Raw genomic sequence first — 144,179 nt, forward strand, 5'->3', positions numbered from 1 at the left:
TGTTCAACTTTGCTCAATTGGAGAGAGGGGTCATCTTGTAGTCGTTCTATTTGGAACCGCCTCTTGAATTCGGTTTACAGCAAGTCCCATGTGGCTTGTAGTCATTCCATTTGGAACCGCCTCTTGAATTCGGTTTGTAGCAAGTCCCATGTGGCTCATTCTTCCACCATGAGGTCGAGGTACCATTTGGAGGCTTCATCAATCAAGGCCATGGGGAACCATGCGACATTGGTTTCATTTGATTGATCTCCTCCATCTCGACATGCGGCATCAAAATGCTAGAGGAATCTTGTTGGATCACCCCGGCCATTGCATGTAGGAGTTGCAAGTTGCATGTAGGAGCTACATGTTGCATGTAGGATTTGGATGTATTTGGTAAGTTCGAGTTTGCCCGGGGGTCGCCTGCGTTGATTGTTATTGTTGTGGCCAAAATTGTTGTGAGCGTTAAAGAAATTGTCCTGATCCGCTTCTAGTTCAAGGTCACCATCATCGCAACGACCACGATCTGCCATGCTGTGACTTGGGGGGAGTCAAATGGATTGGATGGATTGCAAGGGGGGAATTCGGGGCCGAGGTTGGTTGGAGATGTTGGTTGGAGCATAGTTGCATACAAAAATATCACGAGGTGGATTGGGTACCTCCTCCAGGAGTTTGGGTGTTGATGTAGTTGTGTTAGGGGGGTTAGAGATGCGTTAGTGTTAAGATGTGCCTAGATTGTCCCTCATGAGCATGGGAATGTGTCGGTGTAGACGAATTGTTAATTGGAAGTCACGACGGATTGTTATGAGCAAATTAGTACAAAAAGGGCACACGAGGGCATAGCATGGTGTTTTTGTGGAAGAGTGGGAGAAAATAGATGCATTATGGCAAGAGGAGTGAGTACACAAGAGATATTGAAATGGGTGTTCTATCATCAATGGCAATCAGCCCTATATCATAGGCTCCTCCCCATGTGGGGACCTTTGTACTACATCACTATCTATGTCATGGTCTTGACACATCATAGCACTAAGTGTGCTACATTAACTACACACACTCAAACATGTGACTGCTAGTGTAAGCACACATGCACCTAGTAAGGCCTTGATCACAAATGTGCCAACATACCCCCCCTTAAGGGTTTGCCTCTTGCTATGTCAAGGATTCATCTAGGCACATAGTTTCACAAGCCATCTCATGGTGGTCAAGGATAAATCTATGGCTAGGATCTCATGCTAGCAAGGGTGCCCAAGGGTCAAGGTTTACAAAAATGTGATAGACCCCCCAAATGGTTATCTTCCTTGCATGTACAAGGATTAATATTAGGCCTTTGTGTGGACCTAGTTTCTCATGTTTGCAAGAGGTACCATGGAGGCAAACACATATCACATAGCCTACATCATATGGTGACCAGAGGTGATTTACAAAAAGACTATAAGAAAAAACATAACCAAGACATTCTTTTTGGAGTACTACTCCAAGCAGAGAGCCTAAAAAATTGACTACATGACCAAGTGGTGTGACTAAAGCTCAATATGTTGGACTCTAGAAAGCCCAATCTACCACAAATTTTGATGCTTCATTTGCTTATGGAGTTCTTCCTTCAGTAAGATTTGCTTTGTTGTTGATGTAGTTCTTCTTCACATGACATGCTTCATTCTCTTTGGAGTTGTAGTGGGAGCCATTTCTCTCGTCTTCTAAAAGAGAAGCTTCAATATCCACCAAGATGGATGTAAGAGTGTTGCTATACTCTTCATTTGGAAGACTTTTGAGTAAAACTTGTGCACCAAATACCTTTTTAAGTTGCACCCAAACTTCATGTGAAGTCTCACACCCATCTACGTGATGAATGTATGAGTCACTAAGTCCCAATGCTATGATAGCAAGGGCCTTTTCATATTGGACTATCCATTGTACTTCCCTTTTTTTCATGATGGTGAACTTCTTGTTCTCCATAATCTTCTTGAAATGTCTGAGCTTTATCTTGGTACCACGACATATCATCTTGATCATATCACATCTAAGCTCATCACTTACAATCTTTTTAACATCAAGGTCAGGGTAAAGCACCTAATGAAAAGTGATGATCTTCTATATATGTAACTATGAACAAGTAAGTACCTTTGGGCAACTCCTCCACCTTGTGAAGACATGATATTGAGTAGGTCTTACCACTTGATATATTATTCAAGGGCAGTGTCTATACTCTTACACAAGTCACCAATCTCCAAAATGATGACTATCCCTTTGCAAATGGCACTCAAACATAGACAATGTAAACATCATCACCATAAATGACAAGTACCATGACACTTGTGGAGTCCATTTTGGAGTCAATACTTAGTCAATTAGAGATCTACTAGTGCAGCCATCTAAAACAGATATAGAACAAAATTTTTGACTGGTCAAACCTTTAAAATGGTCATTTGACCAAATTTTGACTTTTTCCCCCAAATTGAACAATTTGAGGCTAGAGGGTGCAATTGAAGTTGAAGAGAAAACCTTTGAGAGGGCTTTCAAAGGAAAATGAAAGCTTGCATACTAGAGAAGGTCCACCATCCAAGGGAATGTGAAATGCCGCAATGTGTCGCTGAGGGAAGAGCTGGAAAAATGATTGGTTTTTCCTCAAATATGCCATCGATTGAGCTAAAATTTCACCAACAGCTTGCTTATAGTATCACCCAGCTTGTATTCAAAGCATTTGTCGAGATATGGCTCTGGCAAGTGGCACAAAACTTGGTAAATAGTCAGAGTGTCAGCATGGGTGACTGGAGTCAAATTTTGAAAAATCCCTTGAGGTGGACGTTTGCCCAGACGTGAGAAATATTCAACTAAAAGGGTTTGTCCAAAGACGAAGAGATGAGGGAGAACTAGCTCTTACAAGATTTTGGAAAGAAAGAGGCTGAAATATGGAAGAAGATGGAGGATGGAGAAGATGATGATGTGGTAGCCTAGGAGTCTAAAAGCTTAAGGAGGATCATAGCTCTGATACCACATGTGGAAAAGTGGGGGATAATAGATGCATTATGGCAAGAGGAGTGAGAACACATAAGATATTGAAATGGGTGTTCTATTGATTTGAGAGGGAAGTTCCTCTTTTATAGAAATGGAGATAGGGTGTCCTAAAAATGGCACCTCTCCTACATCAATGGCAATCAGCCCTATATCATAGGCACCTCCGCATGTGGGGGCCTTTGTACTACATCACCACTTGTACATGGTCTTGACACATCATAGCACTAAGTGTGCTATACTACCTACACACACTCAAACATGTGACTGCTAGTGGATGCACACATGCACCTAGCAAGCCCTTGATCACAAATGTCCCAATAGTTTTTGTGCGTGAAATCGTGGTTCAATCCGTGCCCAATTCGGGTTTCGAGGGGGTCTTTGGCCTTAAGTTTGATGTGAATGGTCTTTAGATTAAACTAGGTTAATTTTGTCTAACCTACTAGTTAGTCTAACTAGCTAGTTACTGTGACTAAGATAAATGTCAAGTTTATCTAACTGGAACACCTAATTGTTGGTTAATGCAACTAACCTAACAATGCTAGCTACACTAACTATATTGTTAGTTTAATCTAACTTAAACTAACCCACAATAAAGTTAACCTAATATAGGTTAAGAATAACCTAAACTAGCTATAGTCAACTAACCTAGGGTTAGTTTAGCATTTGTTTAGGGTTTTTTTTAAATAAAACTAAGGAAGGGGGGGTAGCCGCCCGAGGGGAGGGGGTTGGTGGTGGAGGGGGGTGGTTGGAGGGGGGTGGAGGATGCGAGGTGAGAGGAGAGGGGAGGGAGGGGTGTGTGGAGACAGAGGGCGGGGGTTGTGAGGATGAGAGGAGGGTTGGAGGATGTCACTGAGGGCGTTGGGTGAGGAGCGATCATCATCGCAAGCGATTTTGCCATCGGGCGGGCTATAAGAGATCTCAACAACATCATGGTCCTCTCCTCATCTAATTTGGTACTATCTACCTGACTCAATTTCACATATGGAGGCAATGGAGTATTTACTACCTTACCCCCCTCCATATTGAAATGTTGCAACACTTTTGTAACATACTCCTTCTGTGAAAGCCAAAGGAGTTTCCTACTCCAGTCACGCATGATGCGTACACCAAGAATATGACCTATAGGTCCCAAATCCTTCATGCCGAAGGCCTCATGCAACTTGGCTTTCAATGCATCGAGATCATAAGTGTTCTTGCTAGCCAATAGCATATAATCCACATAAAGTTCCATGAGTATCAGGCTATTATCCTTAGCCCTTTTAGTGTAGAGACAGTGATCAATCTCACTTCTTCTGAAACTTGGGATCGAGTGAAAGCATCAAACTTCTGATACCATTCTCTAGGCACTAGATTAAGATCATAGTGACTCTTTTCAGCTTGCAAACAAATTCTCTTTGCCCTTTTCTTCAAAGCCTTCCGGTTGTACCATGCAAATTTCCTCATGCAAATTCTCGAGCGGTTCACAAGAGGAAACTTATGATATCACAGGAGTACAATAGGGGGGGTTTTTGAAATGAGGCACAAGCTTATACATTAGGGGTGGGGGCCCTTTTTATTTTTCCCAATATTGAATTTAAGTTAGGGGGCCATGCCATATTTAAGAGGGGGGGACATAGTATAGGCTACCTTGGGTAACTAGCCCAAACAAGTTTGGTTTTGTGTACGGTTTTAAATCGTCATAGGGAAAGTAATCTAAATTTTCTTATTGTGTAATCTAAATGCTTGAGAAAGAACATAGATTTAAGGAAAGGGGGGGACATAGTAGAATTTTGGTGGTACCTTATATAAGCTTGAATAGGGGTGTGTTTATCATCATATGTGGATCTTAAATAGGGGATTTTCTTGAATTTCATGCACGCAGGTGACGTCCCCCTTTAATGAAGAGTGAATCCCCTGGGTGCAAATCCCCATGCAAGAAAGTTGTCTTGACATCCATATTCATAAGCTCCATATCCTCTACACATCTAAGTGTGGTCATCTTCACAACCGGAGAGAAGATCTCATCAAATTCCACACCCTTCTCTTGATTGAATCCTTTAGCAACCAAACGGGCCTTGTACTTAGGCACATCATCACCTTCATCTTGTAGACCCATTTACTTGCAATCAACTTACATATCTGCCACATTTGTCTCATCATTGACCACCAAATGGTGATCCATCATCTGCCCTTGATTGTGTACCTATGGGGGTACCTGGTGGCACCATTTCCTACACATTCGTCGGTGCATGGACAGCTTGCTGTCTATCAACATATGCGGCTAGATTTACATCTCGAAAAGTGATTCTCCTCATTTTCACATCCCTCATGGGTGTCTTATGCATCTTTTTTTCATTAAAGACCACATCATGGCCTCGTATGATTTTCTTTGCTTCTGGACCCCAGAGACAATAGCCCATCTCTTTCACCATAACCTAGAAGATGCATTTCCTAGACTTAGGATCTAGTTTCTTTCGAAGCTCTTTTGGCACATGTGCATATGCCTCACAGCCAAATATACGCACATGAGAGTAAGAGGGCTTCTTGCCACTCAATGCCTCTTCAATAATACCACCATCCAAACTCTTAGTAGGTGATCTATTGATCACATGCAGTGCAGTCTTCATTGCCTCAGCCCAAAAACCACCAGAAAGACTTGCATTGGAAAGCATACATTGCAAACTTTCTTAAATGGTGCGGTTCATCCGTTTTGCAACTTGGATTGTGCTTTGGAGTATGACAAGATGTGAGCTCCCTCTTGATCCCACCTGTATCACACAAATGCTGAAAGTCATGAGAGATATACTCTTTACCATTATCAGTCTGTAGGCATTTAAGTGTTCTCTCTGACTCGTTTTCAGCCAAAGCTAGCCATTTTTTAAATACCAGCCCCACCTAATGACCATGTAGGCATGGGACCACATATGTCTGAATGTACCAAATCAAGCCTTTCATGCTCTTTCTTTCCCCTTCTTTTATGGGCTGATTTAGTCTGCTTCCCATCGAGACAATGCTCACAAAATTCAAAGTCAGAAAAAATCAAATGCGATACATAACCCAAACAGCATAAGAGTTTCATTCCATTATGGCTCATGTGTCCCAACCTGCAATGCCACAAAGAAGTACTTGGCTACTCGGTTATTGCAACAACATGATCAGACACCCTTGATACATGTAAAGGATACAAATTCCTACACTTGGCACCCTTGGCCAAAACCGTACAGCCCTTTTGAATTTTCCAACTTTGAAAGCCAAAAGTGGTCTGAAAATCAGCATCATCTAGCTAACCTGCCACTGAAATAAGACTTTGGTTAGCTTAGGTACATGTCTCACATTTTTCAAAACAAATGCTGACCCATTTGCAAAAGAAAACTTTATGTCACCTGCTCCCACTATGTCACATGCATAGTTATTTCCAAGATGCACACAACCTGTCTTTCCACTATCATAAGTGATGAACCATTCCCTATGGGGAGTAACATGGAATGAAGCACTAGAGTCCAAAATCCAATCCTGGGAATATGCATCATCTGAAGTAGTAAGCAAGTCTCCATGTAGACTAGTCATGAAGAGAATGTCATTGTCACTATTATCAGTGACTGCATTAATCTCTTCGATCTATTTGTCCTTTGTCCTCCCTTGGACTCTCTTCCTTCTTATTTTGCATTCTTTTTCTTATCATTTTGCTCTCTTTTTAGCTTGTAGCAATCCTTTTTCATGTGGCCCTTCTTACCACAATGGTAACACTCAATGTTCCATGCCTTGGATTTGCTATGAGACTTCCCTCTTTCTTGGGACTTCCCCCTGACTGTGATCTGCCCCTTTGCACATTTAAGGATGCATCCTACTTGTTTCCATCCATAGACTTCCGTCTAATCTCCTCGGCCAACAAGCTATCCACAACATCATCAAACTTCAGTACTCTACCAGGTGCAAAGTTACTGACAGCTATATGAAAGGTATCCCATAAGGATGGCAATGAACACAAGAGGAATATTGCCTTAGTCTTCGCATCAAAATTCATCTTCTGAGCCTAGATTTGACTAAAAATAATATTGAAGTCATTCAAGTGGGAACCAATGGAGACACCTACCTTCATCTGCAGTTCAAACAACCTCTTCATGAGGTAAACTTGATTAGAGGCAATTTCTTTCTCATAAGTAGCACATAATTTATTTCACAAATATTCCGTAGTGTACTCATTTACTATTGTGAAATAGAGTGACTTTGCAAGATGAAGTCTAAGAGTAGACTTTGCTAATGCATCATTCCAATCATCCTCAGACATATCTGCAGGCTTAGCTCCAATCCCAACCAAGGATTTAATTTGCTTCTTTTGAATAAGCACATCCCTTATCTGTTCTTTCCATAAAGAAAAGTTTGTCCCATCAAACTTTTTAATGCTGAAAAACTCCTTTTCAGACATGGAAGAGGATGCCATGATGCAAATGAAAAAAAATCCCAAATGCTAGTGCCTACAAGAGAGAAATCACACCAAATACTAGGTGCACCCAAATATGTCTGCCTTAAAGAAGGATAGTGTCACCAAAACTCAAGGCTAAGAATCAAAATGCATTTGACTCATGTGCATATACTATGCATCCATATAAGCAAATCTGGCCCAAAAGAAAATGTCAACCTGCAATGACAAAACAATGGCAAATCAAATGCCAATAAGAGCCAAATCCCTCAAGCATAAACACCCTCAATGGCCATAAGCATCAATAATGTCTCCTCCAAGAGAGCATAGCACTATGAGTGCATCAACTGCAATGTATCGAAGCTTTCCCTCGGTATAAAATAGCATCTGTGTGCTAAATGTCCATCAATAAAGCATCCCACAAGGCAATCTGGGCCTATGAGCAAATCCAACAAGGATTGCAATGCATCTAAATGGCATGTAAAGCATCCACTACAACGCAATGCAAACCACAAATGAGCGCACACATGGCTCAGAAGACAGAAGGAGAGTGATCTGCATAAGGTATATCCAAGAAATCACGGCCCCACGACAATGACCGCTAGTGAAAATAGAACTTGGGATGCCTCAAAACATGGGCATCACTTCATACTCGGAATGAGCAAGACAATTTGCAAATATCTCTCTTTTGCTGCAACTCCAAAATCCCAACCGATGAATGGGAAATGGAGAGTCAACCCTTGCAATTGACCTGTAATCCAAAAATCAAAGTTTTGAAACTTTGAATGGATTTTTGACAGAGAAACAGACGATTCGGCACCTCAGAGAGACAAAACTTCTCCAAATCTCTATGGAATTGCAAAAGAGTTGACAAGTAGGGGTTTTTAGGCCTTCGGAATGCAATGGAGCTAACAGTTTTGGAAACCATGGTCTCAATCACGGGGTCCAACACACGAACCAAAAAACTTTTTTGCAAACATATCTATTTATAAACACCACAGAGTGCAAATGATGAGCAACACAAAAGTTTTATGACCCCTTGAGTCCACTAGAATTAACGGATTTGCTCGAATGGTTACTTCAAACTCAAGTTCGAACACACTGGCAGAAAAACGTTGAAGCAGAGACACTGAGTCATAAATCCAACAAAATGATGCCAAATTTAAGAATAAAGATGTTTTCGAACTCCCAAAGTGCAATGGACACCAAAAGCAAGAAATGGTTGCCTCTACAGGTCATTCTAGACTCTCTATCATCTCGAAAGGAATAGGGGAATCATCAAAAAACGTCTTTTTTTGCTCCAAAACCACTTAGAGAACTTTCCAAAGGTTTCTACAAGGTCTCTATACACCACGATGCAGGTAAAGTCATCCAATGGAGCTTCTCCTTCCTCCCACAAAGCTATAGTAGTAGAATTCAGGCTCCAGCAACACTCGGGCTCAGCTAGAACACCCGCGCTCTAATACCAGTTGAGAGATCTCAACAACGAAATCAGAATGGAAGAGAGTGAGAGAGAGGGAAAGAGCCAAAAGAGAGAGAGACACAAGTTTTTGTGGGTGCAGAACACCCTAATCTTCTATGTCATCCATATATATATGTGTTTGAGTATTGTACATAATTGGTGTAAGGTACACTGGCCTTCAACCCCCATAGGGTACGCCGCCTCTGGTACTTCCGCCTTCAGCAGGCGGCCAGTGGCTAGCCTTGCAGAGCCCTTAAAGCCCTTAAGAGAGGGAAGGGGGATGGGGAAGCGGGGGGGGGAGGGGAAAGGGGGGGGGGGGAGAGGGGGGGTGTGGTGGTTGGGGGGGAGGTGGGAGGGGGGGTGTGGGGGGGAGGTGGGGAGCAAGGGGTGGGGGTGGAGGAGGGGGTTGGGGGTGGGGGTGGAGCGTGGGGGGGGGGTTGAGGGGGGGAGATGGAGGTGGGGGTTGGTGGTGGAGGGGGGAGGAGGCGGGGGTGGGGGGTAGAGGGGGGGGGAGGTGGAGGGTGGTGGTTGATGGTGGAGGTGGGGGAGGGGGGGGGTTGGTGGTGGTGGTGGGGTGGGAGGGGGGAACTTGATAGATAGAAATCTTGAAGGAAATTCAAAGGGAGGAGGAGATGATCACCTTCAATGCTCTCCCAATTCTTTCTTGATGTAACATGATTGTTGAGGGTGAAAGGATGGTGGGTGGATGGCTAGGTGATCGTTGTTGCGAGAGGGGCTCAAAGCAACTCGACGATGAGGATGGGAGTAGGGTGGTGCTAAATGGAGAGGGATGAGGGTCTTGCGTAGGGCTCAAAATGGGGAACAAGATGGAGGCTATATGTGGAAGAAGAAGAATGAGGGGGTGGAGTGGGTTCTTATAGGAATGGAGGTGGCGGTTTAGGGTTAGGGTTATTAAATCTTCCTATGCCATAATTTTTCATGGTTAGCTTGGATTGCTCTTCTATAATAAGGTGAAATGTTCAAAATTGCAAGCTCTACACATTGGTGTCCATTAGGTAGCCTGATTTGTTCTTTAAGTGGCTTCTTTTTAAGAAATAAAAGATTTCTTAAGGCAGTAACCCTTGCAAGGTTAATACTTGGGATTGATGTTTTTGGCTAGAGTTGGAATTTTTTTTAAACTCTCCTTGCCGTTGAGTGTTGGTGTTTGTGATAGTTTGTGGTGGTTTCTTCTTCACACATACTTGCATATGTCTACTCGTTACTTTAGATGCTAGTCTCCCCGGTAGTGGCACCGAATGTTTGCTCTTTCCCACGGCTTCTGTAGGAAGAGTAGGGTGTTCTAGGTATGCAAGGTTTCGAGGTTTTTTGTCACCTACAGATATAGTGGTGTCGTCGTTGTGGTATAAGTGTAGCTTAGGACCTTGGGTTGTATTCCGATGAGAGATGTAGGGTTAAGTGTGGTAAGCAAACATCGCGCATGTTTGTATGAAAGGAACATGCATCATCGTGTTTGGGATAATAAATGATTTTTTCTCTATTGGGGATTGAAAGGTTTAGAAGTAAGAGGGAGGTTCAGGGTTCAGAAGAGGATCCAGGGTTCAGAAGGAGTTTCGGGTTTTAGAGAGGTTCCACGGTTTAGAAGGAGTTTAAGGGTTAGAAGGAGGATCCAAGGTTCAGAGTAGAGTACATGGTAGAGAACTCATCTCCCCCGTAGATCATGGAGGTCAAGGGTTGAGGGACTAATCTAAGGAATAAGGGTTTAGGGGGAGCATAGTAGCGGGAGAGGAAGAAGGTGTAAGAGCATGGGGGAGGAGAAGGGAGGAGGAGAATGGAGGGGAAGGAAGGAGGAGAGCGAGGAGGAGGGAGGGGAAGGGAGGAGAAGGAAGAGCATAGTAGTGGGAGAGCAAGAAGGAGAGGTTTAGGGGGAGCATAGTACTGGGAGAGGAAGAAGGTGTAAGAGCATGGGGGAGGAGAAGGGAGGAGGAGAAGGGAGGAGAAGGAAGGAGGAGAAGGGAGGAGGAGAGGGAGGAGAAGGGAGGAGGAGAGGGAGGAGAAGGGAGGAGAAGGGAGAGGAGGAGTTGCAAGGTTGGAGGAGAGGGGAGTAGGAGGCAAGGTTAGGACATGCTTTTGGACGTGGAGTGCAAGGGAGCATGGACACTTGGAGGCAATTGATTGGAATACCAAAGTAGAACTCAACACAATGTCTCAAATACTGTGGGCTTCATGCCATTATGGTATATTTCTACAAGTTGGAGAGCTTCTCTCTCTGCATCTAGGAATTGTAAGACTACATGTAGAATTTTCGTATAGAAGTTGCAAGTTGCATGTAGGACTTGCATGTAGAACATGCATGTAGAAGTTGCATGTAGGACTTGCATGTAGGAATCGTATGTAGAACTTGCATGTAGAACATGAATGTTGGATTCCTAAGAGAGATTTTATTCCTAGCCTTTTGCAAGTACAAGTGGAGTTTTGCCACTACTCTACACACACATTATGTGCTACTTAAGTCCATGTTGACAGAGGGTCAACACGGACAGCCACGATCCATGCTCCATGAACCCAATCATTGACAGGATTAGCATGAATTTAGGATGGGAATCTATTTGTCATCATTATTCCCATCCTAGACCAAGTGGTCTAGGATGGGTTTAGCATTGGAATAGCCACTTTGTCTCCCATTGTGGACCCTAGCCCCAAGACCCTAGGAGCCAAAATGGGATCCCTCTTTTTTAGGAATTAGAAAGCATAAAATGATGACATGTGTCCTTGTTCCCACCTTCTAAACACATGAAATGATGCCATGTGTCCTCTCTCACCTAACCCATCCCTAGTTCTTTTGACTCTTCACACATGGTGGGAAGGAAATAGGATAGGAAAACATTTAAATATGGATGGGACCACTTTTTCCCATTCCCATCGTAAGACTTGTAAGTATGCCAAATTGGAAAGGGTAGCAAGTTGAGATGGAATATTGCCGGTGATATTATTCTAGCATAGCTCTCTCTCCTTGAGGCCAATTAGTATGTTTAAAAGATTGGGAAAGACTAGGGTATGGGGGTCCGTACTATGGAGGGCTAACTTTTTAGCACTAATCTATGGCCGAAATGCCCTTTATGAATTCATGATTCAAATTTCAAGCTATTATAGGGAGCTAAATTTTATATTTTAACTTTTTGAAAATTTGATAGAACATTCGGATTTCAAGTTTGAAGCTATTCTAGGGAGCTAATTTTTATTTTTTAAGCTTTTTGAAAAAATTGTGAAACATAGAAAACTATGAGAGCCAATGTAGGCATTGTTTATCCAAAAATAGGTGAAAGAAGAGCTTGACACATCATCTTTTTCAATGAGAAGGTGGCACCCACCTCCCTATTAGAGGAGTTGCTGACATTTTTAAGGTAGCCGCCTCATTACTAGCCCCTTTACCCTAGTGGTGGGAGGGTGGCCATGTGCCATCTTCACACATGGTGGCATGAATATAATGGTGTATTGGCAAATGCTCACCAGAACTGTGATGTGGGTTCTCTTGGTTGAAGGTGATAATCATTGGTTAATTTGCAGCAACCTGGGTTCAATAACTAACGGCAGCATGTCTGCCAAGGTTTCTAATTGGTTGATAGGTATATGGGTAGGGTGGCCAATGCTTGGGTGGGGGAGTTGCACCAACATGTCTTTTATTGAATCATCTTGCGACAAATCTAGCATTGCCTCTTTTTCATAGATGGCTACCGCCTCGTTTGAACCCAACCTAAGGTGGGCTTGTCAAGGGAGGTGAGGGAGTGGAGGTTGGAGAAGGAGGAGGTGATGGGTGTTAGCGGAGAGGCTAAGGGAGTGGAGGGAGGAAGGGGTTGGAGAGGTTGAAGTTGGGGAGGAGGAGGGACATGATGTGGTGGTGGAGGGGTCATGAAAGACAACTCATGTAGTGGAGGGGTCCTAAACAAGCGACAACTCATGTTTCCATTGGTAAACATGAATTTTATGTAATACCCAATGGCGAAAATGAGAACTTATGGAGGCATGGTAGGTTTTTGTTGTGGCCATATGAACCCATAGGTGTGCATTGGCTTGGTTAGTACACTTCCCTTATCTTAAGTAGGAAATAAACTTGAAAAATGATTGGATGAAGGAAAAAGCATCTTTCCAATTCGTTAGCTATCCATTATTGATATTATGCTTTTAGAAGTTTACTTCCTCCCCTCTACTTTTTAAAAGTGTGTTTGGGGATCTGCTGGAGAAGGAGAGGCGGATAGGTTTTGAGAGGAATTAGTGGACAATTTAAGGGAGGTAAGAGAATGGAGGGAAAGGAATGCTCATGTGGTGGAGGGGTCCTCAACAAGAGGCACGTACAAGATTTCAAGCAATTTTTTTCTGACTTTGTTCTCTTTATAGAACTTGACTCTCTCTACATGCCAAAACGAGGTTTTAAAAAAACGAAGAGCAAAGGGCTTGCCACGTGGCACCTTCTTGAGCCTGCCCTCACAAGACGTGCCCAACACGTTGTCACGCCGAGGCCACCACTCTCATCCAATTTTGGAATTTCTGAGAAGCTTTTGAGAAGGTATGGTGGCGACACAAGAACAAGCAATGAGGAGGCGGGTTTGATGTTGTTTCGAGGAACGCGATACAATCATGTTGCCCTAGTGGTCACTCTTAAAATATGCGAGGGACGCTATTAGTCACTCTTTAAAATATGTGAGGGACGCAAAGGAATGGAGTAGTAAATAATCTTGCGCCTAATTAGTCACTCTTTAAAATATGTGAGGGATGCAAAGGAATGGAGCAGTAAATAATCTTGTGCCTAATCGCATATGCGACTCTTTCAATTAATTAATTGGTTGGTACATGCCTAATTGCGAATTTACCTAAGCTACTATCTTGCGAATTAAGAATTAACCTATCTAATCTATGTTTCTGCGTGCTCCCTCTTCTCCCTCTGCGTCCTCCTCCTGTTGTTCACTCCTTCCTCCTCCCTCCTTCCCTCTCGCTTCCTCTTACTCCATCCTCCCTTGCTTCTCCTTCTCCTCATGCTCCCCCCTCCATTGCCTCTCAGCCCTGCTCTCTCCCTCCACTCCCGTCCAACCTCTCCCTCCCTCCACTCCACCCACCCCTCCCGCCTCTCTTCCTCCAATTCCCTTCTCTCTTCCTTCTTGTATTGGGGAGGGCTTCACAACCCCCCCTCCTCACTCTACCGCCCCCTTCCTCCTCTTATACCCAGTGCCAGAACATTCTGGAACGAGTGGCTTTTCGAAGAAGCCACCCCCATATGTAGTCGCTCACACCCCCCAAGAACTAGATCCGGGCATGCACCTAGGTCAAGAAAGAAGTTGAAGATTTAGTAAAGTTGTAGCACATTGAACATGCATTGATCAACTAAGCGCATAGTCGTTTGGAATCTACATAGCACTTTGAATTTCGTACATAGCACTTTGCATTTAGAATTAGCACTTAGCATTAAGCAACTAGCATTTTTGCATTTGGCACATAGCACTTTGTATCCAACACATAAACAAATAAACTTAACCACACATTTGTGTGGGGGGAGAGTCGGCACATTTCCTCTCCAAAAATTATAAGACCAAGGAACGTGTGGGTAGATTGCCCATTGCCCATTGCACTTGACACATAGCATTTTGCATTTGCACTTTGTACTTTGAACATAGCACTTTGTATATTGCATTGGAAAGTGAGCCTTAAATTGTATACTACATAATTGGATTCCACTTTTAATTTGGCACATAAAATTGTTGTCATCCCCAAGCAAGATTTGATGAGATACCTTCACTTTGTGTAATGGATTGGCTTCTCTCAATCTCGATAGTTGGAAAAGGTTTGGTCATCCCAGGGATATGCTTCTTCTTGAGCAACCATTTACATCAACAATCAGTGGCTTAGCATCATGCAACCGGGATTTTTATGTTGATGTATAATCTTATTCTCATGTCACAGGGACCTTCATTGACAAGCAGTTTGTGAGCGCCTGGACCTTATTTGACAAGCAATCATTTCATTATCTGCAATCCAAGGTCCAATGTTTTCTCAATTGTCCTATCATAAACATGTGCTCAAGGCCTTATGTCATCCACACAATCCTATTACATAACAATTTGCTACGAGCTTTAAGTTATGCATATTTCCTCCATGCACTGAAGAAGCAGTTTTTATGTGGCAAGAACAATCCCAAGATGCCAAGAAGAAGAAGAGCTTGGGCCAGAAAATGTCGAGTAATCTCCAACAACTCCAACATCGAAGCAAACGCTCCCCGACTCTTACACAATGCCAATTAGGGGAGATTTGGGGTCTCAAAAGGGCCCCCAATTCGTGTTCCCTAATTTCAAGGGATTAGAGAGCAATTTAAGGTGTACCAATGAGAGTGCTCTGAGGTGTGGGGCAATGCCATGTTGAAGTTGACAAAAGCATTTAATTGTGTGGAGACCTCTAACCTAGAGTTTGGACCCATGATCTTGACTCCCAACCCTTGATCTAATTTTCAATCTAAGGGATACATTCAAATTTGAAGTAAAGCACTCCCAACCATTAGATCAAGGGGTAGATCTAAGGGCTACCATCAAAGGATAGAAGGATGAAATCTCCACCCTTGATCAACACAAAGATCTAATGGACAAGATGAGAGGAAAATGCGCTTCAATATGGGCCATAGATTGCTAGTAGATCCAAGGGAGGAGATGAGTGAAAATGGCGCTTCAATCCGGGCCCTAGATTTGCAAGTAGATCAAGGGATGAGATGAGGGGAAAAGGTGCTTGAATCCTGGCCCTTGATTTGTAAGTGAGCAATCTAGACCATCCAAAATACGCTTCAATCCTAGCCCTCCAAAATGCGCTTCAATCTCCACCCTCCATTAGGCACCTCCATCTCATACATTGATCTAGGACTTGAATCAAGGGCCCATATTAAAACCCACCTTTCCCCTCTTAATGAGGCCTCCCCAAAGTCAAATTTTGCCTTTTGGAGCCCACCAAAGGGCATCCACCATCCACTAAAGACATCCTAGACCTTTGATCTATCCACCATCACCTCCATCCAAAGGCCAAGGTTGCCCAATCTCAAAATAAAGGTACCCATGTCAGTTGAGTCAATGCTACGGGTCCCTTAGCCCATGGGTTACCATAGTAGGTTCATTTCTAATTAGCTTAATCTGTTCCTTATGAGGACCCCGAATCTCCCCTAATTGATTGGGAGTACAATCTATATGTAAATCATTCAAATTATCATTTCATATGTTTGTCTGCGCATAAGTTTTTTTCGCATGGTCTCATCACATTTTTCGAATGAGACTGCCATCATTGTCGGCCAACTAAACATCTCCATCGAGTTTTTAATATTGGTCGTTGCCATGCTCCGAGCCCATCAACGATTGCTGCTTGCCTAGATATATTATGCCAATTTTGCTCAATGCTTGCTATCTTGATCAACTTGCTATGCCAAAACGATTTGAAGCCGACCGTCATGCTACTTTTGCTACTAAAGCCCACACTAAGCGGCCTCTACGCCTTTGTTGATTATGTTCCATGCTCATAGTCATGCCATGATACATCCTTTATTGGTTGGTCTTTAGTCTTTCTTCGTGTTGGACCTTGAAGCATAGCTGCTCTCATAGTTCTACTGATTATCTATTGTCTTGCCTAGAAATTGCTAAATGCGCTGCTTTCCCAACCAATTCATAACGAGGAATCAAATGTCCATAGCTAACCAATGTCCACTAATAATTGATTGCAAGATACAATGCAACGAAAGAGACACCCATGCATGAACTCCCATATGCTCATCATGATGATGAACCGGCAAAGCTATTACCATGTCACGGATGCACAGGTGACATAATAAAAATATACTCCCCAGCTTTGTCGTGTTGAGCTTCGATACAACATTAATGACCAATAACTTCTTGTGGTAGTGTATGTGCTTCAATCAAATAGGGCAACGCTATTTGATCAGGATTCGGAGTGGAAATTGGAATTTTGGATTAGCATGGATCATCAATCCTTGTGATGTCTTCTCACTCGATCTTTATCAAGACTTGAGATTGAGTATATCCATGTTAAGGAGAATGCAATTGCAGATGTCTGAGCAAGAGGCCTCACCTTGTGACAACAGTTGAGATGTGTGCTAGTGACTTCATGTTGTTGATGAAGGAGATGTGCCTCACATGAAGCAAGAAGTTCATTAGATTGTGCGCTATTGTCAAGTTTGCCAAAAGCTTCACCGTCTTTGAGTTCCAGACTTACCTTGGGAGGACATTTCCATCATGTTAACAAGTTTTCAAGCTGCTACAACAGATCAAATTCTTGGTCTACTGCAAGATAGTTAGAGATAGATACGGTTGTTATATGTCTCCAAGTTTGGGAAAAGCAATGTCCACGCATTGGCATCTTTTAGTAACAGCCATAGTAAGAAAAAGAGCTTAGCAATCCTATAGGTCATTCTGAGCGAGAACCAAAAAGTAACATGACTGAATTTGTTTGAAAAAGATTAAGTTAGCCAACATAGCTAAAGCATAGTGATGTTGGTGCATAGAAGAATGAAATTTATAGCTCCAACCTTAGAGAAGGGGGTTGATGCAGCAAATGTTGTGCACTGTAGTTTCTGTGTCTTCGTCAATGGCCATCTGGATGAAAGCTTGTGCGCATTCCTCCCAAAACAATTCATAGGGCAGGTCCGGGCTTTAGATCATCCTCACCATTGATAAAGAAACATGCTGATAGTCTGAATCAATCGTCGCTCCATGCAAGCAGATGAAAGTTGTACGTCCGCTCTTTGTTTTAATTTGCTGCAAGTTGCCAAAAACTCGATGTATTGAGACGCAGGAAGAATCATTATGTACTCCATCAAGTAACCAAAAACTCAACGAGCCACTATACCGCAAAATGGATCAAGCTGTTGTAATGTCTCATCCTTGTGAAGAGCAGAAGATTTGTTCCCAAGATGAACGATTTCCAAAATGGAATCCAACACTAGATTGTTTTTGAATGCACAAAAGGAAGGTTGTAGCATGAGATAGGGAAAACTAAGAGAGAACCGAGAGGATGGTCTACCAGAAGAGGCAAGACAGAAGAGCAGAAGCCCACCAGTGACGGGAAGAAGAGATTTAGGGAAGCTTCGCAAGGTTCTGACGAGACTGTTGAGAGCAACCTCCTTTCTGAATTGTCAATGGCAGTTAGGTTTAATTTTAGAAAATCCATTGAATTGATTTTTTTGAATTATGACGTTGCTGAACCACAGCCAAGAACCGCATTTGATCGCATAGTGTTGCTTGCCTAAAAAATCAAAATTAATGAAGCGAGACATCGCTTAGGTTAATCTTGGCCCCCGAAAGAGAGAAATTAATTAATAGAGCCAATTTTTTTCTCGCTATTATTCACTCTTTAAAATTTGCGAGGGTGCAAATGAGGACATTGAGAAAAGCTATAGGGGAACTTTCCACGTGGCAAAGAATAATAATGCCATCAAAAAATTCAAACCTGGATGACAAGGACGTCTCCTCAAAGAAAAAGATCCCGTCTACAGCACAGGCGGTAAGTTGCTGCATCAAATCCCTTTGCTTCGAATAAAAGCTACTGGTTTGCGAGACAAATTCTCTGCGTTGCAGGAGGTTGGCTTGCAGGAAATATTAATTGGGAGTACTCTTCTTCGAGGTGGGCAATCACAGCTTGAATGCTCTGTGTACATCGCGAAAAGGGTTGCAAATCCGTCTCCTGCAGGTAGCATTTACGAATCAAGAAACTATACAATAAAATCTTCATGCTTCGATCCGGCCGTCATGACGAGGATTTTTTGAGTTGGGTTCGCGGCCGATTGCCCTTCCGAGCAGGTGGTGGTAATTTGTGAGTTGCATTCAGCGAAATGAACACGAGTCACGTGGGATGGAAGAAACAGTACTGGACACGCAGAGACCTCGTTAACTATAGGAGTTGAGTTTCCTGATATTTCTCGTAAAGTCCGGATTCTTGGTACGGTAGGACAGACCCCGAATTTCAGTCTAAAGCTACTACAGTTGGTTTTCATTGTCGCCTTGCTTCGAGGGGACAAAGCGCTTTTGGTACCAAGTGTGCGACAAAGGGTTAATATTTCAAGCGTGAAATTGCCAGGAAATCGCTACGGATGGTTGGTACAATCCAGATTGCGTTAAAGACACGCTACGAGAAAAAGGAGTAGTGAAGCAAGGGAATGCAGGCTTGGTTAGAGAGGCCATAAAGGCTTTTGCTAGGCTGAAGCATGGAGAAAGAGGCAGGGAAATAGGTGCCGAGATTACCAGGAAAGAGATCCTGTTCCTGGCAACACCTTAGTCTAGTTGAGGACATAGATGAATATTAGCACATACTTGATATAGACGTCAGACAACTAAGTAAATGGATATCCTTTTTTAGTCCGCGCTGTTTTTGGCGCTAGGCTCCCATTTGTAGTGTAAGCAGGTGCAAGGGTGCTACAAGCATCCAATCCCGAGCCAGGGCTGGCATCTAAACCATACATCTTGATTGAAAAAGTAAGAAGCTTAAATGTGTTCTTAGGCTCTAAAGAACCATCAAGCCGTGTGAGAACACCCTTACGTAGAAGATTCAACCCACTTCATGATGATGCGAATTAGGTCAAATTGAAATGCCAGAGGAACAATAGTCAAGATCTAGGTTTGGGTTGAGGTTGAAGAACGATGGGTGTGGGTTGGCGATGAAGTCTGGATACTTCTCAAAGAAAGACTCCTTCCATCCACTGTGCATCTGACTCCGGATGTTTCTTAAACTTAATAGGTACCTGACTCTCATTTGTTTGCGGCTTAAATAATCTATTCCGGTATCAATAACTCAATTTTATCCTCAAGTTCTGGTTCTTCTTTGACTAGAGGTTGTGATACAGCGCCCTGCCGTGGAAAACATTCTTAATATTTCAAAGAGTATCAGCCTGTATATAACCTGATTTGCAACAGGAAAACTGATTCTTTCACTTGAATAGGCCCATAGTATTTCACTGCTAGTTTGACATCTTTGCTCTTACCTTGATCCTTCGTTTATTAACCTTTAAAAGAACCCAGTCCCTTGCTTGGATCTGCACATCTCTTAGCTTGTTATTGGCTCTTCTCTTGTATTAGGACTGAGCTCTCCTAATTTGTTCTTCAACCTGCTCGAGTACTTGTGACATATTCTCAGCAAATTGGTCAGTGGTGAGAACCCTTTCCCTATGCGTGTGATTGGATTTGAGAGGGTTTGACCATACATGGAGACTTTTTTAGTGGATGTATGAGTATGGTTATTGCAGGCAAACAGTGAAAGTGCCAACTAAGCTTATCATCAGTATGCTACGAGCTTATGTCCAAGACCAGCCTAGGTTATGGACTCAATTAACTTCGTTTACTACTCTGACCATTAGTTTGGGATGAAAAGCGATGGAAAATTGTAACTTCGTTCCAAGGTTTTCGAACAAAGCGGTCCAAAAACGACTCACAAACTTTGAGTCATTGTCAGAGGTAATGGATCCAGATAAACCATGCTCTCGAATGAAGAGTTTAGCAGTTTCAGGAGTTGTAATATCCTTCCCATTGTTAGAAATGGATAAACAGAGGGTACGCGCTGTGGAAGACTGATAGAATAGCCCAGGAGCTCACACGGTGTGTGTGGGGGAGTGGAATCACAAACTTCTTAACTTAATGTGCATCAAATAGATGTGCAGACTTATCAATAGACAATGATCCAGCCAGGTAGAAGCAATATATTTCCGTCCAAAACTATGGACACAACAAAAGATAGATAGATCCAAAGTCCCACCAGAGCGTGGTCCTTCGATCTTACCAAAAGGTACTTCTACTATATGCCGGATATCTCTAGACTAGAGCCCACGTGCTCCACCACCTTACTGAGCTAGGTCTGCAACCTTCCAACTCTTCTTGGTCCTCCAGGAATAGGATCCAAGGGTGCTGGTCTGTGCTGTTCCTGCTGCTCCTGCTGCTCCTGCTTGCTGCTCCAGAAGATGTGTTATGGAGCCCCAAAGGGCCCCTTTATATAGGGCACAAGAACCCCTTGAACCAACCGACCAGCCAGCCCTAAATGGACTGGCCTGGTTGGTTGCAGCCCTAACCAGCCGACTGGTTGGCTGCCTTCCCAGCCCTATATAAGGGCCTATGCCAGGCCCCAAGGGCAGCCCCCATTGGGCCCCACCCTTGGGCACATCTATGGCCAGGTGGCTGGCCCACCATAGCCTCCACGTCTGCCCCTTTGCTGTGCATCTTTGCAGGGTCTCCTTCGCGCCATGGAACTGTTCTACCAACAGCCGTACGGCCTGCGTACCTTTGCTGATGTCATCGCCACATGGCAGCTCTGTTTCTCTTGTGCAATCAGGTCCTTTCTCCATGTGGACAGCCTCTGGATCTCCTTCTGCCAGATCTTCCCTCCAGGAAGCCCTTCCATTGCCAGGTATCTCTTCATATGTCCTGCCCACATGACAGCCATCATGCTGTCCATGTGGCAGCCCCTTCTTTTCGCTCTTTTCTTTGGGCAGATGCCGTAGGTCTCCCTCCCCCATGCTCTCCTCAGATGGGGGCTTACAGATGGGAAGGTGACCTTTCCAACACCCACAAGGGATAAAGTGGGACTGCTTATTCAATCTGTCTACCACATTGAAGATCTGATCATAAACTCTACTTGCTTCTAACCCCAAGACAAAATTCATGGTGATATGTTCCCATCTCTCGGATTAATAGGAAGGGGTTTGAGTAAACCCAGCATTTTACCCCAATGACATATATGCGTTGTTGTACAAAGAAGGTAGTGATATCTTTTCTTACGTGAGGCGAATAAAAATGCTTCTCCAATTGTCAATGGTTGCTCTAATGCCTCTATGGCCTGCATAAGCATTAGTGTGTAAGTCACTCATGATAGTTTCTTGGTAGGATTTAGGTATACACATATATTTTCCTAACAAGAGATACCCATCATTCAAGGAATATCCTTTAAGTCCTTCATCCACTCCTTATGAAGATAAGCTGCTGTCATGTCACCCATACTCCTCTTGAATTTTGGCGATTGTATTTACTTTAGGCTTTCCACTAATGTATCTGCTACTACATTCTCTTTTCTAGGTTGATGCTCTGATGTAGGTTGTCCAAAAAATTGAGGTATTCCACCCATTTGGATTTGTCTAGTACACACAATAGGCTGAGAGAACAAATACTTAATTGGTCTTCACCTTACGCTTTGACCCATATAGATAATGCTTCCAAAGCTTGAAAGCATGCACGACTGCCAATAACTTCTTTTCATAAGTGCTGTACTTGAGTTCAGCACCTTGAAGCTTAGGAGGATAACCCTCTTGCATATGGACCACACAATAGACTCACCACTAGCATCGGTGAAAACCACAAAAAAGTTGTCTTCCTAGGAAGAAACGGATTGCTTCTTGAAGGGTTAGTCAAAGGAGAAGCAAAAAAGAAATTTTTGTTAGAAATTGACCAACCGAGGGTACGCATAGTGGAAGACTGATAGAATAGCCCAAGAGCTCACACAGTGTGTGTGGGGAGTGGAATCACAAACTTCTTAAACTTATGTGCATCAAATAGATGTGCAGACTCATCAATAGACAATGATCCAGCCAGATATAGAAGCTACTAAAAGAATATATATTTCCGTCCAAAACTATGGACACAATACAAAGAGAGATAGATCCAAAGTCCCACTAGAGCGTGGTCCTTTGATCTTACCACGTACTTCTACTATCTGCCGGATATCTCTAGACTTGAGCCCGCGTGCTCCACCTCGAGCGTATGTAGACTCTCCGTCCTTTAACCTCAGCTCCTTGCTGCCCTAGAAGACAGGCAAAGTCTCAGCCTCACCCTTGAGCTAAGTCCGCAGCAACACTAGCACTCCTTCAGCTTTTGGATGTAGGCCCCAAGGATGGTGCTTTGCTGCTCTTTTCTGCTCTGCAGGAAGCTGCACTGCTGAATGATTTATGCCCCTCCAAAGGGCTCTTTATATAGGCCTCAAGGACCCTTGTAATAGCCAACTGGTCAGCCCCTTTATGGCCGACTGAGTCTGTCAAAAAACCTGCCCCTACCAGCCCAACCAGGGCCCTATATAAGGGCTTTGACTTGCCCTTTCAGGCCTGTTGGTTCTGGCTTTGTTCAGTCCTCTAGTCAGGCCTGGTTGGCTCACTATATCAAGCCCAATTAGCCTGTCCACCAAGGTCTTCTCCTCTGCTGTCCACCTGCCATGCTTTGCGCCAGTTCCAGGGCCTTGCTGCAGGTCAATTTCCTGCCCACAAGCACTGCCAACAGGTTCACCTCTTAGTTGTCTTTCTCCTGCTGGGTATATTCCGCCATCTGGTGCTGCTCCAAATCTGCCTCTGCCAGGCCAGATCCAGGCTAAATATCCATAGCCAACTTTCCGTCCACGAGCTCCATTTGTTGCAGCCACCATGGCTCCTCCAGGTACCTCACTTTTCTTCACTCTTTGATTCCTACCCACAAGGTAGACATAACCCTGCCCATGTGTCAGTCTCTCAAGACCCAGGTTCACACCCCCATGCTCTCCTCATATGGGGCCTTACAGATGGGGAGGTGACCTTTCCAACACCCCCTGTCACCGACAAATCTCAGCCCAATGGCAACACGTTGATGATGTTGCCCCAGTTAAAAGCGACAGACTGTAAATCTGTTGAAGGTTTAGCTCCTATGATGAAACCCTCTGGCACAATCCAGTTTCGATTTCGGTTCCTGGCTTTTCAACCAATGGCTCCTGCTTCTCTAGGTCCGGTTCTGCACAAGCAAACCATCCTAGTACACAGGTCCATCCACATTAGCACTTGTTGGCACCACCACCTTCAGTCACGTCCCCTGGCTTCGAACTAGAGGAATCCAGATGCCATGATCTTCCAGTTGTCCCCCTCATAATGAGTGAACAACTTGGAGTCTTCCAAGCACCATGCTCTGAGGGTTTGTTTCAACCCATCCTTCCTTTGGCAAGGTCCGCAATAAAAGAATCATCTTGAGAAATGAAATCCAAGAATATCTCCAGAAAACCTGTCATGACAAGAGAAATCACTAATCCGTGATTAGTAGACATTAAAACATTATTATATATTATACGCCAATGGTGGAACATGTATATGTATTATGATGGACACCGACCGATTTGTTATGGCGGTGGATCATCTCAGTAGATAGGACTAGTCGGGCTGGAGCCACTCCTTTAGACGGCATCGACTTTGGACATGTGATACTTATTCTATTAAGAAAAATGTGCACACACGTGTCTAGGTCCTAGGGGCGATAGGAAGGGAGGGTGCATTAAGGTGCATTGAATGTTAGATGCATGGGTCATAGGCTAAGGATAGGTGTAAATGGGAAGATGGAACTTGAGTGATCTCAAGGGACATTAATGAAAGGGTGTCATCCTTTCATTGTGAATCTCACGTAGCATTCTCTCTACCACATTGCATTCATCCGCCATCTCTCTCCCACCTTGCATGTAGGTCGAAAATAGAAACAAGTACTCTCACAAGGGCGCTCTTCCCCATTGGAGGGCCAATCGGCATTCAAATTCTGCATGCGTTGCACACATTTGCATTCTCGAGAAGGCTGGTTCTTCACATAACCTGGACCACGAATTCTCACTGAGCTCTCAAGGAGGTACTCTTCTCGCTTCAGTACACCTTGTCCATCACGTTCCAACAATCTGTGTCCGAGATTTGAGGAAGTACCCACACTTCCCCTTCTACCTTCGAAGAAGGCCCATGCCTTCCAATCTCCCATTATGTGAGACATGAAAAGCTGATTCTCTTCATAGCATGCTGTAAAGGCTTAAATTAAGAACATCAAGTACATATCAGATCGTCGTATTGCCTGTGCGCTTACTTTGAAAGAAAACCATGCACCTCATCATACAAATAGCCTGTGCAATCTTGTACTGTCCCCTTCTGAATTACAACATCCATCTGAATATGAAACCCTAGGGCACTCCATGGAATCCACCCTCGTGTCAGTATCAACAGCCACACACTTGGAAGATTCCAAGCACTCCATGCTGTCCTTCCCTTCACAAAAGGTTCTGACTCCTCATTGACCCACATCTCAATGCTAGACATTATCACTGTGGTTTCTAGGTCCGCATATCTCACCTCAGTAACACATGGAGATGTCACCAAGATTACCACATTAGCTTTGGCTTTTAAAATTAAGGCGCCTTGACCTCCTGGCACCACCACCTTCAGTCATGTTCCCGCCTTCGAACTCGAGCAATCCATATGCCACGGTCTTCCAGTTGTCCCCCTCATAATGAGTGAACAACCTAGAGTCTTCCAGGCACCATGCTTTGAGGGTTTGTTTCAACCCGTCCTTCCTTTGGCAAGATTTGCAGCAAATGAATATCTCTAGATAACCTGGACCACAAAGTCTCATTGACCTCTCAACCAGGTACTCTTCTGGCTTCAGTACATCTTGTCCATCACCTTCCAGCAATCTGTGTCTGAGATTTGAAGAAGCATCCACACTTTCCCTTCTGCCTTCGAAGAAGGCCAATTTCTTCCAATCTCGCATTACTTGACAAAGTTGAAGAGCAGATTCTCTCCATAGCATGCTATAAAGGCTTAAATTAAGAACATCAAGTACATACCAGATCGTCGTACTGCATGTGTGCTTGCTCTGAAAGCAAACCATGCACCTCATCGAGTCACATACCAAAAACCTGTGTAATCCTGTACTATCCCCTCTTGCAGTACATCAACCATTTGAACATGAAACCCTAGGGCACTCCATGGAATCCACCCTCGTGTCAGGACTCAGTATCAATAACCACGCACCTGGAAGATACCAAGCACTCCATGCTGTCCTTCACCTTCACAAAGGTTTTTGGCTCCTCGATCCACATCTCAATGCGAGACATCATCACTATGGTTTCTAGTTCGGCATATTTGACCTCAATAACACACGGAGATGTCACCAAGAATAGCTCTTCGATTACCACATTAGCTTTGGCTTTTGTGTCACCCTTTGAATCTGAATCAGACTCCTCCTCCTTGTTTTTCTGATCTGCCTTCTTCTTTCTGCAATCCTTCGCAAAATGGCCTGGCATGTCACAATAGAAGCAATTGTTCTTCTGCTTCCTCTTGGAAGCGTCCCCGTCATCAGAGCCATCCTTCTTGGACTTTCCTTCAGAATGGTCCACTCCTCTATTGACGTGTCGACCATTTGGATGTGAGGAAGCACAGAGTCCGCCGTACTCCCTATGATCAATGCAAGAGCATGGGCATCTCTGTCTTCCCAACCTTCGAGCTCCTCGCCATCTACTGGTATGCGTATCTTCTCCTGTTTGTCCACCATATCCTCCGGCTTCGCCTCCACTCCCATTGTGAGTTTCCATAGTTTCCGAGCCACTAAATGACTCTGGATCTTCACCTTCCAGATCGGGTAATTTGTCCCATCCAGTTTCCGAGACTCTCCAAAGTTAGGGATGGTGAAAGAAAGAAATCTGGGAGTGGAGGAAGGGAGAGCAGGGGCTGAAGAGACTGAAGATTCTTCTGAGATTGACCTCTGTGCTGCTAAACCACCCAGCAAAGTCGAACAAACTCAACCTTCTGTAGACCAGAACTCCGTATTCACTTGACTGAACTTGAGTCACACTCCTTCTTGCAAGGGCAGTGTCCTCTAGTCGTGGAAGTCGATTCCGAAGAGCTTTTGAATCAGGGTCTTCCTTTAGCAAGGTTTCTGCTTTCAGGTTCCCACACCTGTGAGCCTCCTACTTGGGCTTTGATACCATGTTAGAAATGGACCAACAAAGGGTACACATAGTGGAAGACTGATAGAATAGCCCAGGAGCTCACACAGTGTGTGTGGGGTGTGGAATCACAAACTTCTTAACTTAGTGTGAATCACATAGATGTGCAGGCTCATCAATAGACAATGATCCAACCAGATATAGAAACCACCAAAATAATATATTTCCGTCCAAAGCTATGGACACAATCCAAAAGAGAGAGATCCAGAGTCCCACCACCAATGGTGTGGTCTTCTAATCTCACCACAAGGTACTTCTACTATCTGCCGGATATCTCTAGACTCGAGCCCGCGCACCTCGAGCGTCGTGGACTTTCTGTCCAGAATGTTCGTCTCCGTCTTACTGCCAGGATACAGCCTAGGTGCGCAGCCTTTTGTGAGCTAGTTCTGCAGCTTCAAGGTCTCCTTCTCCTCCTGACTATAGGCCCAAAGGTAGCCCTGCTGCTGCTCTTTCTGCTGGTGGACTGGCTGCTCCAGAAGATGATGAATGAGGGCCTGGAGGCCCTCCTTTTATAGCCCCCAAGGGCTGCTGCCAAAAACCGACCAGGCAGCTTCATTCTGGCCGACCAAACTGGCCAGCCAGTCAGCTGCTGGTCCAGCCCTTTAAGGGGTTAGAAACCGGGACTCTTCTAGGGCTTTAGCCTTCCTTTCAAGGTAGGGTTCCAGCCCCCTTTGTCTGCCTATATAAGGCCTGGTTGGCTGGCTCCAACCAGCCCAACCAGCCCTGCCTCGTGGGCCTATGAGACAAAGAACAATACATGGATAACTCATATAAGCCGTTTTGGGCTGGAGCAAAGGGCTGGCTAGGCCCTTGCTAAGTGCTATATTACTAAAGACTAGTAACAACAAAATAGCAAATAGCATAAAAAATCCTCAATATATCAGGGGCTCAAAGCTAATGCTCCGAGTACTCTACGAGGATGTAACATGCAACGGTAATCTCATCGTGTAATCACAGCAAGACCTTCTTTAAACCGTTAGCGAGGAATTAGTGTTATGCACCACAGAGAGAAAGGAGATGAGGGTAGAGAGAGAATGGAGTCGACAACTGATTGGGTTCCTGTAACCACCCTAATCAGGGGAGAATTTGCTTTATACTTGGAGAACTAAAGATACAAATAACACTCCTCGAGAGAGCACGGAAACACGCTTTTGAAGATTACATTGCGACCAATACCGAGACCTTGATGTTGAGAGGCAACACCGACCAATACCGAGACCTTGATGTTGTCCACACTGACAATGTAGGGCACTTCTGCAAGGCAAAGAAGAGGCTTATGCTGTCCACTGGGATGTAGGGTTACTGCGTGAGTGAGAGAGTGAAAGCTAGGAGTAATAGATTCTAAAAGAGAGCTGATAGATGAATGAAATATAGGGCTGAGAAGTGTAAAAGAGCTGCTGAAACAGTACCCTAACCTTACTCTGTTCGCTGGTCCGAATGCTCAACTGTGGTGTTGCATATACACCTTCCATACAAGCTGACTGTGGCCGACCCCTTATGCTGCAGCGTCTGCCCTGTCTGTTGCGCCTCTGCCATGGCTCTTTTGCAGGCCCATAGCCTGCCCTTTGCAGGCGCCTTTTGGCCTGCCATGCTGCGCCACTATCAGGGGCCTGTTCCAGCCCTCATATCCACGCCATGCTGTGCTTTTGCTAGGCTGCTGTGTGCTGCCCACATGGCAGCCTGTTTGCTGCCGATGTGGCAGCCCCTTTGACTGTACTGTCCTATGAGGTGCTGCCCATGTGGCAGCTCCCTCTCACCTTTTCTCTTGGGCACATGCCCTAGGTCTCTTTCCCCCATGCTCTCCTCATATGGGGGCTTACAGATGGGGAGGTGACCTTTCCAACAGGATACATCTCAGTTATTCCTTGAAACTATATCATGGTTGCACATATTCGCCCAAAATGGATATAGCAACCTATGATAGTACAGGGAGATCAACATCATGTAATAAATGGTGCCAAGTGTATGCCGAAAAGCCTCAAACTTGGGCCGTGGTAGAGCCTTCATGAAGAGATCTGCTAAGTTGTTCTCCGTGGAAACATAGGACAACTGTCTGTCTCTAGCTGACAGTCGCTCTCGAACATAATGGTAATGAACCTCAATATGCTTTGTGCGTGCATGAAACACTGGGTTTCTCGCAATAGCCAAAGCACTCTGGCTGTCAGTGTAGATGGTAGTAGGAGCTAGCTGGCTAATGTTAAGATCTACGAGTAGCTTATGAGCCAGACACACTCTACTGTAGCTATTAAGGCTGCCCCGTATTCATGGAAGTAGCAACTATAGGCTGCTTCTTGCTGAACCATGAGATGCATGAGGATCCAAGCATGAAACAGTTGCCATTGTGGGACACTCTCGTGTCATAACAACCTGCCGAGTCACTGTCCGTCAAAGCATGCAAGACCAGTGTAGACTTGTCCACCATAGAACAGTCCCAAATTTTGTGTGGCCTTCAAGTAACGGAAGACCCACTTCACTGCTTGCCAATGTTGTGTACTAGACATGTGCATGTAGCTTCTCACTGAGAGACGGCATACTGAAGATCAGGCCGGGTATGACATAAATAAATAAGGCAGCCCATAATGTGTTGATAAGGGCGGCATCAAAGGGTGCTCTCCCATCCTCAGAGGAGAAACGAAAGCCAGGCTCCAATGGTGTAGAAACTGGCTTGCAATCTTCAAAATGGAAGCGGTATAAGAGCTGTCCAATGTAATTGGACCGACTCATCATTATACCCCCTTTAACATATGCAAAGTGGATGCCCAAGTAATAGTGCAACCGGCCCATATCTGTCATGGCAAAAGGATTTTGCAAAGCTGCGTTGAAATCTGCAATTTTCTGCAAGTTTGGTCCAATGATAAGCATGTCATCCACATATAGAATCAAAATGAGAAATTCTGATTCACTCTTCATGACATAAAGAGTAGCCTCCGTAGGGTAGTTTTGAAACCCAAGGCACATCAAAAGAGAATGTATCTTGGCATGCTTGAAACCATAAAGAGCCTTTTTTAGTTTCAGACCCTGGAAGTTTAAATCGTGGAGGTTGAGTGACATAGACCTCTTTCACTAAATCCCCGTGAAGGAAGGTGGTCTTGATGTCCAACTGATGGACCTCCCAATGCTTGTGAGATACAAGAGCAATGACAGAGTGAATGGTCGTGATGCGTGAAGTGGGAGCAAATGTCTCTTCAAAGTCAATACCATGCGGCTGGGCATAACCTTTCGCAACAAGGTGAGCTTTGTAGCAATCAACACTGCCATCAGCTTTGCTCTTCAGTTTGTAAACCCACTTTGTGCTGATGGCACGCTTGCCTATGTTGGAGATATCATAGTCAAAGAGTGTGTTGGTGTGAAGTGTTAGTGTGTAGTACTAGGTGATCTAGTACTAGTTTATGTGTGTGAGTCTTGTGTGAGTGCCACGTGTCATCATGGGGCTTATCCCATATGCACTAGGTGCTAGAGTGTGTGTGAGTAGCCTACATAAGGCTTGTACTTCACTTGTCTTGTCACACTTGATGAATGAATGAAAGCCTTCTTCATGTCTTCATTTGAGCATCATTTCCTCACACCATAGTGTGACACTAGACTCTAGAAAGTCACAATGTCTATGGGATATCTCCCAATATGACATGTGGCATGTCTAGGGTTCATTAGACTATAAAACTACACCTAGACCACCTAGAACACTCATTTTAGACTCACTTTGGCTTCATATTCCAAATGTAAAAAAGTGATTTGAATTGTTATATGGTCTCGATATGTGTTTCACTCGTTGTTTGCATATGGATTCAAATGTTGTGGTAAGAGGTCCTAGATTTAAATGTTCTTATTTACATATGGATTGAGATGTTGCTATGCCAAACATATGCAACAATATGGGCGTTCATGTTTTTGCAAAATATGCAACATTTGGGGAAGGACATTGGCATGTCCAGGTGTCAAATTAGTATAAACCTTTGCTTGGTTTGCGGGATTGATGGTTTCCATGTTTGTGCAAATTTGGATGTCCCTAGGATACCAAATGTGGGTCCGTAAAGGTCAAATGCCCCAATTTGACATGTGCACCTTGTAACGTATGTGAAGGGTCAAAATACCTAACGGGGAAGGACATTGGTATGTCAGGTGTCAAATTGGTGTCAAAATTTGCATGGGCCTTAGACACAATGGTTGTAATGTATGTGCTATGTTCTTGGTAGTGAAGGTGCAGTACCATGGCCGGAGTTTGGCAATTGTTCTCTCTCTCTCTCTCTTCACCATGTTTCTAACATGGTATCAGAGCCACCTTCCATAGCTGCCACGTCACCCTTGCCCTAACCCTAATTCCTCACTCTAGCTCAAGCTCCATTTCTCTCTTGCAGCCGCCTTAACCCTAATTCGTCACCGTAGCTCAAGCTCCATTTTTCTCTTGCAGCCGCCTCAGTTTCTCCTCAGTTCTACCTCTCTCAGCCCACCTAGAACCCTCAGAGCCAGCCATACAGTCTGTATTGGTTGTACGGACTGTTCTGTACTATTTCCCCCTGCTGTGCCATACCAGTTCGGCAGCTTCTGCAAAGTGCGCATGAGGGTTTACAGGGTTATTTTGAGGCCATTTCGGAGCTTTTCGATGCTCAAGACAGCCTCAATTTGCTGCTGCTGTGTATTCGACCACCTGTGAGAGCTTTGTGCAGCACTTCGAGGCCTTTAGAGGCATTTCCGATGTGTTTTGAGCTTGCTGCTTTTGAGAGAGAGAGAGAGAGAGAGAGAGAGAGAGAGAGAGAGAAGTAGAATTTTATTATCATCCTTGGGGGGCCAAAAATGACCCATGGGACCTAATCCTCAGTACAAAAATCTCCTCTGCTGTGGAGGGGTCAAGAATTTTCAAGTTCTTGACGGTGCAAAAAAAGACGAGTGACAAAAGATCCCAACGCTGCCGGAGAGGCAGTGGAGAGAACTGACGAGATCTGAGTGGTGTTTGCCAGTATCTATTGATAGTCGTCTTTGATGTGTGCATATCGGGGGCAGTGTAGGGCTATATGTGCCTCTGTCTCTATTGTTTGCGAATCACAGAATCTGCAAACTCTGACATGTTGCGGCAGATTTAGCCAAGCTCCTGTCTCTATTGCCAAGGTATGTGACCGTGTGCGGAATCTGGCAATATTCTTGCGATAGAGAAGAGGTATGGGAGTATTGATGTATGGCTGAGCAGGGGCATCTGGTGTCATGAAAGATGACCAGCATAAAGGATTTATTTGATCTTGATAGTATTCTAGCTTGGTCCTCTTTTCTGCTGTCAACCATTGGGTTTGTAGAGTGCATAGTAGGGACAACTAGAATTCTTGCATCTTGACCTTTTTAGGGGGCATAGTCAGGTATGATTCCACTTTCCATCCTGTGCAGATGATCTTGCCTTTATGATTCTTGTGAAGTTTCATGCTAGCAGTCCATGCTCTATGTGGCAATCTTTCTTATGGCATTTATTGTACTTCCACTAGGTACTGCATCACTTTGATCAGTGCATGGAATTCAATTGGCCGCCTGCCCATTTCCAATAAGAGGACTGAATAAGGGGTAGTTGCCCTCCTAGATGTCTTCGTAGGAAAGCTTTCTGCATTTTTTCAATCTCATTCCATGTGGAGAGAGAGATGCTGCCCCCCCATACTTCTACTCCATATAACACTGTTTGAACCACATATGCATCAAACAACATATTCCGAACCGGGTGTCAGTGTGCCTACAATCGTTTTCAAATTGATAGTACTTCCCCCAACCTGTATCCAGCCTTCTTTGTGCACATTGCCACCATCTATGATCGGCTGGTATGTCGATTCCCAAATATTTAAAGGTATCGACATATTCAATGGGCTGCCCCTCAAAGCTGATAACCGGGGGATGTTCAAGTCGGGTGGTGCTTACTGCCATCATTTTGGTTTTGGCAGTGTTAACTTGCAGCCCACTTTCTGTGCAAAAGACCTGTAGTACCTGTAATAGTTGATGCATGGAGTCAGGTCATTAGCGAAAAGAACCACGTCATTTGCATATAGGAGCAATAGTATTGTCCATAGCCCAAGCTTGGGCCCTTGTATCCCTTCTTCTGCTGCAAATTCATTAATCAGTTCTTCTAGCTTGTCAATGCATATTCCAAACAGTGTGGGTGAAAGAGGGCAACCTTGTTTCACCCCGGTTGACAGTCCATGTTCTTGCTTGAGTCTGCATGATACCTTCTCGTGTATGCGAGAGATGCCTGCCCTTAGTGCCAGAGGGATTCTGAGGGCTTGCATTCTTTTCCATAGGCCACCTCTCGGGACTATATCAAATGCCTTCTTGAAATCTACAAAGCAACATAGAAGAGTTTCTCCTTTGAGCCTGCTCTCATCCATGAGTACTCTTAATATGAGAGAGAGGGGGGGGGGAGAACTGACACAGAAATGAGAGAGAGAGAGAGAGAGAGAGGGGGGGGGGGAACTGACACAGAAATGAGAGAGAGAGAGAGAGAGAGAGAGAGAGAGAGAGAGAGAGAGAGAGAGAGAGAGGCAGACAGACAAAGAGTGACAGGAATAGGTGGCTTCCCCTCCGATAGAAACCCCCATCCAGAGGTTGGGTCTCCTTCTTAGAAAGATCTGACCATCTCATCCATCCTATGTGTGAGGAAGGCCCGCCTCTTACGATGTGTCAGTCGTCGAAAGATCCTGTGTGCTTTAGGTGACGTCAGATGACCTAAAGCCCGCTCTTGTGTGAGGTGGGCTCTCGCCTCTCTGCACTTGTCGAAACAAGGGTTTTGAGGCATCTTCCCATCTCGAACCCGCCTGGATTGGGTCATGGGAAAGGATCTGGTAGCAGTTTCTTGTACCACTGAGACAAGGTTGTTGGAAGCGCTGGCAAGGTCTATATTGTCTCCAAGTAGGGCCGGGAGCTCCCTGGCTAGGTGACTCACGTATATTGGGTCAAGGGCATGGTTAAAGCGGATTTGAATGCGTGTAGGCGTGACGAAGCTCAGCGATGGATCTGAACAAATGCAGCGACCAGCAGAAGGAAATGTCCAACAGCTTCCAACAAAGAACCAACGCCAAAAGTAAGTGTCCAGCAAGAGTAGCAGGGAGGTTGGGATCTAGATGATCTGATACCACTGTTGGGCAATGGAAATGGAGAGGAATGCAAGGTAGCAAACAACAAGCTGAAGCAAACATGAGTACTTTCAAATGGATAATGAGAAAGTATAAAGGGGTGGCGTATATGGCCCCGAAGTAATAGTGAAGTCAACCTAAGGGTTGACTGAGTCCTAAGACTAGGGCTAAGTGCTAACACACACTGTTGACTAGGAACTCGTCTATCGATCAGGCCATTTTACCCTGGCCAACCATGTCAGGTTGCCTCGCTTGGGATGGGCTATATATGCCCCACAGCCCATCTTTATTTTTCCCTTGGCTGGGCTCCAGCCTTGGACCCTGATTCCGCCACCTGTGCTGGCCTGAATCTGCAGCCCATGTGCCTGATCAGAATCCTCCAAGTCTGCCTGATTCGAGATCTTCCAGTCATCCAAGATTGCTTAGCTGCTCACGTGGTAGCCCTGTTTCCTACACCATATACTTGATTATGCTGCCTTATGCACAGCCATGAATGCACATGTAGATGCTGCCCATGTGCGCCTAAATGTTGATCACATCACAGCCATCATGGATGACTGCTTCCATGCCCATGTGCCCACTTGGCAACCTCTCAGATCCCCCAACCTATGTAGGCTCCATGTCCATGTGCTTTCCTCATTTGAGGTCTTACAGGTGGACAATAAACCATCTACTCCAACACAACCCTCCTAGTGTCAGTGTGTGGGACCACAATGACCAAAGACAGCTGCGCTTCACCCTCTTGCTTTCAAAGGCTGTTAGGAATAGATTGAGAAAGTTGTCCACATTTGTTCCAGATGTTGCATACATCACACTTTCATGTTCAACTCTGCATCTTGCATGACTTCAGGAACCAAGTGGTACACATGTACAATAACAGTACTAATCTTTAACTGCCAAATCTCATCACGAACCCCTAGGTACATCCAAGTGTCCCCACTGAAGTTGGAAACATACCAGACCTTGCCAAGTACTAAGCCTCATGTGTCTGTTTCAAACTGATCTGCTAACCAGCATGCCAATTTTGAGGCTTATGGTAAGCTAGCAAGCTGAACTTATATGCATCTTGTATGTGTTGGTCCATGGAGGATCTGGTACTAGTAGTCTGTCTAGGAGTAGTAGACAAAATCAATGTGATGAGGTATACATAAAAAAGAGCAACTGTAAAGGCAGCAAAGCTATCATAAACATTTATTTACTTTGAAAATTTTCAGTCACGATGCAATCTGACTATTCTTATGTCATAGGAACTTTAGCCTCGTTGTTCTCTCTTAGCTCATATGGCATTTCCGCAAGATATGGAGTCTTACGGAAATCTAAGAGTATATCACTTGCTTAGAGCATTCTTGAGGAAATATTTGGATTAGGGAAGAGTTTGCTATAATAATTTAAAGTATTCCTCTAAGAAAATGGGTCCTTTGTCATGGTGGAGTCTGCCTTTCAACCTCGGAATGTTGAGAGAAACTCTGTACAAAGAACTTTGTATGGATGGATCTCGTGTGTGGATGTCATCTTTCTATGATGATTGCATTATGTGTACTCTTTGTGAATGCAGTTGCTTTTACATGTAGGACTGCTTTCAACATGCTTTGTTGTTTCATAAGTGGAAAGGCCAAATAAACATTTCTTGTGTGACTTGTTGGACTTTTTGCATATAAAATGGCATAATGAAAAGCTTTGTAAGAAGCTTGTATTTTTATTAAGTGGCTTATCGGTTTGTTGCAGTTACCATTGAAATTTCAGAATGGGTTACATTGGCAAGCATGGAGTGGAGGCCTTACACAAATACAAATACAGTGGTGTGGACCTGTCATATATGGCAAAATATGTGTTCCAGCCGTTTTGGAGCCGCTTTGTTTTGATTTTTCCTTTGTGGATGCCGTAAGTTCTTTATGCAACTTCTAGAGCTTTTGATATGGTGTGCTGAGCTAATAAGGATAACAAGGCTAGAATAACAAGTTTTTTGACAATTTGATTGTGAACTGCAGTAACTGGTGTAACTTAGCCATGATTTATTTGCATGGTCATTTTTGATCTTAAAATTCCTCAAAACTTAAGCGACAATTGACTGTTTTGAAGACTATCATCCAGTTTGTCCTTATTTTTCAGAAGTCAATGCATCAATATGAAGGCTTTGATGAGGCTTTGTAACATTGTGGGAACCCACCAGTGATGATGGTGGATTAGGTAATGCTAAGGTAAAGTATATTGCCTGGTGTCAGTATTGGACCAACCAGTGGTGGTTTTGTAATTTTGACATCATTTAAGCTCATCTAGGGCTACCATATGGCATTTCCATGCCATCAAGGGTTGTCGAGACCCTAAATTTGTACTACATAAGTCTAGTTGTGTCTAGTATTTTTTGTTCCTTTCATACACTTGCGTCCCTCTCTGAATTGTGAGAGACAGCTAATTAAAGCTGGCCGATTTCCATATTTTTTACAGACTTTGTACATTCTGTCCCTCTCTGAATTGTGAGAAAGCTTATGAAAGCTGGCTGATTCCTCCTCCTCTTACTTCCTTCTGCCCAACACTAGCATTTTAGGATGGGTGTACTGTGTAATATGAAGATGGTGGGATAACACATTGCATTCAAGGGAAGAGTGGGTCTTGTTATAATTTGGAATTGCAACCTAGAATTAAGTATAGCTTCACAACTTCAGAGAATTCGACTTTCTATCATGGACACAAGACTTGTACATTGCAATATTTTTTACTCATTGGTTCAAGCGAAATGCTGTTGCCTCTTTGTACATCTCTTTTGGACCGATGACTTCACATGTCTGTGTGAGAAGTGCAGCGGAACTGAACAACCAACAGAGAGCGCACACACTGCGAACTGGAAGGCACGAGAGAAAGATAGAAGACTGCACAAGAACTCGGGGAAAAGCCTCTACTACTGGCAGGAAACCCTGCTACAACTGATGAGAAACAATGAGGGGGGGAGCTCCTATATATAGGGAGGCCCCCCCCACTGCCCAAGATAGCCAACTGGAGGGGGCGGTATGGCTGACCAGAGCCGAGGGCTATAACCGACCTGCTGGTCCGGTGCCTAGACCACGGTTGGGGGCCAGGTTGACCTCCAACCAAGGCACCACCTAGGTGCCATCAAGGCGTCCTAGTGGTAGCAGCCCCAAAACAGGCCGTGGGGGTGGGCAGAAACAGCCCTGCACCCCTCAGCACCATCCGCAGCAAATGTACACGTGCCCTCCCCCTCCGTACATGTGTATGACTGCATAGCCTCCAGGGTGAGCATGTGACCGACCCCCTCTACCTCTCGTGGGAAGGCCAAAGCCCTCACTCTATGATACAAGAGACTCTACCTCACACCCCCTCAGCTCCTGGATCACGGATCAACCAAAGGGAGCTGGAATGATCTCCAAGCAGTTGCTGTGCCAAGGGCTTGGTGAAGAGGTCTGCCTTGTCCTCCTGCGTCTTACAATAGATGAGCTGGATGACTTTAACGAGCATCTTCTCTTGGACATAATGGTATTGGATCTCAATATGCTTTGTCCATGCATGGAACACCGGGTTTCGAGGACGTGCAATACACCTCTGATTGTCACTGTGGATGACGATCGGGTACGTCTATGGGGACCCAATCTCCCTGAGTAACCGACGAAGCCAAACTGCCTCATAAGTAGCGGAACAAGCGGCACGGCACTCAGCCTCGGTCGAAGACAAGGCTATAGTGGGTTGCCTTTTACTGCTCCATGTGACTGTTGCTAAGCTGAGGGTTAAGCAATAGCCGGTAGTCGAACGACGAGTGTCTGACTCTCCTCCCCAGTGTGAATCACTTCAGCCTAGTAGCTGGATCCTGGACTGTTGCCTTGACTGATAGAATAACCCTCGATTACGAGTACCCTTAAGGTACCTAAGGATTTTACCAACATCCCAATGAGTCTTCTTTGGTGTCGGCATAAATGGACCGAGTATCCCAATTGAGTAGCACAGATCCAATCTGGTATTAATTAGCCAGATCAAAGATCCGATCAACTGATCGTACTGGCCTGCATCCATTGGCTTACTAGGATCATACTTAGACAGCTCGGTGCTGAGGTCCATGGGTGATGAAATGGATCTACACTTTGTCATGTGAAAAGCATCTAGAAGCCCCTGAACATACCGCTTTCGTGACACAAAGTACCCTTCCTTGCCTTCCCAAATTTCCAATTTGCGAAAGAAGTGTAGTAGCCCTAGATCCGTCACCTCAAAGGCATGAGAAAGAGCAGCCTTTGTCTTGGAAATATGGGCTATGTGACTGCTTGTAATGAACAGGTCATCAACGTACAGGATTATGAGGAAAGTAAGACCATCCTGTCGGAAGATGGGATCGCTTGTGACCTCGGAAAGTGCTTCCGTACAAAGAAATCATCTATCTTCTAGTTCGAGGCTCGGGGAGCTTGCTTGAGGCCATACAGGGCCTTCTTTAATTGGTAGACCAACCCTGTTGACTTGGCACATCCTGGAGTTTGTTCCACATAAATCTCTTCTTTCAAATCACCATTAAGGAAGACATTTGACATCCATATGATAAATCGATCATTGCTCATGAGGAGCAACCGCCAAGACCGCGTCCTGAGAGTGGCCATCCGGGCAGTGGGAGCAAAGGTGTCCTCATAATCGATTTTAGGTCGATGTGAGTATCCTTTGGCCATGAGACGGGCTTTATGTTTATCCACAGTACCATCGGATGAGTACTTGGTCTTACGGCCACTCAAAGGTGCGGTCCTGGCACGTCTCCTGGTCGTAGCTCTGCGTCTAACCAGGGCTACTGTGACCCCCGTCGGTCGGGCTCTGACTCTAAACAAGGAGGGGATGTCTCCAAGTGTGATCTGTGTCGACCCTCTGTCTGAGCTGTCGGGTCACAGGCTCCGGGTCACGGTCATGTCGAGGCCTTGTCTCGTTGGGGTCCATGTGATCTAGCTGAAAGAACTCCGTGATAGAGCTCTGAGAGGGATCAACCAAGGAAGAAGTCTGCTCCTGTCTCCGCGCTCGGAGTATCCTCTCGCTGTGTCTAAGTGCCTCATGAATGAAACCTGCCAAACACCGTTGGTCTGGGTAGGAGAGGGAACGGGCTAAAATCCCATAACTATCCTTGAAGAGGCAGTGGAAACGTCCTCGGATCTCATAGTACACAGGACACCTGAAGATGAAATGCTCCTCTGTCTCAACCTCCTGTATGTCACATAGTGTGCATATGCGCCACTCCCTGGGTAGTCGCTCTGCTCTGCCGCTCTCGATGCGAAGTCTGTGTGAAGAGACCCGGAACTGCCCAAGAGAGATCCTCAGCAAGTGGGGTAGGTGAATCTGTATCCTGGTGGGTCAATGAAAACCTCCGCTGTAATATGTAAGAAGTGATCTCTGTAGAAGCTAAGCTTCACTGGGAGTTCACTCGGTTCCTACCAGGTCCGAAAAGTGTGTAGCTGTAGTAGATCCTCACGGATAACCTGGTTGACCTCGTGTGATAAGAGGGGAGAGAACGGAGCATCCATGCTATACTGGAAGGGAGGTAGTCCATCCATGTGGAGCCCCAGTCGCTCAAGCCATCTCTCTGTACGTGCATCACAACACCTTTGATCTCCTCCTGCTGCAAGTGCCATAGAAGAGGATAGAGCTATCCATGGTAGCCTGCTACGCCCCGAGGTATAATCCCCATATTCCCTAACTCGATACAGATATGTGATGACCTGAAATGCAGCATCTAGCTGTAAAGGGGGTGACCCAAACTCAGCCTGAATGATTTGGTGAGGAACGGATGACTTACCACGAATCATCCTTGATAACATGAGAACTTGTAGCTGCTCCACAGAGGCCCACTTTGTATCCGACAAGTCTGGCCCTCAACAAGGGCTGCCGTACATCCCTGCTAGGCGAGCCAAGGAGTCAAAAAGCAACCCCTTGGTGCGTGGATCCTGAAAGTGTGAGCGGAAGCACTGCCTCTCTAGCCTAGCCAATGAGGCATACCCTCTACTCAAGCCTGCCTACATCGCGGGTCTCATAGTGAAGCTCGGTCCGGAGAAGATAACCCCAAGGTAAGTGTATGATGAAACTATCTCAACAGATGACCTCGCAAATGTGAACTGCTCCTGACACATGATGGCTCGAGATGTATTGAAGATCATGACCTTGGTTTTACCCAAGTTGACCTTCAAATCATGAGACTCACAAAAGGACTGTAGTGCGTCTAGGTGTCTCTGAAGCCTCTCTGCTGAGGAAGACAAGAGAGCCACGTCATTTGCATAGAGCAAAATCTAGATCAGTGTGCCCGCAAGAGCTCTCGCATCTGTGTCTGTTGAGCCGTCTCTCAATGTGTGGTGGAGGGTGTGGTCTCCTCGAAACTCTCTATCCGAAGGTCTACATCAAGGGTGACACTTGTCTCTGGCGGTCACCTCTGAGGAGGGCTGAGATGGACCGGACCTCGATCGTGTGTGGCCCTCTCTGTGTCGCATGTGGAGCGCGTGTCTCTCTTCTAGTAGCATGGTGGTGGAGATTCCCTCTGCTAGTCCATGATGCTGTCATCTCATCAAGCTCCTCTTCCTCAGCCTTGCCAGTAATTGACTTATATGCATAGAAATCTGTAACAAGTGTTTGTGCTCTATCGATCTTTGTGACCTGTGGCCTCAATCTCTATTGCTCTCTTGTCTGTCGCACAGTATCTCTGTGTGTCGTTGCATCTCCAGTAATTGACTTATATGCGTAGAAATCTGTAACAAGTGTTTGTGCTCTATCGATCTTTGTGACCTGCGGTCTCAATCTGTGTTGCTCTCTTGTGTGTCGCACAGTATCTCTGTGTGTCGTTGCATCTCAATTAGATAGAGCCCAACACAAACCTGATCGGGAAAATGGATCAACTATGTAAGTGGACCGAAGCCATATATATATATACATATATACATATATATATATATATACATATATATATATACATATATACATATATATATATATATACATATATACATATATATATATATACATATATATGTATATATATATATACATATATATGTATATATATATATATATATATAGAGAGAGAGAGAGAGAGAGAGAGAGAGAGAGAGAGAGCAAGAGCGAGAAGGAGAGAGAGAAAGAAAAGAAAGAAATTTTATTAGTCTTCGGAAGACCGATGGGACTATGAGACTGGAAGAAAACTTGATACAAATCACAGTAAGGGTGGAGCTACTGAAACGAGTATCATCACCCGTGTTGAATCCTAAGTCTGATCATACATAATCAAATACATCTGAGTGTAACAATGAAAAGAAAAAGACTGGAGCGGAGCGGAATCCTCCGTATGTCATGTCGCCGTGGCTGGTGCATAGCCGGTGATGGGATGCTGGTGCCCGTCAAGGGGTGCTGTGCGTCTCGATCTCCTGGACGAGGCTCGACGCAAGACCAGAGCCACCGTGACTCTTGTGGGACGTATCCCGGGTCTAAACAATGACGGGAGATCCCTCAGAGTGATCTGTGTGTTTCCTTGATGTCTCGTGTGTCGTGCTGCGGTCGTTGGGTTGGGGTCTTTGTCACGTCTGTGGATAGAGACTGGACGATCAATGTCACTCCATGGGAAAAACTCTGTGATCCTGGTTTGAAAGGTGTCTGATGATGTAGCCAAGCCCCGTCGCCTGAGTAAGTACTCTCTCTGTGTCGGACCCCCTCGTGAATGAAGGCCGCGAGGCATCTCTGATTTGGATAGGCGATGAATCTGAAAAGGAGCTCGGAGCCGTCTCTGAAGAGGCAGTGGTAGCGACCTCGGATCTCGTAGTACATTGGGCACCTGAAAATGAAATGTTCCTCCGACTCAACCTCCTGACAGTCGCACAATATGCATAAGCGATGCTCCCTAGGAATCCCCTCTGCTTTGCCGCTCTCTATGCGGAGGCGGTGTGATGATACCCGAAACTCTCTGATGGAGATCCGTAGTGAGTGAGGCATATGAAGCTTAGTGTACCTCGGTGGTGTGATGAATCTCTCCTCCGAAATACGAAGAGAGTAATCTCTATAGAAACTTTGCTTCACTAGAAGCTCCCTTGGCTCCAACCAGATCCTAAAGGTGTGTAGCTGCAGGAGATCCTCTCAAATGACCTGGTTGGTGTGTGGCCCGCCGATCGGGATGGTGGGTGGAAGTACCGGAGGGGCATCTAAACTATACTGAAAAGGAGGTATGCTATCGATGTGAAACCCTAGTCTCACAAACCATCTATGAGTCCGTGCATACCAGCATCGCTCGTCTCCCTCTGTTGCCAACCTCATGGAGGAATCGAGAGCCAACCATGGCAATTTTTCTCTCCCTGATGTGCAGTCCCCATATGATCTAACCCGGTGTAGATATGCGATGGTCTGAAAGGCTGCATCTAGATGGAGTGTAGAAGCACCAAACTCGGCCTGAATGATGTGATGTGGTACAGACGGTTTCCCTTGGATCATCCATGAGAGCATGAGGATCTACAGGCGCTCCACCCGTGTCCACTCTATCTCTGACATGTCAGGCCCCCGACAAGGGCTGCCATACATACTGCCTGGTCGGACCAAGGAGTCGAAGAGAAGAGCCTTGGTCCGAGGGTCCTGGAAGTGGGAGTGGAAGCATTGTCTCTCTAGCCGAGCCAGTGAGGCGTATCCCCTACTCAGTCTGGCCTACATCGGTGGTCTCATCGTGAAAATCGGGCCGGAGAAGATGACCCCCAAGTAAGTGTATGAGGATACGATCTCAACTGGTGATCCACCAAAAGTAAAAGTAAACTGCATGTTTGCTCGAGAGGTGTTAAAGATCATGACCTTGGTCTTACCGAGGTTGACCTCCAAATCATGGGATAAACAAAAAGCCTGTAGTGCATCCAGGTGTCGCTGGAGCCCCTCGGGTGTGGACGACATGAGTGCCATGTCATCTGCATAAAGAAGAATCCTGATGATGATCCCGGCAAGTGAGCAACCGATCCCTCCGAATGCCTCCATGAAAGTCTCAAGCTCATTGATGTAGAGGCCAAACAGGGTTGGTGATAAGGGACAACCCTGTTTGACCCCTATGGTACTCAAGATCTCATCTGTCCAACCTGCGCCTGTCCAAACTCGGCTTGAGACTCTCTCATAAAGTGCCATGACTGCCGAGATGATCTCCAGATCAAATCCCAGTGTCTGTAGGTGTGTGATGAGACGAGCTCGGGTACTGTGTCAAAGGCTTTGTGGAAATCCACAAAGCAGCAATATACCCTCTTCTTCCGTGATTGGGCCTCCTCAATGACACTTCTGAGTGTGAGTATGTGATCCATAGTCCCATGGTCTCGCCTAAAATGGGCCTGACCCTCTGCTCTGAGTCCTCTCATCTCTGCGAACAGGCTGACCGACGCATCCAATACAGCTGCATAGATCTTGGACATCACATGTCCAATCATGATAGTCCTATAGTTACTCGGGTCCATGGGATCCCCTGCCTTGTGGATGGGGGTAATGGTGTTGAGTGTCCAAGTGCAGGGGAAGCCAAGGCAAATAGCGTCATTGAATAGCTTTGCTAGGATCGGGGCTAATGTGTCGATCCCATATGCGATACACTCAGTGCATAGCCCCTCGTGATCCTTAGCTCGGCCATTGTGTAGTTTCAATGTCGCGTCCTTGACTCCCCCTCTAGTAAACAACGTGCAAGTGGTGGGGCGAGGTGTGTGTATGAGATCTGGAGTGGGCTGGTGTGGGACATCATCAAGATGGTGTGCATACGTGTGCCAGACTCTCGTGTCGTGAGGGGTGATGGAGACCTATGCTCAAGGAATCTCCGCCAAAAATCCTTAGAGTTGCTGCTTCAGCTCCTAGAGGGAGTGGTGCTATGGTGAAGTCGGTGATACATGAAGTGAAGGTAGTGGATCCCATGATGTAATCTACTACACTAGTGCCCCCCCCGTGTGGGAAGCAAGTAAAACCACCTGAGGAGGGTCATAGGTCAAGCCCGTTGTAGATGATGAGATCATGCATCTTGCCCAGATCAAGGAGCGCGTGTCCATATGGTGTAACAAGCCCGTGTCGGTCCTGGTCATACCTGCTCCGTCTAGGTCCATGTCTGGTAGCATGATAGAGTCGTCTCGGAAGTCGAGGAGTGGTGCGTGGCGTGTGCTCGTCCTGGTGTTGAAGTCCCCAACAAGGAGAACTTCCCCACGAGCTGAAAGGTCTGGGATATCCTGATGCAAGGGTGCATATGGCGATGTCTCACCCTCCTCTCGTGCCACTCTAGCGAAGTGGGATGTGTCTGGCGGGAAGTAGCATATTGCTATGAAAAGGTCATGGGTGTCTGTGCATCGAATCCGGATTCACATGAATCGGGAGTGTGCGTCCTTCCTCTCAATGGAGATGGCTCCAGCGAGGGAAGACCTGTACAATATTGCGACGCTGCCTGATCCTCGGACTCCTCCTGTATCCCTCGTCTCATATCCCTAAAGGCTGACTCCCATGTGTAGCCACTGACTATCGATAGTGGATGCTCTGGGCTTTGGTGTGTCTGTGTAAAAGACTATGTCTCGTCCTGTATAAGACTTCGAGAAGTTCCCTGGGTCTGACCATAAGGTACCATTACAGTTCCAGATGGTGCAAGCTAGGGTCTCGGAAACCTGAGTCTCATAGGCCTCGTCTCCCTAGGGGGTACGGGTGGGAGCCCGACGGGTGCTGGTCAACAACCTACCATCTCGGACCACGGCCCATTTCCCCTCCTTGCGGGCAACATCTCGATGCTGCAGAAGAACTCGTCGCTCCTCAATGTGTAGTGGTGTCAAATCCTTGTCCATGGACAGGGTGGGATGCTCTCGTAGAGCGGCTGGGCATCGGAGTGTCGCTAGTCGAGCATTTGAATCTCTGAAGCGAATGACTAGGGGCTGCTCTCGGTTGGGGTCTCTCCCAACATGCCATGCTCCCTCTATGCCATGGTCGGAGACCCCCATGGTGGTGGTCACAAAGGTGATCACCTCCTCCATGGGCGTCGTAGTGGTGCTAGTGCTGTCTGGCGTGATCCCTCGTATCCGGATGTTGAGGGCCTTCGAAGCCCTCTGCTGTTGCTCCTGTATGGCGGCTGAAATGGTTGCCTTTGCGGGCTCCCGTTTTGCCACATCCACCCATCTAGTCGTCTCTGCTACAGCCGACTGTATCGTGGCTATCTGTGCCTCCATCTCTGTGACTGGGGTCCCTCCAGGCGTTGCTCTGAGGGTCCCGAGCTCCTCTCGAAGCTGTGTGATGTTGTGTCTGAGCCCCTGGATAAGGGTGCCCTGCTCGTGTATAATGCGGGCCTGCTCCTGGGCGTATCGGGCCTGATCCTGAGTGTAATGTGCCAGCTCTGCCTGACGGGCCCGGATGCTGTGTATCTCAGCCAATAGGGAGTCCCAAGCATCTGGTGGGGGCCTAAGATGTCTTGGTCATGGTGGGAACTGGATCTCGAGAGGGGTTGGAATGAAGGTGGGCTGCTGAGGTTGTACTGAGGATGGGGACAGCATGATCTGGGCGGGGAAGTGGTATGTAGGAGTAGCGAGGCCGGACGAGGTGATGAAGGGTGGCTGATTGAGAGGTAGAGGTGATACGAGGGGAAAGTACTGTGGAGCGGCTTTGGTGGGGCGAGTGGTGAGGCTACTGGAGAGGTTGGGTGGGCCCCTTTCTTCTGGGCCGCGGTGCTGTCCACTGTCAAACCGCTCCGGTTGCTGCGTTTGTTGAAGTCCTCCAGACTGAGTTGCTTTTGTGTTTTCCCCTTGTCACCGTTCCCCTTCCCCATCTCCACGCGTATGTAAATCTGGACCGAAGGGTCTCCCGCCTAGTCTCCTGTCCTCATCCCCCTGTTCCCTTCATTATGGGGGAGGCAGCAGCGGGTTGCAGGAGGTCGGAGCTGCAAACGAGGGGCCAAAAAAAAAAAAGGAGGGGCGAGGTAGCAGCGTGGGTGGCAGGGGTAGCAGAGGGTGGCGAGGAGGAGCGAGGGTGGCGGAGGTAGCAGGGGGCGTAGCAAATGGAGTAGCGAGGGTGGCTGAGGAGTAGTGAGGGTGGCGGAGGGTAGCGGAGGGGTAGCGGGGGCTGAGCGCGGGGGGGGGGTAGCGGAGGGTGGCGGAGGGCTGAGCGGGGGGTAGCAGAGGGTAGAGGGGGCTTAGCGGCAGGCTGAGCGGGGGGGGGTTAGCAGAGGGTAACAGAGGGCTGAGCGGGGGGGTAGCGGGGGGCTGAACGAGGGTAGTGGAGGGCTGAGCCGGGGGGGTAGCGAGGGGGTAGCAGAGTGTAGCGGGGGCTGAGCAGAGGGTAGCGGGGGGGCTGAGCACAGAGAGAGAGAGAGAGAGAGAGAGAGAGAGAGAGAGAGAGAGAGAGAGAGAGAGAGTTTATTAAAGTCTTTGGGAGACCGTGAAGGTCTATGAGACTAAAGATAACTGATACAATGAGCATAACGATGGCGGTCTCAAAACGGGCCAGCCAACCGTTTCTACCAAAAAGAGGTTATGAAGGACTGTGTGTCTAGTCCTGATACAAAAAATATGTGTCTACCTCCAGATGATACAAAAAGAAGGGGGGGGCACCAAAAATGGGGCAGAGGGGGGAGACACAGTATACATGTGCATGTGGTGATCGTATGAGACCAATCATAGAGGGGCCGTCAAATGGGAGGTCGGAAAAAACCCTACGATAGATGATTGGCCTCTGATGTCACGCGGCCTAGTCGAGCTTGGTCGTCGGGGGTGGCGGGTGGCCCTGTGAATGAGGGCAACGGTAACCCGAGTGGGGCGGGCAGAGAGCAGAGATGAGATGTCATGGACCTGGATGTGTGAGTCTGTCTGCTGGCGCAGCTGTCGTGGCTCTGGCTCTCGCTCACGTCCGCGTCGTCGGCTAGACTGAGAAGAGGTATCTTGTGGCTGGAAGAAGTTAGTGATAGGCCGCTGGGTGTCCTCACGCTGTGTGTGCTGCTCGTGTCGCCGTGCTTGGAGAGAGTTATCTCGGTGGCGAGTCATCTCATGTAAGAAAGCGGCTAGGCATTGCTGATCCAGGAACTGCAGCATGTGTGGGAGGGTTCCGAATCCGTCGCGGAAGAGGCAGTGGTACCGGCCTCGAATGGCATAATAGATAGGACATCTGAAAGCAAAGTGCTCCTCCGACTCGATCTCCTGAAAGTCGCAGAGTGGGCAAAGGCGGTCCTCTCGTGGGATACCCTTTGCGCGTCCGCTCTCGATCCGTAATCGGTGTGATGAGACCCTAAACTGACCGAGGGAGATCCGGAGCGCATGTGGTAGATGAAGCTGTGTGTAACCCGGAGGTGTGATGAAGCCCTCTTGTGAGATCTGGAGGCAGTGTCGGCGGTAGAAGTCGAGCTTCACAGGAAGCTCGGAGTGAAGAAACCATGTCCGCCAGGTGTGGAGCTGGAGCAGATCCGCTCGAATGAGTCGGTTGACCTTCTGGTCAGTGGGGGAGAGGGGAGATGGTGGAGCGTCGAGGCTGTACTGAAAAGGAGGCAACCGGTCTAAGTCGAGGCCCAGTCGGGTGAACCAACTGGAAAGACGACTATACCAGCATCGCTGGTCCCCATTAACGGATAGGGCCATAGAGGAGGATAGGGCTAGCCAAGGTAGGCGGAGGCGACCGTCGGCAGAGGAGTTGAAATCCCTGACTCTGTGGAGATAGGTGATAACCTGAAAAGCCGCATCAAGCTGTAGGGGTTAGGCGCCGAACTCTGCTAGAATGATCTGGTGTGGTACCGATGGTTTGCTGCGGATCATCCGAGCAAACATCAGTATCTGTAGGCGCTCGACTCGAGCCCACTCTGTGTCTGAAAGGTCGACTCCCCACCAAGGGCTACCGTACATGCCTGCTGGGCGGACCAAAGAATAAAAAAGGAGAGACTTGGTCCGCGGGTCCTGGAAGTGGGAGTGGTAGCACTGTCGCTCCAGCCTGGCAAGAGCGGCGTATCCCCGGCTGATCCTAGCCTGCATGGCCGGGCGCATCGTGAAGATCGGGCCTGAGAAGACAACGCCCAAGTATGTGTAAGAGTCAACTATCTCAACAGGGTCGCCGGCGAAGAGGAACTACTCTCGGTGCATAGCGGGTCTGGAAGTGTTGAAGATCATCACCTTTGGTTTCCCAAGGTTGACCTTCAAGTCATGTGTATCACAGAAGACCTGAAGTCCATCCAGGTGTCGCTGAAGACCAGTAGCAGAAGAGGATAGTAGTACTACATCGTCTGCGTATAGGAGAATCTGGATGATAGCCTCCACAAGAGAGCACCCTGCACCTCCGAGTGTCCTGATGGTGGTCTCGAGCTCATCGATGTAGAGGCCAAATAGAGTCGGTGACAAGGGACATCCTTGTTTAACTCCGATAGTGCTCGTGATCTCTGGGGTCCAGCTGGTGCCAATCCCGACGTGCCCCGTCACCCGCTCATAGAGAGCTACTACTGCCCAGATAATCACCGAGTCGTAGCCTAACTCCTGCAGACGTCTGATGAGTCGGGCGCAGGGAACGGTGTCGAATGCCTTGTGGAAATCCACAAAGCAACAATATACTCTCTGTCTCTTGTGTCTGGCCTCCTCAATGATCCCTCTAAGTGTAAAAATGTGATCGTAAGTCGAGTGATCCGCCCTGAAGCCGGCCTGTCCGGATGCCCTGAGCCTCTGTACATCTGCGCGAGCACTGACATCGCCATCTAACACTGGTGCATAGATCTTGGACATAACATGTCCAACCATGATGGTCTTGTAATTCCCTGGATCCATGGGATCTCCTGCTTTGTGGATGGGTGTGATAGTGTTCAGGGTCCAGGCTCTGGGGAACCCGTGGCAGACAGCTTCATTGAACAGCGTTGCCAGGATGGGGGCTAGAGTTTTGATGCCATAGGCAACAAACTCTGTGCATAGGCCCTCATGATCCTTAGCTCGACCGTTATGAAGCTTATGCGCTGCGTGGGTGACTCCCTGGGTTGTGAAGAGGATACAAGAGGTGCGGCGGGGGGTGGCTGAGAGGTCGGGAGGAGGCTGATCAGGGATATCATAGAGTGTGCGTGCGTATGTGTGCCAGAGGGAAGTGTCCGTGAGGGGGGAGGGGGATCGGCGTTCTAGGAATTTCCTCTAGAAATCCTTGGAGTTGCTACTAAACAGAGTGTTCAGTAGCGTATCCTCATTCTGGCGCAGGAAGGCTAGCTTCTTGCGACGGACTAGTCGACGATAATCCCTGGTGAGACGTGGGTTGGCCCTAGCGTTTCGCTGGGTCGTGAGTCGGAGTGTGCGGCGTAGTGTTTTGCACTCGTCATCATACCAGCTGTTGCAAGGGGTGGAGCCAGCGGGTGGAGGGCGGGTGGACTGAGTAGTGGAAGGAAAGATGTGGCGGGCTGCATTGTGAAGGTAGTGGGTGATAAGGGTGGCTCGGTGATCTAAAGAGGGTATGGTGTCTATGTGTCTGAGGAGGGAGGCTAGGTGGGCTGAGTAATCAGGTGAGAGGTTATGATCAAAGTGTATATCATGATAGGTAGTGTAGTGCGGGGTGTGGCTGGGAGGGGCTCGGGGCGCAAGGATATGCAAGAACAGGTAAGTGTGATCGGCTCCTGGGGGTAAGGGTACAGTGCAAAAGTCAATGATCTGTGGGGCTAAAGCAGGAGATCCCAGAATGTAGTCGATGACACTAGCTCCCCCGCCATGCGGGAAACATGTGAAACCAGAGGAGGCAGGCCACGGGTCTAGTCCATTGTAGATGATCAGATTATGTATACGTCCAAGGTCCAAAAGAGCCTGCCCATACCCAGTATTGGGAGCGCGACTGTCAGCCGAGGAGCGGGGGAAGCCCGAGTCCTCTGTGTCCATCTCAGGTAATAGGACCGGATCTGAGTGGAAGTTCAGGAGTGATGTCTGATGTGCACCTTTCCTTGCGTTGAAATCCCCAACTAGGAGGACCTCTCCGCGTCTGGAGAACTCCACAATGTCTGAGTAGAGATCTAGATAGGGGGATACCCCCGTATCCTCACGAAGCACCGTGCGAAATGTGACGTCTCGGGAGGAAAGTAGCAGACTGCAATAAAGAGGTCGCGTGTGGAGGGGCGTCGGAATCGGCGGAGCCATAGGTAACGGGCATGGATATCCCGTCTAACCACAGATGTCAAGCTCGTGAGCGCTGAACGAAGAAGTACTGCAACTCCGCTTGACCCTCGGACCCCCCCAGTATATCTGGTCTCGTCACGGAGTACTGACTCCCAGGTATAGCCACTGACCGAGGGGAGAGGGTGCTCGGGGCTCTCATGTGTCTCTGTATAGAAAACGATGTCGCGTCCAGTGTATGACTCTGAGAAGTTCCCAGGGTCAGACCATAGGGTACCATTACAGTTCCATATGGTGCATGCCAAGGGTACTGTGTGCTGAGTCTGAATCTCATAGACCATGTCTCCCTATTTGGGGGGGGGGTCTGCTACCGTGTCTGGAGTACCTGGTGGGGCTCGGCGGCGGGGGCCAACTAATAGGCGGCCATCTCAGACGACAGCCCACTTCCCCTCCTAACGGGCTATATCTCGTTGCTGAAGCAGGGTGCGCCGCTCTTCCACCTGCATAGGTGTGAGATCCTCATCCATGAAGATAGTAGGGTGGTCCCGTAGTGTAGCACGCTGCGTGAGTGCTGCAAGTCGAGCTTGAGTATCCCTGAATCGGATGATGAGTGGCTGTGGGCGCGTGGGGTCCCGTCCTGTGTGCCATGCATGCTCGATCCCATGCTCGGCGAGGCCGAGGGTAGAGGTCACGAAAGCAATCGCTTCCGCTAAGGGGGTGATTGAATCTGCGCGGGGGATACCTCGTACTCGGATGTTGAGAGCCTTATTGGCCCTCTGTTCCTGCTCGGCGATGGTGGGTGAGACTGTTGCTTTGGGTGCTCGTCTCGCAATGTCCACCCATCTGGTAGTCTCCGCAATAGCAGTCTGGATGGTAGCGATCCGCTCCTCCACCCCTGGTGTAGTGCGCAGGGCCGCTGTGACTGTAGCAGTGAGAGAGACAACCTCCTGACGGAGGTGAGTGATCTCCTGGCGCATGCTCTGAATAAGCTGATCTTGTGCTACGGTATGATTCGTAGTCGATGTAGCTCCGTAAAGATGTAATCTATCGTCTCAGGTGGGACTCGGGGGGGTGCGAACTGGGACATGGCGTATGGCTGTGGGGGCGTGGGCGATAGGCTGGCTGTATATGGCAGAGGAGTGGAGAAAGGCTGCTGGGTGAGGGGAAGGGGGGACATAAGAGTGGTGGAGACAGAAGGGAGCTGTGTGGGGGGTGAGGAACTGTGACCCTCTCCTGTGGGGGGCAGGCTGAGTGGTACAGTGGTGGGGGAGGCAGTGGTTGGAGTAGAGATGATGGCTGCGGGAGAAAGAACTGCATTGGTGCCCATTGCACCCGATGTTTTCAGGGTTGTGCTAATCCACTCCTGGAGATGCGCTTTGTGATCTCTCCCACAATTGGCTTCGGAGATTGACTGGGTTTGTGGGCCATTGTAGGACTTGTTCAAGTGCACGATTTCCTGCAAAGGCAGATCTTGTTCAGCATTGCTGTAGGGGTGCGCAGGCCTGCGCAAGGCCAGTGGCAAGCCAAGGCTTGCAGCAGACAAGGGCCCTCAGACCACGGGGCAGCAGGCCAAGCGCAAGCGAGGGGGGTGGCGCAGAGGCTACGGGAGGGGGTGGGGCAAAGGCTACGGGAGGGGGGGGTATAGCACAGAGGCTGCGGGAGGGGGTGGGTAAAACCGAACTGGAGGGGAATAAAACAACTATGGCTTTACGTCAACGACGGAATTAAACTGTCCACAGCTCTCCCTCACTCCCTCTCTCTCTGATCATACATTAGGGCCCAGGACAATTTGTCGGGCTGGACCCCCCCGAAGGTCTTTATTACTTTCAGAAAAACTGTTACAAAAGTTCAGCATGAAGCTGTCTCGTAAGCCTCTCCAAAAACATGAAAAGAATACTTCTTTTTTTACAAGAGCTTCAAGCCCCATTCAAATTGGCAACATGCCACTTGTCTAAAATCTAGACTAAAATCTATTACAAGCCACTATGGGCCATTCTGGAGTCTTCAAAGCTCTCGGTCACACGAACCGCTTCCTGGATGCTTGTCAGGCTCCCATTTCGCTTAGGAAAAATAATCCTTCTAGTACCTGCAACAATTAATTAAAGCGCACCACCATGGTACCCATTAATTGTTAGCGCTTTGCATGCAAATAACACACTGTGGACTAATCCTAGTCACGGTGGGCGTCCCCACTGAACACATGTGCACATCTAAACAAATATATATATTTATATATAAATAAATATATATATATTTTCTCTGGTTGACCGGAGTCAACACTCTTGATTATAATTAAAGAGCTTCGACCCAAGGTCAAGGCGCCTTAATTATAGCCAAGTCTCTCCAACCGGAGTTGGCACATCTTGGTTAACCGGGGTTAACCCTCTTGGCGCATACCAAGTCTTGTTGACCGAAGTCAACACTCTCTGACCGTAGTCAGGTTTACTTGACTAGAGTCAAGTATCTTTGACCGTAGTCAATCCTTTGACCATTAAAATAACTCTTTGACCGTAATTAACACATATAAAACTCTTTAATTATGATCAAATAAATGGTCAACTGTCCTTTGACTTAGGATATTTACATTGTGGTGACATCCCCTCGGCTTCTATTCAGTTGACCGCAACTGAAAAGCTTCCTTGTAAACATCCAAAAGCTGTGGATGATCGGATAACATGTCTTCGTCCATCCACTTGGCATCTAATGCCGTATAATTCTTGAATTTTACAAGATACCTGCAAAATTCCTTACCCTGAGGGCCTTTACGTACAGTATGGTACACAATTTGCTCTGGCTGAAGGACTTCCTCCAGCTCATCCACTTCTGGTGGATCTTCTGATACTGGTTCTGTAGGCTCTGGTCCCTGAAATTTCTTTAGAAGAGTCACATGGAATGCATTGTGAATCCTCCAATGCTCTGGCAATGCTAATCTGTATGCAACTTCATTTATTCTCTCTGTAACCCTGAAAGGGCCATAATATCTGGGAGATAACTTTGCATACACTTTCTGTTTGCCTTTAAACTTGCGGAGCCTAGCTTTTTCAAACCTCAAAAGTATCCAATCCCCTTCCTTGAGATCTAGCTGTCTCCTATGTTTATCTGCAGCCCTTTTATGTTTCTCTTGAGACCTTTCAATTGCTGTCCGGACTTGGCTGTAAGCTGTCTGGAGGTCTCTTACAAACTGATCAGCTGCAAATATTTCATCTTTAGTCCTCAATATAGGTGGCAAAATCACCTTCCCATATATGACTTCAAAAGGGGCTTTCCCTGTAGAGCTATGTACTGTATTATTGTAAGCAAACTCTACTAAGGGTAGGTACTTTTCCCAGTCTGAACTCTGGTCACCCACGTAGCATTTCAGCATATCCAAAATGGTAGAATTTGCTACTTCACTTTGACCATCTGTCTGGGGATGGAAAGAAGAAGAAAAATTCAGATTCGTCCCCATGTTATCAAATAAAGCTCTCCAGAATAGACTGGTCATTCTGGGATCTCGATCACTAACAATGGACTTAGGCATACCATGATGTTTAAAGATCTGTGCCATGAACAGCTTAGCCATATGATCTGCCTTTATGGTTTTGCGAACCGGAATGAAATGAGCTTGCTTGCTGAATCTATCAATGATAGTCCAAATCCCATCATTCCCTGACTTTGATCTCGGCAAATCAAAAATAAAGTCCATTGTAATATTTTCCCATGGTGCCTGAGGCACGGGAAGAGGCATAAGTAGGCCAGGTGCCTTCTGTCTATCATATTTTATTTTCTGACACGTAAGGCATTCAGTAACAAACTGATGTATATCTTTCCGCATTCCTGGCCAAAAGAAATACCTCTCTAGTGCTAGAGTTGTTGCTGTAATTCCTCTGTGTCCAGCATAGGGAGGTGCATGGCATTCCCCCAAAATCTTTTTCCTCATCTCCTGGGTGATGCATAGGCAATCATCTTTCATTAAATACCCATCTTTCAGGGAATAGTGACTGGTAGATTGTCCTTCTTGCATCTGCTGTAAAATTTCACCAAAATCAGAATCATGAGCATATTGTTCCCTCATGCCTTCCAGGTCCTGATGATAAGCAATAGTTACATTGTTGACCTGGGGTCTTCGGGACAAGGCATCTGCCACTCTGTTCCGAATCCCTGGGGTATGGACAATCTGAAAATGATACATTGACAGCATGTTTGCCCATTTCATATGCTTCTCTGAAAGCTTGGTCTGAGTCAAAAAGTATTTCAGACTTTGGTGATCTGTTTTGACAGTAAAATTTGCACCCAAAAGATAATGTTTCCAGGTATGGATAGCATGAATTACAGCCAATAACTCTTTCTCATAGATTCCTAAATATCTTTCCGCATCCCGAAGTCGCCTGCTTTCATAGGCTACTACATGACCATTCTGATGCAACGCAGCCCCAACACATTCTCCACAAGCATCGCAATCCACATCAAAAGACTGATACAAGTCCGGAACTACCAGAATAGGCTCTGTAGTCAACTTTTCTTTGAGTGTATTGAATGCTTCCTTCTGTGATAATCCCCATGTGAAAGCTGCATTTTTCTTAGTGAGGTCATGTAATGGAGCTGCGATATCAGCAAAATGTCTGATAAATCTTCTGTAGTAAGAACACAAGCCTAAAAAGCTTCGAACTTCATGTACAGTTTTCAGCTCTGGCCATTCCTGAATGGCACGGATCTTTGCTGGATCCATTTGTATCCCATTCTTGGATATTATATGCCCCAGATAGTGGATTTCTTCCAGGAAGAATTCACTTTTCTTGCTGTTTGCATAGAGCTGATGATTTCTCAGCTCTTGAAACACTATAGCAAGATGTTCTCTGTGCTCTTCCTCTGTCTTAGAGAAAACTAAGATATCATCAAAGAAGGTACCCGTAAAATGCCTGTTCTTCCGGAAGATGCGATCCATCATTCTATTGAATGTGGCTGGAGCATTTGTCAATCCAAAAGGCATCACTAAGTATTCATACAACCCGAATGTTGTGCGGAATGCTGTCTTATGCACATCCTGAGGCTGTATCCTCACTTGGTGGTAGCCACTCTTCAAGTCTATCCTGCTGAAAACTGAAGCTCCATTTAACTGATCCAGGACATCATCAATACGCGGAATAGGGAATCTATTCTTGATGGTCATTTTGTTCAGTGCGCGATAATCGACGCACATACGGAATGAACCATCTTTCTTCTGTACTAACAGTACAGGGGAACAAAAAGGAGACGAGCTGGGCTGAATCAAGCCTTTGGACAGCAAGTCCTGTACCTGAGCCATAATCTCCTCTCTCTGAGTCGCACTGACTCTATAAGGGGGTCTGTTTGGTGGCTCACTACCAGGCATTAACTCTATCTGATGATCTTCTGGTCTCTCTGGGGGTAGCTCCCCTGGCAAAACATCAGAAAAGCAATCTTTAAAGTTTACCAGAAACTGAAACCTATCTTTGTCTGCATCATTCATTTCAGCATGCATATCATTCTCTTTTTCTTTTACAAAAACCATGTACGCAGAAATTGCAGACTTTATTGCTTTACCGCATGAAACATCAGATACAATGGGGATAGTGTCCCCTTTATTCCTGGCAATTACACGCTGATTTTTCCCCCTATGTACAAATTCCAGCACTCTTTCAGGAAGAGTCAACTTCACTGCCTTGCGGTGAAACCAAGGCATCCCCAAAACTACATCATAATGTTTCAGTGGAGAAATGAAGAAGTCTTCCTGATCCACATAACTCTGAATATGAAGACGGAGCTTCCCTATCAAGGGAGTAACTGGCACAGGATTCCCACAAAACATTTGATCGGCATCCAAAGCCCTGCCTAGCTCTTCCGTCTTTATTCCCAGCCTCAGGGCTAGATCCTCTGATATGAAATTATCAGTAGCCCCTGGATCAAATAAAATTAGCGCTTGCTGGTCTCTAACTTTGCCCCATGATAGCAGCAATTCTCGTTCTTCTGGGTTCAAAGCATGACCCAGTATATCAGGAATTCCCCCCGCCATTGGCTTTTGCGGTCCTCGTGGCTTCTCTGCCTCTTTCCCCTTCGATGTTGAAGGCTTTTCTGGGCACTGGGCAGCCACATGCCCCTCTTTACCGCACCTGAAGCATTTCCCATCTCTACGGAATTCCGCTATCTGTTCAGGGGTGAATATAGATTTGCCCTTATAGGTCTTTGAGAACTGAGTACCCCTCGGCTTCTGAGGCTGAAACCCTTTCTTTTCAGCCTTAGGGGACTCTTTCTTTTCTGATTTTTGAAAATCAGTTTTCTTTTTATCAGCACGTCCTGCATGCAAGGATGGCACTGTAGATGGATCTTGTAGCGGCACAAGACTCGCTACTGAGGCTGAATGCATAAGATCTTGAATATTCTTTGCCCCCAAAGCATTCACTACTGCCTGAATTCTTGGAGTGAGACCTGCTCTGTACTTCCTCATCTGGGTACCTTTGGAGATCTTTTTGAACGGTGCAACTTGCAAATAAGCATCCCAGAATTTTTGGTTGTACCCATCCACTGTATCTCCTGCGTCCATGTGCAAGCTGTCCCAATCTTGAAGAACATGGTCTCTAAACTGTTTAGGCATGAACTGCTGGTAGAAGGCTTTCTTGAAGCCCTTCCACTTCCTTGGGGCTGACCCATCTGTGGTCAGTGCACTCCACCATGCACTAGCCGTTGCTGTCAAGTGTAGGCTGACCATTCTTAACTTGGAGGATTCTGAAAATTTCTCAGTACCGAATGCAGCATCAAACTGTCTGATAAACTGCAATGCTTTGTCTGTATGACCATACTGTCCATTGTAGGTCATAAACTTAACAGATTTTCCTCCCTCTTTAAATTCCCTGGTCGCTTTGGAAGATTTTCTCTTCCCAGACTTCTCGTGTTTCCTTCTTTTCCTGGATGGTTTATCTGATAAGGAAGAAGAAGACATAGAAGTCGAACTCGAGGTAGACAGTGATGGACTAGGAGATCGGTGATGACGCCTCGATCTCTTTTTATTATGGGACCGTCTCCTATGAGATCTATGAGATCTCTCTCTCTCAGACTGTACACGAGAGTGTGCCTCTGGCATTGGCACGTCATATACTGGATTAGGCATGGCCTCTGCTGGAAACAAATGCTGAGCCCTGGGATCCCTTTTAAGATTTTCCAGCTCTTGTATACGAGTGCGTACCATTTGTTCAAATTCTTGTTGAGTTTGTGGCACATTCCTCTGTCTTGGATGCGCATCCCTATCTTGAGAATCCCACTGGATAGGTGATTGATCCATATTCTGAGATCTGCAGATTTTTTTTTTTCTCACACTGTGCAAGTAACTAATGCACACTACCTTTGCTTTTTTCAACAGAAAAGGTACCTCAACAAGAGGTGTTTTGCATTCACAATCTATGCCAGTACTGGCTGTCAGTTCAAGGCATGTACCCACACAGTTGCCAAAGCATCATCAACTATATTGCCCTTTTCTGGCTGCTGCAGATGGCTTCAAAAGGCATCTGTTTTTCCCTCTTTTTACTGCTCAAAGGCATGCATACTCCTTTTTCTGCAAATCTCTGTTTTCTCTGCTTTTCTCTGGTTTTCTGCTACTTTTCTGACAGTAAAAGTCTGACAGGCAGGTGAAAATTGATAGCCAAAACTGTCTCTGCAACTTTTTTTTTTTTTTTTTTTTTGGTGAAAACAGTAACCAGATGAGTAACTACTGGTTACTCTAACCGACTGTCTGGTTCTGGTCTGGTTAGTCTGCAACTAGACTAACTGGACTGGTTACACCAACCAAACTGGTCTGGTTAGGCCAGATTAACTGGACCAAAGTTGAACTAACTGGATACTGGTTCAACTAACCAGAGTTAACTGACTGCGGTTAACTTAACCAGGGTTTCACTAACCACGGGTTAACCAACCAGCGTTTAACTGTACCAGGGTTAACTTAACCACTGGTCTGCCACAAGTCCTGCACCACGTCAGCACCTCACGTGTGCTGCGCCACGTCAGCGCCACGCGTCCTGCACCACGTCAGCGCCTGCAAGCCTGCCCAAACCTTGGTCATGGACTGTTCGTCGTCCCGCGTCGCGGCTTCCAGAGACTCCCGACAAGGCAAAGGCAACGCCTCACATTTGCGCTCAATATCGGCAGTCTAGCCACTATCAAACAAATGACAATTTCTGGGCTACGGCTACGTGAGACGCCTGTGTGTAATGGTCACCGGCGAGTCTTCCTCCACACGAACATCAGCTCATCGCTCTATGCAATGACCTTAGAGACGACAATTTTCGTGGGTGAGGCGTTGCTTTGCGGAAGCTTTGTGTCACCCTTAACTAGTGCCTGCTTGAAACGTTACTACGTATTGCTTTGCGTGATGGCATCGCTTCTTTTTTTCCCACAGCTAAACGATAACGCTCCATCCGCGTCAGGCAAGAAGGGCGTACAAAGACCAAAACCTCTGGGACTCCCAATCGTATAACTGCGATTCTGCTCTCTCTGTCGAATCTTGCCCAGGGTTGACGCCCACAGAGCCACTTTCACAAAGCCTTACTAGCCTCTATTTCTGGCGCATCTTGCAGACGATCAGATCGCAACATTGACCGGTGTGATAATCTTCCGATCACTCAGAGATTTCACATCCTGGAGCTTTGTTGGATCGTCACAGTTTGAGGAAGCTGTGATACCATGCTCTGATACCAATACAACCGAACTGGAGGGGAATAAAACAACTATGGCTTTACGTCAACGACGGAATTAAACTGTCCACAGCTCTCCCTCACTCCCTCTCTCTCTGATCATACATTAGGGCCCAGGACAATTTGTCGGGCTGGACCCCCCCGAAGGTCTTTATTACTTTCAGAAAAACTGTTACAAAAGTTCAGCATGAAGCTGTCTCGTAAGCCTCTCCAAAAACATGAAAAGAATACTTCTTTTTTTACAAGAGCTTCAAGCCCCATTCAAATTGGCAACATGCCACTTGTCTAAAATCTAGACTAAAATCTATTACAAGCCACTATGGGCCATTCTGGAGTCTTCAAAGCTCTCGGTCACACGAACCGCTTCCTGGATGCTTGTCAGGCTCCCATTTCGCTTAGGAAAAAATAATCCTTCTAGTACCTGCAACAATTAATTAAAGCGCACCACCATGGTACCCATTAATTGTTAGCGCTTTGCATGCAAATAACACACTGTGGACTAATCCTAGTCACGGTGGGCGTCCCCACTGAACACATGTGCACATCTAAACAAATATATATATTTATATATAAATAAATATATATATATTTTCTCTGGTTGACCGGAGTCAACACTCTTGATTATAATTAAAGAGCTTCGACCCAAGGTCAAGGCGCCTTAATTATAGCCAAGTCTCTCCAACCGGAGTTGGCACATCTTGGTTAACCGGGGTTAACCCTCTTGGCGCATACCAAGTCTTGTTGACCGAAGTCAACACTCTCTGACCGTAGTCAGGTTTACTTGACTAGAGTCAAGTATCTTTGACCGTAGTCAATCCTTTGACCATTAAAATAACTCTTTGACCGTAATTAACACATATAAAACTCTTTAATTATGATCAAATAAATGGTCAACTGTCCTTTGACTTAGGATATTTACATTGTGGTGACAGTGGGGCAGAGGCTACGGGGGGGGGGGGGAGTAGAGTGGAGCTACGGGAGGGGGGGGGAGTAGAGTGGAGCTACGGGAGGGGGGGGGGGCAGAGTAGAGCTACGGGAGGGGGGGGGGCAGAGTGGAGCTATGGGAGGGGGGGGGCAGAGTAGAGTTACGGGAGGGGGGGGGAGCGGTTGCGGGAGGGGGAGGGGGGGAGCAGCTGCGAGAGGGGGAGGGAGACCGGAGATACGTGAGGGGGGGCTGCGAGAGGCTACGTGAGGGGGAGAGCGGCGCTACGGGAGGGGGGTCTGCGAGAGAGGGGGGGGAACGGAGAGGGGAGGGGCTAGCGACGGAGAGGGCTGAGTGACGGGGAGGGAGGGCTGAGCGGCGGAGAGGGGGGGGGCTGAGCGGCGGGGAGGGGGGGCGGAGCGTGGCGGGGAGGGGGGGCGGAGCGGCGGAGAGGGGGGGGCTGCGACGGGGGAGGGGGGGGCTGAGCGGCGGTGGGGGGGGGGTGGAGCGGCGGTGAGGGGGGGCGGAGCGGCGGTGAGGGGGGGGCTGAGCGGAGAGGGGGAGGGAGAGCGGAGCGGGGGAGGGCTGAGCGGCGGTGAGCGGAGAGGGGGAGGGCTGAGCGGCGGTGAGGGGGGGGGCTGAGTGGCGGTGAGGAGGGGGGGCTGAGCGACGGTGAGGAGGGGGGGCTGAGCGACGGTGAGGGGGGGGGGGCTGCACGACCGGGGGGGGGGGGAGCGGCGATGAGCGGAGAGGGGGAGGGCTGAGCGGCGGTGAGCCGAGAGGGGGAGGGCTGAGCGGCGGTGAGGGGGGGGGCTGAGCGGCGGTGAGGGGGGGGGCTGCGCGACGGGGAGGGGGGGGGAGCTGCGACGGTGAGGGGGGGGGGCTGCGACGGTGAGGGGGGGAGAGTGAGAGGGCTGAGCGGCGGTGAGGGTGGAGGGGCTGAGCGGCGGTGAGGGGGGGGTGCTGCGCGACGGGGAGGGGGGGGGAGCTGCGACGGAGAGAGAGAGAAGAAGAAGAAGAAGAAGAATATATTATCGTCCTCTGAAGACCAAAACCGGCCTATGGGACCTGAGCAATACAATATCACAAGTACATGAAAGCTCCTCCCGAAGATGGGAGGGTGGAAAGAGAAACCACCTTCTAGGATTCAGGTGGATTCCTATGCTTGAAGAGCTTATACACAAATGTTCCTAAAGCTGAAGGTGACCCTTTATGCAGCAAATCAGCCAGTTTGTTATGTCCCTCAAGGAGGTGATTGAACTCTTCCCTAATGTGTGCATAGTGAGGGCATATCATTACCATGTGTTCTTCTGTTTCAACCATACCTTGATCACATAGTTGGCATATTCTACTCTCCCTTGGCATCTTTTTCCATCCCCCTGTTTCTATTTGCAGCTGGTGTGATCGGGTGCGAAGTGAGGCTAAAGCCCTCCGTTTATGCACTGCTATAGGTGTACATATGTACTTCTGCGTTGTTGTCTCCCTTCCTGTATAAATTGACCAATATTCGGGGTTGATATATGTGCGATAGTACTCAAATTTATCTTTGTTTTCTGATGTTTGCCATTTCCTGTGTAGTGCATTCAGCAGGTCATAATGAAAAGCCTCTTCATCAATCTCCTCTGAAGAGTAGTTTAAATACTCTTCTACTTCCCACTTCTTGAACCATTTTTTTAGGTCCTGTGCCCATCCGGATGTCAAAATCTTGCCCTTGTTTGTCTTTTGAAGCTTCTGACTTTCATTCCATGCTCTCTTTGGTAGCCTTTCATTATCCATGCACTTGACCTTTGTGATGTATCTGAGTACTCTCTTCAGAGCATGTAGCTCTATGGGTATACATCCTGTCTCTAGGAGTAACAAAGAGTATGGTGTAGTAGCCTTGATGCCCAGGTGCCTCCTAATGAAAGACTTTTGCATTTTCTCTATCTCATTCCACGTTGATGGAGATAGAGAGAGAGAGAGAGAGAGAGAGAGAGAGAGAGAGAGAGTCCTCACTGGTATCATCATCATCAGAACAAATATAATCTAATCTGATTCAATAAAATACAATGCAGCACACACATGTCATTAAACGTCAAGGTACACCCGATGACGGGGTAGGCAGTGTAGGCAAGAAGCGCGGGATAGATCGCTGTCTACTATATGGAGAAATATTGGTTTGTTGTGTCCTCTTGGCAGCTGCTCTGTGCCTGACAAGTGCTACAGTAACTCTTGTTGGCCGTATCCCTGGTTTGAACATAGATGAGAGAAGTGTAGAAAGGTCCTCGAAGCCATCTCCAAAAAGGCAATGGTATCGTCCACGGATCTCATAGTAGATTGGGCAGCAGAAGGCGATGTGCTCCTCTGACTCAACCTCATGTCGCTCACACAATTTGCAGATACGACTCTCCCTAGGGACTCCCTTTGCTCGCTCACTCTCGATACGGAGTTAGTGCGATGACACATGGAACTTCCCAATGGCAATCCTAAGTGACTGTGGTAGGTGGATCTGAGTGTATCCTGGCGGGATAATGAAACCCTCGTCGGAGATGTGTATTGTGCCAAACCTGAGTATATGTGAGTGGTGAGGGGGACTGCCATTCAAGGAACCTCCCCCAAAAGTCCTTGGAGTTATTACTAAACAAAATGTCAATAATTCCTCCTCGTTTCAGGGAACAAAGGTTCGTTTCTTTTGGTGGACTAGACGACGGTACTCACGTATCGTGTCCAGTTTGTTCGAGATGAGACAAGGTACAATAAAAGAGGTAAGTCATACAAGCCACTATGGGCTGAAGCAAAGGGCCCACTAAGGCTTTTGTTGAGAGATATCCTAATAGACTCAAGAAAAAATCAAATCTCAAAACTCAAAACTAGTGCTCAAAAGACATTTAGGAGGCATGGTGGCTCTCTAATGAGCAACGAAGATGTATCGTATCTGTGTTTGACACTCTGACTTGGTCGGCCCCTTCTGAGGAGAGCCGAGATAGGCTGAACCTCCATAGTACGTAATCTGGTTGTGCGTGGTCTCTGTCTCTCAGGCTTTGCGGCTCCCTGTCGTCTCTTCCCACTAATCCACTTTGTCATCATGTCGGCTACCTTCTTCTCCACTCTGCTATATCTTGGGGCTGACCTGAAAAACGACATAAAAAACAGGGGCAAAACAAGTATACACCATATTTGTAAATGACAAGACCAAAATGACATCCAATAATGGTACATTCCTAGAGATTGGAAAGAATGTGGGCTTTGAAGCTCTTAAATTTGGTGTTATTCAATGACGCCAAACATACTGAAATACTAATGATGCTAAATATACTTTTATTGAAATATGATGCGAAATGGGTGGAAATTTCGTTTCTCCTCTACTAAATGGCTCTTTGAAAAAGTAAATTTGCAAAAATAATACATAAGGCACTCTTACTTGTATAAAGACAAGAGAACTGACAACTTGATGAAGCAATCAATCTTTAGCCACGAGCAAAATGTTTGCATCAAGGTGACATTCTTTTAATGTTCAAGGTAACATATCTTTCGTGTTGTTGTGTCCCCTAATATCCACCTCTAAACCTGAAGTAGTTTGAGTGATGCTTAGACTCAAGAAAGTGCAAAACTTGAAGTGGTTGTGCAATTAAGTTTACAACACCAAACACATTTGGATCTTGTACTGAAGACTTTTAAGTTAAAAATAACTTGGACAAATGAATTACACTATGAGTTGCCTAGCTTGACTAAGTTAATAAGAAGGCTTAAACAAGTGTAGAAAGAGATGATAAGTCTCACAAACTTATAAGGTAAAATATAGACTTTTGCTAAAAGTACAATGCATAGGAATACCAATTCTTTATTGGAACAATGATTCTGCTAAAGTTGTCAAAGGTTGTCAAAGTAAATTTAGCCAATAGTCTATATCTTTGGCATGTACAAATTTGCTTGTAGGGGAGAATTCACAAGCTTGTTGTGTGTCATCTCTTTGGTGTCTTATGCTTTTTGTTAAAATGCTAACAAATCATCTGTTATTAGTTAAAAGCCACCTGTGAGCATAGGGAATGATGGGTTACTCTCCACGCTTGCTACATGGTGCTAGAGCGTGGCACTAAGCCTTTGGGGGAGCATCCATAATTGAATTTTGGTGGGCAAAGCTAGAGGATCAAGGAAGCTTTCTAGAAAGATTAGGAAAACGGTATCTGAATCATAGATCTTTTAATTAGGGTTCGTGTGTGTATATCTCATTGTGTGTATATCTCATCTTTCCTAGTGCTCCTCCCTTTTGAACTAAATCTGCAAAGCCAAATAATATGTTTCAGAAGGCAATAATGCAGATTCTTTCACCTTTAGTCCTGTTGTTTGGAAATATGAGTTTATTTGAATGTTTGAATGTAGAGTCTTTTCTTTCAAATATAAGAAGTGCTCTAAGTTGTAGATTGGATGTCTACTCTAAAGGAGTACTTTTGGGCCAATGCATACTAATCTTACTTGTGACTTCTGATTGTTTGCGCATGGCCTGTTTGCTCTGTCAGGCCAAATATGGTGAGTGAAAGGCAATTCAGTCTTCAAACATTTGAAATTTGCAGTTTTTTTCTTCAAGGCACCTGGTTATGATGGATTGCTTGGATACTAATATTTGTTTTGGTTTTCAAACTTCAGATTACCTTGACAGGATTTCTCTTCCTTGTTATGTCTGCTCTGCTTAGCTATGTAAGTTCAATATACAATCCACCAATTTTGTGCATATAGTTTCTTTGTTGAATGTTGGATGACAAGACCGCTTGTTTTCATAAACTTGGAATCATTGTGTCGGCTTGTGGAACCTCTCAGTGCTTTCTTAAAGGGAAATGGGAGAGATTGCTTTACATAACATTGTGGAATATTGTTTTTTTCAGAAACTGAGAGGTACAATCTTGCTTGAGGAAAGATGAAGACATGATTAAGGGGCCAAGACCAGGGGGTTCTTTATTCCAATGAGATACAATACCAAGGTGGTGTTGTAAAATTTATGAACACCATCCAAATTTGAGACCGAACTGGAAAGGACTCAGACTTGCATGAGCTATGTACAAGACATGAAAAATGAAGGCTGAGCAGTAAGTCTATAATGTCTCAAAGGAAGCCTAGGTAGGGTGCTCAAGGCTCAAGGGCTCTCTAATCCTGAGGGAAGATGCCTGCACATTTATTGCTGCTTCCACACATCAGTAACACTTAGCCAAAGCTTTGAAAAAGGAGATTCTGATTTAGCATAATTGTGTGCTTCTAGATCTGTGATGCAACTTCAAATGCAGGATTGCATAGTGAAAAGTGCTGCTCCAGGACTGAGGAGTTTCTGCAGAAGAAGAGGCTGCAGCAGCAAGAAGAGCTGCAGGAGGAGCTGTTGCAGGAGAGACTTGCTGCAGGGGGCTCTGCTGCTGCTGCAGAACTGTGTTATGAAGGAGCTGCACTACGGAGGGGTTGCTGCAGGATGTGTGGGGAAAGAGTTGCACCCAGGAGAGCTGCTGCAGAACTGCGTTGCGAAGGAGCTGCACCAGGGAGGGACTGCTGTATATCTGCGTGGAGACGAGTTGCACCCAAGAGGAGCTGCTGCGGATTGCATGGGGAAGGAGGTGCTGCAGGAGACTCTGTGAGGGTATGCACAAGCAAGAGGAGGGGAGAATGTGTACAATCAAGGGGCTGGGTGTTTCTTTCATACATGCAGGAAGGGGCCAGCTTCGAATGTCAGAGTTTGTGCCTGAATTGGTATGGGGAGCCAGCTCCCTTTCTGGCAGTTAGCTCTTATAAAAGGGCTATTCTAGGGTTAGTTTGGGTTTGGTTGGCCTTCTCACATAAGCTACTTGCCTATTTTGTTTCTCATCTTGTCTTCATGTTCACATGCCCACACCCTCAAGGCTGGGTTGTTATGCATTTGATTGGTCCGGTTTGGGTACTCGGGTGGGGGTGTGGTCTTTATGTTTCTCATATAGAGATACGTCTAAACCGGTGGGACACCAATGCCCATAACCCCTTCAATGGGGCTCCACCTTCAAATTCTAGACCCCTAGCCACGTAGTACCTAATTGAACAATAGGAAACATATGCATTCTTTTGGCAAACATCCTAGTTTAAAGAACTTGAAATTTCAAAAAATAAAGATAAGCAATAAATGAATTACAAAGCAAGGGGATATGTGTTTTGTGAAAAGTGACAGCTTGCTTAATCTATCTTGTCATTCTTTGTTCCATGTGGCCATTTGGCATTGCAGTGAGACTAGATAAGATTTTTTCTTCAAATTTTATTGGGAGATGTAAATAGTTAAAAAATGGGCTTCCTGGTTCCTAATCGATCCTCCCACCTCTTATCGAATGAAAAATTTGTCATGCCTTGCGAAATTTCATTGTGAGTTCGTACAAGAAAGTCTTCTATGCAAATGTTGTCATGGCAGATGCTCTGCCACTTATGAACTGTTTTAGATTTTGCATTGTGGATTTTTTTTCAATTGCCATTAGGTTTATAAATCATTGATTTAAAGGGTAGTAGCCTATCCGCTGAAAATTCTGCATTTTATAGGGACATTGGGCATAGTAGCCATGGCTTAGAGCCTTTCACCTAGTTGTCCACTTGACAAGGTTCTCACAGTCAACTTTGATTTGTGCAACATGTAGGACAGGTGATTTTTCATGAGAGCCTCATTAGATAGACTCCCAAGTGGCTTGTCTTCCATTCATCTCAGAAGGAATAATTATGGAGTACAATTTCTTGTTGCTTACTTTAAAGACCATATTCCATGTTTGTGGGCTGTTCCAGTCCAGCTCCCGTATGAGGATCCTACTATTTTAGCACCACCATGGGTATGCTTTCATGCCTTAAGGTTTTGCATGTCAGGGAGAGTGAAAATTTTTGTGATGTTGTGGAGCAACTTGTCCCCACAGGTTTGCATATATTCTGGTGTGGTCAGGCAATCATGATCAGTTTCTTAAATTTTTTGTAGATTGGGTGACGGCATGAGTTTTGGGCAAGCCAATGCTTACTTTTGTATTCCACAAGTGGTACTGGACAGTTTTGTTTAGTATTCTGACGGATACAATTGTGCAAGTCTTGACCTAAGTTCACAAGCCCTCCCCGCTGGCACTGCCTTGGATTCCTCCTCCCTCCCTGCAGCTTCTACTCCCATGTCAGGCCATATCACCTTCTTCTTGCTCCTCATGAGGCTTTATCTTCGCCCTGGCCCTTCTTCGTTCTGGAGTGTGATCCCGGTCCTCTTGAAGATAGAGTCAATGTCCCATTTGTGAGGCCCCATAGGAGGAGGATAAATTGGCTGGACACCAAGAGATCTTTGTCAGGTTTAGATGAGAATGTGCCATCTGGCTAGATCACACAAACTTGGGTATGGTGTCCACATTTTGTGGGATTCATACGAAGATACCACATGTTGAAGACCAGCGTCTAAGCCATATCCATCCTGTGTGATTCAATGTGTTGCATTTCTCAGGCCATAGGGTTTCCTGGTCAGTCTGTTAGAAGTACTGCCTATCGCAAGTTGCGGTATTGACTGCAACATTGTAAATTGATTTGCAATTCTTCAGTGGTCATGTCGATAATATATGAATTGAATGCTTGGAGATGTTGTCTATTTTGCATATGCAAATGTTTTGCAATGATGAGAAAAGGAAAGGGCACATAGAAAAGTTAACATACAGCTGAGGAGAAAGGAAAGGAGAGAAGCTGTGGTGCAGGCCATGAGGATGAGGGTTATTAATTTTTTTGCAAAAGGGCTCGAGATTAATCAGAAGCAAGCTGAGAGGTTGCATACTTCGATTTTCGTGCCCTTAAATTTTGCTCACTGTGCAAGGAATGAAGCGAAGGATGTATTAGGCTTTAGCTTGGATTAATAACCTGAGACCGGCCACATGATTGTATACTGTATTTTTGGTTTAAGAACCTGCTTTTTTGTAAACCCTTATCAGGCCTAGTGCCAGCCCCCCTTTTTTAGAAATATCCTCTTTTAGATTTTCACCCCCGATAGGGCCCCCCAGTGAGGAAAAACACCCTATTATTTAATTTTCTTGTGTGGAGGGGGGAGGCATGGGCTCGATTAAACACTAATCCTAAGCGATTGGACTGAATTCTGAATTCGCCACTTGGCAAAATCTGCGAAATCTCCAGTCTTCCAGATCCTTCTGTGTCAACCGCCTCTCGTGGATATATGAGGGGAGTGGGGGAGGGAGGGAGGCAGAGTGGGGAGGGAGAGGGAGAGGAGAGGAGTGAGGGAGGGGAGTAGGAGGGAGGGGTGGGGGTGAGGGAGAGGAGAGGGAGCATACGAGTGAGTGTAGTGGGGCTGAGGGAGAGGGAGGAGGAGGTGAGGGAAGACTGAGAGGAAGGGGGCCTGAGGGAGAGAGGCAGAGAGGGGGAGGGAGTGGGAGGAGGGAGTGGAGGGAGGGGAGAGAGGGAGAAGGGGGGGCCTGAGCGGAGGGAGGGGAAAGGGGAAGAGGAGTGGCGCAGGGAGGGGGACGGGAGGAGTGCAGCATGGAGAGGTAGGGAGTCATACGGAAGGGTGGCGAGGTCAAATAAGGTCGATTAGCTTAGGTTAATAAGCATAGGGAGGGTGGGGCGGGTGATGGGATTAATTAAGTAATTGATTTAGGAACAGATGCGAATAATGTCACACAGCATAAGACTTTGTTCAAATTTGTGTCCTAAAGTGCACGGAGTGGGTTGGAAAAATTTACACTTTCTTTATGGACCCTTCAAACTTTTTTATTTGTTATTGCATGGCGACAACTGAGCTGGTGTTCTGTGCAGATCTACTCTCCTGGGTTGCAATCTGCTTCCCCGAAGTGGGTTCACTTTATGCACGGTCTTCTACTGTTCCTGTATCAGGTTTGATCCCTAATCTTACCAAGTGTAACAGGAAACTGGGTTATCGTTGCTCACACTGGTTCAAGTTCTTGACATAGTGTTGCCACACACAAAGCATTTCAATTGGATAGGAAAAACGATACCAGGAATCAAGTCTAAAACTGTAGTTGTTGATTGCAAGGACTGGAGGTGGCATTATGTATAGCTTTGCAATACAAAATGCTAGAGTTCATTTTAGTTTATGTCTGCAACATCTGCTACTTGGAATGTCTCCAGACTTTTGATGCTGTTGATGGAAAGCAAGCTAGGCGCACCAATTCTTCTAGTCCTTTGGGGGAGCTTTTTGACCATGGTACTTCTCTTTCTGTCCCAAACTAGATGCTAAATTGGGAGCAGTGGTTGTATGCAGTTTTGTGAACAGACCTAGCTGACTGACTACATACTATTAAAACTTTGTGAACAGACCTATCTGACTGCATACTCTTAAAAATTGTCTGCAGGTTGTGATGCTCTTGCATGTGCGGTAAGATCCGACATTTTGCATTGTTTGTCATTTTAGGAAGCATTTTGGAACTCAGCACTAATCTCTTTGAATGTGTGAACAGAGTTATATTTGCTTCTGTGTAATTTTAGTACTTGCACCAAACCCTTTCTGGTGGACTGCTTGACAGTTTGAGACAATGGCTCTTGGAGATACATTAATGTGCGGAAAGCACACATTGTGGTACTGGGTGGTGGCGGCCATCCCATTTTATGGAGCGACTTGGGAGCAGTATGCTACTTTAAACTTATTCTAGTCAATCCAAAATCTAGAGTTTCCTTGTATTGTGTACTGACTAATTTTATGCATCTAATTGGAATTCTTCTTTGGAAAGAAGTCACCATGTCTTATCAAGGATCCTAGCCTTTGGAAATCTTATGCGGACACAATTTACGATGTTCCCAGCCAGCCAATATCAGACTTAGAAGACATCTCTTGTCCCACCACCACACTCTTCACCACGGCATGCCTAAATGAGGCTATCCAGAAGGGACATAATCAAAGAGCCAAAGATCTAGAGGGTGTCCAACCAAAACTCCTAACCCATGGCAGGGGAATACTTGCTCCAATCCTAGCCAAACCATTCAACGAAGCCTTTTGTAGTGGCTTTCGGACCTCCTAGAGGACAAACACCATCATACCTACTTACAAGGCTGGAGATCCCATGGATGCAGCTAACACTAGACTATTAGGGTGGGTTATGATAGCCAACGTTTAAGGATTGGCTCAAAATCACATCTTCACCCTTAGAACCCTCATAGAGAAGGTCTATAAGTAGATAGAGAGAGTTTATCGCTGTGTGAACTTTTCGAAGGCCTTTGATTTTGTCTCTCGGGCTTGTCTCATTGTGCTACTACTCCGAGCCTTGGATATTGCACAAAACATTATATGGGTAGTCATGGCCTTGTACGAGGGATTTACAGGCAGGGTACACACCATAGAGGGGTTGTTAGAAGGAATTGAGAAACACCAGCGGGTTGAAGCAATAGTGCCCCCTCTCACCCATTGTTTTTGGCATCCAAGTAAACGAGCTAGCCTCTTTTGTGAACACAGTAGGAGGTCGAGGATCAAACTTGGCATACCTATCCTTCTATATTAGATGTCGTGCTGATTTTAGACAAAACGAAGGGCCTATGGATGCAATTGACAAGCTTGCAGAGTGTTTGTGAGAGCCATGACATGAAGGTGAATCTAGGTAAAATCAAGGTTAAGTTCTCAAGCATGATGTATTCCTTTATTTGGTATCATGGCCTTTTGGCCTTACCAGGTGCTAATACATCTTTCTTTCTCTCTTGCATGTTTGTAATTCTCTCTTCCTGTGGACAAGCACGCACGCGCGCGCGCGCACACACACATTTTTTTAATTTTATAGTGAAATCTTTTATTTCTGTGTGGGAAACCCCAAAAAGAGGTAAAAACCCACCAATAAGTACAAAGGAAACAAGTAAAGCCTCAGAGCAAAAGTCATGAGGCAGCCAAGTAAAAGTTACAAGATCAAATTGGAGGAGGATCAAACACAACATCCTCTAGTTTCAGATTGTTGCTTTGTAAAAATTGATGCAATGAAGAAACTGCACCGTCAATAAAAACCACTTGTTTTTTGCCCTTGTGATTCTTCTTAATATAAGCTGGGAGCCTGAATTTTTGAATCACAAGGTTAGAAACGTGTTTCAACATAGGATGAAAAGACTCCAGAGAAAAAAAAACATCTGCATCCTGAACAGAAAGAGACTCTGGCACAATCCTCCCCAAAAGCGCTGCAAGAGCAGGAAGATGCTAAAGAAGAGGCAGAGGCAATGCTTTGAGGGTAATCCAGACATGACAATGAGTTAGAAGAGAGGCATACGGATCGAAAAGCGGGTCCGAGGGCATCACATAGGCAAAGAAACCAGCCCCATGAATACTAGCACGATTGACCAGTCGCTCCACCACATCAGTCGAGGAGTAGTGGGCATAATAAAAACCTTTGCCTAGAAAGACAAAGGAGGAAATGCAATCTTGACCCACTGCAACTTCAGCCCAACGATTAAGTTGAGCTGCAGATAAAATCCTGCCCATAAAATAAAGACAGACATGCCAAACTGCTGAGCCTGTCGAAGACCAGATACGAGAAGGGTAGGATCCAGAGTACAAACAAACGGGGAACCCGATGGAGGAACGTCTGTGCAAGAAACAGAACACAGTTGGCGAAGAAGATCCAGCTGGAGTGAAGAAGAAGGACCATTTGCAAGTTCCAACTTCGCCGATTTGACAAAAGCGAAGGAAGCAAACCACCATGCTTTCTCCGAATGAAAACACGTGCAGGAGGAGAGGTAGGAGGAGGAACCGAAGTAGAGAACACAAAGGAGCCATCATTTGCAGCAGGAAAGATGGAAGAAGATGTAACACTAAAAGGTTGAGAGGAAGGGGGCTGCTGCTGAGGCACAAGGGACGAAATATGTGCAGAAAAGACAAGCTGTACGGACGAAATATTTGTAGGGACAGACAGCCAGGGTACGGAAGGGACAGATGAGGTAGCTGCAAGTATTGACGGGATAGGTGTAGGTACGGACGGGCAAGGGAAAGGTACGGAAGGCCGTACTGATTGATAGGGGACAGCCGGCCGTACGGTAGGAGTGGAGATTGATGGCGCAAGTACGGTCTGTAGAGACGAAGAGGTTTGGGAGGTCGAGGGTTGTACAGAAATGATCGTGGGCTGCACAGAAATGGTCGTGGGCTGTACAGAAATGGGCAAGGACTGTATGGGAGGCTGTATGGAAATGGCCGGGGATTGTACGGACGAAAAGCAGAGCTGCACGGGTGAGGTCGGGGGCTGTACGGAGGGAAACGGGGATGGGGAAGCAGGAAGGCTCTCCATCTCCATCTCCATTACCATGAAGTACAAATTTGAAAAGATTACAAGAAAGCCCTTGGGAAAAGCCAAGAGGTTAACAAAGAACTAGAAAAGTTGAAAAGTCACTAGGGTCCAAAAAAACAACGGAGGAAAATATGAAGTTACAAGCCTCCAGGTGGCGACATAAAGACAATATCCTCCAAAGTGATCCCTTGTCGTACCAAAAAAGCATTGAGAGAAGTAGTGGTGCCATCAATAAAATGCAATTTCTTTCGATCTTTGTGATTCTTTTTGACATAAGCAGGAAGACAGAACCGTTGAATCACTGGGTCAAAAACCTGTTGCAACATAGGATGCATATCCTCAATTGTAAAAGTACTTTTTGATGGAGGAGAAGCATCTTGAGCATCTTGCACTCTCAAATCCACCGTCTTTTCCACTGTATCATTATCAGCTATATCGGAAGGAGAGAGATCCAACTGTGTGTCCTGTTCTTTCAAATCCACCTTCAAGTCCTCTTGACCATCAGGAACTATATCCGAGGGAGATATATCCACATGTAGCTGCAATTCCGGCTCTTGAGGATCAGAGATAACAATGATGGAAGAAATGGAAGCATTAGAAGAAGAAGGATCATCAATAGGAGCCAGTTGAGACTTGTGCAACTGAGAGTCTGGCATGAGGGTATCCTGGCAAGAAAGAGTCTGGAAAGGATTTGACACTGTAACAGAAGCTTTCCCTTGAGTGTTTACCCGTCTCCAGTTGTTTTTATGCTTGGGCTGTTCCAACTTTTCGTAATGGAGGGGAATAGGAACCTGAGGGAGAGGCGCGCGCGCGCGCACACACACACACACACACACACACACACACACACTGCCCTTTCCCTTCCACTCTCTCTAAAGAGGATATGGATTTCTTTGATTTCCACGTTTTGGACTCCTTCATCCTGGATCTCGGGTTCGCGACTTCAGATGAACAGCCTTATCTGTAATTTTGGACCCTCATATTGTTGAAGCCACCACAGTCGAATGATAATGTATGCTGAGCCTTCAATGGATTATACTTAATTAAAAGAAATCCTTCCATGGTTGGGTTACATGATGAATTTTCGATCTCTCTTTCTTGTTTTAAACATGTTTCAGCATTTTGCTTTCGAGTATGTGAATTTAATTTCAATCTTCATTGTAATTTGTGTTACAGCTTTTTTACAAATACTCTGATCCTTCCAGAAATCAATGGTCCCACTGAAGGCCTTATGATCATATACCTTGCTCATTTTTTCACAGCGATTGTTGGTAAGTAAACAAGATCTCTGCAACTTTATTGGAAGCTTAGTTGTTATCTGGTCTGTTTACTTGAATGGTGGAAATAGATGTTAGTTGCCCTTTGCTGATGCAAAGGCTTGCAAAAATGACAGTTGCACTTTTTCCTGCATATGTGATTAAGCTCATTCATAGGTGTATTCTAATTTGACTGGTAAAGCAAACTATGTTTTTTAAGGAGAATTATGTTTTGCTTTTGACTTTGTAGGACCCACGTGGTGGAGTCAGAAATTGGGTGATGTTTCTCGTATTTTAGCAGGGTTGCCATTTTTATCAGGTAAGGTCAAAGTGCTTTCAAATATTAGCTTATGATAGCCAATTCGAATTCTCAATGCTGATATAACCAGAGAAATGGGGGATATGGATTTTAGGATACATGAATACAAACAAGATATCCTAGGTATACGAACTGTGTAAAAAATATTATTGGATCGCATGAAAACTGGGAGCTGGTACGTGGTTACCCCTCTTTGTCACATCTGATTACAAGATAGCTTTTGATATTGGAGAACTGAATGGGTGGTGCTTGGTTGTAGCTGAGAGTACAAAGAATGCCTCACACCAGGGCTATGGATTGCTGCCCTCTTGATGGAGATAGGATAAGAGGATAATTGGTAACTAGTTAGCTTGGTAATTAAACAGAGTTGGATTCATTTATTTCCCATTCTTTCTGTGTATTGGCTCAATAATTTCGTTGAGTTGCTGGACTGGAGATATATTGGTGGTATTCATTTTGAGGTTGGAAGCTTCCCTCGGAATTTGTTAAGTGAAGTGATTTGTTTGAAGGATGTGGACTCTTTATCAAAAATATTTTACCACAACTTCATAGATACAGGATATGTTTCCTGGGGACAAAAGATATTACCTAGTCTACACTTTCCTAATTTTTAGTAGATGCTCAGTATGAATTATGAATGACAAGCAAATCTTGTTTTGGTCTGTGCTCCAGAACTTGTACTGTATGATTTTGCCATAATTGCAATGATGGTCCTAGCAGTTGCACCAACGGTGGGCTACAAGTAAGAATTTACTTGTAGTTTGTAATTATTGTTCTCTCAATTAAAAGAATTCAATAAATTTTTCGGTTATGTGTTTAGATTTATACTATCTTTGGCTGTATGGGCTACAGACCCCTGAAGAAAAGTTTCCCTTTAAGCTGTTGCCTTCCCTCTCCTTTTTAAAGACACTCGATACTTAGAAAGCTCTGTTTCACATTTCTATTCTGGCTCGTTTGTGGCAGTGTCTACAATGTCTACAAAGTGGTTCGGAGTAGGAATGGAAGCATGCTTTTGGCATTGGCCATGGTATGTTTCTTCACCATTTAGAGTTGTGTATTTGTCAGAAGCGTGCTTGCGGAAGTGCAATTTCCTGTAAACACTTTTATCCACTATTTGAACTATTAAATAGAAATAAACTGAAACGAAATTTGCAAATTACAACCAAAAAAACCTTAAGCTCTAATCATAGCATGCATGAGGTACGGTATAGAAATATTCTAAAAAAGAAATCGTGCATGGGGAACATGTATTCATCCCTAGCAGCATTTTAAGTCCTGATAATTTCTTTATTCAAGCAATATATGATTATAATACAATAGTATGTAGAGTTTGGAATGGATCCTCTAGAAAACTCATCCTATGTTATAGGTATTTATGGCAATATAATGGGGATCCCTGCAAAATTCCAGAGATTTATGATGAAATAAACCTGTAGGTTCTCCAAAAATGGTCCCAGGAAAGTACAGTCCGCTAAGTGTCAAAATTGCTGATGCTGCTCAAAACTCAATAAAATTGAAGTTGACTGTAGATTCTTCTATCAAATTGAATCAAACTACCTCGAAAACACTGTCATTGTCGATATTCCAATGTTTGGCAGAACAAATTTCAAGTAGAACACACTGTAAACATCTGCAATCAATTGTATGCTATAAGGTCTCAACACTTATATAAAACAGCCCTTGGATCCAAATTGCAATTGTAGGAACAGACAGATGCTGTCCTAATATCTGCTGAACTATGGTCCCATCCTGCCAGTAGCCACCCGAGGAGGGAGTACAAGACTGAATGCATTGCAAGAAAAAATATTTCCATGGCTCTTGCCTTGGCACAAGTCCCTTGAATGATGGAGAGAAAGAAAATTTGTACTCAATAGTCCTCAGCCTACCATCGTATGTAAGAAGCATCGACAGCTCCCAAGCCCCCGTAGCTCTAGTTTCTGCAGATCCATCTAGTCCACTCCAAAGGAAATTTATGATAGATCTTGAGGTGTGCAAGGCTGTCACGGGGGCGTGAAATTCTAAGCACTTTAATGTACTACAAGACTATGACAACTTTGGTTTTAAAAGTCCAAGCATGGGCTTAATAATGTGTAATTATGTTCAGCATGGTGCTTAGCACATAAGCATAATTAATCCCTAGGCCCAAAGGCATTCCAAGGAATTAAAAGAGTGGTTGTTGGGAAATGATGACGTGGCATTTTTAATGGGCCCCCTAGAGGGCCATGTACCTTCAGTGGCCCCCTAGAGTTCCAAGTGGCTCTAGTGCCTTCTACATGCTCCTTTGCCATTCCTGGACCTTCTTGGGCCTTCTAAACTTCACACGTGTGGTTTTCTCTCTCATCTTCTCCCTTTGTTGAGATTTTGGACTGATTTTTCAGCCTCCTTCAGCTGAATTCCGTTTTTCTTCATAACTCCTCACCCGTTTGGATTGCTCGACTTCTGTTTGGCCCCCCCTTCACAGTGATATGCTTTCCCCTCTGCGTGTTTGGTAGAACGGTCAGAGCTGAGCGCTTCTTTTACTGGTCGAATTTGCAAAAATGGCTTTTTCTGGACCTCTCCTAGGCCTCTCCTCTTGCAAAGCTACAGCTTTCTGTTGAATTTTGAGTGGTCCCATGCACTGGTTAACTGGTTTTTCTCAGTCTTGGAAGACTTTTCGGCGATGAAGCTTCTCCAAAATCTTCTCGATGCATTCCTCTCTGAAGCACGCTTCTTTTGAGCCCAAGAACTCCCACTTCTTCGCGACAGAAGTGCTTCTTTTCGCATTTTTTAGTGGAATTCTTACTGGTTGGCTCTTGTAAATGCTCTTTCTTCATGCCTTTGCACTCCTCTTTGGCTGAGAATACAATTGGACATTGGCTACTATGTCCTCTTGGCGATTGAGGACTTGGTTCGAGTTTTCAGGGCTTGGTGAGTTGTGATTTTGTTGCTGCAATTTCTTTTTGCCATAAGCTATTGGTTGGCCTCGTGTGCCGCCTCTTTCTTGGTTCACAGGTGCCCAGGCAGTGCTACATGAGTCATTCTTTGGTTGGGTACTCTTTTGATTTTATTTTGGAGCTTTGAAAAACTTTGTGAATGCCATCTGGAAACCACTCAAAGAGAGTGGAGCTGGGGTGCGATGTGATTGCATCTGGACAGCCAATGAAATTGCACTCGGAAAAGAGAATGCCTTTGGATTGAGCCTATGGGTTAAGTGCACTTATGTGATAGTGTTCTATGCTTGAAAGCCTTGCGAAGGCTCAGTGAATTGGGGCTGCATGCTCAGTTGCAGGGAAGGTCTCCCAGATGCAACTTGTAATCATTTCACTGTGAAATATAAAGAAATACCGAAAGGGGAGCCACGGTGTTTGGGGCCAATCGGGTGCACTTGTCTATGTTTGTTGAGCAGGGGCATTCTAGCCTCCATCCCTTTTTTAGTGGTTTTGTTTGTGAACAAATGGGTAAATGCCAAATGGTGATCATGCAATGGTTAATGGTTGTGATATATGCTTTGTGAGCTATAAATAAGTGTTGAAGTGATTAAAGGTTTAGTTCCACTGCCCTCTGAGTGATTAGAGGCCGGTGTCATTGATTCCATTGCTGGGATACCACACACTCTTCCTTAAGAGGTGGGCCTTGGTAGTTTGGTGGAAGGATATCTTTGCTGCAATTTTGGACAGCTGAATATTACAGCCATAAACACGGTGAGTGTCCATGAGCAAGAGAGCTCCACAACTCCTCAAAGGAGAAGGCAGGAAAGCCTTAATGATCAAGCTAGTGTACAGCTGCAGGGAGCACAACAAATGCCTTTTGAGCAGGCCACACATGAAGCTACAACTCAGCTCAACGGTGATACTAGTTCTAGCAGTGAGTCAGATGATGCTACTATGTTGAATGCACAGCTTGCAAGTGCAGTGATTGCTTTGACTTAGTTGACTCAAAACTTGGCTCAGATTGTGCAAACAAATGCTAAGAAGAAGGAGAAATCAAGAAAGCACAAGCACGGAAAGAGTGAGTACACACATGCATGAGCTTCTCTTGGCAGAGAGCACACTCATGCATCAGTTTCCCATGAGGGACAGCCATGAAAAATGATTTAGAAAGTGACTTCCAAGAGAGAGGAATCCCCCAAAAGAGCACTTGAGAAAGAGGTACAAAAAGTACAGCCAGTGCAACAATATGAGCAGCTAAGACAAGGCCTTGGTTTGGGTACTTCTACTCCTCAAAATAATAATGTGCAGTCCATAAATGTGGCTCAGCCACCTCAACCATATTTGAGACAACAACCTGAATATTTTGGTACAGATTCTATCTTTGATGCTATGTTGATTTCACCGCCAACTGGGCATAGAAAGCAAGCCATGTATGACAATGTGGGAATGCAGCCAGGCATGCAAGCCACATCACATGCTCCCATGCCTAATGTTCAGCCAAGCATGGTTCTCCCTAGTGAAGAGAATGCTGCAAAAATACAGCCATCTTTGGGATGGCCAACATCAAATGTATATAAAGAATTTAAGGATGGTGGTTCTCATGTCAAGTTTGAGACAGATAATGGAGTACAGGACAGGTACAAAGCCCTCACATTCCTTCAACAATTTGATGCTACATTTCTTGGGGGTTTGTTTACAGAAGCATCCAAGATGAGGAAGGTTGGCACGTTTTTGAAAGGCAATGCACTCAAGTGATACACCAACCTTATGCTTCATGGAGATGCACCTGCTACTTGGTTGGAATATAAGCAAGTGTTCTCTTCTACTTGGCTTACTTCAACTTTTGAAATTGCAGTACTTTCACATTGGCATGACTTGTCATACAAACTTTGCAAGAATCTTGATGATTACACGTAGGGGTTTTGGGATGTTTTGCTGCCATTGAGCTCTTTTAGGCATGTTTCTTTGAAAGTGCAAATAGAGAGGTACTGTTGTGGATTGCCTAGTGAGCTACATGATTATTGCATCAAAACCAAGGTGGGTTCTATGACTCAATTAATTGAGAATGCAAGGACAGCATATGCATGGATGCAGGAGAAGAATTTGGGCTTTATGGACAGCAAGAAAGAAGATAGCAAATGGGCTGCCAAGCACCAGGATAAGAAGGACATCAAATCTGAAAATAAAAATTATGGCAAACGACCGTTTCAAAAGGGAGGAAAAGCCCAATCCAAAGCTGGTAAAAAGGCGTTGACAGCCTAATAAACAGCCCCGTACCAAGTTATCTGATGAAGAGAAAAAGTCACTCATGGAGCAAAACAAATGTTTTATATGCAAAGGAGAGGGACACCGCTTTTATGATTGCCCATCCAAGAAAAGAGACAGGTCAGATGATGATAAGAATGATGATAAATAGGATGATCGAAAGGGCAGAAGGCCTAAACCTTCCGCAGGACTTCTTCCAGATGTGATTGGGAGTTTGCCACATGCACATGATGAAGAGGAAATGATGTACAGAGCATGGGGAAAAATCAGAAATCAGAATTGTTTGTTTTCTTTGATTCTGGGGCAAAGGCAAATTTCATAACTCCTGATATGGCAGGAAGGCTTGGCATCAAGCCTGAGGAAATGGGGCCATCCGGCATGTGTGATATGGCCAACCCTCAACTCAACACACCTGTCACTTCTATTATTGGCAAGTTGAGGATGCATATCCAGGGATATTAGGATGCAGAGGACTTCTACATTATGCCTTTGCCAGAGTGTGATGCTTTGCTTGGCATGCCTTGGATGTACAGGGTGGAGGTTGATGTACAGATGAGAAACAAGAAGATTTCTTTAACTCATAGAGGCAAAAATCATGTACTTGATGTAAAGTTGAAAGGGGAGTCCATCCCTGTAGTTTCAGCTTCTTGTATTTCCAATGTAATAAAGCGTCATATTTCAGCGTACTTGATTTTTGTCAGAGATGACAACTAACCAGTTCAGGAAGGCTCTACTCTTTCTGCTTTAGATAGAGAAAGAGTTGCTTTTATTTCAGATTTTCAGGATTGTTTCTCAGATGCACTTTCTCAAGAATTACCTCCCAAGAGACCCGAGGATCATCAAATTGATATAATTCTAGGAAGCTCACCGCCTAATATACCTCCCTGTCGTGCTAGTAAGGCACAATAGAAAGAGATAATGTCACAAGTGAAGGAACTCTTGGAAAAGGGATTAATACAGCCAAGTAATTCTCCTCACTATTCCCCTGTGTTGCTTGTGCAAAAGAAGGATGGCAGTTGGAGAATGTGTATTGATTATAAGGCTTTGAATAAAGTCACAATTAAGAACCGTTTTTCAATTCCATGCATTGATGATATATTGGATGGGTTGGAAGGTTTCTCAATGTTCAGTCTTATTGACCTTAAAAGTGGATACCATCAGATAAGGATACGGCTTGAAGATGTCTTACAAGACTGTCTTCCGCACTCATTTGGCTTATATGAGTTCCTTGTGATGTCTTTTGCTTTGACTAATGCACCTGCCACTTTCTAAGAATGATGGACGTAATTTTTAGAGCACACAGAATGTTTGTGGGCACTTTCTTCGATGACATCAGTGTGTTCTCTAAAAATGAGCAGGAGCATAAGAAACACCTTACTATTGTGTGTCAAGAGTTGAAAAGACATAAGATTTCAATAAACACCAAGAAAAGTGAGTTCTTTATGCATGAGATTCATTTTCTCGGTCATATAGTGTCAAAGCATGGAGTCAAGATGGATCCTGCAAAAGTTGAGGCCATAAGGAGTTGGCCAATTCTGAAAAATCTGCATGAAGTCAGAAGCTTCCTTGGTTTGTGTTCATACTATCAGAGGTTTATAAAGTACTTTGCAGAAATTGCTTCTTCCTTGCATGCTTTACAGAAGAAAGCTGTACCGTTTCGGTGGGGACCAAAGGAAAATGCAGCTTTCGAAGAGCTGAAGCAAAAGTTGTGTTCTGAATCCATTATTATCTTGGGAGATCTTGCAAAACCCTTTGCTGTAACTTGTGATGCATGTGGGAACATCATAGGAGGCACTTTGATGCAGGATGGCAGAGTGGTTGCATATGAGAGTAGAGTTCTCAAAGATGCTGAATTGTACTTGCAGACATATGAGAAGGAAATGTTAGCAGTGATACATGCTTTGACTACATGGAAACATTACCTTCTTGGAGCTGATTTTTATGTGCAGACAGATCATCAGTCAGTTAGATATTTTCTCATGTAGAGAAAATTATCTGAAAAGCACATGAGATGGGCTAACTTCCTCTCAATGTTTCATTTTCAAATTGTACGTGTGCCAGGTAACAAAAATGTTGTGGCTGATGCACTTTCCAGGAAACCACAGCTTGAAGTAGTCTCCAAGAAACCCAGTGTTTCAGCAGTGAGCATTGCTTACAACAATGTGTTAGATGTGATGAAAGATCAGTATGTTAATGATGCTGATTTTTCAACTATTTATGATCAGCCTTCTGATGGTCAAAGGCATGATCACTATATGTTGAAAGAGGGTTTCATTTTGATGCATGGAGACTCTGTGTCAGTGATCAGATGCGACAGAAAGTCATAATGGAAAGTCATGCTCCTCCATATGCAGGACATAGGGGAATTACAGCAACAATTACAGCAGTGGAGCAATACTTTTATTGGCCATCTTTGAGGAAAGATGTGGAAGAATATGTGAGAACATGCATGGTTTGTCAGAAAGCAAAGTTTGACAGGCAGAAGGCACCTGGGCTGTTACACCCTTTGCCAATTCCGGATAGACCATGGCAAAGCATAGCTATGGATTTTGTGTTTGATCTTCCAGGTACTCCTACTGGACATGATGGATTGTGGACAATAATTTGCAGGTTTAGCAAACAAGCCCACTTTGTGCCAGTAAGAAAGAAAATTATAGTAGATCAAATGGCCAAATTGTTTCTGTAGCATGTCTTCAAGTATCATGGGATGCCTGAATCCATAATCAGTGATAGAGATCCGAGGATGACCGGCCTCTTTTGGAGAGCGTTGTTTGAAAATATGGGCATTGCGCTAATTTTTTGTCATCTTTTCACCCTCAGTCTGATGGACAATTGGAGCAGGAAAACTCTACCATCCTGGATATGTTTAAATGCTATGTCTCAGACCACAAAAGCAAATGGGAGCATTATTTGCCTTTGCTGAAATATGCTTACAATAATACGGTGCACACATCCACAGGTAAAGCACCTTTTGAAATAGTGAAAGGTGCCAGGAAGATATCTCCCATTTTGCATACAAAAGAGAAAATCTTCGAAGCTGATCGTTTTGTGGAAAGCCTTGAAGAGGCTTACAAGAAGATCAAATATATGGCTTGCAAAGAAGTCAGGACAAGCAGAAAAGAGCAGCAGATAAGCACCGCAGGGAATTGGTATTCACAGAAGGTGATTGGGTTTTGCTGCGTTTTCAAAAGGCAAGGCTGAAAAATAAGAAAGGCAAGGAAAGGTTGTACACAAAGCTGAACATGCGTTACTATGGTCCTTTCCAGGTTTCTGAAAAGATAAATGAGGTAGCTTACAGGCTGAAGTTGCCTCTGCATTGGAAGATACATAATGCCTTTCATGTGAGCTTGTTAAAGCAATATCATGGAGATGTTCCCGAGGATTTACTTGATGAGGTACAGCCTGAAGTGGAAGAATAGGATGAACTTTTGGTCCCAGAGTAGATTCTGGCACACAGAGAGAGAAAGCTCAAGAGTAAAGTTATCCGTCGCTACTTGGTAAAATTTCAAAATTACCCATCACTCGATGCGAAATGGATGGAGGAAGGTGAACTGGCAGATTTACCTGGGATATTGCAGCTTTACCTTGATGCTTTCCAGTTAGAGCCCTTGCGGTCTGGGCTCCTACAGGTAGTTCAGCAGAGCGAGCGTCTGGAGCATTACCTGGTGTTCGAGCTGGTGTTCGAGAGGGAGATAGCACCTCCACTCCCTCAGTATAGACGGGCTCACCGTGATTTCATGAAGTCACTTGATGACACTGTATGTTTCATCCGAGATATTGAGCTGACAGTATTTCTGTTGTGAGACTTCATATATTGATGCATCTTGACTATTGATCGCCGAGGATCACAGAGATTTTGAGCAGTGTATGTGGATGGATGCATGTCTCTCCTAGCCATATTTTCACTGTCTCTGTATTATGGCTGAAGTATCCTGGAAATATCTCAGGAATACTTGGAAACTACATCATGGTTGCAACGCACGGTGCTTTAGAAACCTAGGAGGAGATTTGTTGCAAATCTTCGTGTGGGGATCTGGGACTACTCAAAGGAGCTCTCACTCCATGTCATAAGATTGAATAGGTAGACATTTTGTTGGGAATGGTCTTCAGCAAGAGCTCTCTTGTAAATATTGTTTATTTGAATCATGTAATTTTCGATTTGATAGAGATCCACTCAGACTTGTATGACTCTCTCATGAGATTTATCTTGAAGATGATTTTTTTAAATGTGTGGAATGAAGTAAAGGGTAGAAAAGCCTCTCTTGGTAGCAAATTATATAGTATCCATTGGAATGGTTTACTTTTCTGAAAGGGTAGGATCTTTGACATTTGTGCCGAGGATGCGAGATATGAGATGTCATATCTTGTTTGGATGTCACGACAATCCCAATGTTGGTCACTCGCGGCTATAAAGAACTTTAGATCTAGTCAAAAGATCTTTCTTTTGGCCTAAGCTTAAGGTTGATATTGCATTGTATGTTAGAAATTGTTGATAATGCCAAGTCAGCAAAGCTGACTACTTGCGACGTGGTAGCCTGTTGCATCCTACTTGGTGGGAATGGCATTGTATTTCCATGGATATTGTGATATTGTGGTAGGATTACCATGAACCTCTCGTGATATGATGCAATTTGGGTGATTGTTGATCGACTCGCAAAATTATCTTGGTTCATTCCTATAAGAGAAAGAAAGAAAGTTTATTAAAGTCTTCGGAAGACCGATGGGTCTATGAGATTGTGAAAAACTTGATACAATGAGGTGTGGTAGTGGAGGTACTAAACGAGCATCCACACCAATGCAGAATGCAAAATGGCAGTACTAAGTCCTAAGTACAACATAGTCATGTCGATAGTCGACTATATATCAATCTCAGCATCATCATCGAAATCATCATAATCATCATCATCATCATTAGCAGCAGGACATCAAGATGGATGAGGCAGTGGAGGCATGAGGTCAACAATAGAGCGTTGTCGGCCCCTCAAGGGTGCAGTCCTAGTACGTCTTTTGGTCGTAGCTCTGCATCTAACCAAGGCCACTGTGACCTTCGTCGGTCAAGGAGGGGATGTCCCCATGTATGATCTGTGTGCCAACCCTCTGTCTGAGCTGTTGGGTCACATGCTTTGGGTCACGGTCATGTCGAGGCCGTAAAGTTTGTGTGAAGAGACCCGAAACTGCCCAAGAGAGATCCTTAGCGAGTGGGGTAGGTGAATCTGTGTGTATCCTGGTGGATCAATGAAACCCTCCGCTGTGATATGTAAAAAGTGAATCTGTGTGTGGGATAGGTGAATTTGTGAGTAGGGTGAATCTGTGGGATATCCTCAGCGAGTGGGGTAGGTGAATCTATGTGTATCCTTGTGGATCAATGAAACCCTCCGCTATGATATGTAAGAAGTAGAAGCATAGCTTCACTGGAAGATCACTTGGGCCCCCAACCAAGTCCGGAATGTGTGTAGTTGTAGTAGATCCTCACGGTAACTTGGTTGACCTGGTGTGATAGGAGGGGAGAGAACGGAGCATCCATGCTGTACTGGAAAGGAGGTAGTTTGTCCATGTGGAGCCCTAGTCCCGCAAACCATCTCTTTGTGCGTGAATACCAGCAACTCTGGTCTCCCCCTGCTGCAAGTACCATAGAAGAGGACAGTGCTAGCCATGGTATCCTGCTATGCCTGGAGGTGTAATCCCCATACTCCCTGACTTGGTACAGATACGCAATGACTTGAAATGTTGCATCTAGCTGTAATGGGGGTGATGCAAACTCCGCCCGAATGATCTGGTGAGGAACGGATGGCTTACCATGGATCATCCGTGATAACATGAGAATCTGTAGCTGCTTCACCTTGGCCCGCTCTGTATCCGACAAGTCTGGCCCCTAGCATGGACTGCCATACATCCCTGCTGGGTGGACCAAGGAGTCAAAAAGCAACCCTTTGGTCCGTGGATCCTGAAAGTGAGAGTGGAAGCATTGCCTCTCTAGTCTAGCTAATGAAGCATATCCTCTTCTCAGGTGTACATGCATCGTGGGTCTCATAGTGAAGATGGGTCCGAAAAGGATGACCCCAAGATAAGTGTATGATGAAACTACCTCAACAGGGCACCCATCAAGTGCGAAATGCTCATTGCGCATGACGGCTCGAGATGTATTGAAGATCATAACCTTGGTTTCACCCAAGTTGACCTTTAAATCATGAGACTCACAAAAGGATTGTAGTGCGTCAAGGTGTCTCTGGAGGCCCTCTGTTGAGGAAGACAAGAGAGCCACATCATCTGCGTAAAGCAATATCTGGATCAACGTGCCTGCGAGAGAGCAACCTACCCCCCTGTGTCTGCATCACTGTCTCGAGCTTGTCAATGTAGAGGCCAAACAAGGTAGGTGATAATGGACACCCTTGTTTGACCCCGATAGTGCTCATGATCTCGTCTACCCATCCAGATCCTGTCTGGACTCTGCTTGGAACTCGCTCATAAAGTGTCATGACAGCCCAAATGATCTCCTGGTCGTAACCCAAATCCTGTAGGCGTCGTATGAGGCAGGCTTTTGAAACCGTGTTAAATGCCTTGCAGAAATCCACAAAGCAATAGTAAACCCTCTGCTTCCGTGCCCTCCCCTCCTCGATGATACATTTGAGTGCGAGAATGTGGTCCATGGTCCCATGATCGCGCCTGAAACCGGCTTGTCTTGCTGCTCTAAGTCATTGACACTATGAAAATCTACTAACCTCAGAATCAAGTACTGATGCACCAAGAGAAGAGCTTTTCCTTCTTTTGATATAGAGTTAGAGCCCGGAGATTTCATGAAGCTCAGCAATAGAGGTTGGAGGCCCTCCAGAGCGCCACAGTGGGATAGTTTTCAGATTTTCGCAGTTGTGCGGAAGAACTTTTGGCGTAGGCTCTGGAAATCCCTCAGGAATAGAAAGGTCACTCTTTTCTTTTGGCTTTCTATGTTTCTTCCTGGAACAACTGCTTTTGTTTTTTCTTCATTCCTTTTGGTTCAAGCAATTGCTCTTGTTGGGGCTCTTCAGACACTCCTTTGTTTGATGTTGGCTATGTTGGTGCTTGTGGAGTTGACTCCGAGTGTATGGGCTTTGAGGGTGGTTGGTCGAATAGGTCCTCCAAAACATAGTTTGTTGCAATTGGCTGCTCGACTACAATCTATGCGTTTTTTTGTGCGAGTGGACAAAGGCACGCCCCAACTCAGCACTCGTTTTGTTTGCCCTCCTTCAGCCTTTTTCCCCGGTCATTGATATTTGTTGTAAGCAGCTTTACCCAATTGTCTCTGTGTTTCCTTCAATGTCTTTTGAATGAGCTGCTTTAGTATGCACATATCCAACGTTTTGAGTTGGATTCGTACGGGCATGAATCAAAAGTATTTACCTCAAGTTTTTGGCCTTGTAGCCAAGCTCGTCAAGGATTGAACAATCCATTCCATTCTGTGTGTCTCAGCTTCCTTGGCCTTGCTCGTGATGTAGCCTTGGCCTTGCAGCCAAGCTCTGTCAAGGAACAATTCATCGCATGCTTCTCTCCTAGGCTCTAGGGATTCGTCGTCTTCATTCGAGACCTTGAAGGTCACCGGTATCTGGGCTTTGTTTATGTAGAATCGTCTACCTGCTAGTTGGAATGACTTTGTTTTCGCCTCACAAGTTTTGATGGCTTCTTCATTGTTGTGCCATAGAAGACGTATTTTGATGGCAACTTCTTGAATGCTCTCAATTCCCCTTTGTTTCTTGATATTTGCGGTAGCTAGCTTCGTTCTAGAGGGGGCTCGATCTCCATTGTCTTCAGCCTCTCTGCAGTTTTCTCCTTATCGTTGCAAGTGATGTCTCTTTCTCTTTACAAAGTGTCTTCAGTTTGGAGGGACTTTCGCCATTCTATGGAATTCTACTTCCTCTACTTCCTAAAAGGTTACCTTATGTAAGTTTGCTGAAAGCAAAAGCAAGCGTGAATGAGGGCTGTTCTCTTTGATTGTGAGAAAGAAGAATGCAAAAGTTGTGAGCTTAAATAGTGATAAGTTTAGGCTATGTCCCGTAACTCCTTGTTTATTGCCAGCCCATTGCCTCTTAAATTCATGGGTGGTTAATGCTTGCAATGTTTAAAGAACCTTTGCCAGGTTTGACGTCGAATTGCCAACTCTCAATTGTGCCCTCCGGGTGATTACCGTTGGTCCCTCGTTAACTGCAAACGAATTGTGGTGGGAGACTAAACTCCTCGATCTTCATGCCATTGACTAGGTTTGTAATTTGTTTCCTTCCAAGTTTTCAAGAATGAATACCCCATTATCACAGTATTGCTTGATCTTGTATGGATCGACCCATAATCAATATCATGTCCTCATAGGGATTCATCTCTCTGCTTCGGCTCCTTTGTTTGGTGCCTTTTTTGGGGCTGCTGCTCTTTGTAGACTCGCTGCCCCCCCCCCCCCCCCCCCCCCCCCCCCCCTTCCCATCCCTTATTCCTTTGCTCCATCTTTTTCCCTTGCATTAACTCCCTCTTCCTGCTCGCAAGCATAGTTTTGTTTTGGTACCGGCGGCGAGCACAATCTTGGTGGTGACCTTCCTTGTTGGTAGCTCACTCGACTCCCCAAGCTGTCCGGGTGACACTTTCCCCGAATGATAAACAACATGCGAAGATTCTTGTCTAGTCCCTCCAAGACCGAGCATTGGTGGGCCGCATCGTTAGCCTCCCACCCAGTCAGAGCCAAGTGCGTGATTGGATACATGTGAGTTGGGTGCTAGAGGGTGACTATGTTCAGGAGGTCACCATCTACGAGAGGTGTGTTTCTTCTTCACATGAACTCCGTCGACATTTCTCAGGCCCTTATGGATCAGATCCTGATCTTCCTCGATGTTCTTCATATTGTGGTACCATGGGTTTACAGTGCATGACATGGATTCGACGCACCATGTGCCACGTTTTCTTGTGGCGCTTTGTTTCACCGGGCTCCTGAAGGAGTATTGTTCCATCTATCTTCTATCGGGATGTGCTTTGGCGCAGTGATCTAGTACCCACCAACGGTGGCTTCGGTTCCAGCGGATGAAGGGGTTTGTCGGCTCATGGTAATAGTATAGTACCCATATGGAGATTCCGCTCAAGACCTTGGAGGGGCAATGTCTTCGGTGTAGACCGCGTGAGGGCCTACTCTCATAGTACCCGCCACTCAGTAGTAGCCTCGCTTAGTTTAATAGAGGGAGGGCCATGATAGATAGACAACAGCATGTGGTGTGGGTTGCGCCTTCTGGTGCACTTGGATGAGGGCATATTGAAGGAAACTGGGAAAACAAGCTGTGAGGAAGCCCGACATTGACATCAGGCGAATATGAGACCCTCAATAATTTCCTCGGCATAGGAGAAATAGGGTGAGTGGACTCTTGAAGAGGGAGATTGACATTCCCTATGCGCAACTACAGGAGGAGGAGGAGGTGCGGCAAGCCATAGTAAGTGTTTGCAGCAGTCAGATACCCCCCCCCTCCCCCCCCAAAGGATGGCTAAGCCATTTGGGCGATTAGAGGAGATGTGAGGAGCTTCAAGCACAAGCATTGCAATGATGGTACTCGCTTTAGGAGCAGAAGAGAGCATTCAGACGTGACTTGGCGTCCATAGAGTGTCTCAGAAGTGGGACCTAGTCTCTTAGTGGCTCACAGATTGGTATGAGATCGTGCAGCTTGACCTATGGGCCTTTGAGAGGAACAGGGTGAAGAGGAACAGGGTGAGTGGAATTCTGAAGAGGGAGATTGACATTCCCTATACACAGTTACAGGAGGAGGAGGTGCAACAAGCCATAGTAGTGATTTGACAGCAGTCAGATAGCCCCCCCCCCAAAGATGGCTATGCCATTTGATGCGATTAGAGGAGACGTGAGGACAAGCATTGCAGTGAGGAGCTCTAAGCACAAGCATTGCAGTGATGGCGCTTGCTTTGTGAGCGGGAGAGAGCATTCAGACGTGACTTGGCGTCCATAGAGTGTCTGAGGAGTGGGATCTAGTCTCTCGTGGCTCATAGATTGGTATGAGAGCGTGCAGCTTGACCTATAGGTAATTGAGATCCGCAGGGCCTAGTGCTCCTACCACTCCTCCAAGGCACGCTTTGTCCAACAGGGGTACGATAACCGGGCAATTCTTCCAGACCACTGGCCTTTGATCAGCAGGGACACAGTTACAACACTTGCATGATGCAAGCAATGAGATGCACTCAGATTTTCAGGTGATTCTAGAGACGACCACCCCTTTCTATTGTCAGTTGTTTCAGTCTGAGGAGTCCTCCCAAGTTCTTGCAGCCCGCTTCAGCAATGGTCAATGGTCTCTTCAAGCATGAATAGGCAGGTTGAGGCCCTGTTCACTAATGAGGAGCTCTCAAAGGCCATCAAGGCCCTCCTCCACAGAAGTGCCTTGGCGAGGACGTCAACACGGTCCTTCTTAGGTGTTTCTGGGAGTGCGTAACATACACCCGTTCATGTGATTTTCCAAGAGATCTTTAACTCCGTCTCGCTCCCTCAGTCTTTCAGTCAGCGGTGGATTTGTTTTGATATCAAAAGGGGGAGATTGATCTAATATTCGTTAGAGGTGCTTGATCACCTTGCTAATGTACCACATCCACTATCTTAGCCTAGATTTGGACTTTGCAGCTGTGGCCCTATCTTGCTGACATCATTCATGACACTCAGACAGGTTTTGTTTAGGAATGCAATATCCTGTACAAGATGTTCACCTTTTGGGAGGCAGTGGTTTGGCTCAAGAGGAGTCCTAGCCTATCGCAGTCCTTCTCTTGGATTTCAAGATTCAAAAGGGCATATGAGAGGGTGGAGTGGCCTTTTTTAGAGGGCATCATGCTGAGCATAGGTTTCTGCAACAGATGGATTCAGGGGGTTTCAGCCCTGTGTACAGAGAGTACCAACCAGAAGCATTTATTGGGTGGCCACACATGAGAGGCCTTCTTCCTTTCACAATGCTTTTCTATCTGTTTTGAGATATCAGTATGCAACCTTAGTAGGTCCCAGCGCAAGCGTGCTTGTGTAAGAATTCCCCTTCATATTGAATTGCAAGCTACTATCTATAACAGCTCAACCTTTTTGAATGATAAACTCTAGGCTCCCATTTTAATTTCCAATCAATGTGTCCCCAGGTGGTCTTGTGAGAAGTTTCATCTAATGTTTCTGGTTCACTGTCTCTCAAAGAACATTATTGATTGTGAACTTGTTGTGTCACAGATTTTACCGTTCTTGCTGCTGGTGGGTGGTGTCACTATCTGGTATGTTAAAAGTGTTTCTCTTCCACCTTCCTTTCAGAACTCTAGTGCTCTAGAAGCGGGATGCATGTGAAAAATGCTCTCAAATATGGTTTTGAATGGTTATTTAAAAAAAAAGAAGAAAAGTACTTCATTAAGTATGAATAAAAACTGTAGAGCAAGCTCACGTGCGGGAGTACATCATGTCAAGCATGAGAAAAACAGCTCAGAATGGCAAACAAAAATCCCAGGTGGTGGCTGAAAATGCCACCTCATCCCTGAAGGAGAGTTAGAGAAGAAAGGACAATCCTTCCAGACTTAGAGAAAAGCAACCCTCCTAGTAGTAGCAGTCCTGGAGGTTCCTTGTATGTTCGCCCAAATGGCCATCAAAGTGTGTATAGTATCTGCCCAGATACTGGCCATAGTCTGAGAAGGGTGAACCTGGGAGTCCTCCTATCCTGAGGGATTTCCAAAGTCTCCTCCAAAAGTTTTTCTGCATCTTTGCAGAAATCTGGAAAGTATCCCAATGAGGAGCTCTAGAGGGCCTCCAGCCTCTACAACTGAGCTGGAATCTCCTAGCATTTCTGACCGTGTAACGAAAGAAGGAAATGCTCTTCTCTCAGTGCCCTGTAACCATCCACTCCCATTCCCTTGGATCCCATTGCAAGGATCTAATAGGGGAACCTCCATACAACCAAAGCCTCCAAGATCCAATAGCCAGGAGAACGGGGTTTGGATCGAGATACCACTGTGAGTCTCTACCCATCTTCATGTATCCTGTAATCCTGACAGGCTGAAAAGGAGCCTCCAAAAGAATGTCCTCTGAAGATCTGTGGAGTCTGCCTCCTGCATGAACCTGAAAGAGAAGGGTATCCTCATGTGCATCCCGCAAGGCTATAACCTGCAGAGGGATGCCTATCCTCGAAAAAGCCCCCAGCCAGGTAGACTCAGAAATAGGCAAATGATCTGTATTCATCCACTCCACTGGTATGGCTGCATCTATCTGCTGCATCCTGGCTGCACTTACTCTGAGGTGATTAACTGAATGAGTGCTCTGATCCTCTGGAAGCACCCTGAAAGCTTTCCAAGCACCCACCGTGGATGCAGGTCCCAACTCCCATCTAGACCACTGCATATAATGTGACATGCTTGGTGATCTGCCATGCTCATCTAGTATGCAATCATTCCACATGACTGGCTGCCTGTCAATTTCTTCACGAGAGGAGGGTGGAACTCTCCGAAGAGTACTTTTGAAGCTGTCCCAAGCTTTCAGAGTGGTAGCCATGAGAGGGGAAGTAGGAGATCTGAGATGGGCTGACGTAAAGATCCATCTAGAGCTGTCCATCCAATCTCCTCCCTGAGAAGGTGTGCATGTCTGTATATTGCGTAAGAAAAAATCCTTCCAAGGCTCCTGACCAGGCATCAAACCTCTGACCACCATCTTGCAGAGCAAGGCTCTACACTGCAAGTCTGGATCAATAATATTGAGGCCCCCTTCCTCAGTGGGTAGAATGAGAGTCTCCTAAGCCACCCTGGCTATCACATCTGAAGTGCCGTCTAATCCACTCCACAAAAAATTCCTGATAGGTCTCTTGAGCTGAGTGATACTGCTTGTAGATCGGCACCAGCAAGAGCAAACAAACCAGGTTGTAGCCAAAAGTAACTGGTTTACAACCACCACTCTGGATGCAAGGTCAAGTCTGGACGAACTCCAAAATAGGAGTTTCCTCTTGATGCTCTCCAACACGGGAGCGAATTGCTGTGCTGGAGAAATGCCCACCCTGATGTAGCATCCAAGATACCCCGACCTGGCATCCAAGATACCCCGACCTGGCATCCAAGATACCTGACGGAGACACCCCTTTGAATCCAAGTAAAGCCAATATCAGCACCCCAATCTAGAGTGTCCTCATCACTAATCCAAAAACCATTGGATTTATCCAGTTAATGTGAGCCCCTGCTTCAATGCAAAATAGATCCAAGCTTGTCCTGAAAGAGTTGAGTGTCTGTGGAGTGGCATCCAAAAAAATAGCCGTGTCATCTGCCAGCTCACTGTCCAGCAACTCCTCTTCCTGTCTCAACGGAAGTCTTAGCCCAAAAATATCAGCGTGAGCTCTAATATAGAGGCTCATAGCTTCAGCCACAAATAAGAATAGAAAGGGGGCTAGAAGGCATCCCTGTCGGATTGATCTGGATATCTAAAACATGTCTCCCCTGACTCCACCAATGAGTACCTGGCTATGGGCTGACCTGTAAAGAGCAGAAACCCCTCTAATCCACAAATCTGAAAATCCAAAGTGAAGAAGGGTTCCCTCTAGAAAACCCCAATCTACCCTATCATATGCTTTTTTGAAAGTAAGAGCGGTCCTGAACTCTATGTTGGTGAAGCGTGCATCAAGTGAGGCTCTCATACGTCTATTCACCAACATAGGAATAGGTTGCCAAATAACCTGTCTAGCATCATCTCTGGCTTGTGAATCAGGATCTGCAGTTAGAAGAGAGGCATAGTAATATGAAGCAATTTGCATGACGGCATCTGGATGTGTCTGAAGTATCCCATTTGAGTCAACAAGGTGCGAAACACTCTCTCTACTATGTCTAGGGCCGAGAGTAGAGAAGAACTGCTTGTTGACTCTACCTCTGATTTGCGTCCAGAAGGACTCTTTGGCGTGAAAGGCATACTCTGCTCTCTGATCTAAAAGTGTCTGTTGATGAGCCCTTGCTGCAACAAGACGCTCCTGAATCCAAGCATCTGTAGGCCGTTTCCGCTCTTCTCTCTGAAGAGCTGCCAGTTGTTGTTGGATGGCATTCTCTCTCCTGCGAATCTCATCTCTCCTAATGCTAGCAACATAATGATAAAAGCTGCTAATGTCAGTGAGGGTTGCACCCACATTTGACAGGGACGACTGCCCACCCTACAGGTGAGAAACCCAAATCCATAGCATTGCCTCTGTGTAGAAGGCATCTGGAATCCTGATACTGGCTCTGTCCAGTGCCCAATCATCCACATAAAATCTGTCAATCCTTGCATGGATAGGCATCATTACTCTCCTGTTCGACCAAGAAAACAGAAGAGACTGTGGTTGAGTGTGAAAAGCATCATCATACCAAGCATCTTTGCCATTGAACTGAAAAAGGAAGGCATTCCATGCTGCTCTCTGCAGGGAGTGAATGCCACCTTCCCTACCCCCTCTTTTGTCTGAAGGCATCTCAACCATGTTGAAATCGCCCCCAATAATCCAAGAATTTGCAATATGTGACCAAGAGAGCAACTCCTTCCAAAGGAGGACACGATCCCCTCTCAAGTTGGGTGCATAAAGGTTAAGGAAGCCAACCTTACGCCCACCAATCATCAAAATAACCCACTGTACTCTAATGACCAAGGGGAGCATTGAAGAAGAGATAGAAATGCAAATGCCTCCCCTGGTGCCCAAGGCAGGTGACCAAAAAGTATGGCTAAAAAGAAGTTTACCTGACTTGGCACAATCTCTACCATCCAGCTTATGCTCTTGGAGCATAAGGATATCGATGGGGCCACCTGAAACACTTGGATGGAGTTGGTTACAAATCAGTTGCTTAGGGCGGCGATGAGGTATGCCACCGAGGCCCTGAACGTTCCAACTAATGATCCTCATCGATGGGAGGAGGAGGCCAGGTGAAAGGACCTACCTGACCTAGTGGTGGAGAAAATCCCCTCCTGTGAAAGAGTCCTCCTGTCAAGCGGAGGGAAATCAACTGGTGAAAGAAGACCCACTCCAGCAGAGGGGGAAACCCTGTCCAACGGAATCCCAATAATTGGCTCCCCCAGAGTAGGGGGTACAAACTCCTCCTCTATCTCAAACTCTGCCAAATCTACCAGTACTGTAAAAGAGTTCCTGTAGGAGGGAACTGGCATAGGAGTGCCCTGCACCCGAGGGAGAAGGAGAAAAAACCCCCTTACCTCTATCAAGAGGTGAACTGTGACTAACTGAGGGAGGGGGCTGATCAGGAGCATTAGTGATAACACCTGTAGAAATGGGTTGCCCCTCTTGATGAGCAGGTGGGGGGACTGGGGAACCACATCTACGTTTGCAAGAATATCACCTGTCTGTAACTGAGAATGGTCTGAGGTGCCTCGTAGAGGTGGCGGAGTGTCAGCAACCCTCACAGGCATCCAACGGGGTACTGATCGTACTGTGTGCACCGAAGAAGAGGGTCCAGGTCTAGGGGCTGGTCCCAAAGGTCCTGGGTGAGAAGGGGGGGCTCTGGTAGCGCGTGTAGAAGAAGTAGGACGAGAAGGCGGAATAGACCGTTTGGGCCTTTTTTTCTTCCTTGGGCAATCCATTTCATTTGAATGGTTGTTTCATTTTGAGAAATTGAGATATCTCGTGTCCCAGCTGACAGGTTGTACAGTTTTGCTAATTGAGGTGCCTTTTCTAAAAGGGTATGTATTAAAAAGGGACCTAATTTTTCTAGAGAGATCTTCTTCATAAGTGAGGACTATTCGATTACTGGTTAAGGCAGAGAGTGAAAAAGCCTAGGTGTTAATCCCACTCATTCAGACCAAAACCAGGCGAGGGCAGGAAGTTTATCAATTTAGCAAATTGACCCTATACCATTTAGCTGCCACTTATGAGTTGCAACATACTTCCTGACAATGTTTCTATGAAAGCCCTGAGCAAAGGTTTGAATCAACCAATCATACATAGCAATTTGATAGATGTTATTTTGTGAATATCTCCTTTACGCCTTCATTGTACACCTTTATACTTGATGCCTCTCTCACACATAAGACTGATCCTGTGTTCCTCCAGTCACATTTGAATTGGTTTGTGGCACAAAAAAGTAAGAGGTGGACAGAGGAAGGCTAATCGAGCATTGAAATACAAAGAGCCTTGAAGGCCCTCGCCTGAAGTTGTAAGCCTATTCTTATGATCTTGTGCATAATATATTGTACTAGCAGCATGTGCAAAGTCACCTGGTTGTAGCAATTTGGTTGGTTGTGGTGCCTCCAGCTAGGATCTACTGAATTCCTGCAGGATTAGGACTGGCAGCAAGGGCACTTTAATGCAGGGATGGAGAAAGCAACCACATGCATAGATCTAGTGTTGATGAACAATGTTCTAATATACTGACCTGGCTGCTGCTTTGTTCAAAACCTTGTCAGCTTGCAGCCCTGACCAACCATGAATTGGGTAGCTATCCCACTACTTGGCAAATTGATCATCACACTAAGTAAGATTTTGAAGGATGGAACCTCCCTTCGGTCCCTATTTTATATTTTTGTTGGTTTGACTAAAAACTATTCAAAATTCATAATAGGCTTTAATCAATATTTATTTGCAATTGAAAAAACTTGGGAGTTTTGTTCCCCCCAAATACAAGGACTTTCATTAAGTAGGAAAGAAATGGGTGAAGAGCCAAGATATTAAGGCATAGATAAATCATTTAGAACATGAGAAACAAGTGGTAAAGTGCCAGTGAAAATATTTAAGGAATGCAAATGCTGAAAGAAACCAAGATTGTGGCTAAAAGTGCTACACCAAGCCAGTAAGAGACTCAGAGAAGGAAGGACTACCTCTCCATTCTCTAAGAAAAAGTAGATCTCGAAGGTGCCTGCATTCTAGACCAAATGGCCACTAATGTGTGTACAATATCTGTCCAGATGGTAGCCATAGAATGAGTAGGGTGGATGTGGGTTCTTTCTATTTTTTTTTCGCAAAAAGTAGTGCTAGTTATATTGCTTGAAAACGAGAGTACAAGAAGGCCCAAAGGCCAGCGGGCTGTAATCACAAAACGGATACAGCCCGTGGTAACAGAATAATTACAAGCCTCTCAGGGCATAATCATCTGAGTGTGGACAAAAAGCCACGGTGGAGGCGAGTAATGCCACTGAAGACTTTGAGCAGAGTGCTGGAAGAAAAGCTCTTGATGGTCCCAGTCGTGAAGGAAGCGCCGTCTCTTCTCCTTCCCTGCCCGGGAGTCCCCCTGAATCTGATCCCACTGACCCTTGAGTGTGTGAATGATCATGCTCCAAATGTCCGCTAGGGTCTGGGTAGCAGAAGAAGCCTGATCTCCTAGGGTCTGCGCGCATGTGGAAGTCCAGATATGCCAGCCTACAATACTCCCACTCCCTATGATCTCCCAAACTGGGTGCCGAGTCATCGCTCCTGCATCTGTCTCTGTCAGATGCCAGGGAAGCTTTCCATGTATGCCCAGGTGGCCATGTATGCCCAGGTGGCCTGCGTGATGAAGAAAACTGGATCCTGCCGAGAGAACTCGTAAGCCAAGTGATGTCCCATCTCAATGCTGCACCAACAAACGGCTCCCCAAGTGAGCGGTCCTAGCTCGGGTGCAGCCCTCGCTAAGATCCCCATGACTCCCTTCCACACTGTCTGAGCATGCAAACAGCTCCAAAGGCAGTGCTTCAGGGATTCCTCCTCCTGAAAACACATCTGGCAGTGCCCCTCCTGCCCCACCTGCCTCAGCCATCTCCCAACTGGTAGCCCCTTATGGACCACCATCCAAAGAAAGTAAGAGATCTTCCTTGGCCGCCAGCTTGCCCATAGAGTTTTCCAGAATGTACGAAGAAAGACCAGAGATATCCCTTGGGCATACCAGCTATGTGCTTGGGTGGGTAGCCTACGCTGGAGAGCCCCAAGAGCACGCCTACCGGTACACGCGCTACATGAGAAGGGGGTAGGGTTCTCTGAGGTCTCCAGTGGTGGCCAACGCCACTCCCCTGGGTCCCACTCCCTCTGTCAAGGAGCGGCCCTCCCAAATCGAGAGTCTCCAGTCCTGGTCGTGCACAATCAGGGGGTCTATATGCCACACTTTCCCTTGCAGCCCTATGATGCGAAGGCGCTGTCAGGGAAGCTGGGGGTCGATCACGGCCTCTCTGGAGACGGCTACCATCGGCGACGGAGAAGAAATGAATCGAGGAGTCCGAGAAAAGGCCTGCAACCACCAAAGGAATGCCGCGGGGTGTGAACTGCCCTAGCCACCTCTCATCTCTTGGGAGGAGCTGTCTGGTGATCATGGGAATCCTCCAACCTGCAGGAATGGCAGCATGGATCTTCGCTCGCCGAGTCTGGATCCCACATGTCGTACCTATTGCTGCTGCCAGCTCGTCTGGGTCCAATTGGTTATAGACGTCCCTCCAAACTCGGAGCGCGAGCGCGCAGGCCCACGCTCCCAGAGCGCCCATGGGATATGGGATCTCTCTCCAAGCTGGCGACCTGTATCATCTGTCACCTGGCGTCTCCAGATCAGGGGCTGTCTGTCTATCTCCTCTCGGCAGCTTGGGGGGAACCTGGGAGAGACTGTGCCGTAGCTTCCTCCAGACCGAGACGAGACTGCGGAGGAAGGGGGAGCGGGGCTAAGTCAACGGGGCTGAAGTGAAAATCCACCGGATAGAAGGCTGCCAATCACCCCCTCTCTGGGAGATACACGCGTTGAGACCATGCTGAAGCAAGAGCTTCCACGTTTGCCCTCCTGGGGTTAGACCGCGGATGACTAACTTGCCAAGTAATGCCTGACTCTGAAGTTCTGGATCTATGATGCCAAGACCGCCCTCTGTCTGGGGGAGAATGACCGTCTGCCAGGCGACCTGGGCTCTGGTGGTGCCGGAACACCGTCTGAGCCAGACCACAGAAAGTTTTGCACTAGTCTCCTCAGCTGGGCTACGCACGATCTCGAGAAGCACCAGCAGGATGCCACATACCAAGCGGTGGCTAGAAGGACCCGATTGACCACAAGGGCCCTGCGTGCCAGAGGTAGCCGGGCCGTGCTCCAGAAGGCTAGCTTCTGTTGTATGGAAGCTAGGATCGGTAGGAAGTGCTGAGCCGGCGTGATATCCAGCCCTACCTAGAATCCCAGGTAAAGTGTCGTCTGTCCTCTAGAGATCCAGCGAAACCCCAGGAAAATACCCCACTGTGAGCTGGCTCCCGGATTCGTAAGAAAACCAACTGACTTATGCCAGTTGATTTTCGCCCCAACGGCTAGGCAGAAAACCTCTAAAGACAGTCTCACTCGCTCCAGTGACTCGATATCATCTTGCACATACAGGGCCGTGTCGTTTGCATACTCGGAGTCTAGAAGTTCTGCATCGTCCCGGATAGGGAGGCACATCCCTCGAAGACCAGTGGTACGGGCTCGTAGGAAGTGAGTCATGGCTTCCGCAAAAAAGAGGAAGAGATAGGGCGCAAGCGGGCAGCCCTGACGTACCGAGCGCTCGAGGGTGAATCTCTCCCCCATCTTGCCACTGATGATAACCCGGCTCTGTAGAGGCTAGCAATACCTCTGATCCACTCGTCCGGGAAACCGAACCGAGAAAGTGTGCCCTCCAAGAAGGACCAGTCTACCCTGTCATACGCCTTCTCAAAGTCAAGAAGGAGTATGGCAAGGTGCTGGCCACTATGCTGGGCCCACTTCGTCGCCTCTGAGAACGTGAAGATGTTGTCCAAAATGCTGCGATCCTGGACAAAACTAGTCTGGGTGTCGTGGATCAAGTCATGTAGCAGGGGTCGGATGCGGCTATTGATCATCTTGGTGAGGATTTTATAGGCAGTTGGAAGGAGGGTGATAGGGCGCCATTGTCTGATCTCCTGACGGTCCCCCCCTTTGGGGATGAGGCAAATCAAGCCTGTCGCAAGGCTCTTTGGCATCTATCCGCTGGAGAAGATATGCTGGAAGGCTGCGAGCAAGGGCTAGTGGATCTGCTCCCAAAAGGTGGTGAAGAAAGCTCTAGAGAGCCCATCCTCACTTGGGCATTTCTGCCCATCAATATCGCTCACAGCATCCTGCATCTCTGACACGGTGAACGGGGCGAGAAGGGTCTCACTCATGCTAGGCTGCACGAGCGACGGCGTATACCTCCACACCTCCTCCCTGCAACGGCGGGCACGAGGGTCTGGGGGCTCCTGTTGGAACAGGGATCTATAGAAATCTGTCGCCAAGTCCCTGACCTCGTCTGGATCTGTCCTGACACTACCATCCTGCGTCCTAAGAGATCGGAGCTATTCCCCTGCTGTCCTCTGGCCATGAGTCCTGAAGAACTCTTTGCACTCCTGTCGCCTTTCCTAGCCCAAAAGGACTTGGAAGCGTGGAATGAGAACTTTGAGCGTCGCTGGGTGATCTCCTCTAACATGCCTAACCTGCTGTCGTCTGAGCTCCTCGGAGCCTGGAGAAGACTGCTGCATCCGCTGTATTGAGGCAAGGTCTCGTCTGAGACCCCTCTCCTTCGCCCACCACTGCTGCCTGACCAGAGTCGCCTCCTGCTGACATATGAGACTAGACTCGGCAAGAACCTGAGCTACCTGAGCTGCCATATCCCCCCTGGGGTCCCAATCCTGCTCCCACAGGTCCACTATCCTGCTGCGAACCGCTGCTCTGGAGTAGATGGAGTCTGGGATTCGGCACGAGCGGGGAGGTAAGGAATGAGAGGCTGAGTCCAGGACTAGGATGACTGGGGCATGGTCAGAGAGGGTTGTCCTTGGAACCACCCCTGACTCTCCACCTCTGCCTATCGCCCAATCACTGACATAGAAATGGTCCAACCGCTCCAAAAGTCTGCCTCCCTCCCTCCTGTAACCCCAAGAGAAGTCCAAGCTCCCTGTCCATCTGCAAAAAGAAGGCTCCCTCCAACTGTCCCTACCTCCCACAGCGAACAAGGAGTGCCATTCTGCCTGCTCCGCCTGAGCTATACCAAGGAACTCTGGGCCCCATCCCTGTTGATCCTCTAGAGCCTCAAGGTTATTGAAATCCCCTCCTACAATCCAAGAATCCATCTCTGGCAATAAGTCTGTTAAAAAGCTCCAGAAAGCGGCTCTTCGTCTAAGGTCGGTCGGGGCATAGATATTGAGGATGCCGATGCGGGATCCCTCAATATTCAAGCCCACCCAAAGCGCTCGTCCGGGGATCAAGGTGCCAAAACCACACACATGCTGAACTAGAGACGCATCGATGGAGGTACAGACACCTCCGCTCCTCCCCTGCTCGCCAATCGAAGGGTCCCAGTAGGTGTGGGAGCGCCCTGTGAGGACCTTCCCACACTTACTGGTCTGAGAAGCCGAAAGCTTGTGTTCTTGCAATAGGAGCACATCTACCCTTCCCACCAAAGCTGGCTGGAGCTCCTGTCTGAGTACCATCTTCCTGGGGCCGCGGGTTCCTGATAAGTGGAACCCGTTGACGTTCCAAGAGATAATGCGTATACTCATGAAGAGGAGAGATGGGCCACAAAGAGCTGTCTGCTTGCGGTCGATGTCGAGGTGGTCGGAGGATGTCCAGTGTGCAGACGAAGGCGCTTCTGTGAAGGTTTCGAAGGAGAGGCCGGATCATCGGACCCATCCTCTAAAACCTTTAGCAGAGGGGAAAGGCCCTTCGTCCCATGGTGGTAAGCTCTCTCTAACCAACTAGAAGCCTCCGCCAGGGAGATACTGTAGAAGCCCGCTACCTCTGAGGTCCTCCAAGGGCGGAGCCCTTCCGCGTAGATCCATTCCAGAGGCGGTCGAATGATGACCAAAAGGCGGAATCGTTTGGCGCTGTGGCGCCATCTCAGACGAACGTCACCCTCCTTCCACTGCTGCTGAAGAAGCTCCGCTGCTCTGCTACCAATCCAGTTCTGTACCTGCCCCTGGGACTGATCACGAATCGTCTCCCAAACATTTTCATTCGTCCATTGCTTATTCCTGTCACTAATGATAGTGAAGGAATAGCTAGGACCATCATGGGGGGGGGCAAGGACGGACACCTTACCCTCCGCTCCCTTTCGGAGGAAGAAGATGCTGATGTCTAGGCATGCAGGGAAGGAGCCAATACCAGCTGCATCCAAGTAATCCCAAGGTCCTGCTCGGTGGAACTCCAAAGGTAGAGCTCTAGGAGCTGCCCTTGGGTGGGGGGACGAAGATGAGGAGTCAGAACCAGAGAGAGGGGTGCTGGCCGTCGAAAGAGTTGGAGTGGTGCTGGCCGTCTGCGGGGAAGGGCCTCTCCCCTCCACCGGGCCAGGGGGGGTAGGCGCGGAGGAGGTCTGTGCTAGCTTCGGGCCCGTAGGAGGAGGGGGGGTTCCCGTGGGATCATGCTCGAGGGAGAGGGGAGGGCTGAAACCAAAGGTGCCGGGGGGTTTCCCGGAGGGGGGGGAGGTAGGGGAACCGAGGAGGAGGGGGGACGAGGAGGGGGGTGGGGTGAAGGATGAGGAGGAGGCTGGCTGACCTTTCTCCTTCCCTTTCTCCTTCCCCTTACCGGGCTGCTGCTGACTGGTGACCATAGGGGTCTCTTGCTGGAGAGGGGGCTTTTTGGCTATTGTTTTGTTTCCTTTCCGTTTCCTTTTGACCTCAGTCCAGCCTTCCCCTTCTGGAGGGGTTGTCGATGCCTGGCGGGAGGGATCCTGAGTTGCCTGGCTGGGGGCCATCGGAGGTTCTGTCCTCGTGAAGCGAGGGCAAGAGCGTGCCTGCTGCCTGAAGCCGTGGCATCTCAGACACTGATCTGGGCGACCAGTGACCATAATGCGCTGCGTCACCACACCTGTGTCTGTCTCAATCTCGAACTCCGAGGGGATACTCTGCGGATCTAGGATTGCCACTTCGACGCGTGGCACCCCTTGGGCTGCCGCCGCATCAATGAAGGTGTCTTGCATGAGCCAGCCAAAGTGCGCCCCCAAGTCCTTGATGATCGGGCGAAGCTTTGTTGCGAGGCCTGGGAAGATGAGGGTAACTGGATGGCGGGGGATGCGGAAGTGGGCATCGAAGTCCGCTACACTGAAACCCCTATACCATGGGACCATAAGGATGATCTTCCCACCCACAGAGGTAGGGGACCGTCTAACCATATCACTTGCAGCCTGTGCCGAGGAGAGCTTGAGCCAGAAGATACCACGTCCCATGAGTGCGACCTCCTTAATGTGGCTGTCCTCAAGGTATAGGGTGGACTGCAGCCAGTCCCTGATGTCTGCTCGTGAAGGGGCGTAGCCAATGACTCTTCCATAACGGAAGTCTGGGAAAAGTCATTGGCGGCCTGCTTCACCAAGGAGACCTGATGCTCTGTCAGTGTTATGCGGTAGGCTGAAGGAGGGGGGGGGGGTCCGTCTGGGCCACCGGTTCTGGGCTTACGGCCGCCATACCGCACCGACAAACTGCGAAAGCTCCAAAAGGCGGGGGAAAGGAAATGGCAGAGGAGAGGGAGGGAGGAGTGGGGGCGGAGGCGGGGAAGGAAAGAAGGAGGGATGGAGATGCACGAGGAAGCGGGGGGAGGAGAGGCGGCAGCGGGGAGAGAGAATGGCGAGGGAGGGGAAGGAAAGGAGGAGGGAGGGGGTGGCAGCGCGGCGCAGGGCGGGGAAGGGGAGGGAGGAGAGGCGGGGGTGACCTGGGTTCTTTCTGAAGTCTCTGTACATGTGGATCTGGAAATCTGCCAAGCAGAAATGCTAGCAATATTTTCCCAATGCATATCCATCTATGCAGGTGGAGTTTTGTACTGAGAGGCAGGATCAGTGTCAAGACGACAAAGATACCGAACCGTGACCTCCCAAGAAGTGACCTAGGCTAAAGTGGAGGAACAAAAGTCCTGTAATTGAGCTCAAACGATCCTACCCAAGTGAATGAAAGTGAATTGATGCAGTGAATCTTTCAAGACCTTTCCTTTCTTTGTCTTTAGAGCAAGCAATGCGAACTTCCAATAAGTTTTAGATTAAAGCCACAGGATGGAGAAAGTCCAAATCTCAACATTGGGAAAGCTTTCAGATGACTTCATATTTGTAAAGGTCTTTTTGGAGGAGACTTTGGAAACCCCCCTTGGAACAAGAAAATCTCCATTTCTTTTGGGTTTTTATTCATGGAGGGATTGCTATAAATCAGTGGTGGAGCACTTTTGGACCTGACCCTTTGATGCTTGTTTGCTGCGGAGTTTATTCAGATTGCCTTTGGGATTGCAAACAGGCCCCCATTGAAACAACTTTATGGCAACACCTCCATGAAACAAAGCCTCCAACTCCCGAGGGTAGTGTCCTCTTGATGAGGGTCAACGTACCAGCCAATAGCACAAAAGCATTGCTCCATATAGTCTACACTCTGACCGGCTCAAGGTGCGAATCCAAAATAACATCCTCATCCAAAGATGTAAGCAATTTGCCCCCAAATGCACTATGCAGACCACGGTGTCTCCACCTCTGTCCCACATAAGCCCAATGATCTGCAGAAGAACACCTGTGCTAGAGAAAGCCCACATCCATCTGAATGATCCTATGCTGTCCCCTTTCTCCAAGGGGATAGTTGCATCTATCTGAGCGCTTCCCTTGACACAACTGGTTATCTGCATTTTGTGCTCTTTGGGGATGACTTCAAGGCCTTCCAAATCCCAGTGAAGAAGTAGCACCTTTCTTCCCTCGGACCACTGCATATAACCAAAAATCCCCTAAGGTCTACCATGGTGATCCAAGGTAGAATCATACCACATGATCAGCTGTCTGTCGATCTTACCCTGCAAACTGGGGAGGGTCCTCCACAAAGAACCCTTGAAGCTGGGCCAAGTTCTGATTATAACAGCCATAAATGGTGAGGAAAGTGTACTGAGAGCTGCCGAAGGAGAAATACACTTGGTGTTGTCCAACTACTCACCACTTGAGGAAGGAGTACAAGATCCAATGCATTGTGAGAAAAATTCTTCCACAGCTCTTACTTAAGCAAAAGTCCCTTGACAACAAAGTCGCAAAGCAAATGCCTACATTGAGTGTCTGGATCAGTGATATTGAGCACTCCCTCTTGGGTTGGAAGAATCATCCCAAGCCACTCTAGCTCTAGCATCCGATGACCCATCAAGTCCAACTCAAAGGAAGTTCTGATGGGCCTTTTAAGCTGTGCAATGCAGTCCCTAGGGTGGCACCAACATGAGCAAACAAAGCAGGCAGTGGTGAACAACACTTGGTTGACGACTACCACTCTAGAAGAAAGATCCAACCTGGCTGAGTCTCAAAAGAGGAGTTTCCTCTCAGTACTCTCCAAAACATGAGCAAACTGATGTGCTTTCTTTCTTCTCTGTTCTTTGTTCTTCAGCATCTGTGTCTTTCACAATGTGAATCTAATGCGATACCATCCTAAGATCTTCTTGATATTGCACTTATGGGGACATTATAGCACCATTGTTTGCAGTCATTGGTGAGGCTGCATCATTGTCACCCCCATTTGCTTTACATTTTTCAGCCTCATTGGCTTTCATGAATATATTTTGAGGATAACTTGCCAATGACTGTCCTTATTCCTGTTTGTCTCTCATGTTGTTGCTCATTTGATAGTTTCAGCGAAGTTGAAAGGAGATGACATATGTGATTTGTGCCTTTACTATTGGGTTCTATTGTCTTGTGCATTTGCTTGCTAGACTTACGTATGTTTCTAAACATAGGGTTTAGATAATTATGCTTCTCCCTTCCCTAAGCCCTTGTTGATCTTTCACAATACCGGATCTGAGCATCATGGTCCTCGTGTGCCCAACAAAGATGACCTATTTGATGGATGCACATCCTTTGATCATCCTATATTTGTTACTTTTGTGAGATGAAAAGGTGTCAGACTATGTTATACATGCTGCAGGTTTGATATCGCTCCTGTTTGAAGCCTTCCACAACTTCACTGACTAGTACTACCCTTTTCTGGTGCTGAAACTGGATCTTTGGGACTGATAGGGACTTGACATGATGTGGTGGGGAAGTGAAGCTTATGCATCTTCATTCATGTGACCTTTAATTTGTTCATAGTTCTTGGCTTATTGGAACGTTCATGGTTTGGAGCTCTGTGAGAGAATTTTCACGCTTTTCATGGTATGGGACTCCAGATTTGAGACGTAACTTTAATGGGTCCAGCTTGCTTCTGCTGAGGAAGCTATCTAAAATGTGTAGTGGATTTATCAACCCCTCAATTTATTTCATTATTGTCTCATCCTAGTTGTCTTGCATTATTCCCACGTCGTTCTTCGACGCTCATTACGGCCCTATAGAGCAGTCTGAGCCATATGCTCTAGAGAGCACTCTCAGCCACATGTTCTGTAGCTCACCTAGAGAGCATTACTCTCCTTGAGAGCAGTCTTAGCCACATGTTCATTACTGGACTAAAGAGCAGTCTCAATCACATGCTCTGTATGTTACCTAGCCCACTTTTTCTGGGGAAGAATGCTGCCAAGTTCAGTAACTTTTTCTTATGATCATGCCTTTTGTAAGGCTTACAAGGTTGCTAATAATAACACTTTTGAAAGATGTTTGATTGATGTTTAGTCTCCTATAAACTTTTACCAACATAAAGTGTTTCTCAACAGAAAATTACATATCTGTCTGCCATGGGTGAGTAGGTAAGCTGACATGCAACGAGACTTCCAATTTATCTGTTCTGAGCTAAAACGCAACAAGACTCAAATTATCTGTTCTGAGCTTTAGATTGCGTGTTTCTTGTGTTGTTAATCTGACAAGGCTGGTATAACTGATTCCTATCCTTTTCAACGTGGAGTGATGTGCGTACTAACGTGATGTCTTTGTTGTTTTTTCTGATATTTAAATCGCTTGAGCCCTCTTTGTTGTTGTTTCAGGGGCTTGTTGTCACCTTCTGACATACTTCGAACACAGCCTCATTTAGTTTTGCTTGGTACAGGGTTTGCATTTGGGTATCTTGTTGTGAGTTTCTTTATCCCATCCATGTTTTTGTATTGTCAATGTTTGGATATTGGCCTGGTGTGAGTTTTTGGAGCTCATCTAAGCATAACAACATGTCATAATTTGAGCTGGATCATTGGTTACTCTTGCATGCGTCATTACTCTTTTAATGCATCAAGGGGAGTAGTACTGATTTTGAAGGCAACATGCTGCTAGGGGAGGATGATCCTAGCTCACCTGTGCCATGAACCAAAAGGTTTAAAGACTGGCATGTGCATGGTATGGTATTCTTACATCCGTGACACCGCTACAAAAAATTTTCATATTCCCCTTGCAAAGTACTATGGTCAAAATTTTTCAAGGTGGCGTGATAACTTTGTAGTAGTTTTCTAACGACAAATCAGTTAGGATGCACAGCAATTGTGCTAATGATTACATTTTGAATTGGTGTGATGAGCTAATTGTTGTATTTGCTGCAGTCACTGTTGTTCCTTCCGGTTGCTATTGTTAATGCTTTATCTGCAAGCCTTTTGGGAGGGTAAGTAAAAGTATTTTTGGCCTAAATAGGACCTGTAAGTGCTGTAGCACATTGTTATTTCAGGTAGAATGTCTTGTATCCCTCCATTTTAGGTTTTGGTTATTCAGTTACTTCTCTGACCTCGGGGTCAGCGATCATCGAGGCTGTGAAAATCTAATGTTTTGGGAGTGATGCATGCTAATACTCCATCAATTCAGCTTTTGAAAACTAATATTTTTGAGAATGATGCTAATCCTGCATTGTTAGTTTGTGTGTGGGTGTGTATGTGTGTCAAAAAAGAGACTTCTATTAAGTTTGCATGAAACACCCAGAGAAAGGCTCAAGGTAGAAGTACAACATGCTAAGCATCAGAAAAGAAACCCAAATATGGCATAATTAAGCCATTATAAAGAGCTGGAAAATAACCAAGGTTGAGGCTGACAGGGCCACCTCAACCCTGCGGGGGCTTCTGAGAAGAAAGGGGAGCCACTCCACTCCCTCAGGCAAACATTCCTCCTGGTAAAGGCTGCTACTGCATGGTCCCCCAAATGGCTACAAGAGTGTGTACCGTGTCTGTCCAGATACTAGCCAATGTGGGGTAGATTGGGAACCATCCAAAGCTTCTGTACATCGGGATCTCCAAATATGCCATGCTGATATGCTTGCCAGAATCTCCCACTAAGTATCCACAGATGCATGTGCAAGTCTGTATAAAGAGCCAGGAACACCGTCCAAAGAACATGACTCACTCAACTGTCATCGAATCGTAGAACACTTGAGGCCCTGAAAGAGAAAACCATGCTACCAGGCCCCAGGCATGAAGAATGGAGCATGCATAAAGGTGCTCAAGAGTCTAGTGTTCTTTTCCAAATAATCCTCGTGTGTTTGCAGTCCCATAAGTAATGGTGAATAGACTAATCAGTAGGTAGGCAACGAGAACATGTGGAATCTGTCCCGAACCTCGGCGTCCACTAGCACTAGTTACCGCAATCCCTCCATGAATAGAGAGCCAAAAGAAAAGAGTGGTTTTTCTATACCTGAGGGATTTCCAGAGTCTCTTCCAATTCTGCAGATCAGGAGAAATCTGAGAGATTTTCTCAATGGTGGGATTCCAACCTCTAAGGCTAAGCTGGAATCTCCTGGCATTACTATGCGTGTATTGAAAGAAGGGGAGGCTCTTCTCTTAGTGCCTTGCACCAATCCATTCCCATTTCCTGGGGTCCCATTTTAAACACCTTATGGGGGCACCTCCATAGAGCGAAAGCCTTCATGAGCCCAAGGTATGTGACCTGGGTTAGGGTCTAGGGACCATCCCGACTCCAAAAAACACTGTTCCACATAAATTATAACTCTGATAGGCAATATGCATAAGACTTTCATCCGTGGATCTAGATAACCTGTCCCCAGCGTGAATATCAAAGACCAAGGCATCCACGTTTGATCCTCGTAATCCCACAACCTGAAGTGGGATCCTTGATCTCATAAAGGCTACCTAGAGTGAAACGTGTCATCTGAAGGAATCCAATCCAAGGATATGGTTGCATCAAGTTGCTGGATTCTCCTTGCACGTCCTCTGAGGTGACTTACTAACTGGAATTTGTGATAATCTTGAAGGCATTTGATGATCCTCCAAGAACCTACAGAGGAAGCAAGATCTCTCTCCCATGAGGACCACTGCATATAATGAGATGTACCTAGCGATTGGCCATGCTCATCAATTATACTATCATTCTGCATGAGTGACAAATGATCCTCCAAGAACCTACAGAGGAAGCAAGATCTCTCTCCCATGAGGACCACTGCATATAATGAGATGTACCTAGCGATTGGTCATGCTCATCAATTATACTATCATTCTGCATGAGTGGTTCTTGTCAATGTCTTCCCGAGAGGAAGGAGGGACTGTGTGAAGAGTACTACTAAAGCTGGCCCAAGCTTGCAAGATAGCAGGCATAAGAGGGGAGGAAGGAACTCTGAGATGGGCTGATGTAAAGATCCATCTAGTACTATCATTCCAATCTCCACCAATGGAAGGAGTGCAGGACTATATGCATCTAATGAAGAAATCCTCTTAAGGTTTCTGCGCTGGCAAGAGTCCTCTGACCACCACCTTACGTAATGAATCTCTGCTCTGCAAGGTTTCATGCATATGAGTCACTCAATCCAAACATAGGATATTTGACCTTGAGTTATGTGGAAATGGAGACTAAGGGTTGTTGCACCCAAATTGAAGGTACTGAGCCGTTATGGACGCAGTAGTAGGCTGAAAAAACTTCTTTGTATTGTTCTGGATTGTTAACAAAAGTCTAGAGATTGTTTGACTGCAACATACCTCTACTGAGTTTTGACAAAAGACATGCGGCTCAAGGCCCGACAGACTAAGGATCCTAAGGACCAGCAAGCACAGTGCTTGCACTACAACAGGAGAAGAACATGAAAGTCGACTCTCATGAAGACGAATAAGATAATCCACTGCATAGGCGCCGGTATGTGAAAAGGACATTTAACCACTGGTGCTTCTCCTTCAAAAGCGTAACCGCTTGCTTTGGATTGGCAAGTCAAGTTAGGCCATGTCAAGAGGAATTCTTCAGCCAATGCATGCATATCGTAATGCCACGTTGTTTGCATGGTGACCCCTTGCTGACCACCGCCTAAATCATTCTTGCTACAAAGTCCTCTACGAGGATCACCAAACAACCCCAACATCCCCCCCTTGATCTGAGGGGACTGAAGCTACAATTGAAAATGGAAATGACAACAAGCAATGTGAACAACATGTCTACACAGGGCTGTGGCAAAACACTAGAATGAGATGGTCACACTCACACAGAGCACAACCTAAAGAACGTGAGGCACCCACATAGGGGCAAGGTGCACAAAAAGCATAGTATTTGAAGCTTTTTAGAATACCCAACCGCCATCCACACTTGTATCTCCTTCAGCAACTGCAAGACCAGTAAGTTCCTTGACTGGTGGAGTCTCCTCTACTACACAAGCCTTTTCATGCTTATTCAAAGAATCAAGTGTCTTTCGATAACAAAATTTCTCTACATGCCCATCTTTGTGACTATACTGACAAATCAGCAGATTCTTTACTTTATGCTTCAATTTCTTTGCTTGTGGCTTCTTCTACCTAGAGTTCATGGCATCAACTCTCTCTCCCCTTGGCAACAGAATCTCGGCTCTTCTCTCCTCGCTTGGTAGCATCGAAACTACGATATGAAAATCAAGATTGTCAGACCCAAGTGACTAACTTTGCCTACCTTGGTAGCAGGCTGGATAGAAGAATGGCTTTGGCATTGTCATCATCCACACGCCCTCCCAATGCATGCAACTACTTCATTATCGGTTGCAGCTTGTTCAAATGTGAGCCCAAATTGTCCATCCCATGTGCAACCCAAAAAGGCCTTGTTTTAGAACAATGTTCGAAATCTTTATTTTTGACCCGAACAACCTTTCCAACAACGTCCTATTTTGTGCTACAGTGTTTGACATGTCTACACGGTGAAAGAAATAAGCCCAGAGTTCGCCCAAAGGATCCCCAAGGCTTTTTCGTTCTTGACTTCCCACGCTTGTATTTTTTCAGAGCCTTGGTTGTTGGAAGGTTTCTTCTCAAACTCGAAAACCATTCCATAGAGACGTTTTTCCATAAGAAATAGCCTAACCGACAATTGCCAGGTTGGAAAGTTACACCCATTGAATTTGGACAAAGAAGATTCATCCTTCTCATCATCCCACAAAAGAGTCCAAAAGGCATCACCAGGAACTCATAATGATTAGTTGGAGTCCTAAATGCTTTGTATGCTCATCTTCATTCTTATTGAAGTTCAAGATATGATCAAAGAATACCATGACAAAATGATTGAGTTAAAATCTCGAGATCCTTCTCATCATCCTACAAAAGATAGCAGGAGCATTAGTAAGTCCAAAAGACATCACCAAGAATTCATAACAATGAGGTAGCGTGCTAAAACCTATATGATCTATTTAGTTTTTTCGGTTCTTATTTGGTGATTCTTAGATTGAGATCTAACTTGCGAAAATCTTTTACTCACTTATGTATATCTAGTACGTCATCAATTCTGGGTATTGGATAACGATTTTTAATTGTTACCTTGTTAAGAGCTCTATATCCAACACACATTCAAAATGTACCATCCTACTTCATGGCAAGAAGAATATGTGCACCAAATGATGAACTATTGGGTCGTATCAACTTTTTTTTAAATATGGTTTGAATTTGATCATCAACTTTCTCCGTCTCAATGTGATTCATTCTATAAGAGGCTCTACAAGGATAACTTGCTCTTGGTTGCAATTCAATGGCGTGATCTTCATGTCTTATCAGCATCTCAAATTAAGAGTCGTCTGCAAATCTATCCTCGTAAGCAATTGAGGAGCTATGCCTCTCTTTGTCAATTCACTCATGTCTCTGTTGGAAAGCTGAAAGGAAAGCAAAGAGTGGACACAAACTCAGAATACTTGCATTACTTAGTTGTAGAATGAAGAAGAGTGAGGTCCTTAAGTAGGCACCTCATACATGCTCACTGACATCACTGATGACTTCAGAGCTCCACAATCATCTCCTCAATCTGCTCCTAGATTCTCTCAATCATCCTATGTGGCTCTCCACCACCTAACTGTGCTTGTGGGCACCTAACTGTGCCTCTAGCACTCACACATAGAAACATAAGGTGTGCCTGAGGCATACACCTTGAGATATCCCAACAAACCCCCCTTCAAGGGAATGCCTCAGGCTATGTCAAGGATACATCTAGTCTCATAGTTTCTCATGCCATCTCATGGTGGTCAAGGATAAATCTATGGCTAGGTTCTCATGCTAGCAAGGGTTCCCTTGGGTGTAAGGTAAACAGAAAGGGATACAGAAAAGACCTTCCAATGGTTATCACCCCTGCATGTACATGCACACAATGTCTGTAGGAGGTACCATGGAACAAAACATACACATGGCCTACATCATAAGGTGACCAGAGGTGTTTACAAAACACACAAAACACAATAGTTTATTTTCATTCATTTTGGAGGACTATCCAGGCTGAGTACCTTGACATAAAAAGAGAGATCTGGAGCATACATAGAGATGATTTAAAATGCATAATCTTCAAAGGATGCCTCATCTTGTGGAGGCAAAATATCCAAGTCAAGGCAAGGTCTTACCACATGGGCAGTGTCTAGTGCCTTATAAGATGGTACTATGATAGAACAAGTGGATCTGAAAGTCATATCCTTCAAGAGAACAATTATCTTGTTATCTCCATAGTTGTGTAGAGAAGCATATCTTAGGTATCTGACCTTCATCTTTTTCTTGTACTTGGAGTCAAATAAAAGTGCCATGAGAGGGTAGATCTCTGTAGTTGCTTCCTTTTTGGCAACCATTGTTTTGGCAATCTTCAACAAGGAAGTCAGGTTGGCATTTTCATCCTTTGTAGCATAACAAGACATTGCTTTATGTTTTGGCTTTTCACATATTTTGCATAAGCAAGCCATGAGAGGCTCTAACCCAGGTAGTGGGTAGTGTCTTCTCTCTTACAGGGCTTAGAATAACAACTGAAATGCTTCAAAATATAAGCATTTAATGTAGCAAAGTCTTGTGACCAAATTTCAAACAATGATGCTTCTTCTTACATGCTTCATAGAAGTGGGTGAAATAAACACTTTCCAATCAAAACCAGGTCTAGCAAGTCAAAACAAAACTGAAGCAACACTTGTACTGAAGTTATTGAAAACTTCAAAAGACCAGAAATGCTAGAGTAGCATTTTATGTAGCATCATCTTCAAAAGCTTGTCAAAACTGTCAAAACTAGAGAGCTGAACTTGGAGGGCTTATAGCTCACTCTTCAAAGCAAAAGAAAGGGGGCTTTCTGAGGCAAAAGAAAGCTGGTATACCACAGTAGATCCTCTGGGAAGAAGAGGCGAAAAGATGCGTCAGGTCGCCTTCTCCTCCTTCAACAAAGTCGACTGGTTTTTCTCTGTTTTCTCCTCAATATGCAGCCATTGTTGCTCAGATTTCAGCACAAGGTAGCTCTAGGTATGGACCAGTCCCCCCTGAAAGGAATTAGAGAAAGATCAAGTGTGCTGGGAGAAAATGCAGAAGAGACAGTCGACGACCTTCGTGTAATGGCGACGAGCAGAGGCGAAGATTCGTCAATTCCTTGCAGCCAGAAGTTCGCCCCAACAAGGTGGATCTCTAGTTGGAAGGGCGTGGGAAATGGCTGAGAATCGGAGGAGAACAGGCTTAAGCAAATTTTTGGAAGAAGAGGGAGAGATGGTGAAGAAGAAGAAGAGGAAGAAGATGATGATGTGGCAGAAATGGGCTCAAGGAGGATCAAATGGCTCTGATACCATGTTGGAACACTGAAAGGAAAGCAAAGAGTGGTGGACACAAACTCAGAATACTTGCATTACTTAGTTGTAGAATGAAGAAGAGTGAGGTCCTTAAGTAGGCACCTCATACATGCTCACTGACATCACTGATGACTTCAGAGCTCCACAATCATCTCCTCAATCTGCTCCTAGATTCTCTCAATCATCCTGTGTGGCTCTCCACCACCTAACTGTGCTTGTGGGCACCTAACTGTGCCTCTAGCACTCACACATAGAAACATAAGGTGTGCCTGAGGCATACACCTTGAGATATCCCAACAGTCTCTTCAAGAAGTGGGGTCACTAAGAAATTTCTTTGATCTTGTATTTTTGGACCTTGAATTTGATGTCTTTGACCATGTTTGTTTGCTCTTCCTCTTGACCTTGAAAAGCTCTTGAAAGCATCATGTCATCCAATGGTTGGGTTTTGCATGGAGAGTTTAACAAATCGGTCATAAAGGATCACAATCCTTTGACTGCCCACAAACCCATAGATTCTAAACAAATAATGGGGACCAAACATGGGAGATGCTTCAACTAGATTTGCAGTAGGTTTATCTTTGCCCTGCTGTCTCCTTGCAGAAGAGCACTCAACCTTCTGCTCGGGATTCTTGCTCTCTAGAACATTAGACTTTCCAAAGTGACCCAAGAGTAGAGGGCATTTATAAAATGGATGCCCAGCTGAAATTTTGTTGCTGTCAAAACATCTCTTTTCTCTTATTAATCTCTCTTTTCTCCGTTTTTTCCATACGTTACCATACGCATATGTCATACAATTATGGAAGTATGATTGGAGTATGGGTCCAGCCCCTAGGGCTGAAACATACGTGACTCTAATTTTACCCAAAAACGTTTAGAAAAATATACATTGTACTCATTACATTGACATAGAGCTACAAAACTTTCAACTTCAAACTTGTATTAATATGAAAGTCATGATTCATGAAAGTTCAAATAGTCCAGCCTCCAGAGACCCAAAGAGTCCAGCCTTCAGAGACCAGAGTCATCTGGAATCTAGATTCTGACACATCATGATCAATACTACACTAAACATCATGATCAAAGGTAGTAGGTGGTAGAAACTTGGAAGTAGGTACTACACCAAAACATCAAAGGCAAAACATCATATAAGAAAAGGCTGCCACAGCCTGGAAATAAAGCTGAAAATTGAAATGCATCACGATTCACAACCGATGAGGCTCAAACCTCAAGCTGCATCCTCATCCTCATTCTCTTGCTCTTGCTTATCCTCATCCTCATCATCATCTGCATCAATGCCATCCTCCTCCTCCTCATACTACTCCTCCTTGAGACCATCCTTGAGGCCAAGCACACCCAAAGTAGGCCAACAGTGTACGGAGTATGGGTTAGTAGCGTATGGATTAGAATAGTGCTAAGAAATGCGTTTTCCAAGGTTTTGGCCAGGCACAAGGTTTCGGACTCGTACGGAAGGCTGTACAGAATACCGTATGTACGGACGTCCGGTTGGAGTACACAAAAAATGTCCATACGCTTATGGACCTAACACCATCGACATGTGATGCATATGAACATAGGGTTTGGAGGGTTTTCTTGGGTAGTCATTGACATTCTTATAAAACCACTCTTTAATGGCCGGTGAAAGCTCGTTTGAACAATCACTCGTTTTAGGATTTAGCTCTCTTTCAATCATCTGTACCATTTTCATAGCTCAAAGCAAGATAGTAACGCCTTGAACTTCTACCTCATACCTTATATTAGGTTCGAGTGACCTGACATATCTGGTGAACATATTACTTTTAGATTGACCCTAGAATTCAAGCATTTGCTTCTCAAATTGCTGAAGTCTGTCCCTTTTTGAATGTGAGGTTCCTTTGACAACTCGAGGAATGCTAGAATATGTAGCCACCAATGTATGAGGAAATCAGTCAGCTCGCCACTACCTGCTTGTGAACCTTAGGCAAATCCAGAAGCCTCTCTTTCGTTCCATGAGTAGGAATTTGGAATCTGCTTTTAAATTGAAGGTTTAGAGTTTCTGGTGGGGTAAGGAGTGTAGCAATAGATAGAAAGTATGGCTTAGGCCAGCTGTGCCACAGCAAAGAAGAAACATTGGATTTTGGGGATGTCCCTCCTTGGTGTCTCCTTTCTTGTTAGAAATGTTTTGTTGGCGCTCGCGTGCGCACACACACACACACCCCCTTTTTCTGCAGTTTGCAAATTATGGTCGCCAGTCAGATTTGCATTAATTATGTAATAGCTCATGGTCTTGTCTCTTGTGTTGCACCCTTCAGGTCACCTTTTATTGATGAGCGATGGATTCTCCTTGGTTACTGTGCTTTCACAAGTATAATGCTCTTTTTCCTCCCTCCATATTGCCAAGCTGGACTAAATTATGCACTCTTAAGGTTGACTTGAACGTTACTTTCCTTGAATGCTGAGGATGCTTACCTTTTTTTCCTGCAGTATCCTTATATATGCACTTTGCTGTCAGCGTTATTCATGAGATCACGGGTGCTCTTCGTATCCATTGCTTTAGGTAAAGTCTCACTCTCGTATCTGTTCAAGCTCATTTGTGCCTAATGATATCAGCATAGTGTCTAAATCTGTCCTGATATTCCACTTTTGTCTGTAGGATTTTTCCAGAGCTATAATGTGAATTAATTTAAGTGCAAAACTGCTATTTGTTGGATAATAGTTTTAAAGGACATGCTCCTACTGCAAGATGTGTTTTCTTAAATTATTCGAAACCTCTGCAATGAGTAATAAGTAAAATTTTCCTGGCTGCAGGATTGGCAGGAAGCAGACGTAGTCTTATGAACTGTCAGCTTTATTTGGAATGAAGGTTGAAAGATGCAGAAATCAGTAATATGAGATATGCATTATCCCCTTGTATACCATTATGCAAGCACAATGGGCATAAAGTAATGCATGGTTATTCAGAGTATACTGGCCCAATGGGAAGGCCAGAATGCACCCTTTTCCTAATTTGTGTGGTTTAAGTTGCATTGTTCACCAGCCCGAGTGTGTGTGGAGTAATTGGAACTCTTTATTTTAAGAATACCTTGGAGAAAGTAATGGATAATGAATTATTCCACCTATTACACCTTATAGAACTCTAAACCATAACATTTGGGTCAAAAGTTCTAGCATTAGCCATTTGCCAAATAACATTCTCTAATTCTGGAAGATAGTGGCCACTCTGTAATTGAAAACATAGAAGCAGGAACCACCTTTCTGCATACGCTAGGAGTTTCTTGCATGGCAACATCCTCCAACCTTGTTTCTATAGCATGAATTGAATTAAGTGTAAAACTGCTATTTGTTGGCTAATAAAGTTTTAAGGAAATGCTCCTACTGCAAGATGTGCTTTCTTCAATTATTTGAACCTTTGCAATGAGTAACAAGTAAAAAAATCAACTGGCTGCAGGATTGGCAGTAAGCAGACATAGTCTCATGAGCTCTCAGCTTTATTTTGAATGAAGGTTGAGCGATGCAGAAATCAATAGGATAAGATTTACATTTTCTGCCATGTATACCATTATGCAAGCACAATGGGCATAAAGTAATGCATGGTTGTTCAGAGTATACTGACCCTTTGGCAAGGCTAGAATCCTTTTCCTGATTTGTGTGGTTTAAGTTACACTGCTCACCAGCCGGAGAGTGTTTACAATGGTAGGAACTCTTTATTTTAAGAATACCTTGGAGAAAGTAAGGGATAATGCTTATGTGAAGGGAAGTGAAAATCCTCATCCACCTAGAACACCTTAGAGAACTCTAAACCATAACAAATGGCTCAAAGTTTTAGCATTGGCCATTTGCCAATAGCATTCTCTAATTTTGGAAGATAAGTCGACACTCTGTAATAAAAAATATAGAAGCAGGAAGGGATGGCGGTGGACTCAGAAGGCATAACCCATCTTATTCATCCCCCCTCCAATCTCGCTTTCTGCCTCCAAATCTAGCCAAGACTCAAAGTTTGATGTGATTACCGAAGCAATGCTTGCTGATGTGACTCCCAGTCCTATTATCCAACTCCCTGTTGGATTGCATGATGACAATGGTTTTGCGAAGCTGCACTTCCCTGTCATTGACTAGCCGAAGGAGCTGCTTACTCATGGTAGTAGAGCTTTGTCAAAGGACTGACGGACCTCTTACTTGGGGATTCTTTATGAGTCCAAGGGAGGATTATTTTCCCAAACTGTTTCAAGGTGTCATCCTCGATATGTAGGAGGAAGCCACCATCAATGAGGTGCAGCAAGAGATGGGCAACGAAGACCAAAAAAATTTGGAGGACAGCCCAGCAGTTAGGAGAACATGCATTCCAAGAGACCCCAACAACGAGGTGACGGGAGACATCAGCGAGAAGAACAACTCCTTGCAAAGAGGGGAATTATTACTATTATTGTTTGGGTAGGGCTCCTAATTTACCATTTTCCCTTGTGAATCTAGCTGCAAACCTTTGTAGAAGTTCGGGGGAAGTGGTGGGTGTAGAAGAAGAACAATGTCCAAGTCCAAGGGGTAGTCCTTAGGTTTGTGTCAAGCTAGATATTGCTGAAGAGCTCCCATATATTTTAGTGATTGTCGGCAGGAATGGAGGACTTTACCAAGAATAACCTTAAGTTTACAAGAGCGTACCAAAGTCTTGTTTTCTTTGGGGTCTCTCTTCTCACACAGTTAAAGATCGTCCCTTGAAGAGAAGTAAAGCGAAGCCCACCAAGGAATCTGTCCAAGCTTCTCAACCTCCCAAAAATAGGTGGACTGTGAGCCTTGGTCAGAACTGGGACATTTTTAATGATGACTAAAACAAAGAAGGCTATTAATAGTCAAATTGTCAAGGAACAGGCTCCTAACTCTTTTGAATCAAAAAATACTTTTGAAGCATCGATTGATCAAGAAACTAAGCAGTGGGTACAAAAAAATGATAGGTCAAAACCTTTGGAGATGAAATAAACTAGAAGGACTCAGTCATGAGCGACAGCGATGTTGGAAGAACTCCTTCCTCCCACTAGGTTTGGAAAAGATTTTCTATTATAGGAAAAGCACAAGCCACTGTGCACAATGAAAGGAGACTTTCTTAACAGAGGAGTCAAGAGTATGCTCCCTAAAAGGCCTGCCTCCAAAGCTAAGAAGGGGAAAACTAGAAATGGTAAGCAAGTCAGTCTCTTTCCTCACACTCAATGTGTGTGGTCTTATTGATCCTATTAGAGGGAATTTCTATCTAGTTGGCCCAGATCCAAATCTCTTTCTCCCACTTTTTTAGCTTTACAGGAAGTTAAGGTGACAAATGGTGTTTTGGAAGAGACTTAAGATAGTAGATTAAAGCAGTGTATAGGAGGGAATATTTGAGCACAATTTTGCTCATTTGAAGGATGGAATCATTGGCATTCAAGAGGATAGAGACAATAGATGGATATCCGTAAAATGCAAAATGAAAAATGTCTCTTTTATTGCTACCTCAATACATGCTCCCATAGGCTCAAAAGCAAGGAGAAAGACTTGGGACTCTCCTAACAATTTGGGTAATGACACTATTCTACTAGGGGCCTTGTAGCATTGTTGAAAATCCAGATGATAGATGATCCTCTTTGGGAGGCTCAGAAGTTCAGATATGGCATGACCTAAAATAAAATTTACAATTAAGTGACATAGGTACGTCAGGCTCTTTTACGTGGTACAATAGACAAGCGGGGGAGTTCAGAAGGGAAGCAAGGCTAGACAGAGTTTATGTTTTTTCAGTGCCTATTAGATCAGATTATTACTTACAAGAGCTACTTGATGTCTTCACTTACTCTATCAGACCATAACCCTCTGTCCATAGTACTTGATTTTGGATATGGCAGAAAGACTCCTTGGTTTCAAGGTAGATTTTTAGTTTTTTCAATTGTAGTTGTCCAACAAAACATTGAAATGGTGTGGGATTCAGCTTGTAATTCTGCTAAATCAACCTGTGAAGCTTGTCTTGAGGCTATTTTAAATACTTAGAGAATTTTAAAGAATGCTAGGAGAAATAGGGCTAAAATCAGAGCAAGAAGAATGGACAAGCTTAAAGAAGAATTGGAACCAAGGGCAAGACAACAAGATTTACACGGTTGACTCCAACTTCATGAAAATAAAAAAGAGATTAGATTTCAAGAACAAATCATGTCAAAGGATGCTAAGGTGTATTTTAGAGAATAGTAGGTAGGTAAGATAGATAGACCCACCAAAGAAAATTTCAAGCTCATAAGAAGAAAAAGAGTTCAAAAGGAGATCCCACTTCTTAAAAAAGGGGACTCCACTGTATCTGTCTACACAACTATTAAGAGAGATGAGTGGGTTATAAAAGCACGGAGTAGATGAAAGCAACAAAAAAGGTAACAGTGTAAAGTTTTGACAGGTTGCGTCTAGACAATGAATTGTCTCTTAAGAAACTTAAGGGAGCTGTCTTCTCAAGCGTTGATGGAAAAACTTTATACAAAATGGATTCCTAGTTGAATTCTACAAAACTTTTTGGGATATGGTTGGATCTTGCTTGTTGAGGTTATGGTAAGAAAGTTTAACCCAATTCGCTGAACACTTGAATGGAGGAATAATGAAGTTCATACCCAAAGAAGGGGACAAGACAGGACTAAAGAATTACAGATCTCTTACAATGTTAAAATGTACTTACAAAATCTATGCTGAAGCCTTAGCTTTGAGATTGTTAAACAAGATGGATAAATGGATTTTGTATGACCAGAAAGGATTCGTAAAGGGTAGGCATCTTCTAAAGGTAATTATCAACATTTGGAAAGGGCTTGAATATGCCAAGGAAACTAAACCTGATATATGAAATGGATTTTGACATCTTATGATAGGTTGGAATGGGACTTTCTCCTACAATCTCTACAGGACCTGGGTCTAGGTAAAAAATTTCTCTTTTGGTAGCTTACTGCTAAAAAATGCCTCAGCAAAAATCTGAATGAATGGTGAGATGACTCAAACATTCTTTTTGAAGAGGTCTACTAGACAAGGATGACCTTTAGCTCCTTTGCATTTTGCAATAGCTGTTGATGCTCTTGGATGGCTTCTTCAAGAACAGGTGTCAAGAGGTACTCTCTCTCTCTCTCTCTCTCTCTATGTTGTTAAAGTAGGTTTCCTGGGATGAAAAGATAGGAGGGAATGCCCGCTATTTATACCAAGGAGGCTAGATTGCTCCCTCCACTTGTAGCTAGTGGTTGACCCACCAGTTAGTGGGGTCGACTAGTCAGCTTATATACCTGACCAGCTAACTTAAACCTACCATGGATCATGGCTTAAATCAATCACATTACAAATTGCTAGGTTGACAATATGTGGACTCGTTCATCCCTCCTAGATGTGATTTGTTTTGGAGCTAAGTAGGTTTTTGAATATGCAGTACTAATGTGCAACCTATAGCAACCTCTTTACCTTGCAACTACCTTGCACCTACCATGGTCTAGTGCACTCTAGTCCTCAAATCAACACATAGGTGGGACAATGACCTCTTCTAACATAATAACATTCCTTCTTAATGATTGACTGTGGTGCATGGTACGAGGTGCTCCACTGGGCTCTAAGAAGAGACTTAGTAAGCACGTACGAAGTTGGAAAATACATTTAGCTCCATGATGTTGTCGATGATCAGCTCTTGGATAAAATGGTAATGGCTTTAGATGTGTTAGTTCATCATGCATGAAACTTGAGGTTCTTGGCCATCGTTATGCAACTTTGTGATGCCTACTTTTCCCCTTTCATAATAGGTACTCTAGGGCTTCTAGAGCAACTACTTCCTTGACTCTAGGGGCTTGTTGAAGGATCAATCTTCCCTTGAATCTTAATTGTACCCCACAAGTATGCACTTTCTACTTCTGTAATCCAGCTTTTTTCTTCGATGCTTATTAAGATGCATAATGCTTTAGAACCAACTTCTTCAAATAAGAATTTCGTGGAGTCATCTCCTCGATTGCCTTTGTCTTTTTGGTGTTAAGGATGTGCATGATTGTATTAACCGCCTCATCCTAATAGACATTGGGAAGTTTCTTCCCACTTAGCATTGTTAGCCCCATCTCAATGATCACACAAATTTGTTTGAGTCACCTTGATATGCATGCTATAGTAAGCTGTCTCTTCATTCCAATATTCTTACAATAAGTGTCAAAATATTTCGAAGTAAATTCACTCACTTTTAAGAGCTTGAGATTACTTTGCCAAGCTATATACTGAGATCCAAAATCATCAATTAATCCCCATGCAGAAAATATAAAACAACATTGGGTGTGGTCAGATGGTGCTGCCTCTCAATTTAAATCACTCCGTGGATTCTACTTTGTCTCAAGGTTTAAATCCTTGACCCGTCTAGATATGATATGGAATTTATTTGGGTCTAGCTATGGCAAAGATGAACATGATGGATGTGTTGTTGTTATTAAGCAAGCTCTGTTTAAACACCAATTAACATGCCCTCAAGAAAAGCTCAATGATACTCATGATGTAACATGGTTTACAACCAACCTCTCCACACGAGAGAGAGAGAGAGAGGGGGGGAAGAGAGAGAGAGAGAGAGAGAGAGAGAGAGAGAGAGAGAGAGAGAGAGAGAGAGAGAGAGAGAGCACATGTTAGAGTACATAGACTTCAAGAGGGATTTGGACATGGACATGGTCTCCTTCCTAAAAACTATTGGTGTTGGTTGCCTTTCATGCAACCTTCGTAGAAACTGTTGATACTTGCTATTGGTGGAAATCTATCCACCATCTTGGCATTTGCATCTTTGAAAGAGTACTGCAGTTGGCATGATTGAACCTTTCATGCAATAAACTTGATCTATTAGACGTTCCTTAAACCATCAATGCATTGCATTACAATAATTTTGGACTAAAAAAGGGGCCCCTTGGAGAATTACTAATTAGAGGCTTGGATAAGAGAATATTGTATCCATGTATGAGATTATCCCATGTGGACTTCTTTGTAATAGAGGCTCCCCAAATCTAGGAAAAATTTTACTTTTTTTTTCAAAATACCAAAAAAAGCGTTATTGGTGCTTCACAATAAAAAATTATCTTTGGCTGGCCTGCCCTGACCATGTCAGGCCTCCTTGTTTTCGACCCATGGAAAACTATCCCCTAGCTAGGACTATGATCACATTTTCCATTTGGTTCAACTATTTGGCCCAAATTTTGACTTCCAAACCAACTCTCTCTCTATTCTCTCTCTTCCAAAACGTTTCAAACATTCATTCCCGCCACTTTCTAGCAGCTGGTTTCAAACTAACTTCATTCCACTCTTGATTAGTCAATCCATTGTCTCTTTGCTCACGTTTTTCTTCCACCTATGAAAATCTCTTAGAGAAACTTCTGCCCAAGCTCTATTCGTTCCTTAGCAATTATCATAGGATGCATCTTGGAACAAGATGAGTCTTACGCAAGTCCAAGAGTCACACTTTACTATTGTAATTATCATAGGATGTATTTGGGAACTAATGAGTCTTAAACTCAAATCACGTACTCAAATTTATGTGTATGTGTGCGTGTGCATGTGCATGTGCATGTGTTGTGCGTTTCACACACACACACACACACACACACACACACACACAAAAAAGTTTTGCATACTGTCTATATCTTTGGGTGAAAGGACACTATTTTACACATGCGTTATACTTTTGTATGGTACCAATAATTTATGATAAAAGGAACAAACATGAGAGAGAGAGAGAGAGAGAGAGAGAGAGAGAGAGAGAGAGAGAGAGAGAGAGAGAGAGAGAGAGAGAACTTTAGATTAATACTCTTCGGTCACAAGGGATAACAACATCATGTTAATTTTCCATGGTTTCAGAAAGAGTCCTTGGAGGCATGCAACTCTTAGCACCCCTTTTGCTAACAAACGGATTTATTAACCCTTGTAACCCCTTTTGTTGGGCTTCATCATCATGACTTGTATTGCTTGGGTGGATGAACCCTTTGTCACCCTCGATAACTTTTACCGCAGATCAGCAACTATGTTCACAAAGCAATAGAAAGAGTGGGATACTAAGGCTCAACTTGCCTTGAATATCATCAACTTCAATGTGAGAGATACAAAGATCCCTCTGCTTCTCATGGGAAGACCTCAGTTGTACTTGCTTGGAAGATTATGGAAAGAAGGTATAATACCACCAACATGTCATGTACTCTCTTGTTGGAGAACTAGCTGAACAACAATCCAATGCTTCCAAATGAATCAAGTTTTGACTTCTTACTCAAATTGAAGGACCTTGGCAATCAGCTCACATCACTTGGACATGAGGTCAAACAAGAGAGACTAGTCAAGCTTGCCATCAATAGACTTGGACCAGATTATGGGCAGTTTGTGACTGCATTAGTAACTCAAGATGCCCCACTAATATTTCAACTCATGTCAGACATGCTCAAGTAGAAGCAATTGAGACATGGTCTCAAAATAGATTCGAAGAATCATGACACTGGCTTCATAGCAAGAGGAGGTAAAACAGGGTCAATCAAAGGAAAAGGGAATAATTTTCGGTGCTCTAGCAATCAAGGCAAAGGTGAGTATTAGGGTAGACAGTCTCCATCTTCATCGACTTAGAGTCATGGTCCTCCTGCTTAGAGGGGGACATGGAATCCCAGAGATAGAGGTAACTCTGGAAGAGGAGGAAATCAAGGAAGTACTCCTAGACAGAGGGAAGTTGCAACTACTGTGGCCTTCGAGGAGATTGGGAACCAGAATGTAGAAAGAGACAAAGGGATTTAGGCAATGCAGGCCAGCCAAACAGGTCTTATAACCCTCATCGAGAAAATCATCATCAACAACAATTCGCTCACTATGACTATGATGAAGACAACCCTTATGACTATCAACACAAAGTTCTCATATCGCAGTCTATATCTTAGACATAGAAGGATGAGCACACATGGTGGTTTGACTCTGGTACGAGCAACCACATGACACCTGAGAAAGAATGGTTCTCCGATCTCTGTCCCAATTGGAACCCAAGAGAGAACGTCATGATGGGGGATGACACACTCCACAAAATTGAAGGGATTGGTAGCATACCATTGCACAGTAATGCAAGCACCTAAGAGAGCATTAGAGATGCATTCTCTGTCCCCACAAAGGCACATAACCTTCTCTCTATTGGATAGATGACTGAGAGTGATATGGAAGTTGTCTTCAACCAGTATGGATGTACTATGAGAGAGCTCAAGGGTCCTAAATCCACATTGCTTAGGGTGTCAAGATTGGAATAATGTTCAAGCTTTCTTTTACTATTTTGATCCTGAGAGCCCTAGCAGCTCATCATCAGAATTAGGATGCTTATTTGAGTACATTGTGTCACAAGAGGTATGGTCACCTCAACTTCATAAGCCTTGTATCCCTAAAAAAGACAAACATGGTATAGAGGCTTCTATAGTTGTACTTTCAAAAAGATGTATGTGAAGATTTTTGCATGGGTAAGCAACACAAACAACCCTTTCCAACATTGTTGACTCAAAGTATCGACATCCTTCAGATCATGCATTCAAATCTATGGGGTCCGACTTCTATATCGTCTCTTGGCAAGGCTTTGTACTTCATGGCATTCCTCAATGATTACTCAAGGAAGACTTGGATCTGCTTCCTAAAACTGAATTCTGATGCATTTAATACTTTCAAAGACTTCAAAGACTTGGTAGAAAAGTAGGCTGGCAACAAGTACCTAAAGATTCTCTGTTGTAACAATGGAGGTGAATACAAATCCACAGAGTTCAATGCCTTTTGTAAACATCATGGCATCACATGTTAGTTCACATGCAGATATACCCCTCAGCAAAATGAGGCTGGTGAACAAAAAGAATAGGGTGATTGTAAAGTCATCAAGATGCATGCTTGATGAGAATAATGTTCCAAGACAGTATTTGGCCAAGGCATGTGACACATCTATGTACTTGATGAACAAGAGTCCCAATGCTTCATTGCAAATCATGACACCAAAAGAGGCATTCATGGGAACTAAGCCCTCTATTGGTCACTTAAGAGTATTTGGCTCTCTTTCTTATGCTCATGTGTTCCCGATGCACTTAGGACTAAACTTAATGTCAAATCAATCAAGTGTGTATTTCTTGGATATGGTGTAGAGTCAAAGGGATACCAACTCTATGATCTAGTTTGCAGAAGTTGATTATATCCAGGGATGTTATCAGTGAGTGGCGAGGCTTCAACACACTTTGAGAGTCCGACTATATTTTCTACTCTGCCTCAGCCAGTAGTGCCAATGATACATCGAATTTCTTTGCCTGCAGAGTTAGATAGTATGCAGTACATAGTGACTACTCAGAGCAAAGGCAAAGAAAAGGTTCTTGACATAGAGGATACAACAACTACCATGGTCATCACCGAGATTCCTGAAAGTTCCACTTCCTATCTCAAAAGATTTGCTCGTCATCAAAAGACATTTGAGAGGTGGACCTATAAGAGCAATTAATGGCCAAAGTGATGGAATTTGATGAGCCGAACTCCTTCAAAGATGAAGTCCAAGTCCCTGAGTGGCAACATGCAATGGATGAAGAGTACAATGCTCTTCTCAAAAACCAGGCTTGGACCTTGACAGATCTTCCTGCAGAGAAGAAGCACATAGGATGCAAATGGGTTTAGAAAGTCAAACTCAACTCAAATGGAGATGTTGACAGGTACAAGGCTAGGTTAGTAGCTAAGGGATATGCCCAAGAGTATGGCATAGATTATGAGGAGACCTCTATATTTTCTATGGCTATCTTGATGGTAGTCATCTTTGCGCCGAAGTAGAATATAGAGGATCCAGCAATGCAACATGTGAAGAAGTTGGTTCAGAAGGCTTCTTTTAGAGATTGAGATACTTTTTTGAGACCCTACTATGCTCTATTCAAATAATATGAGTAGCATTCACAACTACCAAAGAACCTAGTGTTTCATGCCAGAACAAAACACATTGAAGTGCATTATCACTTCATCTATGAGAAAGTTCTTAATGAATAAATTGAATTGATACATTGTTCGACACAAGAATAGGTCGCAGATATCTTCACCAAGCCAGTATCCCTTGATAACTTTGCACACTTTCAACATCACCTTGGTCTTTGCCAATTGCATCTTAAGACAGGGGGAAGTCAAGATTAAGTTGTACACCTTTGTACATACTTTTCTGCTCATCTTTTCTGATCTCTATTTTTGCTACCATCATGCAACACTCGAAAAATTCAAAAATTGTGTTTTGTAAAGCACCCTCTTCTTATGTAGTGCAATTTAAGAGGGGGTGTTAAGAATGGTGTAAATTGCACCATAGGGTTATGGGATAAACCCTAAACCTAACCCTAAGGGGTTCATTTATATATTCCTATTTTCCATGGAATACAAGTTAGTGTACAGTTAGTAATCTTGTGTGCACTTCACTCTTTAACTCTCTCATTTTCTTTATCAAAAAGCTCTAACTACTACATCCCAGTTCTCATAGGTTGTTCCCCAATGATTCTTAAATGATTCCTCAACCTTGTGCTTAGATTTTATGCACTGCAACACAAAGTATGGGTCATCTTCCCCGTTCTCCCCAGAGGAAGTGACAATTGCAAAGTTATCCCCCTATTCTAAATAGTTAGTAAGGTCATCAAAATGCTCCCCAAACTGTGGCGAGTCGTTGTTTATCTCTCCATTGTTTGTCACTCCATCTAAATGGTAGAGGGAAAACTTTATCTTGCTTCAATGTCTTCACAGTTGCAATGCCCACACAATTATCATGATCCCCTATGATGCACACATTGCAAAAATAAGAACGTTTTATTGTTTTAATCAGGTGGTTGTTTGGAAAGCCCCATATGCTGTGCAAGCTACAAACTCCTTTAATTTTATTGCAATTGTGTTGGCTTCTCCTTTGCACTTCATCCACTTTCACTTTATGGAACACTTTGCACACTACAATATTCTTAAGGCTTTGTTTACTTTATATTGAATGTGCCCCTATGGAGAGGTTGGCTGTAAGCCATGTTACAATAGCATGGGCATCATTGAGCTTTTCTTGAGGGCATGCTAATTGGTGTTAAAATAGAGCTCACTTGATAACAACACACATCCATCATGTTCACCCTTGCCATGGCTAGACCCAAAGAAATTCCACATCATATCTAGACCCTTGCCATGGCTAGACCCAAAGAAATTCCACATTATGTCTAGACCGGTTTAACCTTGAGACAAAGTAAAATCCATGGGCTCATTTAAATTTGAGAGGCATCACCATCTGACCACACCCAATGTTGTTTCATATGTTCTACATGGGGATCTTCTTTTTCCAGCCATTCCCAATGCAGTACAAAAGCATGTTGCACAAATAAGGTGTAATGTTCCCTATCATCCAAAATGTAGAAATGGTATGTGTGTTGAACTGACCTGGACTCCTGTACTAGCTTGGACTCCTATGAGTCAGCAAGCAGATTGGCATCTATTGTAGAAGAATCAATCAAATGACTATACGCCATATGCACAAGAATTGTTACTTGCTTATTGTCATACTAGTGAGTACTTTGTATCTCACATTGTTCTTGAAATAAATAATTTTTTGCAAAATCTATGACAGAGACAATAGTGTCATGGGGAAAATTGGCAAGGCTTGTAGACCTTGAACTGCTTATCTTGCCAGCTGCTGTGAAATTGTGAAGCACATATTTTTAGATGGATTGAACCAAGTAAACTATAAGCTCCCTTAGTTGAGTGCTCTTATATGATAGTAGCCATTGACTGAGTGCTCTTATACAATAGTAGCCATCTCTTTTTATCGGATCCTTTAGCATTGACATTTTCAAATCTCCTCCATTTTAGAGCAACAGGGTTGTCTTCCCTTATTTCATTTGGATAGACATGAAATTGCTTCTTCTTTAGCTTCAGACTATAATGCTTGCATGTACCATGAATACATTTAATGTGCGCGCTGCCACTCATGGTATCCCTTTGGACAAACCACTGGCTCCCACAATTTAAAACCTTAGGCTACCAAAATTGGCCTTTCTTACGACACATGATGAGGATCTAGGTGGCCTATAGACTACACATTCATTGAGAAGGCGTGGGCATTGATCCCCATGGAGCAATGCTTCAACATGACTAGATCTCAAGTCATTCATAGCTTGTGGGGCCAGGTCAAAGTTTTTGTGTGTTTTCCAACAACAAACATTACTGTGGTTGTGTTTCCTAACGTAACAGGGCTTACAATGCTCAAAGGTCCTCTACCCAATTGAAATGTTAGAATTCTAATCCATAAACTTGAGATACAGCTCCCTCTGCTGCTGCTGACCCAACATGTGGGAACAACAATACACTGAGCCCCCTTTTTGCACTACTATGCGGAAAATAAAACAAAACACAATACGTGCAAAAATGCGGTCTAATTAAACTAATCAACCTACGAGAAAACAAAACAATTTCAACCTCGGGCTGGTTTAATACGGTCACATAAAATGAATCTAATAATTAAACTAATCAAGATTCAAGCTACTAGCAAAACAAAATAATTTCAACCACTGTGCTAGTTTATGATAGTCACAATTTCAACCATTGGGCTGGTTTAGGATAGTCACAATTTCAACCATCAGGCTCATTTAGGACACGGTCACAATTTAAACCATCGGATTGTTTTAGGATAGCCACAATTTCATTTACCGAGCTTGTTTAGCTTGACACTCACAACTTCACAATTAGATAATAACAAGTATATTGCTTTTCATTTCTCAATTTTACAATTAGAAAATAACAATATATTACTTTTCATTTTTCAATTTCACAATTAGATAGTACCAATATATTGCTTCTTATTTCTTTATTTTTGTTTAACCACAATTTCAATCAGTAACTGCTGTTTGACTTGAACTAGCACCGGACTGGTTTAGAACAATCAACTCAGTCCAAGCCATCCCAATCTAGACATTAAGTGCTATATGACCCAAATAGTAGGAATTTAAATTTAACCAATTTAAGTACTAAGAAACCCTGTAATCTTAGCCACTAGGCTGGTCAACAACTAATGTCTATTCAACCATGCTGGTTCATGAGCATAACTAGTGTTTGAGCTGAGACAACCACGGTTTCATGATGTTCTAACCACTGGCCTGGTTTAGTAAAATAATAATATATTGTGAAATATACTCCTATTAATTTCTATTCAATCATGCTAGTTCAGGATAGTCACATAACTGGTGTTTGAGTTGAATCATCCACTGTTACATGATGTCCCAACATCGGAATGGTTTAGGACAATAACAACATATTGCCGTTTTGTTGCGAAATATATTGATGTTAATTTTTGTTCAACCACGCTGGTTCAAGACAATCACATAACTAGTGTTTAAGTTGAACCAGCCATGGTTGGATGATGTTCCAACCACCGGGCTGGTTTAGGATGAGTTTAGGACAATCACATTAAGTCCAAGCCACAGCTTGGTTCAAAAATGAAACAAGTAAACTATCCCAAAGCCCATTGAGAGCCCATCACAAAGAACCATCGGGCTGGTTTAGGCAACCACTGGCTTGTGTTATATCAAGCATGTGTATTATGTGTTCATCAAACATCTTACATCCCATTCACTTTCTACAGATGTCCTTCTTATTTGGAGAAACTCTTGTATTTTTGTGCCAAAATGTTGTCAGTCCAGCAATGCCTTCTACACTTGGGTTGTCTCTCCTTTTCTTGTGTCCTGTTGAAGCCCATAGACTTCTCAAATCGTTATCGTGCATTGCTTCTGCTCTATGTTCAATCGCTAGAGCCACATTGGTCATTCTGATTGACAACATCTTTGACATTGTGCACCTAAGCTGAAGATTTAAGACTAGTATTCACCTAAATGGCCCGATGTTGTTGCCTTGAATGCTCCCACGAATTGTGACACCACAGCTCCTATTGTTCACTCTGATGACAATGATTGAATGTGTGCTTCTGCACCTCTTTCTTGCTACTGCTCTGCAAGGAGTCTTCTTTGTTCTCGTTGTTTCTCCCTTTGCAAATGTTGCAAAAGTGTCTTCCGTTGCCATTTCGATAACGTACCATTGCTTTCCTTGACCCCCAATTTATTCCTTGTGCCTTGACCAAGCTTTTCAACTTTCCTATCTTGCAGCCTCTGTTTGCTTCTCTTTCAAGCCATTACGAGCTGCATGTTGCCATCGATGCCACGGCGACGATCAGTGAATGGCTAGAATAGACCCTCTAAAATAGAGAGAAGCTAGCTTGTGAGGCAAGCAAAGAATAGAAAACAACTTACCCAAAAGACAACAATGCCAAAAGAAAGTCTATGCAAGGTCATGTCGAGGTGCATGCGGGTTGCAAGGTGGGGGTAGGTTGCAGGTTCTTAATATTTCAAGATTTGATGGGCGTGAGGTGTGAAAATTTAAAAATTGTAGGGGTAGCAAAATTTTTAGCTGTCGCGTCTCCCCCCTTCAGTGATACACGTTAGCAAAATTGGATATCCCAAATAAGTGCAATGTGGCCTAAAATGCTTCAAAACACAAATAGGCCAAAGGGCATGCTATCGGGTTTGATGCTGTGTATTATAAAATGCAATGACATTTGGCATGCTTATGAGCCATATAGCCTCCATATAGCAAGCAAGTTTTCGAAGCTCATTGCATGATGCATGTTGAGAAGCTAAGAAATGTCCATTCCAATCCATGCAAATGATATCATATGGCCATGATACTTTGCAAAGGCCTTGAACTCACCTATTTTTAGGCCTATGCAAAGTATAATGCCAATCGAATACCATTTGCATGACTAGAAGCACACCGATGCGGCCTGTTTTTTTACGCTCATATAATGCATGGTAATAAACTAGGAAATGCCCATTTGAAGCTATGCAAATGACATCATATGGCATGAAACTTTGCGTAGGCCTTGAACCAAAAGTATCAAGCCCATTGAATACCATTTTCATGGCTAGAAGCACACCGATGCATGTTTTTCAATGCATGCATGGCGAAAAACTAGACAATATTCATTCAAAGCGATGCAAATAACATAAAATGGCAATGATACTTTGCATGGGCCTTAAACTTGTCTAGTTTAAGGACTGTGCAAAGAATTATGCCAATCAAACACCATTTTAATGACCAATGCATGTTTCTCAACACTCATGCATGATGCATTGCAAAAAACCAAGAAATATCCATTCCAAGCCATGCAAATGACATCAGATGACCTTGATACTTTCCACAATTTTTGAAACCACCTAGGTTAAGGCTTGTGCAAAGTATCATGCCTATTAAATACCATTTGAATGGCTAGAATCACATGGATGCATGCTTTTCAATGCTCATGGATGACACATGAGGAAATATCCATTCCAAGCCATGCAAATGACATCAGCTAGCATTGATACTTTGCATAAGCCTTCAACTCACCTATTTTGAGTCTTTTGCAAATCAATACCATTTTGGCAGCTAGAACACACTGATGTATGTTTTGCTATGCTCATGTATTGATGCATGGCAAAAAACTAAGAAATATATATTCCAAACCACGAAAATGACATCAAATGGCCATGATAGTTTGCACATGCCTTGAAATCTTCTAGTTTAAGGATTTTTTAAAGAATAATTCCCATTGAATACCATTTTGGTGGCGAGAACCACACTGATGCATGCTTTTCAATGCCCATGCATGAACAACTAGGAAATATCGATTCCAAATGATGCAAATGATATAAGATGGAGAATATACTTTCCATAAGCCTTAAAACAACAATATGTTCCAAGGTCTGTGTAAAGTATCACGCCCATCTAATACCATTTTCATTGCTAGAAGCACACTTATGCATGTTTTTCAATGCTCTTGCATGAGGCATGGTGAAAAACTAGGAAACATCTATTCCAAGTCATGCAAATAATAGCAAATTGCCATTATACTTGAAAAACCTAGTTCAAGATCTATGAAAAGTATCATGCCCATCTAATATTATTTTCATGGCTAGAAGCACATTGAGCATGTTTTTTAATGCTTGTGCATGATTCATGGCAAAAAACTTGGAAATATCCATTCCAAGCCATGTAAATGATATCTGCTGGCCTTGATACTTTGTTGAAGACTAGAAACCACCTAGTTTGAGGTCTGTGCAAAGTATCATGCCTATCAAGTACCAGTTTCATGGCTAGAAACACACCGATCCATGTTTTTCAATGCTCATGAATAATGCATAATGAAAAACTACGAAATATCCATTCCAATCCATAAAAATGACATCAAATGGCTACGATACTTGCACAAGCCTTGTATTTTACTAGTTTAAGGCCTATAGAAAGTATTAGGCTCATCAAATACCTTTTAGGTGGCTAGAAGCACACCAATGCATGTTTTTTGAAGCTCATACATGATGCATGTTGTAAGACTAGGAATGTCCATTCAAAGCCCTGCAAATGACATCATATGTTCATGATACTTTGCACAAGCCTTGAAATTGCCTCTAGTTCAAGGCCTGTGCAAAGTATCATGCCCATCAAATACCATTTTCGTGGCTAGAAGCACATTGATCCCTCTTTTTCAATGCTCATGCTGAAAAGCTAGGAAATATCCAATCAAGCCATGCAAATGACATTAGATGGCCATGATACTTTACACCAAGCCTTGAAATGAGCTAGTTTAAGGAGTGTGCAAAGTATCATGCAAATGATATTAGATGGCCATGATACTTTGCACAGGCCTTAACAAATCTCTTTTAGGTTTGTGCAAAGTATTATGCCCATTGAATACCATTTGCATGGCTAGAAGCACACTAATGCATGTTTTTCAATGCCCATACATGTTGCATGTTGAAAACCTAGGAAATACACAAAGTATCATATCGATGATTAGACACACACACATATTCCAGAAGCATACCAATGCATATTTGGTACACTCATGCAAGATGCAAGACATGGTTGTGATTTCATGCTTCCATTTTGCGCTAACATTTTCTCCTAAGGAATGAAAAACAAGAAAATGTTTGCCATTAGCTATTGCCTTTTCTTTTAAAAATGGGAGCCAAGAAAATGTTGCCATTTCTTATTTTTGTTTCTTCCTAAGAAATGGTAGTGCAAGAATGGGTTGCCATTTCTAACTTCCATTTCTACCAAATATATGGAGCGTTGAGATATTATTTCCATTTCACATATAAGAGATGGCAAAAATGTAAATTGGCTACCATTTCCTATTACCATTTCTTCCTATTTTTCTTGTAATGTTAAATAATTACCAAAATAATTCAAATTGGCCCTCCAACTACCCAGTGTCCTAGAAGCACACTAATGCATGTTTTTCAATGCCCATACATGTTGCATGTTGAAAACCTAGGAAATACACAAAGTATCATATCGATGATTAGACACATATTCCAGAAGCATACGAATGCATATTTGGTACACTCATGCACGATGCAAGACATGGCTATGATTTCATGCTTCCATTTTGTGCTAACATTTTCTCCTAAGGAATGAAAAACAAGAAAAAGTTTGCCATTAGCTATTGCCTTTTCTTTTAAAAATGGGAGCCAAGAAAATGTTGCCATTTCTTATTTTTGTTTCTTCCTAAGAAATGGCAGTGCAAGAATGGGTTGCCATTTCTAACTTTCATTTCTACCAAATATATGGAGCGTTGAGATATTATTTCGATTTCACATATAAGAGATGGCAAAAATGTAAATTGGCTTCCATTTCCTATTACCATTTCTTCGTATTTTTCTTGTAATGTCAAATAATATCCAAAATAATTCAAATTGGCCCTCTAACTACCCGGTGTCCTATAAAATTATTTTTTAAATCAATTCTTAAATATTGACTACTTTCATTATTATTATAAAAGATCCTAAAAATTATCAATAAATCAAGTTAAGCTCCACACAAGTGATGTGTCTTAATATCAATGTACATGTGCATCTAATGTCAAATGAATGAGATATAATGGGTTTAATATCATAGTGTTTGCTTGTTAACAATGGGGACCAGCCCTATTCCCTTTAGGATAGCCAAGAAAGCAAGGAATTATTTATCTCCAATTTTCAATCGAACCATATAATTGTGTGCATAGGAATATATGTGATTCTAGGTCAGAAGACATCAAAGAGAGAATCCTCAGGGAACTAGGTAAAATTACCCATTTAATAGTATGAAAAAGTGGTTATCTTCCCCCTTAAAAACTTAAGCTAGCAAATCAAAGGTGGACACCTTGAGCTTGGAAGCAACCTCAATGGTGGTTTAGAAACACCTTATGTATCATCATCAGCAAGGCTTTTCCCAAAGAAAAACTATCATCTACACAAAAACCACACCCATTCCATAGGCCCGTTGTAGGGCCAAATAGCACTCTCTGTCAAAAGCAGCACATTGACAACTTTCACTATGAGATTCAGTTACCATGTGAAAGAATGAATAGCACTCTCTCTCAAAAGTACACATTGACAGCTTTCACTATGAGATTTTATATGTTGCCAATCACCATGTGAAGGATTGTGATATGAGAAGGCAATAGAAGAAATATCAATCACCATGTGAAGGATTGTGATATGAGAAGGCAATAGAAGAAATATCAATCACCATGTGAAAGAATGAATAGTGCTGTCTCTCAAAAGCCCACATTGACAGCTTGCACCATGAGATTCTATGTTGAGAATCACCATGTGAAGGATTGTGATATGAGAAGGCAATAGAAGAAATATCAAATCACCATGTGAAAGAATGGATAGCACTCTCTCTCAAAAGCCACATTGACAGCTTTAACTATGAGATTCTATAATGCCAATCACCACGTGAAGGATTGTGATATGAGAACGCGAAACTAACGGTACGTGACTAAGTGGAGGCAGAGAGCAAGAGGCTGACTGCTCCTGGGAGTACATTAATAGCACGTGGAACTTACGTCTGAGGGAGTCATTCCCTGGCGAGGCTATGTGCTACTGCTGAGGCTGAGTGCTCCTGAGAGAGTCTATACGTTAACAGAACGTGAAATCACAACGCTGACTGCTCCTAAGTGCGAGGCAGAGAGAAAGTGGGAGACTTTACTGTTGCAATCCGGATACCCTTCTCCAATTACGGCTGCGGCCTTGCTCCACCTCCTTTCCAATGATTATAAATCATCACCTGGGTTGCTTCGTCTCGATCACCCCTCAATCATCACTCTCGACCAAGCAAGCCATGGCGCAACAATTGGTCGCTCCAGCAACCTCCGGTCCGGCGCCGCAACAGGGATTTCAAGTAGAGAACGATCGGTTCTTACACATCAACCTGGGTAGCCCGGGGAGTCAGGGACTTCCGCTGTCGCACATATGGATGGAGAGCGGCACCATGGTGGCATATCGTGGCGAGGTCAAGTTCGAGCGAGAAGGAGCGCTGGACCACGGCTTGCTTCATGCCATGAAGAAGACCGTCACTCCCATTGATCTGGTGAAAGCTTCAGTGAACGCTTCTTTCAATCCAGGGGTGGTTTCGACCCACCCCTGGAGCTCATGATCCTCAAAGGCGATGCCATAGTCGTGAATGGGAACGATCTGCTGGCTTTCGAGCCAACAGTGACACCAAGGTGAAAGAGCTTCCCGGTATTGGCTCCAGATCAGGATTCTTCCATGTGCAGCTTGAAGGATTTGGCTTAACACATGAAAAGCCCATTACTTTGACTGTTGAGCCTACCTTGCCGCTTCTTTTCACTGACCCACATGCAACCGTGGCCTGGTCTGCAAACCTCTCTCGGGACTTGCATACCGATATCAGTTTTAAGACCATCATTGGGAGGGGCTGTGTAGTGAGCTTCCAGATGAAGTTTGCTACTAATCGAGGGTGTTGTTTTGTTTCAGGAGATAGAGAATAATGCAGGATGCAAACCAACAAGAATCCTGGACTGAGGAACAATGCAAGTACGCAATCGGAAGATACCCACGGTGTTGGTTGCATGGCATGGTTTACCTCTATCAAAAGCTACCTCGGAATCCGTATACCAGTTACGGAGAGTGTTCCCAGACTTTATCATTGAGGATGCTAATGCCTAATGTGGGAAGGAATGTTATGCTCAAGTTGAGGCAACATGACCTTGGAAGGGTGTCAGTCGACATTTTCCTTTATAAAGGATCAATGTTTGTATTATATTTATTGGGCTTCATGTAAATGGTCAAAGGGGTTAATGTCAAGGTCCTTGATGAGGGTGACAAGGTACTGACTAGATGGGTATAAGGCTATGGGTCTTAAATGCATTAAGTGTGAAAATGTGCCTAGGGGCAAGTGAATAAATTGATATCCCAAGAGAGGGGTAGTAAAGATGCATTTAAGAGGTACCTTAGAATGAAGACATGTGGCATACTAGATCCATCTAGGGAATTGGGGCTTGGTGGAATATGCAAGCTTGGTGGAATATGCAAGCTAGAGCTTTCACGTAGGACTGTTGTTCTGAGAGTTTTCTACCACCGAGAATTGGTTGGGAGGATAATCTGAGTGCCTGCCCCATGATTTTTCGAATGAGAGAAGCTTATGCTTCTCTCATTCTCTTTTCCGCATAAGCTCCTTCTCTCATTCCGCATAAGCTCCTTCTCTATTTCCGCATGAGCATAAGCATGAGCTTATGCTTATGCTTATGCATAAGCATAAGCATAAGCTCATGCTTATGCTCATTCATGAGCATGAGCTTATGCGTAAGTTTCCGCAAGAGCTTATGCGGAAATAGAGAATGAGAGAAGCATATGCTTCTCTCATTCTCTTTTTCCGCATAAGCTCCTTCTCTCATTCCGCATAAGCTCCTTCTCTATTTTCGCATGAGCATAAGCATGAGCTTATGCTTATGCTTATGCATAAGCATAAGCATAAGCTCATGCTTATGCTCATTCATGAGCATGAGCTTATGCGTAAGTTTCCGCAAGAGCTTATGCGGAAATAGAGAATGAGAGAAGCATATGCTTCTCTCATTCTCTTTTTCCGCATAAGCTCCTTCTCTCATTCCGCATAAGCTCCTTCTCTATTTCCGCATGAGCATAAGCATGAGCTTATGCTTATGCTTATGCATAAGCATAAGCATAAGCTTCTTGCAATTGATCGTTTGTAAATCCCAACAATTTTATTTGTTGTTCCTTTTGAAGATCCAAGTCAATCGTGGTTTTTTCTGCTATTGAATTCAATATAATATGATGCCCTTTTAAGATCTTTGATTGCAATTCTTTCATGACATTTGTAATTGTATTCATAGAGGAGCTTTCTATTATTTGATTCATATTGCAAATTGGATTCAATCTTTTTGTTAATGATGTCTTCTTTCTTTTTCTTGTTTTTCTAGCAGAGGTTGTTCCACGTTTTCCCTTGTTCAAAATTTGAGGAGGTATATTTTGGTAGTCATTTGTATCCTCTTCATGGAGATCAACAAACAATTGTATTGTCCCATCAATGCCTCCACTTGATGATGATGCAATTGCCTTTTTTTTCCAATATTTTGAATTTTATCAATAGGAGAAAATGGAACTATTTCTTCTAGACCCATTGATGCCTAAATAAAAATTTGATAAATTAACAATGAAAATAGTTAAATTGTATTAAGGCATTGCAATTTCATAACATAAAGCAATTAAATCATTTTCAAATCTTTAATTATGTAATAAAACTTCTTTGTAGACTATTTCAATTGTTTCATTATCTCTGCATTCCCTTTCAAATAATGCTATATCTTCTTGTGCAATAATTGCTTTGATGTTATCTGGAGTGCTACTCTAGATAGAGCAACATATAGTTGACCATGTGAGATACTAGTGTGTTTAAGTAAAGTCCCAGCTGCTTTATTGTTTGGCGTTGAGATTTATTTATAGTCATTGCAAAAGTGAGTTTGATTGGAAATTGCCTCCTTTGCATAGTGAATGGCAAATCTCCAATAGTTGGAGAGAGTGAAATTTGTGGAAGAAATACCCTTTCACCAACATGAGCACTTGTGATGATTTCAACCTTGATAACTATATGGTGGAAAGCCTTGCACAAAAGCTATGTACCATTGCATAATTTTGAAGAGGGAGTGAGGTCTCACAAAAGCATTCTTGGAACATTTTCCTTTAGAGATAATTTGTGAGGGGGAATTCCACCTTCCAAATTCAATGAATTGAGAAACTCAATGGAATATAGGCTATTGCTAGACATTGATTCATTATCAAGAAGAGAATCAACACTAAGGTAAACATGTGTTTGCCCTGGCATTCTAGACGACATTGATTCATTATCAAGAAGAGAATCAACACTAAGGTAAACATGTGTTTGCCCTGGCATTCTAGACATCGTTTCATTGTTTATAACATCCACCTCATCATTTCTTGGTGCAAGGATAGCTATTTCTTTAAACTAAGTTACTTGGTGAACGAATGTGCACATCTACGTTTTAATTGCATCAAAGGACGATTGATATTTGATGTTGACAAAGTTTAGTGGAACTACAATGTGGGTCCATACATAGGTACAATTATGGCCATAGATCAACTTGGTGTATTGAATTGGATTGACAAAAAATGCACATTTGATGGTTGGGGTAATCCAAGCATGGTAGAGGCACTGAACTTATTTTGCATTTTCTTGCCTAAGAGAAAGCTTCACTTCTACAATGGGTAGAAATATGTCCCTTTAGATGGTTTTCAACAATAAAACATACCAATACATCATTTATGTACCCCAAAGAATATTCTACTACACTTGAAAATTGATGATGTGATCAAGAACTATTTCTAATATGAGAATTGTCTGTGATATTCAATTTTAAAATAGCTTAATTTAATTAGTTTACATAAACTCAAAGGTAAATGCAAAGTTTAATTAGCCAATGTATGGATAGAAACATACAAATTTAAAACAAAATCATTCCAAATTGAATATTGGGTTTGATATTCATTATTATGTGTTATATATATAATATTAATATTAATAGTAATTTCAAATTTTTATGGAAATATACGAAACTTTTTAATAAAATAAAATTTTCTATCACACAGAAAAAAATCCATGGAACAAAATTTAAAGAACAAAAGACATAGAGAGTTATATCAATACAAACAAATGCCTAATATAAGAGCCCAAAGTGGAGCTAGACAATGTTCAAGACATTTCAACGATATGTATGAAAGCTACAACATGATCACTAATATGCATGATGAGGTCTGTATTCAGTTTTGGATATAAATATAAATATATATTTATATTTATTTAATATATATATATATATTTAATAGGTCTTCATTTTTTGATACCCATTTCACATGATCAAAATTTATTATGAATCATTAGTCATATATTTAGAGCCTGATTCATATAAACACTAGGTATATTTTTAGAGTTAAATGAGACTATTTCAATCCTTACTTTAAACAATCTTTTTTTGAAATTAGATAAACAACTTTCAAGGCAATTTGCAAAGTAGAAACATACATGAGAGCTTTTGTAGAATGATTGAAGACCACCACATTGAAGAAACTCATTTAAGAGATGAAATGAGCACAAATGAATCCATGGGACAATCGCATCTTTCATTTGAACCTTTGAAAAATGTCAAAGATCGCAACGATCTTGGTGGAATGAATTTAATATGCTCATTTTGTGGAGCTAAGTTCTGGAAATGCAAGAAACATATTAAATAATTCATGGATAATGGCAAAGCAATCTTGCCTAGAGTTTAAAGGCCTCCAACTTCATTGTGGACACTATCGTGTGGTAATGATAGAACAAGCCAAGAATTCAGAACTCGGATTAGAGCTTACAATAGCATTCAAGCTTTCTCATTGTTGGGAGCCAAGATTGATGAAAGTGTTTCTGGGAATGGAGGAGTATACACTTTCAAGATAGATGGATCATTGTATCATTTATTGGATCATTGATTCCAACAATAAATACAAATGAACATCAATCCTAATTTCAGAATCCAAAATTTGCACAAATGTACATATATGTTCCGATCATGAATTGCAAAATAGAATGGCCTTGATCCCAACATTGGACCCTCTGATATTGGAGGCATTGCATGATGCATGAAGTAAATCCATATGTTTGTGTTTTCCACCAATTGAGGGATGTTTTGGAGGAAGAGCCTATTGAATCCTTGTAGCTTGTACTCTTGGCAAAAAGAGGTAATCATCAATATAATCTTCCAACAAGCAGTGAAATAGCCATCCTTACGATTGGAGAAAATGATTAAACAACAAACCATCGTGATAATGTGCTTTGAACAAATGACAATGTTTTGCATCATGTGTCAAATTCACACCCCTCTTACATGGCCCTACATTATGCTCTTTTATTCCCTTATGGAGATGATGGGTATTACCCAGAATTGGTTCTAAATAGATCAAATAGTTCAAAAAATTCACATGCAGGAAATAATGTATCCCAAATGCAATTCTATTCTGCAAGGTTCCAAGTTCATCAGAATGACTGTGAAGGTCTATTATTAGGAGGAAGATTGCTACAACAATATATCGTTGATGCATATGCTTGCATTGAGCAATGTAGATTAAATTGGATTCGTAATAATCAACATAAACTGAGAGTTGAAATGTATAGAGGACTTCAAGACATAATATCCAAAGTGGATAGTTGTCTTCCTATCATTGGAAGCACTATAGGGCAGCGAATAGTGTTGCCTTCATCTTTTATTGGTGGACCAAGACAAATGCATCAATTATATCAGGATGCCATGGCTATAGTGAGATATGCTGGAAAACTAGATTTGTTCATCACATTCACTTGCAACCCTCAATGGCCAAAAATCAAACGTGAATTGTTGTTTGGAAAAATGCCTAATGATCGTTCTGATCTGCTAGCACATGTTTTTACTCAAAAACAAAAAACTCTTATGGATGACATTGTAAAAATTGAACTCTATGCCATACAATCCAACATTATCTACAAGGTTATTCCATTGTTTGAACGTCTATAAAGTGGATACCCATATGAATCAACAATTGTGGATTCTAGAGAAGACTTAGGATATCACTTTGAACATTTTCCATTTTGCATGCAACTTGATTTTGGATTAAATATTCTACAAGGCCCATAGATAGAAGTCTTCAAAATGTCTCATATAGCAATGGGTATCTATCATGGCAAGGAATCTTTGCACAAACAACTTTATCATAGTCGTTCACATTCTTGAGCTTTTGCACACTATCTAGAATTATCAAGATGCGAGAATGTGGAAGGACACATTTTTGGAACTCTATGACATAAACATATCCTTTCACTTTTCCAAAGCCCAACGATATTGGATTGAAGTTTGCTCAACTATATCTGCCATTAAATATGTTTACAAGTATGTTTACAAGGGACATGATCATGAAACTGTGCAAATATAAAGAGGTGTCCGGGAGAAAGATACCATTGAAAAAAATGATGAAATTAAACAATACCTTGATGCATGCTATGTCTCTATACTAGAAGGCAACTGTGCTACAATCCCATATAGCCTCTAAATCGCCATCCGAGATGAGGGCCTTTATAATCGAGTACTTCAGGCCATTAGGGTTGTGGAAAATACTAGCAGCAGTGGCAATTGCCTTTGTTTGCTCTTTTAGTGGTAGTTGCATGGTGGCATTAGCCATGTCCATCATAAACTTCACTACTTGACTACAACGTGTGCGTTTGTGTCTTGGGCTTAGTACTCGGCCTGTGTGGATGGTCGAGAGGGTGTCCTTGAAGATGATGCCATTGTTTTGGTGAAATGCTAAAGCCTAAAAGATATGAGTTTAGGACATGATACATACATACATTCAAACACATTTGCTTCTCATCCTATTGTAGAAGATTGTTTTCTCAAAATATCAAAACATAAACCCTAAACAACCAATGATGTTATCCAATATCCATTTTAAAACAATGAAAAATATAATTTAGGAATATTTAAAAAGTATAGGACTTGCAAATGGAAATATGATGACATGTCAAAATTGCAATTTTATAGATAAGTTTTCATATCGTCCATTGGACGCATTGTGTCATTTTCATACACGATATGCATGAAGTTTAGTTAGTAGAGCAAGTCCATTGTCATCTATTCCTAAGGCTCATTCTAGCACAAGTGGAGTTTACAATCCCACAACAGCTTTATTACATGCCTTGAGTATAGTTCATCACTTGACAGTGCGAACCTGCACCCCACAAGGAGGTTGGCTATTTCGGTAAGTAACCAACTGACAGCATAGCAATCTGACATGTCTGACCATGTGCCATTTGATTGAGATACAACATCATTTCTTACATAAAGCTCTGGTGAAAACCAAGGAAATCTTGACTTTGAAGCAAGCACCTGAACCTACTCATGCTTGCTCTCAGTTCTGTGGAGACACCTTCCCCAATCAATAATGCTCATTCACACAGACATACATGGAAGGTAGGCTCATGAGCATGTCATGAATACTACCTCCATTGAAGTATGGACTGATTAACCAAAGATCGCTAACGTGTGTGCAACCAATTGCACGATGCATGGCCCTATGCATTACAGTTATTGCCAGCTCTGTCTTCAATGATTTATGTGCATGTGTAGTATCGTGCCTCAACTTCTTGCCAGCATAAGATACCTAGGGTTGGTTTGAAACCTGGCACACCCCCTATCTTAACCCATACACTTTTCCTTCCACTCCCCTGCCTAATTCCTCAAGAGTTGTCAATGCAACTAGTGGGAAGTGTACTGTTATAGAGCACATGTCGGCAAACTTCATGCACAATTTTATTTGTGCCTTGCCATCTTGACTTCTCGTGTCTATTCTTTTTGAGGAGCCACTAGCAATTTGGGCATAATATTGCATGGCGACATTCGATACTCTACCGACTGCACTTTTTCCTTTTGGTTTTTCCTATGAATGGCAGCGTGGGATTCTTTCCATTCTATGAGCCACCTATCTAGCTTTGACCTTGTTGCGTCTGTTAGGGGCTTTGACTGCTTTACTATTTTCCATTGTACAACTATATCACCTAGCACTCTAGGTAGGAAATTTAGTATAGCCTGTTTCTCCCCTGTCCGCTCCACCTCTCCACGCCTCATCCAGCTACAATCAAATTGAGCAAGTATGCACTGATGCATTTCATCCAGCTTAGACTTGGTATGCGAAATCTCTCTTATTTTTTCCTTACTCAATGTAATAGTATGTCAAACGCACAGCCTACAGATAAGGTGATGCAACTTGATTCTCCTAATGTCTCTCTCTATCTTTGAAGGGGTGGTTGCCATGAGGAAGGCAGAGGTGTAGATCTAATTCACACAACAATCATTACGTAAGCACTCATGAGGTTCTGCTACCACGACGATGTGTACATACAAAATCCAATGCATAGCAATTAAGTAATTCAGACATCTAGGCCCAATCGTAATGCATTACGTTAACACTCAACAGTCATTACAAAAACAAAAGAAAAAAAATCAAGAAATAAAATTGAGATCTACGAACACATGCTAACATGAATTTCTAATAGATAATTATATCGTGGACCCTATAAGCAATAGCGTGCCTCATATAAATTTCTCTAAGAAACCCTATTAGGCTATCAAAGGAGGATAGGCTATAAAAGATGAAACAAAAAAACATATAACAACAATCACGATGTAATGAACCAAGATGATCTAGATCAACATTGTGTGATCACGCATCTTGAGATCATTGGGAAGGTTGTCATTGAGATGAATCCAGCTGGCTAAAGCAAGCTATCATCTGGACAATAACCGGCTCTATTGACAACTACGTACAATATATATGAATATATGATAGTAGACCAAAGCGAGGTGAATCCAACCGACTGAAGTGAGCCATCACCCGACCTTGATCATGATACTACCTAATAGAACATCACTCGAGGTGAGATGAATCCAACCGGCCAAAGCGAGTCATCATCCGGCCCCAAGTGATAGACATTATACATGCAAACACATATAAGAAAGCATATATAAGCATCACACATATTCCTCTCTCTCTTGCCCTCTCTCTCTTTTCCTCTCTCAATTGGGGTGAGGTGAATCCGGCTGAAGCGAGCCATCACCCGGCCTTAATCATGATACTACTCAAACATCACTTGAGGTGAGATGAATCCAACCGGCTGAAGCGAGTCATCATCCGGCCCCAAGTGATACACATCATGCAAGCACACACAGAAGCAAGCAAGCACAAACATATCACATATTTCTCTCTCTTTTCTCTCAGTTGAGGCGAGGTGAATCTAGCCGGCCAAAGCGATCCATCACCCAGTCCTAACTAAAAACAATAGTGAGGCTAGAAGCTCACCAAAAGCCTGAAGGAGAAGGTGGCAAGCAGTAAAAAGTAGCAGGGATGCGGGAAACGATGGAAATCAACAGTGAATTTCGGTGGAAGGTGAAAAAAAATGCGGCAAAGGTGCCCTTTTATAGAACCCAACTCCACATATTGGCCGGTATGTCTCCACACCAATCGGTGTTTGTGGCCAATGCATGCACGACATGTGTTATGTCGGTGCACACTGACCAGTGTAGCACTACACTGACCGGTGTAGGGTTTCACCGATTAGTGTATTGGATACTTGTCAGTGCAGTGATTCACCGCATGGTATTTTTTCACCGCTTGGTGTATCCCAACACCATCCAGTAATTTTAAGAAAATACTGATCGGTGTTGGGATACACCAGGCAGTATATAGTCGGTCAATTGGTGTACATTGACCGGTTATTAAAAACATATTTTTTGCATTTTGAACATCCACAATCGTTTTTAATTCAAAAAACACGTTCTTTTCTTTTAAAAAAATGTACTAAAAAAATCCCAGACTGTGTGAGACTCGTGAACATAATCGAGCATTTGCTATGAAATTTTAAAGGCGATTCCGATGCACAATGTTCAAAGCCATGGAATACAGTCGTGATAGCTTCCTGAATGATCTGTAGACCTAGCACAAACAACAAGGTAAATAAGAGGGGAGAAAAGTTGATAATGGAATTGGAATTAATGTATACAAAAATGCGAACCTAGAGATGAATCTTACCCAGGCAGGGTGGAGGGTTGAGGATGCAGGCCTTGTTGCATTGGCAAGCACCTAGTAGAGACGGCACGACAAGCCAACATTGTGGGTAAAGTTCTGATGAAAGGTGATGGCACCAAAAGGATGATATATGTGCTAGGATCACTCGAAATTTGTTGGATCCCTTCCTTCGGTGCTAGTCCATCTGGAATCCCTCTATGTGTTTGTATGCTCTAGCCTCTTCCTCCTCCTCTTCAACCTTTCTCTTCCTCTGGTGCTAGTTTGTTTGGAATCCCTCTTTGCGTTTGTATGCTCTAGCCTCTTCCT

General features: G+C 44.5%; 1 protein-coding gene and 1 pseudogene across 1 annotated transcript; both read left to right on the forward strand.

The window, feature by feature from the left end:
* The first annotated feature begins 18,372 nt into the window (after positions 1 to 18,372).
* Positions 18,373 to 115,229, forward strand: LOC147889503 (choline/ethanolaminephosphotransferase 1-like). Its single transcript, XM_087391236.1, has 19 exons — positions 18,373 to 18,536; positions 35,411 to 35,566; positions 63,798 to 63,807; positions 63,925 to 63,975; positions 68,047 to 68,124; positions 68,380 to 68,455; positions 68,604 to 68,626; positions 68,775 to 68,875; positions 72,678 to 72,772; positions 73,008 to 73,076; positions 73,749 to 73,818; positions 74,040 to 74,103; positions 89,451 to 89,491; positions 105,005 to 105,089; positions 105,285 to 105,347; positions 105,548 to 105,606; positions 114,240 to 114,292; positions 114,412 to 114,484; positions 114,736 to 115,229. The coding sequence occupies exons 2-19, from the start codon at positions 35,430 to 35,432 to the stop codon at positions 114,755 to 114,757; spliced, it is 1,170 nt and encodes a 389-aa protein (XP_087247362.1). The 5' UTR covers positions 18,373 to 18,536; positions 35,411 to 35,429; the 3' UTR covers positions 114,758 to 115,229.
* Positions 115,230 to 134,073: 18,844 nt separating this feature from the next.
* On the forward strand, positions 134,074 to 134,743 carry LOC147889504 (uncharacterized; annotated as a pseudogene).
* The last annotated feature ends 9,436 nt before the right edge of the window (positions 134,744 to 144,179 follow it).

This window comes from Dipteris shenzhenensis, chromosome 20 (genome assembly GCF_047967505.1).
Source record: "Dipteris shenzhenensis isolate YYH24624 ecotype China chromosome 20, Dip_SZ_1.0, whole genome shotgun sequence".
NCBI classification, from domain to species: Eukaryota; Viridiplantae; Streptophyta; class Polypodiopsida; order Gleicheniales; family Dipteridaceae; genus Dipteris; species Dipteris shenzhenensis.

Coding starts and splice junctions, on each gene's coding strand:
- LOC147889503 (XM_087391236.1), top strand. CDS start 35,430: ATGGGTTACATTGGCAAGCATGGAGTGGAGGCCTTACACAAATACAAA. Junction 74,104..89,450: donor TGCTTTTGGCATTGGCCATG/GTATGTTTCTTC, acceptor GTTGTGTCACAG/ATTTTACCGTTCTTGCTGCT. Junction 89,492..105,004: donor GTGGGTGGTGTCACTATCTG/GTATGTTAAAAG, acceptor TTGTTGTTTCAG/GGGCTTGTTGTCACCTTCTG.